The following is a 131,397-nucleotide window of genomic DNA, read 5'->3' as shown; positions in this document are numbered from 1 at the left end:
ATTACTTAAGTTTCATGCATCCTGCAATCCTAAGATAGAAGTGAAAGGATTCCTAGCTTGACAGTCTTACATATGTTTTGGAGGAACAATTCTATTTGTAGGTGGTGTTAAAATTTGAAAAATAATATTTGTTTTGAAACCAACTCAGAGCGTTTGCTTAACAGTGTACATTTGTCAGCATTGATAATGTGCAGCTTTACTGATATACAAAGATTACATCGTTGCTTATGCAAGAGTAGCTCGATGCTTTATCAATAATTGACCACGAAATGTCAAAGACTTGGTATTTCCTTTTTAAGTTCCATACAAACTTTGGCAACTCGGTATTGTTTTTGTATCTCTCGTTACAGGACGATTGCATGTGGCTAGTGTAGCGCATCTGAAAGAGGTTATCAGAGAGGCCGATATAAAAGTTCTCTGCGGTGAACACTTTCTAAAGGGGTGTAAACTTCACAGGATGTTCAACAGGAACACAATAAAAGTGAGTTATAGCTGTATGAAGAATATGGCAAGGATAATCAAAACGCATAATAAGAGGGTAATCACTGCAGATCAGCGTAAGTATCAACCAGCTGATTGTAATTGCCGGGTCAAGTCGCCATGCCCCTTGAAGGGTAGCTGTCAGGTCAAAAGCGTGGTTTACAAGGCCAAAGTGTCAACAGATGACAACGAAGAGAAGGTTTACATCGTGTACTTGAAGTAATTTGTTTACTGATAATGCTCTGCTTAGCAGCGAGCACTCTAATTTCCCACAAGGGCATCTGTATACTTCCATATATATATATATATATGTATATATATATATATATATATATATATATATATATATATATATATATATATATATATATATATATATATATATATATATATATATATATATATATATATATATATATATATATATATATATATATATATATTATATATATATATATATATATATATAAATAAAGTGTAGTGTTAACGGGAACTAAGGCAGTTTCAAGGTAGGCGTTGTATTACTGGTCAGTTTCGTGTAGGTAGAACCTACACTCATCAGATACCGTAGCCTATTGAACAAGAACGCGGTGCTCAACAGAAATTATGCGTTGTACTGGACTGAATATGCAAATGAGCCTGAAGTTGAATGGCAGTGGAAAAAAGAATGGGGAGTGACAGATGGTGATGATTTGTCTGTCTCATGAATAACAGTCAGGTAACAAAAATTCTTGTGGAGAAATTTGCTGGAGTGGCGACATGTGTTAACGAGTTCATTGCGTTTGTTAAGGGTGGCCAATTGGGGTTTGCATATTATAAAGTATTTCTCCCAAAGACATAAATTGCATCTGTTGCTGATGGGGCTGTAGGGTTTGGCTTGTTTTAGGATTTTCCATGTGATGTTGTAATTGATGTTTTTTTCCTTTGATGTCCATATGTATTTACTGAGTTCTGTGCTATTCTTTTTGGCTGGGTTTTTGAAGGATGCTTTGTGGTTGTTAAATCGGGTTTTCAAAGTGCCGGCAGTGAGACCTACATATGTCTGATTTGGTTTGCTGTCCGGGGATGAGACTGTGGCTTGATAAATGACGGATTCGGATAGGCAGTGTCCAGACATGGGGCATGATGACCGCACTTGGCAGTTGCATGGTCTTTTCGCACTGTTATCTGTTTTATTAGAGATGATTGTTTTGTTGTGGCCCTGGATAGATTGTGCTGTATTGCTCATGGTGCTGTAACTGATTTTAATGGTGTTCCGGTTGAATATCTTGTGGAGGGCGTGGTCCTTGGTGAATTCTTCTTTGATTATTTTCAGGAACTCTTTTCCGACGTTGGTGGCCACGTTTTTGCTGTATGGCGGGTTGTACCAGATTATGTTTCTGTTGCGGTTTCTTTTGCTGGCTTGTGGTTGTGTTGATGGTGGCGAAAACTGGAGTTTGTGCTTATATCCACTATTGTTAATGGCTTGTTGGTAGAGTGGGGCGGCTGCGTTGAAGGACTCTTCATCACAGGAGATTTCTGCAAGGCGTTTGTTGATTGATGCTGGAATGTTTTTGAGGATTCTAGGTGGGTGGTTGGATTTGCTGTGGACGTATTGGGGTGCATTGTTCGGTTTGGTGTACGGCATGTATTTTCCGGTGTTCAAGTTCAGGGTGATGTCAAGGAAGTCGACTATTTTCTTGTTTGCCTCGATGGTGATTTTGAGGCCATTGCGGTTGAAGATGGCGCACAGATCTTTTTTAATGAGTTCAACTTGTCTTGGTGTGGCTTTGGTAATGCCGAGGCCATCATCCCTGTAAAGGCCGAAGTATTTGCCATGTTTCTTAGTGATGTGGTGGAGTAGAAAGGCACCAACGAGCTCGCATGTTTCAGCGCCATTATAGCTACCCATGGTAATGTCGAATAGGTTGGTGGATGATTTTTTTGCCCAATGTTTCGTCCGCAGAGAACAAACACGACTTTTTCGCGTGAAGGATGATTGTTCTTTCGTCGCTGGTTATATTGTCAAAGTTGGACGCGAAATCCAGGGCAGCGTTGAGTAGGTCGGGTGATATGGATGGGTAAAAGTCCACCAGCAATACTTGCAATGAACTTTCATATTATCTTTACGCTCCTCTCGTGTCGAGCACTCTCTGCAACTGGCTTTGACTATTTAACGAAGAACATCGCGCTGCCAACAGAACGTGAGTACAACAGAAAACTGACTGAGAAGACTGAACACCTATGTAGACACATGAGATGGAAAGCATACTTCTTCCTTAACCCAGATGTTCGAGCCGTTCAGAAGGAAACCTATGGTTTCAACTCAAAAAAGACGCCACCGCAAATTCCAGATCGCATAAATAAAAAAGTTATAGAAGCGACAGGCGTCAACCAATGGAAGAACACCGCATCGGTTCTGAAGTGGTACAACAACATCAATGACAAGGCACTTCACTCGTTTATTGTATTCGATGTGGTGGACTTTTACCCATCCATATCACCCGACCTACTCAACGCTGCCCTGGATTTCGCGTCCAACTTTGACAATATAACCAGCGACGAAAGAACAATCATCCTTCACGCGAAAAAGTCGTGTTTGTTCTCTGCGGACGAAACATGGGGCAAAAAATCATCCACCAACCTATTCGACATTACCATGGGTAGCTATGATGGCGCTGAAACATGCGAGCTCGTTGGTGCCTTTCTACTCCACCACATCACTAAGAAACATGGCAAATACTTCGGCCTTTACAGGGATGATGGCCTCGGCATTACCAAAGCCACACCAAGACAAGTTGAACTCATTAAAAAAGATCTGTGCGCCATCTTCAACCGCAATGGCCTCAAAATCACCATCGAGGCAAACAAGAAAATAGTCGACTTCCTTGACATCACCCTGAACTTGAACACCGGAAAATACATGCCGTACACCAAACCGAACAATGCACCCCAATACGTCCACAGCAAATCCAACCACCCACCTAGAATCCTCAAAAACATTCCAGCATCAATCAACAAACGCCTTGCAGAAATCTCCTGTGATGAAGAGTCCTTCAACGCAGCCGCCCCACTCTACCAACAAGCCATTAACAATAGTGGATATAAGCACAAACTCCAGTTTCCGCCACCATCAACACAACCACAAGCCAGCAAAGAAACCGCAACAGAAACATAATCTGGTACAACCCGCCATACAGCAAAAACGTGGCCACCAACGTCGGAAAAGAGTTCCTGAAAATAATCAAAGAAGAATTCACCAAGGACCACGCCCTCCACAAGATATTCAACCGGAACACCATTAAAATCAGTTACAGCACCATGAGCAATACAGCACAATCTATCCAGGGCCACAACAAAACAATCATCTCTAATAAAACAGATAACAGTGCGAAAAGACCATGCAACTGCCAAGTGCGGTCATCATGCCCCATGTCTGGACACTGCCTATCCGAATCCGTCATTTATCAAGCCACAGTCTCATCCCCGGACAGCAAACCAAATCAGACATATGTAGGTCTCACTGCCGGCACTTTGAAAACCCGATTTAACAACCACAAAGCATCCTTTAAAAAACCCAGCCAAAAAGAATAGCACAGAACTCAGTAAATACATATGGACATTAAAGGAAAAAAAACATCAATTACAACATCACATGGAAAATCCTCAAACAAGCCAAACCCTACAGCCCCATCAGCAACAGATGCAATTTATGTCTTTGGGAGAAATACTTTATAATATGCAAACCCCAATTGGCCACCCTTAACAAACGCAATGAACTCGTTAACACATGTCGCCACTCCAGCAAATTTCTCCTTAAGAATTTTGTTACCTGACTGTTATTCATGAGACAGACAAATCATCACCATTTGTCACTCCCCATTCTTTTTTCCACTGCCATTCAACTTCAGGCTCATTTGCATATTCAGTCCAGTACAACGCATAATTTCTGTTGAGCACCGCGTTCTTGTTCAATAGGCTACGGTATCTGATGAGTGTAGGTTCTACCTACACGAAACTGACCAGTAATACAACACCTACCTTGAAACTGCCTTAGTTCCCGTTAACACTACACTATTTTGCTCTGGATTCGCAGCATCGAGCACTCTGCCAGCAATACTGCAATGAACTTTCAATATATTATATATTATATATATATATATATATATATATATATAATATATATATATATATATATATATATATATATATATATATATATATATATATATATATATATATATATATATATATATATATATATATATATAGACAAAAAGATCTGTAGAACGGCAGGTTGTTCTAAGATTGACCTTACTTCCAATCCCAAGAGTAAATTTTGATGAGCAACGTTTCGATGTGGCTAGCACACCTTCATCAGGCTCTATTTACTAAAACAAAAACAATGTGCGCATGACCAGATCAGACAACGCGGGAATATTCACGTGACCCAAAAGGAGACCAATAGCACGAAAGCAACTAATTTTGAATTCCCGTAGGCTCGTAATCATTCAAACCCTGAGGATACATCGTTTCCGCTTTGTTAATCCATAAACTTTCTAGCTGTTTCATAAGTTGTGTGTTAGGATCTGGTAATCGGCAGAGGATTACGGCTGTCAAAGCATTATCTACAATGAATGACCAGGCAGCCTAAAATGAGGCACTACATAAGGAGACCTGTCCTTACGATTTGTTTTGATATTAGAACGATGGCCATTCATTCTTTTATGGAAAGATTGTGTTGTCTGCCCTATATATTGAATATTACATGTGCGACAGGTTAAGGCGTATATAACGTTGTTTGATTTACAATTAACGTCATGTTTAATTTGAAAGGATTTACCAGACACTGTAGATATGAAATACTTTGTGTTCTGTATAATAGAATGAACAGTGACCCATGCGAGCTTCGAACCCACATCCCCCATATATAGATATATAGATATATACACCACACACACACACACACACACACACACACACACACACACACACGAGGAGGGATACTATCGTCATACAGGGGAACCCTTAGTTTTCGATGAAGTCACAAAACTTCAAAAAATGGGAGTTTATATATATATATATATATATATATATATATATATATATATATATATATATATATATATATTATTTTTTAAATCTTTGTCTTGCTTTCGTGAATTCATTCAATAATATTGACAAAAATAAACTTGTTACATTGTTTATCCCATATTTTTTAAGACTACATGCAGGTTACTAGGGAGATGTCATTGCCAGTTGAGTGTGAAAAATATGGAGGAAATGTTGGTGCTTTGATTGAGGTAGTCCAAGCTTTGCTTTCTTTCCTCAAAGAAAGTTTAAACCAACCCCATTTGAAAGCAGGAAATGAAAATCTTGCTGAACCGGGATAATTTTGTCACTAGAGAAATATTTCCAACATATGAAATCTAAACTGGTCGCCATATCTGTGTTTACTCTGTAGTGAAAAATAATTAAGATTTTCGATTTTTACAAAAATTAGCAAGTGAAAACTTTATTTACTCCATGAACTTCAACATGTACTTTTCTCAAGGTAGAATGCTCCCAGGGTACAGATATTCGGACTCTCAAAGCCCGTTTTGAGTCCATAGCTACCACTTGTTGAGACTCATTTAGAATAGAAAATTTTATTTCCCCCATAAAGCTAACACATGGATGGCGGCCGTTTCACTTTAATTTCAAGTGTCGGTAAATACATGTATTGAGTAATCTGTTTTTCTTGTCCTAATTTTTGCACAGCGCACTCTTCCCCCCCCCCCAATTTTTGCATAGTGCCCCATTCATTGCTTTTCTTGATTTCCAAAGGCAATGGTTTAAAGTTTCAGTGAAGTAAGTTTTGGGAAATATTTATAATAAGTATTTCAATTTTGAGTTGAAGTTTGTGTACGATGAACGATATAAGCGAGTGCTTCATGAATTTTACAGTGTGTGGCGGTTTTGGCGTTGGCAGAAACGTGAACCACGCATGTTTAGGGGCGAGGATTTAGCCAAGCTGTTTTGACTGCTGATTTCTTCGCTAGGTATAAACTGTAGGTGCCGTAGGTCCTAGCTTCTTGATTAAACTTTTCTAATAACTTAGGCTATCAAACAGCACAACAACCATTGATCTGGCTGGAGCTTTCCCAGGCTTGCCGGAAACACAATGACTCATTGCCACTTCCCAATAATATTTGACAGTTGCTTTCTTTCCTTGTAATCCGTTAGTCTTTAATAAAAAAATGTCCAACATACAGAAGCTTAGGCTTAACTTTAACTGTCTTAACATGATGACTCTCTCATGGGTAAGCAAATCATGAGTCACAAGCTCCCTAGCTAAAAACATTTACTGATACCCGAGCCACAGTTTCCATTGGCACGCCGGCCGCCAGTGACTCGTTTAACTTTGTGAAGTCAATATTTTCACTGCCTGCTCTCAAACTGCAAAATGTGCGGGAAAAACTTGTTTTTGGCAAGAGGAGTTTTGCCTAAATTAACGAATCTTCTCAACCGAAAATATGGCAAGATACCAAATCAGTTCTTTTTAGCGTACATACATACACTATATGACTGTACTGTGATACTGTTGTGATTCCCAACTACCTCTATGTGAGCCTTTGGTGAACCCAACGATCCTATGCAATCGAGATAAAATTCAAGCCGTAATTTCTGATAACTACGTTTTTATCCTAGAATTGCACGATTTCTGAAATTGTGAACCTTAGTGAAGAATGTTATGTCAGTTGAGTTAGGCTCGGCATGGAGCTAGATCCGTTTCTTGCTCCATGGACTCGGTAACTATCTTTCTGTTCACTTTGCTTCGATTACTTTAGGCAAAACGCTTCTCTATATCATTTGATGCTGATTCACTTTGCTACTCTCCTAATTAACGCAAGCTTTCAGCCGCTTGACTCTCTTCTTCCAAAGCAAATACGTTCGGAATGTATTCTCATCGATCGCCATAGCGTACCTTTTAGCAAGTGTAGCGATGACGTTGGCAAGGCGACTTCTGCAGCTGAACTGCGTACAAATCGCCATGCAAATGATATGCCAATCTAACTTCCAGTTGTATGAGGAAAAATTACAGCACTGCTAGATCACCAAATCTGTACGAAATTCAATCAAATTTGATGAAATTTCCTGGACAAATCGCTCTAATTAGGAAATTTCGTTAAATATGTAATATAAACATTAATTGACACGATACTGCATAGTATCTCTATCTCATGTTAAAGGAATGTGAGCTCAAAATCTTTACCAGATTTCATGAAATCTGATGAACCATTTCTTGACATATCAGCCAAATTACGAAATTCACTACAACATATGCACGCCATTACACCACAAAAAGATCAACATCTGTGCCACGTTTCATCAAATTTGACGCAGCATTTCTAGACATCACACTGATTACGAAAGTTCATCAAATATGCAAATAAGCAATTAATTGACATGATGCTGCCTAATGTCTTTACACAATATTACAGTACTGAGAGATCAACATCTATACAATGTTTCATCAAATTTGTTGCAGTGTTTCTGGAGAAAGCCTACTGATTAATAAAGTTCATTAAATATGCAAATTATCAATTAATTCCCATGACACTGCTAAGTGTCTTTGAACACTGTTATGAGACTGTGTGCTAAAGATCTGAACCAAGTTTCATCAAAATTGCTGCAGTATTTCTAGGTCATCATCTTAATCATAAAAAGTAATCAAATGTGCAAAAAACGTTCGAAAGGGTATGGTTGAAGGTTTCTTTACAGAGAGTTAGTGCAAACATGTCTTTAAACATTGAGGCTCGCTCTACCTTAAAGTAAACCTATTATAATCAATATTGCCTAAAAACACCCTTAATATTCCAATATTAGAAAGGTGGAATATAATATTTGACATTCCTCTCACCTGAGCCCACATTCAGGGCAAGAGGTTTAGTCCTGTAATAATACATACAAATCAAAAGGGGATCTTCGTGTGCAGTGGGCTTACCTTGGAATGTTGACTAGAATATTCGAAACATACATAACGACATAATAACGGATACAGTGTGTTTCAGGGGAAAACCCGACAAGAACAGATAGCATACTATGTTGCAGGATTAAACAGCAACAGATGTATACTGAGTTTTACCGGTTTTGATTCTGAAATAACGCAAATTATACAACCCTGGGCTACTTTGTCTTTCATATTTTAACGTATATACTTTTCTTGAAGAAAGATTATCCTTCATCAAAGGGACTGAAAAGTTACTGTGGTCCTTTGATGAGTGTCGGCATTTATGAGTGATTGCGGTTTAGCTTCTACGAAAGGTCTTACATGTACGTATCGAACCTAGATTCGATTCTGTTATCGCAATGAATTCAGTGTTGCTTCATACTGGAAATTGTTAGTATAGCTACGCAAATGTCATAGTCCATGAATATTTTGAAACACTGATTAATGCATATTTCTTATTTCTTTGTCTTTCGGTGTTATTGCATGGCCTACACCACATTCCTGCGTCAATGTTACATATTGCGACGCGAAACAACCTATATTTTATTTACCCTTTTCCTCGTTACTCATTTTCAACATATTGTATGTCGCACATTTGATAAGAAGATTTAAACTTAAAGTGACATGTAGTGTCTCAGAAAAAAAAGATCAAGAAGAAGCTGAAGACGTATATTGCTATACAGATTGTGTTTCCGTCGTTAATTTCAAATTTGAAATACAACTTCAAACCAAATACTGCACTTACCGCAATCTGTTGGCCTGTTCAGCATTAAAGCTCCAGTTCGTATGTATACTTCGAAACATATCCACTACAGAAACAGAAGTCCTCGATTCGCTAGTTTCATTGACTCGTTTTCCTTCATTTAGGCGCTCTATCGCGCTACCGTTGATATTACCTGCCGCTGTTGTGTTTCGCGTTGGTAAACTGCAATTATATCCATTATACGTAGAAACATCGCATTTCAATTTTTAACCATAAACTCGAACCACTTTATCAAATTTCGTATGATTTCTTTCCGTGGCAGACAAAATGTTATTTTCAATTTTTCTGATCATATCCGTCCTTAAACCGGCTAAATGTAGTACCATTATGAAATGTGCTAATCCGGCGAAGGCAAGAAAAGACTTCAATGACTTCCGTATTTTCATGTTCACAAATGAGAGAGAGAGAGAGAGAGAGAGAGAGAGAGAGAGAGAGAGAGAGAGAGAGAGAGAGAGAGAGAGAGAGAGAGAGAGAGAGCGTGATGGATGTCACTTCATAAACTCAACGGCTGGTTTAGGGGCCGTGGATAATGAAAATATGCGCACAGTAAAAGCAACAATTTGGCTCAATACCCCTTTGTCTAAACGAAAGTTTTGAAGTTCGAAAATCCAATCAAGCCTAATTCTGAATCAGCATACCTACACTCTATTGGTAGTTATATCGCAATGAAATCAAGCATACGCTACCACCCCCTCCCCCATGCATATCACCTCTAAAATCAATCTTTGTTCAGCGCAGACTCGACCATGACGCAACAAACAGAATGAACTGAAATTAAACAGTGTATCAAAAATAATTGTTCCGTTATACTGATTTTCACCCCAGAGGTATTATATCGCTAACAAATACTCTAGCTTGCCGTTTATAAGCCGTAAATAACTACACAGCGAACTTGATGGAACACAAATGTATTACGATAAAGACGAACATCAAAGTGTATAAATGCTGAGGTTTGATGTAAGCATATGTTAAATCATTCAATGTAGGAGGTCCTTACCAAACGCCCCGGGTAAGGAGTTCAAGCCCTCGTCACAAAACCACTTGTCGTTTCACAATTATTAAGCTTTCACAGGTACCACTGTAATAGGGGAACAAAATTTGAATCGTTCTGATCCAAGCTGAGTAGTAGTTCAGGAACTGACCCCTGTCACCACCTACATAACATGACAAACGCACCGACCGTCGACAAGTGCGGCAGATAATATTGAAATATTCGCCTCAAAAGTGAAAGACTTAAAATGTTCAAACGTTCCTTAAGCGATCTTTCAAGCATAAAAAATCTGGGATCATCGTTCAAAGTTTGGTACTAGAGAAAAGTTATCCAAGATTTAGCCCTGTGTTATCCCTATGAAGAAAAATCTAAATTTCGATTTCGAAAAACTATGACGGTAAACATTTTCTCACACCATGAGCTCTATAACGAGTCCTCACAAGTGGTAGATCAGGAAATATTCAAAAAGTTTAAGAGTCCAAATATCTGTCCCCGAGGCACATGCTACCTTTAAGTGCACATATTTCTCTAGAATTGAACATAGTGATATATAACTAACTACCAATGGATTAGAAACGATAAGACCGCATATGAAACGTAGAGAACTATGAGAAATGAAAGAGTATTAAGAATGTTGTACCACGTCTTAGCGTTATTGGCCTTCAATTAGAGGAAATGATACACGATGAGTCAAATAACTCTTTGGTCGACGAGTTAATTACTATTCTACTTACATGAGAGATTATCCATTATATTACTGTACATTTTGACCATACAACTTGAGGATAAAAAAATTCCCCTTTTTTTCTGATCGTCGCCTTCATAACTTCGAAACCTGCGTGTTATGTCTCTCCCCTTTCTTAATCTTGGATTTGAATAGGGAAACGGTTAAACAACAACACAACAGTCATACAGGTACACTTATGAGATACAATAAGCTGACACAGTGAAGGCTTTCACTTCATGTGGGCCAAATTTTAAACGTTTATCTCTTGTTCGCGAGCAAGGTATCGGTGCACGTATATTGTGATACCCTTGTCTGTTGAGTTTGGCAACGGTCGTCTTTTATTCGACTGACCATGAAATTAGGGCAAAATTTAAATCTAAATGACAAGCCAAACAAACGGGGCGTGTCCAGTATATGTATACGTGCCTCTCCCACGTTGACATTATACCTTTGTACATTCGGTTGAATCGAATGTTCCAACTTTTCCCCACACAGAAGGTGAACAGGTTGGACCAGTCACACCTCTCTTAACCCTACCGTTCTCAACGTTTATCTCGTCAATATATCCATCTCACGCTTTTAGCACCTTTTCCTAGATTCTCGAACTTAACTGGTCAAAGTTGGCTGTTCTGGCCGACTTGGCAAAAGGGAAAACAGCTAACCTTCCGGTGCAGCCAATAAAGGCTAAAACAAGTGAAGAAAAATCATCTCCGTGTCAGCGGAAATTGCGTATTGAAAAAAGACGTTCCTTGTTCCTTGGCAACAAGATCATAACATAACAACTAGTATTCTCATTCCTTTTTTTATTGGTAAAAAGACAAACATCAACCGAAAAATTTATAGGTATACCAAATAATTGAGCAACCTACGAAAAACAACATTACTCGCGAAAACATGCGATAAGGCAACGCTTCAGTTGAAAATATAATAATGATAATAATAATAATAATGATAATATTTTTATGGCTTGCTTGTAAATATAGGATTTACGTCACAATTGTGACAATAAAAGTGTGATACAAAAATAAGTTCAAATTTTCTTCAATAAAGATAAAGTATCACAGTATGATAATATTAGCTAATAATAAATATAATTAGATATTTCTTTGTTTATATAAAGTAAAAATATAATCTGCAAGTTGTTTATTAAAAGATAACTCTTGTTTTGTTAGTAGAGAAATAAGCTGATTTTCAGTATTGTCGTTTGGGAAATTGATTTTACTGAAAAAGTTCTTTCTTTGGATTTTGTGTTTCTGACAGACTAATAAAAAGTGTGTTCATCTTCAATACTGTTGGTGTTACACTCATTGCAGTATCTTTCAGTAATTGGGGTTTTTTGACCAGTGTGTCTCCCTTTTTCAATTGCTAGATCATGATTGCTAATGCGAAGTTTGGTATGTAATTTTCTTTTCTCACCTTGTAACTGTGTTAAGTAGGGTTCTAATCTAAAATTACGTTTTATTTTGGCATACATTCTTAGTTTACTATTTTCATAAGTGATCAATTTTTTCCAAAAGACTTCATAATTGTTCGTTAAATTTGTTTTCATTAATCCAGTTATAACTTTGTGGTGTTTAAGTGATGGAGCTTTATCGAAGAGAAAGTCCATTCCATTGTCTTTGATTAAAGCACTTAAACAGTTAAACCAGGATCTATTGTTAGTGTTGTTTACCATTTACTCCAGAAAAGTTTCTTTAGCAAGATTACAATGTGGCAGTTGTACGATATGAAGCCAGTGTTTAACAATATTAAGTTTGATCTCCAGTAGAAGTAGGGATTGTCCTAGTTCAGCCCTCACAGCGGCATTACAAGCTTGTCTATACACTGTAAAATGTTCTTACAAAATTTAATGTGCAATTGCTGATTTATCCCACTTCTTGTAATCCATGAAATCTTGTCCCCAAAGCTCTGAGCCATACAGTAAAACAGGTTAAGTGAAAAATTTGAATAGATGTAGGGAAAATTTTATCTTTTTGTTGTGCAATAAAACCCTTTTTAAACTATACAAAGATTTTGCTGCTTTATCAGCCAAATTTGTAATTGTGTCACTAAAACTACCATTTGCTTTAATTGTCAGTCCTAAGTATGTATAGCTCTTAAGAGATTTGATGCATGTACTACCATAGTTAAATAAGTGTTTATCTATCAAAGGATATTTATTAAAATTAATTGCTTGGGTTTTCTGTAAATAACCATCAAGTTTCCAATTCGAGCAAAATGTGTGTAGTGTATTTAACTCCCTCTGCAGACCTTCTTTTTAAGTAGAGATTAAGACTAGGTCATCGGCTTAAAATAATGAGTTAACTGGGGTATTATTCAACACTGGTGGTTGAGTATTTACTAGATTTGTTTTCAAGTCTATGTGTGTAGTTTTACCTAAACTTAGCTACGCTCTGACCAGCGCAGCGTCTCAGTTCATTTGTGTTCCACAATGGGGTATTAATATCCAGGCGAACGACATGAACCTGGCACTATATCGTCTTACAACAGTCAATCTATTTGGTTGAGCTGCAACACTGCCGTGCTGATGAAGGGTAGTTTTGCATTTACTTATATGTAATTTGAATTCGTACAATGCAGATGCTCTCCCTTTCGATCATCTACCTGCAAAACTGCAAGTTTGTACTTTCAAGCAATGTTGACATTTTGTTATCAACGCCGGCAGTTTGAACTCCTAAATTACATAGACTCAGTTCTTAAATACCTCGATGTTATACTGAAAGCCGTCTCCAGGTGTGTTTCCGTGTCAAACCTATTATAGCATATTTCATTAATACGGCAAGTATTTTCACTTCTCTGATTCTTTGTACTTCTCTGATTCTTTACATCCATTATATTAATTGTAATGCCGACAACTGAACAAAGGCCTTTTGTTGTACACCTGCACACAAAGTACACATCCTATTACTACGCACATGGATATCATGTGTCTCTAGCACAATATTACAAGTCTTTAACATGAACGATATGCATCATCATGTTTAATACCAAACTGCAGTGCAGGTGTTTCGAGGATCTTTTAAAAAATGACAAAGAGCATGAGTCGTCGAGGCTTGCTAGGTGTGTACACACACATTATCGACAGGTGAAAGCACTGAGTTTCTACGCAACAGTCTCGTTCACAATTGATGACGTTTGAGGGCAATTTATGCACCCTGGCAGTATCGTATGTTAATGACTGTTTTATATGTGAGGCCTAAAGGCAACGTCCACCATGTTATTATCAGTGTTCAGTTAATGTATATAATATTAGGCTCAGATAGTATCTTTCAATCTGATAAGCTGGAGCAAGGCTTTATATTAACAAGGAGACCAGCTTAAAATTTGTAAGCTCATGCATATTTCGAGCAGCCTCTTGAGAACTCAACGCGCCATTACACTGGACAAGTCTACGTGTCGAGGTCAATTTTGATTGTTTAGTCTGGTGCAGTTCGATGAACTCACGAATGAAGAGTTTGTACAAGCAGAGACGGCGATGAAAAAAGAACATTTTTTAAATTTCTTCTATTAAAGTCTTGAAGTTAATGTGTAATCGATGCGTTGCATTACCATATCGCATGGAATCAACTGTGCAAGCGCGCGCGTTCTAACACGTTCTTTGTAGAGTTTGTGTTGGAGTTAGGCTTCTGAACCCACGTCCCAACTTCGCGCTCCAAGTAATATAACGATATCGTCGACTGGTATTTAACTTTCTCATATTATAATGAGGTTATAAACGGTGTGCTCGGGTATTTGGTTGTGAATATAAGACCCCTGGGGTGACAATCAGCATATTTAAATAGGAGAAATAACCATCGAGCGAAGCGCCAAATATTGCAATTTTCATCCCAGAGGTCTTACATTGGCAACCAAATGCCCTGGCTTGTCGTTTATAACCATAAATAACTACATAGCGAACTTGATGGAACACAAATGTATGACGATAAACACAAACATCAAAGTGTATAGAAACTGATTGTTTTTAGGGACTTAAAAAAAGAAGGTTTGATGTGAGCATTTGTAATAACATTCACCATTGCGGCCCCTGATGTTTGCTTACTCACTCTCCCGTGTATCCCCCTGTCATCTATACATTACCTCATCAAGAGCGATGACTTCTGCTTTCGCTGTACTACTTGCTGACTGCCTTGTAAGATTATGTGGACTTCAAATTCGTTTTGTAGGAGCTAATTAACGCGAGTCGTTGCCAAAGGTGAAGCTTGAAATCCACAGTCGTACGGCACTATTATCAACATATGAACGGTTATTCCTTTGTTTTCTTCGTGTCCTACTGTTCAACTGGTTTGAGGTCCTTACAAAACGCCCCGGGGAAGGAGTTCAAGCCCTCGTTGCAAAACCACCTGTCGTTTCACAATGACTTAGCTTTCACAGGTACCACTGAAATATATGAACACACTTTGAATCGTTCTAATCCAAGCTGAATAATAGTTCACATCGATGGCAGCAACTGACCTCTGTCATCACCTACATAACTTAACAAACGCAACGATCGTCGGCAAGTGTGACAGATGATATTTAAGGTAGTATGTGCCTCAACAATGAAAGACTTAAAATCGTTCAAACTTTCCTCCAGAAATCTTTCAACCATTCTCTGTCAAAATCAAACATAATATCCGTGATCGCCGTCCAAATTTTGGTACTAGAGAAACAAATTACTCAAGATTTACAGATATTTTAAATCCAACACGATTGGAACTAATTTTGGATAATTGGATATTTATATTTTTCAAATTTCTCAAAAGTGTTAGGTGCTCTGTAGCTGAATGTTGCAATATTACAAATTACTCATAAAAACAAATGTGTAATGTAAAAAGAAAAGCAGATGAGATTACATTTTTAGAATAAATTGATATAACATCATCATCCAATTATCCCAAATTAGTTCAAATCGTGTTATCCATATTAGCCGCTATCCCTGTGTTATCTCAATGAATTTCAAAATTTAGATTTTCGAAAAACTACAGTGAACATTTTTCTCACACCAAGAGCTTCAAACAGAGCCCCACAAGTGGTAGATCAGGAGAACATTGGAAAAGTTTGAGATTTCGACATCTGTCCTCGAGGCACAAGCTACCTCTAAGAGCACACAATCCCTCTAGAATTGAATAGAGTAATAGATGACAACCAAAGCAGAGGAGTTTCAGGATTAGAAACGCCAAGCCCGCATACGAAACGTGTAGAAGAACTATGAGAAGTTGACCTTAGCGTGATTGGCCCTCAATTAGGGAAATGATAAATGATGAGTCGAATAACCGTTTGGCCGACAGGTTAATTACTATTCTATTTAATAGATTATCGATATATTACTTTACTTTTTGACGACACAACTTGAGAATAAAAAAGTTCGATTTTCTTTCTGTTCGTCGCCTTCATAACTTAGAAACCTTTGTCCCTTGTCTCTCGCCTTCCTTAGTATTGGATTTGAATCATTTAAAGGCTTCAACGACAACACAACAGTCATAATGCTATTCTATAGGTACACTTCTGAGTTACAGCTGACATCGTGAAGGCTTTCATTTCATGTAGGCCAAATTTTATACTTCAATCTCCTGTTCGCGAGAGATCTTTAAAAGATGTCCTTGCACGTATTAGTTGTGGTCTGTTGAGCTTAGCAATGCCGTCTTTATTTAACTGACCATAAATTGGAGCAAAATTTACATCTAAATGACTGGCCAAACAAACGGGGCCAGCCAGTACTTGCACACCTCTCCGACATTGACATTATACCTTTGCACATTCGCCCTTCAAGTTGAATTGACGCTATCCATGAACAAACATGGAAACCATTTTCATTATTCGTGGCACGGTCGTTAGAACACGGACCAATTTTCACCATCAAATTAGCCAAGATTTATGACATTTAAGTCCAATTCAACTGATATACTTGCCAAATAAACTGTTCAAATTTACCACGCCAATCTCACCACAGACTTGACCTGTACCTAACGATTGTAAATGTTTTAGGTAGTTAAATAATAACACATGAGAGCGAGGGCAATATCACGATTTATTGCCTGCCCAAGGGTTGGTGGTCATGATCGAAATATTGATGATGCCCGAGCCTACGGCTCGGGCATCATCAGTATTTCGATCATGACCACCAGCCCGAGGGCAGACAAAAAATAGTGATATTGCCCTAGCTCTCATGTGTTATTATTTTTATTATACCGAACAAGCAAACATGCAAAGAAACAAAAACACAAAGACTTCTTCGAGTACAGTTCGCCTTCTGAGTCCGGACCTTAGCGTAAAATGTTGTCAGTGCTGAGTCTAGGGTTGCCGCTGAAGTTTGCCGATCTCCTCGGTGGCGTATCCAAATTTGTTGCTTGCATAGTCACTGAACACAGAAATTGCATTCATTGTTGCCATTTTCGTTCGTTTGCTGTTTACTTGCATCAAAATATCGTCTAACTGTGCCGGTGACAGCTCTGCATGGCGTTTCGCAGCCATAATTTGCCGACTGCAAACAACAAGCAGAACAAGCGAACGACAATTTGTTTTGCACAGAAAGGAGGCGCAGTAAGTAAAATGACGTCATCAATGTAATATCAAATGCAGAGGGCATCATCACGTTCGCAGAGGGCATCGTCACGTTCTTTTACATGTCACGTAGTCGTGTTTAACCAATGGCAGTGAACGCTGAATGAGTGAGGTGTAATAATGATTAATGATGATCTCAACAAGTACAGTCATCCGTCCTACCTAATACTTATATTTTCCTGTTTGTTTTCAGTCACACGATCAAGACAAACTGGAAGGCTAATGGTTTCTCCAGCCTAAGGTCATCCAGCATATACACTTCAATCTTCAACGAAACTTCTCCTTGGTGAAGTTCAGTTCGAAAGCTATAATCAAGATGGCAAACTTCAAAGCTGTGGGGGCGCTCTGGCAGTGACATCACCAGTACTTAAATATTCCCATTGAGGAACAGACACCGGTATGATATAACAGAAGTACAAGATAACTATACCAGCATCTGACATGAACGTATAATGTTAAGGAGTACTCAGTGTCTGTGTTTGTATGTGTCACATGGCCGTAAGCTACAGTTCCCTAATGTTATGATTACCCACTGCATGGAGTGTTTCAAGTCAGGGGCTGTCTTCCGTCCTTTGAACCAATTACAAGAAGCCGCGTCGTCCAGGCAGTCCACGGTTCACTGGTGAGTTGGCTAAGGAAGACAGCTTAACAAATACATGTATGCGTTTATATATGTAAGAAAACCTTTATCCATATTAAATGTTCCCAAAATTGATAAGTTTATTAACCACAGCTAAGGTGTAGTTCCTGGCTGCAATATTATTCCGTGGTTATCGTAGGTTTTCACAAATTGCAAAAACCAGTATGGTTGCCAGTGCTAAACCATGTGACTGATCCATATACGTTGTACCAGAAAGTACACATACACTTATGATGATATAAGTAAAATTTCAGTTAAAATTGTGAGTTAACGTCGGTATAGGAGAAAATCTTTGAATCATTTTAACAAACAGTCATCTAATATTGCGCCCTAGTTGGGAAAAGGGCTTCGTAATTCGTCACGTAGTTTGTGGGGGACCGCGGTTTAAGAACGAAAACCAGCTCGCCTTCGGAATTCGCTGCTTCTTGGTTTCGAATCGCCCGGGCCGTCGATCGGGCCGGGTTGATTTAAACCTCCCCAACACCAACCCCCCCCAAAAAAACCCAAACAAACAAACAAACAAACTCTATGTGTGTGGGGTTTTCTTGCCTTCGAAATGTGGACAATGATATGTTGGAAATAATATAGACGGTGAGAACGCAACATACTTGTATCAAATGATGACAATGGACAACTGACATGTCTCGAAGCAGTAGAAATGTCTTTAGAAATGTTGTACAGAGTTGGGTAAAGGAAATGATGTGAGACCAGTCATTCGTTCCCTGGTTTGTCAACAGGACGACAACTGACCTCATCGCAGTAGCGATTGCTTGGCTTGAGCTTGGATGGAAACGGGTTTAAGAAGATCATTGTCTGCTTTAATCAGATGCAGACTGTTGTGAGAGATGGCTGTGGCATTTTTTCTGTGATAACATTGGAAGATTTTAGGCCCATCGTAGCAATGGGCTTGAATTTCTGCGGTTGACGCCAACATTAATGGGGAGCAATTTTAATAACTTGTTCAAAATCTATATTTGACTTGCCAACAAGAAATGTATAAAAGAGTCAAAACTGGCGTTGATCTAACAGCCACAACAAGAAGAATATATATATATATATATATATATATATATATATATATATATATATATATATATATATATATATATATATACCTATATATACCTTGGTTACATATATATACCTATATATATGTAACCAAGGTAGCTGAACTGTCGGTCAACTAAACCTGGACTCAAGTTCATATTACGCAATCAACAAACCAGGAAAGAATGATTATTGTACAATTTGAGTTGCAGTTTAACGTTGAGGTTTATTTTACTACACACTAATGATGATAAAAAAGTCTACAATGATTAGCCGGCAATACTGTTTAAACATTCAGAAACTCTAGACACGTCCCTATCAAAGTTCGTATCAATTACAGTGTTCACATAATAGACACTCTCCAGAATTGTTCAGGGTTCAGAGTCCACGTCGATCCTGTTGCTACGGTTACAAATTCCGTGATGTAACCTCTTCCAGTTCGGGTGGGAAACTGATTCACAAAACGTCCTCCAGAAAGTTCTCCTTTGGGATTAACTCATTAGCAGTCCAAACGCTTCCGTCAATGGGTTGGTATGTTGGGAAACTAGAAGTTCATAAGCCATGCAAAAAGAGAAGAGCACTTACAAGTTACATAAGCTCTTTAAGTCAGCAGATCGTGATATCAACTGGATCTTAATCCATGGTATGGCAATGCCATTCTAGTCACTATGTCAAGTTGAAGAAGTTCATTTTCTGTGGAACTATTGGTATTCAAAAATCAAAACAAAAAGTACAAAACTACTAAAGAAATTAATCTATTACTATGGAAGCTTGAGATTCAGAATTGCTCACAGTCCAATTGGGAAAGCACATGGCCTCTCCAATCTGCCTCACAATGGGTGTGGTCTCCAACTTCAAAAAATACACCATGAAAACACGTTACAAATTCAGTATTGCAACAAATGTGAAAACCTACCTAGAAGTTCATAAGCCATGCAAAAAGACCAACCACGAATTCCCTTAGACCGAGTCTCTGCCCGCACAATCACACCACTCCACGCAGTATCTGTCTGCTCGCAGTGCAATGTTGGAGATAACGGCAATCAAGGAATTCCATCTGATTACTTAACTGTCAGATGGGATGGAAGATCAAATCATGTGACTTACTTCGTAACCGGGGTTACACACACACACACACACACACACGCACACACACACACACACACACACACACACACACACACACACACACACACATATATATATATATATATATATATATATATATATATATATATATATATATATATGTGTGTGTATGTGTGTGTGTGTGTCACAGTGTGTGTGGGGGGGGACGTGGGTGTAGGTGTGTGTGTGTGTAGGTGTGTGTGTGTGTGTGTGTGTTGTGAGTGTGTGTGTGTATTGGAAATACATTTACGATTTACAATTTAAAACAGCTGGATGACATAGATTCGCTTATTCGTAATTCTATGTTGTGAGTCTTGTTTACCTGTTTTTGCGCATGTGGTATCTAGGATGTTCGTGTGTCACAGATATCATTAAATTGTCACTCATTTGCTTTCCCATTTTTTTCTTATTTTGTATAGTGGTGCTATAGATCGACAGCTTACTTTACTTTCTCTGTCAGTTTTATCGTCATGTCCCCTTTTACCATTGCATTTCTTGGTAAATTATATACCGTCAGTTTTGAAACACTTTCTGCGCATGCTTTTTTTTTCATTACAAATCATGGAGATTTACTACGTTTTAAAGTAATATCCGTTCCTTTGTCGGTGTACGTCAGTGCAAGCAGCGGATCCGTCAATATGGCAACGAAGATGTCTATTTGTCCGGCTATGCCTTGCTACCAAATTCTTCTTTCGTCCACGCGGATGCGCGGCGGGACACATGCATCCAAAACCAAAATATGGGATTTCAACGAAAGTAAGCAATAATCATGCTCCAAAATTCAACACAAATTTTCACGTGCTAGAGTTTTCCGTTTCATTCCCGTCTTTTCACAAAGACATTCATACAATGAACCTGATGGTAACACGTTCGACAGCTTAAAAAACCTGACTTAGGCAGTCAAATTCTGCAATTTCGAATAGGTTTGTATGAAATAGGGGAGACACAAGAAAACCTGTTGCAAATTATTTTTTTTATTTACCGACTATAACCAAGTCTTACTGTCATGTCTACTAAATCAACTTTATTACAGAAATTCTAAAATCAAATTTCTTGTACATATATTCACTTCTATTCCCTAAATTTATCGAGTGTCTATAAATGCATAGACACTGCCAGGTTTATGTTGGAAAAATCATATTTTTCTCATAGACTGCTGTATTACCCCTATTTGTAACAATCAACCCTATTTGTAACAAAACCTAATGATTTTCAACAAGGAAAAAAAAAGAAAATCGTTCCCAAAACTTCAAATATGCATATTTCATCAAGATTTGTCGAAACTCATTCTTGTTTTCTGACAGAAATCATATCAACCCTATGTGGGGTTATTTTTTGTTACAAAGAGGGCTGACTGTTACAAATAGGGTTGACATGTAAACCCTATTTGTCACAGTCAACTCCGTCAGAAAACAAGATTTTTTGACATTTGTGCCCCAATGTGGTGAATATTGCCCCGGAACAAACTTTTGGCATGTATCTGCACGACTTGATTATATCTTACGAGTAGGCCTCTTATCCCTAGGAACTGCACAACGAAATGTAATCTGACGAGCATTTTCAGAAAAGGAGCAGTTTCAGAAAAAAAAGGGAGAAAATCGTTCCCAAAAATACAAATATGCATATTTCATCAAAATTTCAACAAATACGGTCATGTTTTTTTGAAAATTAGGTTTTGTTAAAAACAGGGTTGATTGTTACAAAAAGGGTTAACACGTCACCCCTATTTGTAACAATCAACACGATTTGTAACTAAAGCAGTTTTAGAAAAAAATGAGTTTCGACAAGGACAAAAAAGAAAATTGCCCCAAAACATACAACAATGCATATTTCATTATGATTTCAACAAATATGGCAAAGTATCTTTAAAAATTAGGTTTTGTTATAAATAGGGTTGATTGTTACAAATAGGGGTAATACAACTGCCATATATAATGGAATAACGATTTTTTTAATTTTTCACGAAATTCAAAAATCAAATTTAATTCCTTGTACACATGTACATTGACTTCTTATCCTAATTTATGTATATTTGTATCACTTAACAAACATCTCTTAATGCACAGACATTGCTTGCTTTATATTAGAAAACTATTGGTCATAGTTTTCTCAAAGAATACATGTAGGCCTACCATGTCTAGTGTATCAACATTTTCGATGAAATTCAAAAAATCAAATTTCTCGTAAACACAAGCAATTTTCACCTCCATCTTCAAGCAGAATGCATTTGCATAAATTGGCAAACATATATAAATTTACAATATAACTAGATTTTTCAGGGGAAACATTTAGTATTTTGCCAAATAGACTCACATTTATTTTGATTTGATATTTGTGAACAAAGCAGTACATTGGCCACATGTTGCCTTCTAATAGTTCAGCAAAAAATTGTTACGCTCCCCTAGAAGGCATGCTTGAATTTTCATGGCCGTGAAAAAATGAAAAAAAGACATATCATTCTGCTTTTCTATATCCGAACATACGTAGAGTGAATCAGGGAGCTTGTAAACGTTTGGCTAAAAGTTTTTCAAAATATGTCTGTCGCACTGGGCAAAATGCTTGATATACAACAATATATGCACATATACCGATGCTGTACATGTGTCAAATACGTTAATTATACAAGTACGTATACTAATAAAATGCAAAACTACTGTATACACTTAATGTGCAAAGATCTGCATTGCGTATACTCATTTCCTGCATAGAAATACGCTACGTATATCAACGTATTGGAATGTTCCATATACAAAGATATACATTGCGTATGCAATTAATTTTGTGTTCCATATATGTCAATATACGTAAATATGCTAAGCGCATATCGATCATTTTGTCCAGGTCGGTTGCTAGTAAACATCAACTGTCACACTTTCCAACGTGCAATCGTATCGCGCCTTTTTTATGTAAATTTGCAAGCACTTCAAACTCTTGAGTCATGTTGTGGGACTGCCTCATGTAAGAATATTTTTCGTAGTAGTGATAGTGAAGGGGTTTGCCGTCTGGGTCTTCTGAGAAAGGCCAGAATCCAAAAAGATGAACTTCGTCGCAGAAACTCAACGCTGTAGAGAACAGAATTAACCCTGCAAAGAGGATGGAACTCTATTATTAGCAATACAAAAGGGGATTATGTAATGACAAGAAAAGATGTCCATATCTTTACTCTACCTTCTTAAAATAATAATAAATATAAAAGTAATCGTTGTAGAATTTTTTGTAAAATTACTAAATAATTTCTTCGTCTTTTCCTGTTGACGATATGATTTATTCCATATTTGGTTTGATCATGTCACGACAGAAAATAGTTAAATAAAGTATCACTTTGAATTGTTAAGTAGAAAGGTGAAAGGAACAAGTATATCATTGTTCAGTGTGCCCATGAGTGTAAATTACTTTCAATCACAAAAATCAAGAAGTAGTAATCGAGAGGATATTTCCACAGTTTATCATCAGGTAGTTATCACAATAATTTCAACTCGGTTTACAGTTTTAATTCTTTAAAGTTGTGTCAATCAACGCTTTATCAAAATCAATATTCTACTCGCCTGATGACGCAACCTTTTCTTTAATACCATACTTGTTGCCATAAAACCTCCTTATGGAATAAATGTGACGTCTATACGCGAATATTACATCGCTGTTCACAGACTTGTGTATATCTTGTGCTCGGAAGGTAGTGTTTCTCAGACTTGGGTAAACAAAAGCTTCTGTGTAGACTGTGGCATTTCCAAATTGCATTATGAGGTCATTCTTGTACTTCTCTGCTCCTCGCCTATTAAATCCCGAATAGCTGGGGAAAACGACAAATATAGGAATAATAGGCATTAGTTTTTGCAGTTATCTGACAAGCCAAGATTGCACTGCCTTCATTTGCTAAGTTAAATCGTTGCTTGTGATTTAATAGACTAAAGCATATGAAATGCGTCGTGATTTGTATAAATAGTCAAATTACTTGTGAACTGGACAAGCTTGTGAGAAGAACGTCCGACCCTACATGTACATACATTTGCGACAGAGCTCAATAACGCCGTTGAGGTATGCAGAAGATATAAAGCTTTTGGTCATAGCGTTGTAAAGCAGTGCATTGAGCAGTCTTTCTTCCATGTGAAGCAAACTTCAATCCTTTTTATATACATATAATATATATATATATATATATATATATATATATATATATATGTATATATTTACATATATACTGATAGAACTGAACGAGTTTAGAAGAAATTTCTTTGTTTTAAGAAGGGATTGGAGTAAAATGCTGATAATTATTTTACATTATGTTCTAAATTTTAAACTTCCGCCTCTTTTTATTGGTCGTCAACTTTTATACTCAAGTGTGCCAATTTTATTACCGATTGTCCAGATATTAATTGCTCCTTCTGGATGTGAGCTGGTCAGTGATGTTTCAATGGGGAACAAAGGCAGAGTGTGTGGTCTCCAGAGACAGAAAGTCCACTCTGAGGTAAGTAGTTCCCAGAAGTTGCCGAGGAAGGTAACTGGTTTGGATAGTAATGAAGTTTTGTCGCTTGTGTGCCCCTGGTCCAAGGAGGAGATTAGACGTCAAACAGCTTGCTGACTCAAACATAGGAGTCATTGTGAAGTATGTTGATGCAGCTCTTGAGCGCCCTTCTCGGGAGGAATTTTCATCCAAATCACCAGCGGTTAAAACATACTGGGTGTCGTCTGCACAGCTGCGCATGCACAACGGAATTCTATACAAGTTGTATGAAACAACTGACGGAAAAGCTGTACGATGGCAATTGATATCCAAAGGTGTATGTTACACTTTTGCTAACAGAGATCCATGATTCAAAGCTTGGAGTTTTTAGCGAAGATCAGGTTAGGGTACTACTGGTTTGGTATGAGCGTTTCTGTGCGAGCTTATATAAGACAGTGTGATGTGTGTGCTCATAATAAGCCATCTCGGGTCAATAAGCGTGCACTGTTGCAGATTCATACTTTAGGGGCTGATATGGAGCGTATAGCACTGGATGTGGTAGGACCGTTCCCTGAGTCCAAGAGTGGAAATCGTAAGATTGTTGTCGTAGGAGATTATTTCACTAAATGGGTGGAGGTATATGCCGTCCCTAATGAGGAGGCCTCCACAGTTGGCAAGGTTTCGATGGATAATTTCATCAGCCGTTTTTGTTCACCCTTGGAGTGTCACAGTGATTCGGGACAGAGTTTTGTGTCAAACGTGTTTCAGGAAGCGTGTATCTTGTTGGGAATGCATAAGACTTACACCACGCCTCATCCGCTTCAAAGTGACAGACAGATTGAACGTTAATTAGTCCTTGGCTGCGTACATACTGTCTTATATGGACACCAAGGATGGTCAATCTTATCTCGACGAAAATTTAAGTCTGGCTATTGCGGTGTATCGGCTCACTCCTCATCCATCTACAGGGGAGATGCCAAATATGCTGATGCTTGGCTTGAGACTTACCCCCACCCCCTGGAAGCAACGTTAGCGGCTGAGTTTCCCGATGATGTGGAAGGTGTTTCCACGGATTTCGTAATTAGTTTACGAGATAGGTGGCAAGACATACACGAGCATGGGCGAGAATGGCTAAATGTCACAGCAGGGCAACAGAAGTTGAGTTATGATCGTAATGTTGCTAAGAAAGGTTTCAAAGTTGGTGACTTTGTATTGCTTAGGGATGAGCGGCGAAGGAAAGGATATGCTCTTAAATTCCAAATGATGTTTGAGGGTCCAAATCTGGTTGTAAGCAGGATTTCAGATGTGGTGTATAGGATCCAGGAGACTCCCCGTTCTAAACCTCAGGTGGTTCATTACGAAGAGTTGAAGAGGTATACTGGGAAACTGTTAGACTCTTGGTTGGAAAAGGTGAAGTTGTTACCTTTAGATCAAAGACAACAGATTGGTAAGCCAGATGAAAGTGCTGGTGTGCAGACCAAGGGTGGCGGACATGATGCAACTGAGTCTCCAGTTGAAACCACTGTGGAAATAGACAGTGATATCAGCACTGTCCAAAACAACCAGTTGTCTCAATATTCCAGCCCTGAGGTCAAGTGCTCCTCTTCTGCCTTGTTTGGGGAAGGTGATCTATCAGCTACAGAGTTTTAGGTCATTGACGAGAACAGTAAGGAGGGTATTTCAAGTGTAAAGAAATCTGATGCTTTGAATGATAAGTCTGCGAATACTGATGACATGAACATTAATCGTTACCCTAGTAGGAGAGGAAAACTGCTCAGTACTATGGGTTTATTAATATGATTAGAAATGGCTTGCTAGGCTGAGGTGTAACTTTAGGTTGTATTGACACTAGATACTTTGTAGTTGAGTTGTTTCTCATTGAACCAGTGATATGGTATCGTAGACTACTGTTAGACAATTTGATTTGTGTTTTTCTTTGAGTTATAAGACTGGGTGTAGTAGTTATGGTTCTACACAGATACACCCATAGATGGGAAGACTGTTGAATTGTGCATAGCTTTCTTGTTTATGTAATTGTTGATATTACTTGGTGGTCATGTGCTTTTAGTATAACAATGATTAACTTTGTATCATGTGTCGGCAGGCGTCCTTGTTTATTTTCTTTTAAGTTGTCAAAAATCTGAAATGAGACAATGTGTCCTGGCATTGTGTTGGCCTTCAATCATAGGTAAACATCATTGTTCTCTTTCTTTCCATGAGTTTGAGGGCGTATTATAGTCTGGACCCCAATAATTGCAATTAACATGTTTTTAGGTATAGCGATTACCTATGTGTAGGTGATAAGTCTCACCTTGTGATTTATTTATTTTGGTTGACCAGTGCGGGTTGCTACTTTTTTACGCCTACCACCTTTTTAGTTCGAAGCATTTTCTGAAGTAGTGATTACCTGATGACTACTTTGATTGTAATTACCATCAACTTTACATGACCGACATTATAGACTGACTAACGCTCGACAACAGACGCACTTCCTTATTAATTTGATATTACCAGACTGAGTTTTTGTTGTACTACAATGGAGGGCTCTTGCATGTAGGCAAGGTTGTTGCCCTGTTGGTAGGATTCAATGGAAGGGGAGGAATTTTTGGGAGACCGAAAAGGACGCGAAACGGGGAATGTCGTAGAACGAGGTAGTGTTTCTATGATGTCATATGCATTGCACATGCCCCAATAGGATTTCTTGTCGGTCTCTTTGCGTGGAAGGACTGCTGGAAGGGGCGCGACCTGCAGTTCTTGTGATCCCTGGTGAAATTCGGACGATTGAGTTCTATCGACTGTGATCCCCGCACACGGTGGCCGTGAGTGATCGGAGGCTGGATCCACTTGGCCTCGATGTGGCTGAGGTACAAGTTCAGCTTGAACTTGTGGCAATCAACAACGCTGATGAACAAGGTTATTTCTTGTCAGTTGTGTCGAATTGGGGTGCCCATTCGGCTGGGAAATTCCACGACAATACTATCTATCTATCTATCTATCTATCTATCTATCTATCTATCTATCTATCTATATATCTCTCTATATATATATATATATATATATATATATATATATATATATATATATAATATATATATATATATATATATATATATATATATATATATATATATATATATATATATATATATATATATATATATATATATATATATATATATATATATATATACTCATATGTTTGTGTGATGTCACATGTACAATATTCCTCACAAGAATTGGATATGCAATGAACTGACTACTTAATACCTGATGTGGGTGGCAGAATAAGGTTAACGAACTACCTACTTGGAAGCAAACATTGAAGGATTACAAGTTATCAAATCTGTTTTAGAGCCAACATCTTCTGTGTAATTGTAGAGTCTTGCCATATTCAATCTGCAAATGAAACATACATCAAGAGATTTTTACGCTTTAAAAATAAAAGTTTAGGTGAGAAGGTAAGTATTTTGTAAACCAATGCCGAAAGAACAGTCAGGATTAACTGGAAATGCATTGAAAAAGAATGTAATGGTAAAGCCAAAGTTAGGCCAAGAAATAAAAGTTTGTTTCTCATCCTCGCGCGCGTCAATTCAGACCGGCCATGTCAACGTTTCATTGTTCATTAAGAAATAAAATGAAAAAAAATAAAAACAAAAATACAAAACGGAAGAACATAACACAGAGCAGTATTAACATAACTGTAAATAAAATAACTGACACTAATGTTCCATTCAGATTTCTACACACATGTCCCTGTTACAGTAAGCAGTCAAAGCTACGCATTGCTGCACAAAAGTCAAATAGCAGAAATGTTGCTTTACTAACGCAACACTGCTGTGCATTTATCTCTGCGTGCATTCCTATGTTGTTTTCATTTTTACGCGCGTTCTTGATTGTTGAATAAATGCAAGTTGAGAGAAAAAACTCACCTCATCAATTTTCAATATGTCTAGGATGAGAACCAAAATTTTGCTTATTTTTCTAGGGCTTATGGAATATTTACAGATAAGGAAACGAAAATAATATTTATAACACAATAGGAACTATTTTGTGATTATAAGATGAACAGTAAAAGTCTCCGAATATGTTCTCTAAGAGAGGGTTACTCAAAGCATTTAGTAATTATCAATTTTTCTAGTGAAATATCAAAATTGAGATTATCGAATTAAATGTTAAAGTAGTATAAAAATATAGTATTTAAAGCCATCTGCTTTTCAAAATTGTAAATCTATCCTTTTTGACAGTTTATTAAGGATATTTCATCTCATTGATACTCATTCTTGAAAATGTCAAGATTAAAGGTCAAAACTTGATGATTGCTGTATTGTTTAGAGGACCTGGATGCATTTGAAGGTTTCGGGATCATATCTGATTGCTTCTTTACTATTTCAAAGTGCCTCTCTAGGCCATTACTTAAAACAATGTTTAGGGGTCATATATAAGTGGTCCCTAAGGGACACATCAGTGTGGTCCTCAAAAGTTTTAAGGACTCATGAGGGTGGTCCCTGAAAGTTTCAAGGTCACATCCGGGTGGTCCCTGAAAGTTTCAAGATCACATCAGAATGGTCTCTAAAAGATCCAGGGACATATCAGGGTGGTCCCTGAGTGTTTCAAGGACTTGTCTTGGCGGTCTTTGAAAGTTTCACGGTCACATTAGGATAGTCATCGAAAGATTCAGGGACACCTCAATTGGTCCCTGAAAGATTCAAGGACTCATAGACTTAGTTATGTCCACGCTGCGATCACAGTTGCTGACATCATTGTCGAGATCGGGAACAGCACTGTCACTCCACAAAGAACCTTGGTAACAGACATCATATCCATCACCGATATCCAGTATTCCGTTGCTTTCCATGTAGTCCTGTCATTAAATAATTGCGGTAATGGACGTCCTACATTCAGAATCAGTAACCTTTCAGCATACTGCAACAAGCGAGTACATTACAATATTCAAGACTGCTCGTCTAAATCGACTAAAGGTTCAGCCACTGTCCAGTTCATCACATTTATGCCAGGGAGAACATGCCTTGTAGATCTCGTCGCGTGATAAATATGCAAAGACGTGTTTCGGCGCCGGCCGACCAGTCACACATCGGAGCCATGAGGACGCCGAGTTAAGCCATTACATAATCTTAACTTCGAGGTGCTGAATATTGACGCTTATGTGCAGGAAGTTGGACCAAATCTTTCCAGTGATTCCTCTGCCTGTCAGCTTTACCAAGTAATGCTTGTGAATGCACAAGATGATGAGCGAAGGTCACATCAGGATAGTCCTTGAAAGATTCAGGGTCTCATCTGGGTGGTCCTTGAAAGTTTCAAGGACTCATCCGGTAGGTCCCTGAATGTTTCAAGGTCACACAAGGATAGTCCTTGAAAGATTCAGGGTCACATCTGGGTGGTCCCTGAAAGTTTCAAGGACTCATCTGGGTGGTCCCTGAAAGTTTCAAGGACTCATCTGATTGGTCCCTGAAAGTTTCAAGGACTCATCTGGGTGGTCCCTGAAAGTTTCAAGGTCAAGTCAGTGTGGTCTCTAAAAGATTTTGGGTCTCCTCGGAGTGGTCCCTGAAAGCTGCAAAGACATCTCTGTACAGTCCCTAAAAATTCCAGACAAAAACAGTTGGTTCCTGCCGTTAATACTTTAAGGTTTCAAAAGACAGATGATATTGATTACATTTCTTTCTATCCACCAAAAATAGATCATTTTTAACAGAAGGGCTGAAATAGTTCAGTGATTTTATAAAATTTTCCAGCATTAATTAGCACACTCACAAGAAAAGGGTAGCTTAATCAAATTTACCAGGTCTCATTTCCTTGTATATGCAATAAATAAATGTACAAGACATTTCTTAACATCTACCAAATCATTGGAAAGAGAGATCACCAAAAACAGACACTAGAGCAGAACTTATTTGGGTAGAGGTAGAAGGCCATTTTCCCATCGAAAATTTAAAATGTTATAATGCACCGTTTTATGAGAATAGTAAATGCCTACAAATCAACCATGGAAAGGTAATTTGAATTTTGACTTAAAGCTAAACAAAATTGACAAATCAGTTACATTTACTGGGTTCTCCTTTCCTCAACGTGCGAAAAGCTAGACAAAAATGTAAAATTTGTTCGAGATGTATTTGATGATTGTGAATTATCAATAATTTATGAAATTTGCCCCCGCCTTCACACAAAAACACTGTTAGATTGATGATTTTTAAATACATTATAACAAAATGCTCAAGATCTTATAATCACAAAATAGATCCAATTGTGTTTTATGTAAACAACGAAAAAGGTCCAGCATGAAATGTCTTGGTCAGTGTACTTTCTTGAGTTTAATGATAAGATCGAGGAGTAACAAGTTATCGTTGATGACACAGTCCACACTTGTTAATTGGTACTTTGATTACAAGTCCTTGGAGAGGATAGAATCCTGTTGGGTCAGTGATTCAGATGAGTTCCATGGTGATGAAAATGTAAAAAAACATCGTAATTATAAAAGTTCATTAAATAAGTCAATTAAAAAACAATTGATAGGATTGTGCCAAACATTTTTGCATTCTATTATAGATATGAAGTGTAAATGAATAGACCCTTTCCGAAATTTGTCACCTGAAGTTGCGCATGAGTAATTATGCGCGTCGCCGGTTTGATCTAGTTCCGCTGCAGTCAAAGTAAATCCTCTGGAAAGTTCGTCGACTCTCTACGCAGGGTAAGTATTTGCAAACTCGGCTTCTATATTTCCTGGCAATTTTTGCCGTTTCGTAGAAAAAGCCTATGCGTGAAAGTCATCACACTAATTTTGTAAACTTTCTGTAGTATTAGCTAGCGAAACGTTTCTAATTTCTAACAAGGTAGAAGTGGTCGATCGTGCCATCTGCATTGTGTCTGCTTTAGTTCGATAACCACATGGCAGCCCTGATGTTATAAAAGCGTATTTTGGCAAAACCAAATGTTTTAAAGTATGGCAATAGCTCGGATATTACGTTTACTTATTACAAGTTTCAATTTGATTAAACGTTTGTAATAACTTAAGATATCAAACAGCACAACAACCTCTGGTCTAGCTGGAGCTTCCCAGTCCTGCCGGTAACACAGTGACTCATTGCCAGTTCATGCTTAACTTTAACTGAGTCATGATTCCTTCTCAGGGGTAAGCAAATCATGTTTGAGTCACAAGCCCCTTAGCTTAAAACATTTACTAAATACCCGAGCCATAGTTTTCATTGGCCGGCCCACCAGTGACTCCTTAAACTGTGAAGTCAATTTTTTTCACTACCAGCTCTCAAACCTAAAAAATGTGAGGGAAAAAGTCATATTTTGCATGGGGATTTTTGCCTAAGTTAACGAAACTTCTCAACCCCAAGGTATGCCAAGATATAAATCATTTCTTTGTAGCACACATTCACACATGATATGACTTTACTGTGATACTTTTGTGATTCCCACTACCTCCATGTGACATTTCGGTGACATCAACGACCCTAGGCAAAAAAAAAAGCATTCTGTCTCCTGATATCCATGTAATAATTGCGGAAATAAATGAAATAACAACAAAAATTACACAAAATAACACGATGTTTCAGAGTGGTGTCGGTACCGATGTCATATCCGCCATAGTTTTGAATGCCAGTCAAGCTAACTCAACGGACAATCATTTTTTCTTTTGACACGAGCGATCTCATTGCTCATAACATGGTCCAACTTGAAACGAATGATTTTTTTTTATTTCGAAGAGTTACACTGATGTCACTACAACAAATTTCAGAGTCATGTTGTTTTTATTTTGATCTTTTGCAAAGATCGTTTTATTTTCATGCTACAATTTACCCACTCTGGATAATACTTGATACATATCGTGACAGTTGATTTTTTACGTAGACGTGTGACAATTTCATTCATAATTTTGTTTTTACGAGATAAAATTCAAGCTGTAATTTCTGACAACTACGTTTTATTTCCAGAATTGCACGATTTCTTTAAGTTGGAACCTTAGTGAAGAATGTCATGTCAGTAGAGTTAGGCTCGGCATAGAACTAGATCCATTTCTTGCTCCAAGACTCGATGACCATATTTCTGTTCACTTTGCTTCGATTTCTTTAGGCATTAGGCTTCTGTATATCATTTGATGCTGGTTCAATCCGCTTCTCTCCTAATTTACGCAAGCTTTCAGCCGCTTGACTGTCTTCTTCCAAAGCAAGTACGTTCGGAATGTATTCTCATCGATCGCCATAGCGCACCTATAACCATGTGTAGCGAGGATGTTTGCAAGGCGACTTCAGCAGCTAAACTTTGTCAAGTCGCCATTCAAATGATATGCTAATCTAACTTCCGGTTGAATGAGGAAAAGGTCTATTGCATTACAGCACTATTAGATCAACATCTATACAAACTTAAATCATTGATGAAATCTTCTGGACAAATAACTCTAATTATGAAATTTCATTTAATATGTAATTTAAGTATTAATTAACATGACACTGCATATAGTGTCTATATTCAATGTTAAAGCAATGTGAGCTAAACATCTGTGCAAAGTTTCATAAAATCTGTTAAACCAATTTTAGACATATCAGCCAAATTACGAAATTCAATACATATGCAAATAAGCAGCTAATTGATATGATACTACTACATATCTATGCACGCCATTACACCACAAAAAGATCTACATCTGTGCCACGTTTAATCAAATTTGACGCGGCATTTCTATAGACATATCACACTAATTAAGAAAGTTCAACAAATATGCAAATAAGCAATGAATTTACATTATACAGCCTATATATGTCTTTACACAGTATTTCAGTTCTGAGTGATCAACATCTGTACAATGTTTCATCAAATTTGATGCAGAGGTTCTAGAGAAAGCCAATCATTCAAATTAGGAATTAATTTCCATGACACTGCTAAGCGTCTTTGTACACTGTTATGAGACTGTGTGCTAACGATCTGAACCAAGTTTCATCAAATTTGCTGCAGTATTTCTATCTTATCACCTTAATCACAAAACATAATCATATATGCAAATTAGCATTTAATTGATGCAATACTGACAGTGTGCTATCACAGCTCGGTTTCATGAACTCTCTTCAAAGTTTCATCACATTTCGTGCAGTCGCTCTATAAATAGAGCTCTGTTTCAAAAAGTCATTGTCTTTTGAAGCCTTAATGCCATATTTCAACAGTTACAGGTCAAGCACTTAGTGACTAATTCCCAAGATATCAATAAAAAGCATGGTGCATTTTTAGAACCACCATGAAGGACACACTGAACTCTACCATCGTTATTTATTTTACATCGAATATACAAGGGCCTTCTGTGACAAAAACAAAGTGGAACAAATAAGAGTATCGAGTATTGCTATGTATCATCATCCAAGTTTAGAAGAAAGTAAAAACGCCAGCTACCGCAGCTCTGAAGAAATAACACGTTTGAAATATTGCGGCATTGTATTATAAAGCTTAAGTGCTCTTCCAGATTAAGGTAGATGCGACTTTGGGGCAGATATTCAAACTCTCAAACTTTTAAAATTATTTTTTGTGGTCTACCCCTTGTAGGGGCTAATTTTGAAGGTAAAGGTAAATAAAGCTTTCGACAGCTTATTTTTAAATCATCGAAAATTTATTTTCCCCATGATTTACACACAGGGGTGGCAGATATTTTAAATTGCAAGTATCAACGAATTTGTGGTTCCTTATTTTCATTGAACAAAAATTTGCACACTGTCACCTTTTCATGCTTGCTTTCGAAAGATTATGTTAGAAAGTTTCTTTAGAGAGAGTTAGAGTTTAAGTCTTTAAATTTTGAGGCGCCAAGTACATTAAAATTATCCGAAGAAAACTAGATATTCCAATATTACAAACAGGTTGAATATCAAACACAAAAACTCACCTGATTACGAAGTTTGCTGCATCAATAACCTGTCCACACTCGCTACCCAACAAAATCCCACTGTTTCCAACCACGCTGCATTTCTTAAACGCACCCTTCTCATATGGTATTTTCTGGAGGTCAACAGGGTATATATATATATTAAACAGCATTCTCAACCAACAAAAATCTACTGATTTATATTCAAACTGGTATGGAGGATACACTGATGGGTCTCATAGAATTATGAAATTTTCATAAAAATAAGGACCGAAGTTGATTCACTCCAAAAACAGCAAAAAAAAAAGCTGACTTACGTACTGGCCTCACCTTTGGCAATCTATTGTACACATCCAATGTAACATTAATCCGCCACATCTTTTGACCATCATACTTCACTGTACCATTCATAAGCAAATTGACGATTTTCTGTGTGATCACAAACTGTTCTGACGTCTTACAATACTGCTCGAGATCAGATCTGTGGAAAATCAATGTAAACGATACATTTATACCGAGCTGTAAAATCCTCGCATCTTCAATACTTGAGTGCACGGAAGGGAGAGAAGAAAGGAAAACATTTACGGGCGTGGCTGAGTCGTGCACGATAATGTTTGACTTTCCTCTCACCTGACTCCACATTCAGGGCAAGAGTGGGGCCTAGTCGTTTATTCCTGCAATAATGCATACAAATAAAAGGGGGATCTAGGTGAGCAGTGGAGTTATCTTAGAATGTTGACAAAAAAATTCGAAAGTTTACATACATAACGACATAGCGACGGATACGATCTTGCAGCGTGTTTCAGGGAAAAGCCCGACAAGAACAAATAGCATATTCTGTGTGTAGGATGTAACAGCAACAGAAGTACACTGGGTTTTACCCGTTTTTATTCTGAAATCACGCCAATTATACAATCTTGGGCTACTTTGTTTTCCATATATTTAACGTAGATACTTTCCTGAGAGGAAGATTAACCTTAATCAACCAGTCCTTTGATGAGTGTCCGCATGTATGAGTGATTGCGCTTATGCTTCTCCGAAAGGCTTACATGTACATATCGAACCCAGATTCGATTCTGTTATCACAGTGAATTCAATGTGCTTCATAGTGAATATTGTTAGTATAGCTAGTACGCAAATGTCCTAGGCCCTGAATATTTAGAAACGCCGATTAATGCATATTTCTTACTATTTTTTTTGTCTTTCGAGTGTTGTTGCATCACCTATACCTCATTCCTGTGTCAATTGAACAATTTGCGACGCGAGACAAATTTTATATTTTGTCAACCCTTTTCCTCGTTACTCATTTTAAACATATTGTATGTCGCGCATTTGATATAAAGATTTAAACTTAAAGTGAAATGTAGTGTCTCAGAAAAAGAAGATCTAGAAGAAGCCGAAGACTTATAGCTATCCAGATGGTGTTCCCGTCGTTATTTTCAAAGTTTAGGTGCAACTTCCAAACAAATACTGCACTTACCGCAATCTGTTAGCCTCTTCAACATTAAAGCTCCAATTCGTATGAATGCCTTTGAACATATCCAACAGAGAAACAGAAGTCTTCGATTCACTAGTTCCATTGACTCGTTTTTCTTCAGGGAGGCTCTCTATCGCGCTACCTGCTTTGATATTACCTGCCGTTGTTGTGTTTCGCGTTGGTAAACTGCAATTATATCCAATATATGTAGAAATATCGCATTTCAGTTTTTCACCTCCAGTTCGAACCACTTTCTCAAATTTCGTATGATTTCTTTCCGTTGCAGACAATATTTTTTTTCCAATTTTTCTGATCAAATTCGTCTTGAAACCAACCAAATGTAGTACCATTATGAAATTTGCTAATCCGGCGATGGCAAAAAAAGACATCAATAACTTTCGAATTTTCATGTTCACAAATCTGAGCGAGAGAGAGAGAGAGAGAGAGAGAGAGAGAGAGAGATGGATGTTACTTCATAAACTAAACGACTGGTTTAGGGGCCGTGGATAATTAAAATATGCGCACAGTAAAAGCAACGGTTTTGCCTCAGTCCCCCAACCCCTCGTCTAAACGAAAGTTTGGAATTTAAGTGAGAAAATCCAACCAAGCCTCATTCTGTATCAGCATACCAACAATATATTGGTAATTATGTCGCTATGAAACCAAGCATACGCTACCACCCCTCCCCGCGCATATCCCCTCTAAAATCAATCTTTCTTCAGCGCCAACTCGACAATGCCGCAACCAACAGATTGAAATGAATTTCAACAGTGTATCCAAAATGATTGTGTCGTTACACTCGTACGCTGAACCACATGTATGTCAAAGGAATGCTGATGTAGCACCGGTGCCGCACTGACCTGATTCACGCAAAACATTAAAGCGATATTTTGCGATACATAAAAACGTGTTGATATGAAAGAATGTAGTGCAAGTTTTCCGCGCGCTAATCGAATTTCAACCAACCCACCTCCCTAAACACAGAAATTACAATTGCCCTACAAATGTTTTAATCACCCACGACCCATTATAAATGGTATTTACCAAGTCAGCTACAGGAGTAACACATTCTTGTTTTCTCCATATTTTTGAATAATTATCACACTATTGAAATACCATCAAAACTTTACCGGGGATAAAATGAATGCTAAAGAAATTTGTACTTTGATTATCAATTATTTCCATCGATCATAAACACCAGAGCTAAGTAAATATGCCCTATGCTGTCTGCCTGAGCGAACGTGTTCATGCCAAGATTCCCCAGAACACACGCTGTAGGTTCGAAATTATTTCCATATGAAAAGATACCTTACGTGATGTGTGAACTGACTGTAAATCGGTAATTGCTCTGCAAATATCACAGGTGGTGTCATATTCATAAACATTTTGATCTTTTGTTCTACTTGTCATGAGCGGCAGTATAAGCCTCTAATTCGGTAACGCGGAAATTTTCCGCGTTAAGGGGATTAGCCTAGATACAAGGTTTGTGCCAGTCAATCCCCTCATGTTTAGAGGGATTCGACTACCAAAGACAACGTTCTCATTGCTTTATCTGAGCTTGAAATAAAAGCAGTGTTGCATGCAAAATATGAACCTTGAAATGTATTGCAATTGCGGTTCTTGTTACGAGTATTACATCGGCTGCAAGGAAGGCTACAGAAAAGAAAATTCACCACGGAGAAATTAAGAAAAATATCGGTATTTATTTCTAGGTCTGCGAAATGGATATCATGGATAAAAACTAGCGTAACCCTTCCACTTCCATAATCCTCTCTTGGGATCCAACTTTATAGAAGACAATTGGGATTTGTTGACACCACAGTGATGAAAGGTTGGATATCAGTAACAGCTCCCTGATGTTCAATCACCTTGACTCATTAGGGTTAACTGTGTTGACAGATCCTTACTTTACACAATATTACTTTATTTCCAGGTATAATCCTTTGACTCCTGATTCTACAGCTCAAGATATACGTCGGATTCTAGGTTAATATATTGCTGATGCGGCGATACCCTGATATTAACTTCAATTTCTGCCTTTGATTCAAGATTTTAGTGTCATAATTATGTGTCTGTTGTCTTTAGACAATGCAATAGTCTACGGAAATTTGACACATGATTAATTGCTCGGCTAAATCGTTCTTGATGGCTGCATTTTGTCGGCGGTACAAAATGCCATCAAAATAGTAACTGACCAATGATCAGGTTCGCTTACGTAGTACCTGGCCAATGATTAGTGACTACTTCAGCTGAACAAATGGTGATAGAGTGTGATTTTGTCTGTGAGAGGAGCGATTGGTAGCCTGACCGGCTGTCCATCGACTTTTCCTCTGTCTTTTGCTGTCATTGTAAATGTTAATTTCCCTTTTAACAGTTATTCCAGATTACTTTTACTGTCTCACGTCTGACAGTCAAATAATATACTAAATTCGAAACATCCACAATAGAAAATTTTATTAATGTCAACAATGTATGTCATTATCAGCGTTTAGTTAATGTGCTTTATATTATGCTCAGCTAGAATCTTACCATCTGTTTGGCTGAAGCCAGTGTTTATATTCTCGACAAGAAGACCTGCTTAAAATTTTGAAGCTCATGCATATTTCGAACTGCCTCTTGAGAGCTCAACGAGCCATTATGTAGGACAAGTCTACAGCTCGAGGTCAATTTTAATTGTTACATTTTAGTCTTTTGCAGCTCGATGAAGTCACAAGGGGATAGTTTGTACAAACAGCGACGGCGATGAAACAACAATTAATTTGCTAAAATTTATTTTTGAGCGTTTTTCAATAAAAGTCTTCAAGTTCGATGTGTAATCGATTGTGTTACCAGTATCGTACGGAATCAACTGTGCCATACCGCGTTATGATACGTCCTTAAGGAGTTTGTGTTGAAGCTAGGCTTCTGAAACCTCGTTCAAAGTTCGCGCTTTAAATAATGTAACGAAACTGTGCACTGGTATTTAACTTCATCATATTATAATGAAGTTACAAACAGTGCGCTAGGGTATTTGCTTGTGGATAAAAGACCTTTTGGTGGAAGTTAGCATACTTGGGAGAAATAATCACCGAGCGAAGCGCCAAATATTCTAATTTTCACTCCCTAGGTCTTACATTTGCAACAAAATACTCTAGCTTGCCGTTTATTAGCCGTAAATAGCCACATAGCGAACTTGATTGAAAACAGACATGACGATAAAGACGAGCAACAAAGTGTATAAAAACTGAGGTTTGATGTGAGCATTTGTGATAACACTCAATGTCTGAGGTCCTTACAAAACGCCCAGGGGAAGGAGTTCAAGCCCTCGTCGCAAAACCACTTGTCGTTTAACAATGATTTAGCTTCCACAGGCACCACTGAAATATGAGAACAAAATTTGAATCGTTCTGATCCAAGCTGAATAGTAGTTAAGGAACTGACACCTGTCATCACCTACATAAGTTAACAAACGCAACGATCGTCGACAAGTGCGGCAGATGATATTTAAGGTAGTATGCGCCACAAAAATGAAAGACTTAAAACGTTCAAAATTTCCTCAAGGAATCTTTCAACCATTCTCTGTCAAAAGCAAGCATAAAGAAGTTATCCAATTAAGATTTACCGATATTTTAAGTTATTCATATTAGCCCTGTGTTATGCCTACGAAGAAAAAACTCAAAATTTCGATTTCGAATGACTGTGCCGGTGAACATTTTTCTAACCGCCATAAGCTTTAAAAAGAGACCTCACAAGTGGTGGGTCAGGAAATATTGGAAAAGTTTCAGAGTCCTAATATCTGTCCTGAGGGGCATTGTACCTTTAAGAGCCCGGCATTACTCTAGATTGAACATAGTAATAGATAACCACCAAGGCAGAGGAGTTTCAGGATTAGAAACGCCAAGACCACATAAGAAAAGTGGAGAACTATGAGAAATGAAATAGTATTACGAATGTTAATTAGCGTGATTGGCCTTCAATTAAAGGAAATAATACATGATGAGTTGAATAAGTCTTTGGCCGACGAGTCAATTACTATTCTGTTTACATAATAGATTATCAATATGTTAATGTACATTTTGACTATGCAACTTAAGGATAAAAACGTCGCCTTTCTTTCTCTTCGTCGCCTTCATTACTACAAAACCATGTCTCTCCCCTTTCCTAGTGTTGGATTTGAATCGGAGAAACGGTTCAACAACAACACAACATTCATACAGTACACTTACGAGATACAATAAGCTAACATTGTGAAGGCTTTCACTTCATGTGGGCCAAATTTTATACGTTTATCTCCTGTTCACAAGTAAGATGTCCGTGAACGTATATTGTAATTCCCTAGTCTGTTGAGTTTAGCAACGCCGTGTTTTATTCAACTGACCATAAATGAGGGCAAAATTTTCATCTAAATGACAAGCCAAACAAAGGGACGCACACAGTATATGTATACAAGTTCTCCGACGTTGACATTATATCTTTTTACATTCGGCCTTGAATTGACCATTCCAACTTTTCCCCACACAGAAACTGAACAGGTTGTACCAGTCACACCTTTCTTAATCCTCCTCAATTGATCTATCAGATGCTTTAAAGGGGAAGTTCACCAAGGATGATTTTATACATATGTGCTAGCTTTGTGGTCACTTACCCCGGAAAAGCTATTTTCACCATTTATAACTCGCGATACTTTACAAAAAAAGGACATAAATAGTACAGGAAGTTGCCCATGTAATTTGTATCACGTGAAAAAGCGCCAGGCTTCGAGCTTGCATCATATGATATGGAAGGGACCATCTTTGGATTGGTATGGCCCTGCATTGTCCACTCACAGCAACACATTAGTAAACAGCAACACAAAAATGACAGTATACATTTTATTATAAGTGATTCATCATTTATGCAAGGATACTCAGTATTAACAAAAGTTATGTAAATACATACGCACAGCCTGATTTGAGCGTGAGTGAGTGGACAATGCCATACCCATGATGAAGTGGTTCTTGAGGTTTATGTTTAAATTCGCATTTTTCAATATGGTCGCCTGTTCATGTGACCAGACGAAATTTCACGTGCAAGAGCACTATATGACTCAATAAGCTCTGCAAATTTTAGAAGTTTAGGGGCAGCAAGTCTTGAGTTACAGGGCGACAAAAGAAGCGTTAGAAGAAGAGGAAGAAAGGGAAGAAAAGCTAAAGGCAGCTTTGACGATGCTCTATCGGTCGCCATGGTTAAGATAACTAGCTAGGAAGACAGTTTAATAATAAGCGCTTTGTTATGCAAGAAAACCGTTTATCATGTTGAATTTCTAAAATAAATTTGCCATAGCTAAGGTGTAGTTCCTGGCTTGAATATTATTCCATGGTTTTCGTAGGTTATTCGCAAATTATAAAAACCTGTATAGCTGCCGAATAATGTGATTGATTCATATGCGTTTTTTAAGCTACAAAGAACTCACACTTATGATTGAATGAGTAACATTTCAGTTAAAATTAAGTATGTGTTGGATTTGACAGAGTATTCTTCCATGGTTGTCATAGGTTTTCGACAATGCCAATGTGGCCGACAAACCACCACGTTACCGATCGATATACACTTTGCAATCTAGAAGGTACACACATTAATGGTGATAGTTTTGGAGAAGAAACTTTTGAATATCATCCTATGGTTATAATCGGGTTTTTTTTCGCATGTGGCAGTATGGCCGCCAAATCACTTGACCCATCCACATGCCTTTCGCAAATTTGATAGAACAAACACTGATGATTACATGAGGAAAATTTAAGCTCATTTGGTCTTTAGTTCTAGAGAAGAAGGATTTTATGCATTAAATTGGATTTTACTAAAAATCCAATATTGCACTCAAGGTCACGTAACCCTTGCGATTTTACAACAAATTCGATGGGCTGTGCTCAAGCATTCGACACAAGGAATTTGAAGTAGATTTGCCCTGGCGTTTCTGAGAAAAATCCATTTTTTGATTTTCACATAATTTGTTAAGGTTTCTGTGCACGAGTACTCAAATGACTCTATGAGCTCTGCAAGTTTGATAAGTTTAGGGGCAGCAGTTTTTGAGTTCTAGGTCGACAAAGAAAAGGCAGAAGAAGGAAGGAGAAGATGAAGAAGAACTAGAACTCCAGCAGGAACAAGGGTATAGCCCAAATTGGCTTTGAGACCTAAGGAGAAGGAGAAGAAAGAAAAAAATCCCCTACCGAAACCAATAGGAGCCTATTCTGTTTAATTCATTTCATACATAGTCTATTCATTGTTAAACGGTCATGTTAGAATTGACTGCAAAGGCCAGGTGTACATCATTTTGGCGTATTGATGTTTCCCATACGCCCTAGTCACGTACATTTGACTGAATGTTTTAACTCTAAAATCAATTTTGATACGTTTTACTTGCCTTACGTCAATGTTCAAGATAGATTTCATCAAAAGACGTAACTCAAGTTTTAGTCGGATTTACAAATTGATGCGTGGCGCAGATAGAGATGTTCGTTTCCACCACTGCGGACGAAATGCAAACCAAATCGGTATTTCTTAGAGTCTAAAGGCGAATGAGGGCTGTAATCATGCAAAGAGTAATATGCCTTGTTCGCTAACTGTTACCTACCAGGGGCTGTCTTCTATACACTCCAATCTCATACTTGGCACACGCTTTCAGTACACAATCTATAGATCTAAACTACTCCGCAGACTGTTGCGAGACATGGCTGTAGCATTTGTCTGTGGTAAACATGATTGGAACAAATCAGAGCTCGATAATTGGTTCTTCATTTTATCAAATTTCTCAAAAGTGTCAGGTGCCCTATAGTTTTATGTTGCAATATTACAAATTACTCATAAACACAAGTGTGTAACTTAAAAACAGAAAAACAGATAAAGCATTCTTTGCACAATAAACAGACATTACTTAACCATCAAATTGTTCCAAATTAGTTCCAATCGTGTTTAGTTTTTTACTAGCATCTAAGTCACACATGTCTTGTACTTTGGAAAAAATAGTTTTGTAGGTCACCTTGTGGAGTCTTTTACTATTTGCATTCTTGAATTCAAAATAGATACTGTATAGCTGTTAGTTTGTAGCTATCTTCAGGCTCACTTTATATCTATCTGAGCTATTTTATGATTAGATACTAAATCAGATTAGCCGCCCATTCACAGGGATAAGATCGATAAGGGACAAAAAAAGCACTGCCTCGGCAGTACATCGCACCAGGCATGATGTTCCTAATTACGTTTCGAGTATGGAAAATCATAAATGATCGGTGATTTCCGTCGACATATCAGTGAACGAGCATTCACTGTGGAAGTGAAAACAGTCATGGAGGTAGCAAGAGATCTCTTCCCACCTCCATGCCGTCTTCAGTGAATCTCATGTATTTTGTCGGCTGAGTGTCGCTAATTGACTGGCGCTGAGGTACGCACGCACGCACGCACGCACGTATGTAGGTACGTAGTAGTACGTACGAACATACGTACGTACGTACGTACGTATGTATGTATGTATTATGTATGTATGTATGTATGTATGTATGTATGTATGTATGTATGTAGTTAGGTGGCTTAACAAAAATATTGTTACACGAACGACAAAAGTGCCAAATTTGCTACAGATGTTCGCATGTATGTGTAGATCAAAATTAGTTTTTGCTCCAAAAATTTTGGCCACAGAAAAGGCTCGATGACGTCATAAATTCAAAATGGCCGCCATGATATTGCTTAAAAATTGTAAAACACGGTTAATTCAGGCAGTTTTCAATATTTTTTTTGGAATAAACTGAGACAAACATCCCAAATTACAAATTTCAACATATAATTGATGAAAATTAATTATTATGATGACGTCATAAAACCAAATGGCAACCGAAAATTACAAAAGGCCCATAGCGAAGTTCACTCTGCTCAGTACAATAGCCCATTTACGGGACAAAATGATAGTTTAAAAGTTATAGAATTTGTCTTCATGATCAATATAAACTCAAATCAAATGTTAAATGTACCATAACTTAGCCAATTAGCTCAACAAAAGTTACAAATTACTATGAAATTATTGATTATTTAACAATGGCCTCTCTGAAAACTGAGTCAGTAAAAAGGAAATGAAGGCAACTTTACGCATCGGTTCTACCTGCGAAAGTGTTACGATGTAGTCAGTGGTTCAATGGTTGTGTGATTTCAAGATAAAGAAAAACATGGGAAATAAAGAAATTATACCTTGACCCTGGTCATGTGACCTTGATCCAGGGAAAAGGGTTTTATGTTTGTGATTTTGGTCTTTTGCTTCCGTTGTTTGAGAAGCCTTTTTTGTTTTTCGATTTTCTAGGGTTTTATGTCTCGATGTGTGGGGACAGACACGTAGTTTTGTGCTACAGTAGTTCTCTTTTTGGAGGATGTCCTGGCCTAAAAAGACCGTTTGGTCAGGGTTTTATGAAGAAAGAGAAGACTTTTTTATCTTTCGAAGCTAGATTACCTTGCTTTTTTGTAGCTTTCGTGAATTTTATCAAAAATGTCTTTGCCTTTCGTTTTTGGTCTCGTGTTTGCTGTTCGGAAACCAAAAACATAAAAGACGCCAGGAAGAACATAAACAGAAATGGAAGGTTAACCTTTTCCTGCCAGAGTATCACTTCCCCATCAGCCTTGTTAGTAAAAAGCGGTATTGAGCCAAAACATGACGTATATTCAGCCACTTGGCTTGGTCTGTTATAGTATCTTTAGTCCAAAAAATCAAATTTACAGTATTTATGTTTTCAACAGATTTCAAATGTACAGTATTATGTTAAAATACACCATATAGAGTATGTTGTGTTTCATTAATTTTAACCATCTTGACTTGATGGTGAAATATGGACTTGGCAGGAAAAGGGTTAAACAAAAACAAGAACTCAGAAAGATTCTCAGATTCATCAAAACTCTTGCAAATCAAACCTTAACAAAGGTAGAAATCAAAGCATTAAGCAAAGGCTTGATATAATGCCAACTCCCAAGTGCCTATACATAAAAATTGTTGTGTGACATATCAACAAATTTATTCGCATCATAAGATTGTGCAATATCATGAGAAACAATCAATCAATCAATCAAACCTCTGTTCTAAGATAAGTCTATGTTCAACATAACTAAACAGCGTAAAACCCAAAATTGTAAAGCTGTCTCGAAGCAACTTAGATCGATAAAGGAAATTCCATTCGCAACCACAGCAGAAAGAACATACTGAACAGACTGCTCTGAACAATCTGTCAAAAAACAAACAAATCACAATAAAACCCATCAATAAAGTAAGAGGCATAGCCATTGTGAACACGACAAATTACATTAAAGTTAGTTACAAAAGTAAGGAAGTTTTTCTCCTGCAAACGTTCATATAGCGCCACCTGTGGCGGGGTCAAGAGATCATCGTGTAGGCTTGTCCTTTTGACCTGAGACGATCATCCAGGCAAGACTGCCATATCGGTAGCTGGACCTCATCTTCACTTAACAACGAGATGTAGTTATACTACTAGTTTATCATAGTTCCTATTTATCGCTTTTATGTTAGGCCATTGGGGCACTCATTCATCCTTCGTCGGGGGTAAAATACCGTGCCGTAACCTCTTCAGTTTTTTTCACCTCGTCCACGTAGATGTGGGCCGCCAGCTGCCTTTTCTTGCGTGTAGTGAATGTTATGCCGCAGGACACATTTTGCTATTACTGTACATGTCGATGGACGTCAGTCGGTACGGGGAGTTTTTTCTGTACAATTGTTAATGTTTTGACAGTCTTGACAGTGTTTCTTTAGTAGTCATGTTTGACAAAAAATGTTTCACAAAGTTTTCTGTAAAGAATCGTTCCATCAGGTTTCATAGGTTGTGTCGCGGCAACACCTCGCCGACTGTGCGTCACAGTGCGTGTAGTAAATATATGCAGCAGGGCATGTTTTGCTATTGCTGTCGGGTCAGTCACAATCAGGGTGCTCTAGACAGATTTAGACATGTTACGCTCTAATATAAAAAAAAATTGAGCAAAATTTTATGAAACATTGTTCTTATAATATGAAACAACCAGTAGAACCAAACAGGTCTAATCGAAAAAATGAAGTTTTTGTGATGATTTTGAGCTGAGTAGTGAAAAAAGTAACCAAAAATGGGTCAAAATGGGCGTTACACTATTTCATCTGAAAAAGCACATTTTATAAACTCACTTTTTGAAACTGTTAGATTAATTTTTTCGATTATTCAGAATATTTAGAGTATCACATACCATTACTTCTTTCTTTTGCAAGTTATTTCATCTTCCTACATGGATCTGAATGGAAATGGCGTAATAACAAGTAAATTTGGTGTGTCGTTACGCTTTTTATATTTTGACAACAGCATTGATTTATCTCTCTATTATCACTTGGAAAACATTACCATAGAATGTTTCCTAAAACATCTATTTGATTTGAAGACCAACTGTGATTAGTTGGTACTAAATGTTTATAGGGTCAACGTATTGATTATGAATGACAAATCATGCAAGTTGCCCACATTTTTCGTCCCAAAATTTTGTAGTGTCCGTGACACCCTCATAACTTTCAGCCATATTCAGATAGTAGAGACCTGATGCCATTAGCAAAAGTGGCCCTGTTTACCTTCCTTATCTGTTATAAAATATAATCCATTTACCACTTGTATTGTTTCAGTGTATCAAAAAGGGGCCAAATGTAGTGTCCGTGACAGCCGTAGTGTCAGTGACACCAAATCCATACATTACTTGTTACAGTGATTTAAGCTGGTATTTCTATTGTTTACCAGCTGAAGTTACATTTTTATAAGAGAGTAACTTAGTTTTTGAGTAAGACATCAAATGAAATATATTAAACTAGTGAAAGATGTTTTTTCTACCTTTTAAGATTGTAATGTTAAAAAAACTGTCCATGAAATAACGGTATAGGGTTTAAAAAATGAACAGAAATAGTGTTATCAGTTATTTCCGTATATAATTTTAAAATAGCAATGGTATTTATAGTGAAATTAAGGCATAACACTGAACAAACTAATTTACTTTCACATTAAACCACTTTACATTTGCAACTGACTTCATGTCACGGACACTACAACTAACAAATGGTTAAGCATTTTTTACTGCATTTACATTTAAATTCACCTGACATCTGAAGTAAACTTCATAGACCATAGTAAATCATTTTAAAAACAAAAGAAAATGTGGTTTTGAATTTTATAAGGGGGGAAGTGATTGCAAATCTGACTATTTATGATGACGCTGCAGTAGTGTTAGCCCCAGTACAGATCTCTGTCAACAGTGATGCATATAAGAGGAAGGTTTATGTCCCTTCAAATTATTTTTCTGTTTTAACCCTTTGTTTGCAATATAAGGCTGTATTATTAGTGTTTGATGAAATTTTAATCGTATGTTGTTTGTTAAAGGAAAGCTTTGGCGATATATAAGAAGTGTAAGTGGTTGCACAATTGACTATTTATCATGGTGCTGCAGGAGAGTTGGCTCCGTTAAGGATCTATATCAACAGTGATGTATATAAGGGGAGGGTTAATATCCCTTAAAATTATTTTCTCTTTTAAGCCTTTGTTTGCATTATAAGGCTGTATTATAAGTGTTTGATGAAATTTCAATCGTGTGTTGGTTGTTAAGGGAAAGCTATGGTTAGACATAGTCGGATCTACTTATGTGGTGACTATTGAATGCTGTGATCCTGGAATCTGTTTGGAAACCCAAGTGTGTGGTTTCTCCTCAGTCGCAAAGTTCTGAATCTTTTCCAAAAGTGAATCATATTTTGGTATTCAAGATGCTAGATCAGGCTATGTCTCGCCATAGCTTTCCATAAACAAAGAGCAAACGACTTAAATTTTATCAAACACAAATAATACAATCTTATAAGGCAAACAATGGAATAAAACAGAAAAATAACATTACGGGACATAAATCCTCCCCTTATATACATCAATATTGACAAAGATCAATAATGGAGCCCACACTACTGCAGTACCACCATAAATAGTCAGATTTGCAACCTTTTTCCCCCTTATACACAACAGATGCTGACCAATTACTTAAAATACTCCAGTCATCTACAAATAACACTATGAGTGGCAAGAGAGTATCAAATTATACTCTTCATGACTTTAATTAGACTTCTGATATAGAGGATTTGTGTTTAATATTGTCTGTTAAAACTGATAAAGAAGTTGCCCCGATAGGTATTCAAATGTGTAGTGTCCGTGACGCTACTGAAATACAGATCACAATAATATGTTGGAAACCAAATGTTTAGTAAATCATTTATTGTTCACTTTATAGTGTTACTAGGACAGTTTTGCATTGTATAGCATTTTCTACACACCAGTTATCATTGTCTACATACCAGTTATCTCAAGAATTTTTGCACTTAGTGTTGTATTACTGATAAAATTTTCTGGTTATTGAAAAATACCAGTACTACAAATAAATAGTCAAACTTCCTTAATAATATGTTTTTGATTTGTTTGTAATCAATTCTTGTCATAATTTCACTGTTTTTACAGGTTTACTGGTTATAATAAACAATAGTTTGTTTCACACACATATTCCTGAATGTGTAGTGTCCGTGACGCTTTTACCATACTACAAAAACGACTAGAAAACTAACAAAAAACGAGCAAAATTTTGCTGCAAATACTATTAATGTTTTCTAAAGACTTCAACAATTGCAGTAAAAAATAATTTAAATGTTCTAAAGGGCAAATCTGTAAACTAGAGGAATCGTAAGCTCATGGGGAGAAAGAATTGATTTTTTTTTTTGTAACAAATCATTTTGCAGGAAATCATGCAAAGCTGGTTAAAATCCTGATACATTCACCTTATTTTTTACAACAGATGTATATATTTTCTGGTTAAACTTTTAAAAAGAATATTTGTACAAATGTTGTATAGTCTACTATGTTATTTCTCCATCAACTCATAATATTTTGTAGTGTCCGTAACGGTGTGTCAACACAATAAAGAACTGGTTGCCATGGAAATACTGAGAAAGTTTGGTTCACAACTTTTCAAGCAAATATGTACCAAACCTTAAGCTTTGTGAATTTAGTAAATTTAGATATGAGTCTACAAGATGAAATTTTGACAAAAGTGAAACACTCTAGAGCACCCTGATTGTGACTGAGCCGTCTACATGTAGGTGGACGTCAGCCGTCACCAAGATGTTTTTCTGTACCATTGTTAATGTTTTGATAGTCTTAACAGTGCTTCCTTAGTAGTCTTGTTTGACCAAAGGTTTTGACAACGTTTTCTGTGAATATTCGTTCCGTTCAGGTTTCCTCGGTTGTGTTGGGGTAACACGACGTTGACTGTTGCAGTTCGGCCAAAACATGCGTGGCCAAACCAAACTTTGTCAGTTTTTGGCTTTCACTCTATGCATTGCTCATTCCTTTCATCCTTCTGAGAGCAAACTGTGTACGGGCATTCATTCCATTTACTTTTTTGTTTATAAGTTCATATTTCTTCTGAAACTTATGCCAGATAATCGCAATCATATCAATCCATAATCCAATGACAGTAGGTCAGAATTCGTAAGACAATAGTTGTAAACATAGACACAAAACAGCACAGAACAGACAGTAAATAGAGGGTACGCAAACAAAGTCGTATTCATGTAAGAAAGATATATGGACCTCTGGTGAGAAGACCAAGAAATGATTTATTTCGCTTTGAAATTTGCACGGCAGGTGAGGATCATGACTTCATGGCATGATCATGTGGACGGGGTGGTGTTTGCTGGCAAACGTGCATGGCCTTGATGACTTCGTCAAATGACAAGCACGCCACACAAATCTGTGGTATTTGCTTTTGGACTTCTTAAAGCGCACTTGGTTGGACGTAGGTCAGTGTTCTTTTTCGAATTTAGCCATCTTCTTACAGGCTTCACAATTCATATTTTGGATTTGCTGTGTTTATAGTTTTTATTGAAACTTTGTTTAACTTTGCCGCTTTAACAGCTGCATCCCTTTCTATTAATTTTGTTTGATTTTGCTGCATTTACAGCCTGTCTTACTTATTCACAGCATTAGCACTTTCTGTGTTTATAGTCTCCCGTGTTTATCCTTTTTTGGCATTTGCTACATTAACGGCAGACGGCAAGTCAATAAATTGGGACACCTAGGTCTGGGTTCTCACCATCTTGCCTTCGATTTGCTCCATTCACCATGTTTGTCTCCAAACCAGGCTTATTAGGACTTCATACCAGTCCAAGTTCATCAGCTTTCTTGCTGGAAATTATGTCAGCTGGAACCATTCAATAGGTGAATTTCTGCTACCTTTCCTTCGTATAACTTTGGTCAAAATACTGTCAAGAAACGGCAAGCAGTAGCAGTATTTCTGCCCAGTGTCTTTCTTTCTACCTTGCGACAGGTATGGTTCCTGCCAAAGGTAGTTGTCTTCACCAGCAGACAGTTAACAGCATCATTGTCATCAGCTTCTACAACAGTGGCGACGGCTACATCCTACTTCTTCACAGTAAAAACAGCATACTTGAGACATCACGACATCAACAACAAGTACATCTGCAGAACACAATCCATAACGCGGTCCTTTTGATCAAAAGGCAGATGTGGAGTCACGACGACGTCACTTCACAAGTACGTGAGAATTACCTTATCCACAAATGGGGTTTAAGTAGTATATGATACTTGATTTCACCCACAGGTAAAACCAGTTTGTTAAGGCAATTTACGCATGCATTACTTTTAGAGCATGTATATGCTGTCAGTTTGAGGGATTATGCGCGAAGAAATTTCTGTCAGTTCAAGTTATGAGAGCAATAGTAGTAGAGATACTATACATTCGCGGTGGACTTCATGTACGCGAGAGACTTGTCGCCCAACATTAGAGTACAACTGGTGAGTCTTTTAATTACCAATACTTGTAATTTGTTCAAGATTAGCTGCTTCAATTATGTCAAGATTGTATTGGAAAGTTTGCTTGCTGTAAATGTCATCGCTGTGGTTGAACTTTTGCTGCAACAAATCGGCGCCAGACTGAGATATGCGAATTATGTATGGCAGCCCTGCTTATTGCTTCCCATTAAGCTGAATTTTGCTTGGCTTACAGCCCATTACAAGTTCTCAATGTGGGCTGTTGTTGTGTCTACAGCGTTTTCACCTTTTTGCCCTTGTGAAATTTACTGTGTTTTTCAGCTGGGTTTTCCCCTCATGGTTGATTTCGGCTGTGCTGGTTCACTATGTAGGGTGTTTCGGGGCGTACAGCGTTTTCTCTTTGTGGAATTTGTTTTCTAGCATTGTGTTTTTCCCAAACATTGTTGGATCGCCTGGGTCAGCAGCAGTGTAATTTTATCCTCTTGTCATATGTGGGAGGTTGTGTCTGTATGGTACTTCCAAGGCTAGTGTTTTGCTTCTCTCTACCACTCAACCTATTAGCTATGTAATAGGTTTAGTGCAACCACTTTATCGAGACTCGGTCGAATACTTTTTCTGCCTAGTTTCCCCTTTGTTTCAACCAACTGCTATGGCTCATGGAAAAAAAACGCAGCTAACTTCAATATTCAAATGCTGCAACAGACACTACGGCTACAAAGCAACAATCAACAACATCAACTTTATAAAGTGTACAATATGATTTTTGTTTTCTGTCACTCTTTAGGACCATATTAGTTTGTCTTCTTTAGATCAATATGAAGCTGTATTCTTGTCCATATGACTTCCAAGTTACAGTAAAGGCTCCTCTATCCTGTCATGTCTTGCACATATATTTACAAACCAATCTGAGGTTTCAGATGTTAGAAACCTACTTACCAGTTGAAGACCAAGATTTAGTACAGCAACTGTGCAACGTGCATGGTACAGAGTCAAATGTTGTGAGTCAGCTTCCCCTTTGAAGTATAGTCAATTTATCGGGAAATCAGCTGTGTTTTCTAGTTTGGCAGTGTGACAATTTTTTAACCTTCCTTAATAAATCCCAGTGCAGTACTTCACTACTTTAAAAACAGGCTCTCCAACAATCATCCAGAGGTTTTGGACGTATGAAATCTATTTGCCTAAATGGCTTTTTGGTACAAACAGTAAAGTTGTAAACAAAGTATACATACAGGTCATCAGTTTAACGCCACGTTTAACAGAGTAACTGTTCTCAGGGGCTGCAGTCAGTGGTGCAGTTCTAGCTTTAATACTGTCTGCTGTCCCTAAAAATGTTCGTTAAGTGACAACGTATAAGGAGAAAATAATGTTTTGTTGGGTTAGGAGGACGCTGTTTAGAAAAATGTTAATGAAGTAGAGGAAGTTTTTAGGGTCACACAATGTGCTTCCTCCAGACTAGCAGATTCCATTTCACATTGCTAACTATTGTTTGCTTAACACGATTGAAACTAATTTGGGATAATCTGATCTTCATATTTTTCAACTTTCTCAAAAATGTTAGGTGCCATATGGCTGAATGTCTCAATGTTACAAATTATTCATGAAACAAGTGTGTAATGTAAAAAGCAAAGCAGGTGAGCTTACATTTGCAGATTTTTAATGACATAAATTCACCATCCAATTATCCAAAATTAGTTCCAATCGTGTTGCTATCTCTGCATTCTACACAATGTGACTCCTGACGGTAGACTATGCTTTTTCAGAGAGAATTTTTCCCTCCAAAAGAGTTTTTATTTTCTGATACAGGTTCTCAATTTGAGTTTTTTGCCTTGTTTTCGTAAGGTAGCAATAAGGAGAGGGGGATTAACAGACTCGTTTGTATCTATAGTATAAAATGTAGTTTTCAGACTTTACAATTGTTACTGCCTTACCTCTATTGCTGCAATAAAACAGAAGGTGGTAGTGTAGCCAAGCACAGTATATAAGTAGGATAGCTAAGTTATTGCTAGATAGACACTGGTAGTGTCCTAGTATAAATGTAGCATACATCTGTGCAGCATGCATGTGGCACAGTTCATTTGCCAATTTCTCAACACAGCAGAAGTCGACGTAGCGATCAAGACAAGCCACTGTTCGCAGGGGCTACAGTGACGTGGACTTTCCTCTTATGGGGCCAATAAAAGGTGGGACTTGTGGCGTGTTTGAGCCCACAAGGTTGGGACAAGATTAAAAGAGTTCCTTTGAAGCTGGATTCTTTGTTAGACTGTTAATTTGTCACCCATTTTGTTGCCCATTTAATGTATTTCAGAGTTATGAACATGTTAATCATTGTAAGGAAATTTGTTTGTGTGACAATTTATTGGTAACCAATTTTGACAAAGTCGGCCATTTTTTATAAATTTCGTTTCATATGAGATACTACTTATTTTGTTTGACATATTGAAAGATACTGAATAAATGGGTGACGATGCATATATTCGACCCCGCTTTTAGACACGATACATTTTCGCGATGGTTTCATTTAATTTGTCTTCAAACGGGGTCGAATATATGCATCGTCACCCATTTATTCAGTATCTTTCAACATGTCAAACAATAAGAGATATCTTACATCAAACAAAATTCATGAAAAATGGCCGACTTTGTCCCTTTAAATATGAAGTTTTGTTTATGGATATGTCACATGGTGGTAGAAATTTGATGAAGAATTGTTTCATATTTTCTAGGTATTAGTTTGAGCTCAGAGTATTAAAAATCACATGCTATTTTGAAGCCCTAAATCAATTACTAGGTGTTGACCTCTTTGTAATGTGACTTATTTTTTATGTCTTAGTCTTTAATCGACAATACAGTATGATTGTCGATCAAACAACGGAAAGTGCTTATTAACCTGCAGAAAGTCATGGAAAAATTATGCAGTTATTTGGGGGTTATTATAAGATGTTTGAGCGATACCGCGTCGTATTTGAATGATGTGTCCGTATTTTGACGAGTTGCTCAGCAACGAGTCAAAATGCGGTCACATCACGAGAATACGACGCAATATCGACCAAACTTCGTGTAATAACCTTTTTATCATACATGCATGCTTTGGTCATGACTGTTTAGCGACAAAATCAACTGAAATCGACCTTGCTTGTTCCTTGCTGTACTTATATAAATTTGGTTGCTAAGGAGTGATGACAACAATATCACCTCTTGATATAATTCCGCTATTGGGCCACTCCACTTCAAGGGAGGGTTTATAGAGCACTTTTCAAGCGAACAATTTAAATATTAAGATGTCGACACAGGTTTTCACAATTTGAACAAGATCTTTTTCAGGTTTAAAATGACGGTGGACGTAAACAATATGTTGGAATGTATTAAATGAGTGTGTTTTATTGTTTTGATACATTAGCCTCATCTATGCGTGAAAGTTACGAGGCCGCCAAAATCGGGCCAAAATACTCACACAACGCCAGCATTCGATTTCAAACTCGATCGAGTATGAACAGCTGAGAGCATAGAGCAAGCAGTTCTGCGACATCTATGAACGCACAGTGTATTATAATACCCGTACCTGTCAGTTTATCTCGAAGAATTACATGAGAGAAAATGCCGAGAGAGTTTGACCGGTTGACCTAGCTGTTAATTTTATGCAGGAAATTACAATAACAATGCTTGGTCGAATGACGCAGTGCCTTGAGGGTGGGATCGCCAGTGGTATAGGAGGAGGAGTACCTTCCCGATGGTGATAAGTGGTGCGGATTACCGTCGCCTAGGTGACTTGCGTTGCAAATACCTGGACTGAACCCACGCGTGGACTGAACCATTTGGGTTTTTTGGGTGTCGATGGTACTTTGACAATAAAAGTAAAGATGCACAGATATCGAGTTTATTGTCTTGTTTATGAGCGGCCAGTATTTCCAACAGCATGAATTACGTGCATTTGCCCTAGAAGAAATAAATAATTTCGAATAAAACATCGCGAATATAACCACATTCCTTAAGCTCGACGTACCCAAAGAACCATGAAATCGCCCGACTTTCGATTGAAGAGATGAGTTTTGCCAAACCGCGTATACAGAAAAAGTGGCAGATGACTTTATTTTTAGAATCATAGACAGTATAGCGAGATGTAAAAAATGTGAAAGAGGCTCCCCATCTAACTATCCTAAATGTTTTTGTGTCGAGTTTGTGTTTGATTCGTTTCGAAAATGTGTTCCTACATTCTTATCCGATTGTGTGTGTTAATAAAAATGCTTGTTTCGCTTTGGATATTTGTAGAGAAGTTTGGATTAGTGTGTACGGTAATGTTTTGTTTGTGTGGGGAAAGCTTATGGCGAGACGCAGCCGGACCTATGTTGTTACAAAAGTTGATAGAGTCGCCCTTTGACGCTTACGTTTCGAAACCCGGTTGTGGTTTCTCATCAGTCGCGGTGTAGATTCTTTCTTAGTTTGTGTTTGTGAAAATTTATTTTAATGCATTTTAGTGGTCTTGCTTTTCGATTAGCGAGGCAAGTATATTAATTTTTGGTCACGTTGTGAGTCCGTTTGGTGGTTCGGTTTGTTTGTTCTATGTTTCTTTACTTCGGTAAATTTTGTTTTGACTGGTGTGTCTTTTAGATTTTTGCGGAGGTTTGTGAATTTTTAGGCAATAAGTACCACTGGGGGTACGGATTTTATGTTTATTGGATCAAGATACTCACAAGTATCCTGGTTGATGTGCTTGTTCTCGTACATTTTGATTCATAGTTCGTTTACTTTGTTTACTGTTTGTTCTGGCTTGTTGTGTATAATACTGAGTGTTGCGTAATTGCCTTTCGCATTCGAGTACGTAATCGTTTGTGTTGACAATGACGAAAACCCGACCCTTGTCGAGGGTTTTTTTTCCCGAAATTTGTCTATTGTTTGCAAGCTGGTTTATCGCGATTCTTTTAGCACGCGACATGTTTTGTTTCCTTGTTTGAAAGGGTATCTCTAGAAGTGCGAGTTTAGCAGCTTCAGATAGCTTTCAAGTTTTTGGTGTTTGTTGTTTGTGGAGCCCAATTTGACTTTTCTTTGAATTTGTGTTGTTGCGATTGTTTGTGTCTCACGATGTAGCGTAGTCACATTTTACGACTTTATTTGTTGAAATCCTGAGGTGGTTTTATTCTGTTTGGTTTTGTTGGCGTCCGAATTAATTTCAAGGCCTTTGCCTAGTACTATTTTTCGGAGTTTCATAGTTTGATCGATGATAGGTTGTTGTTGAATTTCATGTTGTTGTCGGCTTTTCTTTGGAAATAGTGATTTATTCCACGGCCATTTTTTCTGTCACGTTATTTTTATGTGTACGATTTTTGTTATTTCTTTTAAGTGTTTGTGTGTTCTATGTCATTTTATGGGGTTTTTTGGGGGGTAGTTCTCTTTTTGGAGTGTTTGGTGGCCCTGAAAAGGGCCGCTTGGTATGGGTTTTTGTTAGCGCTTGGCGCGTTTGTTTTGGCGATGAGCCTATAGCTTTTTTATGCTTCTTTTCGCCGATTCGATGTGCTTGGTAAGTAGGTGTTTGCCGCCTTCTTGTCACTGTGTGTGCGTACATGGACAGTTAGTCTGGCAGAGACCCTGCGATTCGCGTTCTTCCCTGTTGGAACACGCGCGCGCCCGTCAGAGACGCGACGCGAATCCCAGGGTCTGGACGTTCTTGCAAGCGACCGGTCGGATTTCTGCCTGATCCGGGTACTTTATAGAACTCCACACATCCGTTAATCAAAACAAAAATGACAGGTAACATAGCCAAATAAATTAAAAATGAAAAATAAAAACATACCGCCTATATATGTGTACCAGCTACTAGTATATATTCTCTCCGCCCAGTTAGATAGGTGTTTCTTTTGACATCACTACCCTTATGAATATTCATATACTTGCAAGAACTGACAGTCGCTGTGTCTGGCAGCGCGTGCTAGCAGCTGCACAGCCTTCGAATGCAGGCCCATCGCGGCGCGCACAAAACTAACTAGGCACAGCGACTGTGGAGAGTCTAATGGACAGTCTGCATAGCCCTTGAATGTGGTCTCGATTTTGATCAAACCATGGAGGTACCTCCATGATCAAACTTACAATTTAGGAGTATATATCAAAACTGATAAATGATTTATGTTTTCACATGGGTTCACAAAAAGTTTCGCCCCGGTGTTCATTTTTGGCCCAGTAATTCCATCTACCCACCCTTTACAGAGTAGTAAGCTTATGGGGCAAGTAAATATGGATGCGCCGGTGCGATTCAACGATCAACCTCTATATCGCATCGAAAGTCAACAATTTTACGGCACGGACTATGATTTTATAAGTTTATACACAGTCCCTCGTGGATAGAGAGACTGTGGTTTATATAAAAATTATAAGGCGCGGGGTATTATATATTGACTGATTACTGTAGCTATAGATAGGCTACATTCAGGACGGGCAGCGACGGGCAGTAATTAGTAGGCAAAACCACGGTCCACAGAGGGACCGCGGCAAAACAGGTGGTTTTCACCGTGGGCAGAACTCGGTGCAATGATACTGAACATTAATAGTTAGCCTGTCACCTTGAAGGTAATGCTGTAGGTGAAACAAGTAAGCTTACTTCAAACGCACGATGGTACAAACATTCCTACCTCCATGGTACAAACAACACCACAAGTGAAACGTATACACAGAAATACACGCGTTCCTACGTTGTGCCCACCCGGGCCACGCGATTAAAATATGACTTATACTGCTGGATAGTGTTAATTGGGTCGGTAAACAGTCAACTAATAGTTTAATTGACTACCTGGGTGATTGGCAGGTCGTGTCCAACGACGCATATGCAAAGCAGGCCAAAAGACAAAAGCCCCCAAAGTTATTGACAGCTGGCCAGGGGTCACCATGAATACGTAATGAAGCTTCACTACGCAGAAACTGCGTAGTCAAGCCCTTCTTAACCGGTCAAACTCTCTCGGCATTTTCCGGCATGATATGTATGTCCCCAGACGTCGAATATGTCGATTTTCCATTTTAGAAAGGAATTTGTGAGCGGATTAGGGAAAACATGAAGTGAGTACACTGTAAGCTGTGGTGTCGTAACCCGTTCGTAATTTTGTTGTGTACGGATAAAACATATCAAAGGTATTTACGTCGTCTGCTCGCATATTTTTGTTCTCGGCTTGCTTAAATATAACTGAACTTCCCTTAACAACCTAAACGAAATTTTGACTTTCCCTAGATCTTGCATTGCATATGAAACCCGCAGCGGTGCCATCGGACACGATCGTGACCTGTGAATCACACTGGCAGGAACAAGTCGTAAATACAATATGTGCACCTTGTCTGTCGCGAGTATTTTCTGTGCGGTTGGATTTTTGTGGCTCATTTATGGCTGTAAACTATGTAATTCACCACGTGCACGTAGACACTTAAAGCTCATCAACAGGTAACTTGTCATAAAGCGGTTCTATCATGATGCACTGTCAACTGGTATCTTAATCTTCAGCAGCGTAGTCGACATATGATCATTGCACCGTATCATCGCGTATGAGATAGGCCTTGAACGATGACAGGTGTCGGCAAAAGATACAAATTTTCAAGGTTAAGCCTAATTCAAACGCAACGAGCGACGTGCCGCGAGCCAAAGTTCACGATGCACGATTAGCATGTTAAGCTAGAAATTGGTACATTTTCACTCAAATTTAATTCATTGATTCATTTTCATCGATAAATCAACATTCGGGCTTCAACGCCGTCTTCTAAATGCATGAACTATTGACCAGCGCACGTGTGTTTACGAATTCTACATCAAGGGGCATATGCAGAAAGGGGCTCGAGAGAAATTATTTGGATGGAGGGCAAGTATTTTTCTAAATCACACTGCGCGTAAAATTGTAACATCATAAATTGATCAATAAAAATTCTTTACATTAATTTTGTAGACCATATGATAAGGTTGCTTTATTTCAAATATCTAGGTCTTAAGCCATGATAATATTAAGAAGATTTTACAATATTATTTTTGAGAATTTACGACCTTTGACCTGCCCTATTCCCCTCCCCCCTCTGCAACTAAGCTGTGGCTATATCTTATCCTACGTAAGAGTTAAAGACGGCTGGTGTCTATCGAACTGTGAAAGGTATTGGACAACGACCTTCGACCCTCAAATCATCCTGTACCTCACTAATCACGCACATCTATATATTATAGGCTAGCTGACACAGGTAGAGGTCTGAAGTTTAGTGGACGGAGATGATTATATTAACTAAGATTTTTGCTACAATGTCAAGCGACCAGGATGACATTTGACCTTGATTTGACGAATATTCCGATAAATCAGTAACTACAAGTTCTACACCATTGATATTTATGGACATGAGGCAACCAATAGTGCAACATCCTGTATCTTATTAATTATGCACATGTCTAATTCACGGCTAGCCAATATGGCTACAGGTCTGATTTTTGCCAGACGGCCATCATGGGAGGAAATATTACAGCAAGAATTTACGTGCCAGGATGACCTTTAACCTGAGTTGAACATATTTGCCAGTAAATTAGTGCGACAGCCTAACACATTATGAATTAGTCGATTTTTTCAAATAAAATATTATTGATGTTGGCAATGGGACGTACGGGGACGGACAATGTTTGCTGGACATAACAATCGGGAGAGTTACTTTTCTCAGCATCATTTCGAAAATTCCCCCTCCCTCCGTATAATTTTTCCCAGTTCCTTACAGGCCAGCACATGTTGAATTCGTGAACACACATATCGCAGGTCACCATTTCATGCATATGTAAGGCGTCTATAAAATGTGATTTAACAGTGAAGGTGAATTGATAAAGTGAATAAGAGTAAAAATGCATCTATTTCTAGCTTAAAATGCTAATCGTGCATCGTGAACTTTGGCTCGCGGCGCGTGGCTCATGGCGCTTGAATTAGGCTTACCAAATTTCCAATGCGTTTGTTTGTATTTTTTGTGTAACTGTACTTGTACCTTAGTGCAATGCCCGTTAACTGAGTGCAAACAACAAAATTTTGACAATAATCAATCGGATTGTCATTTGTTTTATTCACTGAGCTGTTTTAGGTGTATATGAACGTACAAACCAAAGTCATGCATACCAGCGAAGGTCACGCGTACAATGTACTTGTAAGTAGTTCGGTTACAGCAGAAATATAATTCGTATTTTAACATGTTAAAATACGGGTTCATATTAGTGCCATCTAAAAATATGAGAATGGCAATACAGGCATAGCATGTATGATAATACAGGATATTATCTCAGTTTTGTGTCATGCCCCTTCCTTTACTTTTCGATTTGAATCATTGAAACGTTTCAATGACATTACAACAGTCATATATGCCGGGTACACTTCTGAGATACAATACAGCTGACATCAAGAAGGCTTTCATTTCATGTGGGCAAACTTTCATCCTTTCATCTTCTGTTCGCGAGTGGTCTTTGCAAGGCCGATTTACCACACTCTGCCAATGTACAAGTGTTAAGAATGACCCTGTCTAAGCATTTGTTGAATAATGCTATCTTTTATTCAATTGATTTGTTGAGACAGAAATTTAAATAGTTTCCCTATAAATGGGCTACCCATATAGTGAATTTCAAAGTAGCTCGGAATTACAACGTGCTTGGGTAAAGAGTAAAACGTTTCTGGTGACAGAAGATAACGCCACTGCATCAATGGCAAACACTCTTCTTCGACAGATTTTGCAAAAATTTAACCCAAAAGGCCAAAAAATAGTTTTTTCTGGCCATTAACACTTGACAAAAATGATGCGGTGACGCATTTTTTTTAAAATTTTATTTGTTTTTTTGGGGGCGGGGGTCCTTTTAAAGAAATTTGACAACTTTAAAGTTCGCATAATAGTTCAACAGTTAATGTTTTCACTGCCTGGAAAGTAGTCCTCTTTCACATTTTTCATATTCTTAGCACAATAGTTAAACAGATAATGTATTCCTCTGTATGAAAAGTAGTCCATTTTGACAACTTCCAGGTTCGCACGATAGTTTAAGAGTCAATGTGTTCCACTGTCCGAAAAGTACTTCATCTTCATTTTTAGAATTTTTGGCCGAGTCTCAAAACAGGTAGTACATGTTGGAAATATTTCTTCAGCTTCTTCCCCTGATACTATATCTGGACTGGCACAGTGGCGGCATATTGCTGGAAAAATCGCTGAAGAATACTATGGGATTTCCATAGGAAGTCTGGAAGACCTCTCGAACAAACACTCTTGCAAAGATGTGGTTTTCCTGCAGAGTGGCAGAACATCGCTGGAAAAATCGCTGAAGAATAGTAAGGGATTTCCACAGGGAGTCTGGAAGTCCGCTCCCTCTTCCTTTCTAGAATTTTTGTACTAGTCTCAAAACAGGTAGTACATGTTGGACATATTTCTATAGCTTTTCCCCCTGATACTATATCTGGACTGGCACAGTGGCGGCATATTGCTGGAAAAACAACTGAAGAATAGTATGGGATTTCCATAGGAAGTCTGGAAGTCCTCTCGAACAAACACTCTGGCAAAGATGTAGTTTTTCTGTCCGTCAGGAATAAAGGCACTCAAAGTTGAACCACAAGTGAAGTCAACATTATCTAATGCTGCTTCAAGTTGTTGGAGTTCATGCAGTTTGAATTTTTTGCTGCTGTGCAGTACTCTAGGCTTATTGCACCCAATGCATTCAATGGTGTGACGAACCCTACAGGCTGTCTGCGCGCTTGGGTTAAATGGTAGTTCATGGCCAACTTTTGTCTTTGTCTGCAGTGAAGGCATATCTCTTTCTGTAGTGTTTGTACCATATAATGCATGGAATGGTTTGTAGTGCAAGCCATCACTGGTGAGTACTGGGTCTGGTAAGTCGTGGACTTCCTTGAAAACCTCTTCAGGTAATCTTTGTGGTTTGTGATATTTAGAGTTGGTGTCTGCACATTTCTTCACACTAAATGCATATTTTTTCTTCGCCATATGTTGATCATAGAACTCTTTCATTTCTTTACTTTGTAGCACTTTCCTTTTTGGCATGCTTACAGATACATTTTCATCTATCTGATGTATGTGGTTCAAAAGTTCAGTGATCTCCTGTTTTGTAGCACTCTGGTAGGTGTTGAATTTCTCGTCCTTGGGTTCAAGCTGCTGTACTATGGATGAAATCAGGGACTCTGGTTGTTGCAGACTCTCTATTACATCAGCCTTCAGCTGTGGGGACTTCTTGGCAGCTTCTCTGATATCCTTCATACTGTTACACCTTTCAAGTAATTTTTCTGAGTCGGCACTCATTTCTTTGGGCATGATTCCCAGAGCTTGAAGACAAATGTTCAATATCAACATGATTCGCTCTGCTGAATTTTTCCAAGAATGGCCTGGTGGGGTACGAACAACAATCACTGCATCCAGGTCCTGTTTCAAAAACAGGGCTATCAGGGAAAAAGGCACTTATGAGAATGTGACTCTGTGGTCTGGTCCACCATCGTTGTATATCAACTTCAGAGGAGCAGTGTCATTTACTGTGTCAAGGACTTTACTCAGTTCTGCAGCATAGTGTTGTGGAGATGATGACTTAAAAACACTGGCATAGCTGCCTCTGTTGCACCATATACTTCACTTAAGTACACCGGTGAACTGTAGTGATGATTTGGAATAGGTTTTTTTTTGGCAAGAACTGGAGTCTCAACCACTGCTTCGATGGAATAGGTGTATCTTCAGGACATAGTTTCTTCACTTCTTCATGGAGATGACGTACTGACATAGCTGTTGCCATGTTTGTTACAACGGTTTGTCTTCTCCAATGAACAGCTGTCTGAGCAACACTGTCAATATACTGTGCGGTGATCTCCCAAATTTGTAAAACACTGGAGTTCGCCCATAGTTGAGGGTTCGCAAATCACATGTAATTTTCGGGTCACCAAGTTCAATGCACAGTTTTACTCTGTGATCAATATCAGCTTCATGAAGACTTGACGGAGCTGATGAATCATTTGTAAGGAGACGATAAATCTCTCTCAAATGCATTGGCTTCACCTTTGCTATGGTTCCAATTAAATTCGCAAAGTGTCTCTCCATTTGTCTTGTGTAAAACTTTGGTGCAAGTGTCTGGATTTCAATACTCAGCTGAGCAGTTTTTGTCTTTGCAATTTCAGGGTTGACATATGAGGGTTCTTTCCACAAATAGTACTGATTACCCACACCACCTCCAGGTGCATATGTGTAAAATGCTGTCTTAGTTGGCAACCTAGTAACGGTAAGATCTCGTTGAGGAAAATAAACTGAAATGGATCTTTGTCGCTCAGGCAGATATGATTGGCTCACAGGATTGTGCCATCCTCACAGATGATAAAGACACAGGCAGGTTGAAAATACCAACTGAATTGTCCAATTGTCTCACCTGAATAAAATTAAATAAAGGAACATTTTAGTTCTCTGAACAAGAAAGAATAAATACAAGTGAATATTTTTTTTCTTGTATGAATTCAATAAATTAATAACTAAGTCTACACACAAGTGATTTCTGTAAAGATATTGAGAATGTGATCGACATAAATTGTATGTTGTATATTTCACAACTGTACAAATAAGACATTATACATGTAAATAAAAATGAAATTATATTGACAACTTACTGGATTCTCTGCTTGATGACGACGGGATGAAACTTCTAACTGTTGGCTGAGGTAGGTTGCATTTTTGTTGAAAGATAATGCTATCGATTTTATGGCTTCGTTAATGGCTCGTCACTTCCTCCCTATTGATCCAATTCTAAAAAAATGAGAAATATTATGAGTTGCTATAGACAACGAAAAATTATCGACAAATTTACCTAGCTGCTAAAATAATTTATATGCATCACAGTACAGACTAAAGTATAACCGTATCCATTCTTGCATCAATCAAAATTCATAAATATTAGAATATGGCTATACCTCTGAAAACTTGACTGTGTAATCTTGCCTGAATTTGTTCATAAACTATACGTTCAAAAATTATTCAGTCAACAAAAACGCTTTACTATCACAATGCACAAGAAACAAAGAGTTATCTATAATTTTCAATACACACATTAAAATATTGAGCCCTACCTGCTCCAGAATGTTGAAAATTAGCTGTGCTAGGTTCCTGAGTTCATTCCCTTCCAAGTTTTTCATCACATGTCTATGAAATGCTGTATATTTTATTCTTGAAACATATCGTAAAACGAGGAAAAATGACACTGCCGCAGACTGAGTTTCACACGATGAGGGTCGATTAACCACAACGCATCACATGTTATCTTGATGAACTGGTCCCCAAGGCTTTTACTGCTGACATCCCATCCGAGATTTTTCTCTATTAAGCCAGCTGACCATATCGTTATGAACTTTAAATCTGGCATTTCGTCTATCCAATTGCTTCAGCGACGGCCAAACTTTCTTCCGAGCTGAAGCCCTAAGCACTTTAAATGCGCTTGTACCGGCGTCTTGGTTACATCACAAGTCTTATCAAAACTGTCTCTCAGATTGAATGTCATGTATTTTCCAAATTTTGATACGTCTAAAACTTTCGCTGTCATTGGAACCGACTGGGACTGACCTGATATATCAAGACACTACGTGACAGATACACGTACAGTTTATGCAGCGTCGATGATTCATGAACATCTTCGAGGCCAAAAGGGCATCAGGATCCTTGACCCCTGGGTTATTTACATGGATATTAACATTCCAATGCCTTGCATAGCGGCTACAAAAGCTAGAAATTACGTGCCAGGGCAACGAGGTCAGCCATGCTTGTTTCTGGTATGCATCTCCATTATAGGATGTTTTCTAGGAGAAACTACCCAAACTCCTTTCCTTCTCGGTACATGCTTATTATATTAGCATGCCCTGCTCGTCCTATTTTGATTCATCGAGCTGAACCACATGACTGACCACAAATACACAGTAATGGTTTGTTTACATGCCCATGAATATGAATAATAAGATTAACAACTCACAGTATCGTAACTTTACAGCTCAAACGTACATCATAATCAATCACAAAATAAAATGGAGCACTTGTAGGTAAAGTTGAGATACTTTTTTCTGAAAACATCTCCGGATTTGCCAATTTTGTACAGCGCACGTGACAGTGCGTCGCGTATTGCTCGTTTTCTGGGGCCCAGTTGTCGTTCACTCCTGAAATTTTCGGAAATTTTGACGGTTTTCTCAAGTTCGCTGATAATATAATGGAAATAACAGATTCCGCTCTGACTATTAACGTTTATTTATTGGCACGGGCTCGAGGAAAGCCACATTAACGGGCTCGGCAAGCCTCGCCTGTTAATTTTTGGCTTTCCTCTTGCCCTTGCCCACAAATAAACGTTAATGGTCAGCGCGTAGTCCGTTATTTATTTTTGTTATTGAATGTGTGTGAATGCTTTAGACATCTCGACTTGACCTATTGTTCTCTTGCAAATTAGTAATCAGTCATACTTTTTTTCATATTTAAATAAGTAATCACTACACTTTTATTGATATGATAATGATTTTCTTTCATTAAAGTGTGGTGATTACTTATTTACATATGAATAAAAGTATGACTGATTACTTATTTTGCATAAGAACAATAGGTGTCAGTCGTGTTTTCTGGGATAAATGGATGGCAAGAACAATAGATCACATGACCTGGAGTGGTATAAATATAGGAAGACAATTTGTTCAACTGATATGTTATAGCATCACATTTTATAATTCAATTTTAACTTTCTTTGGACCATGCTCAATGTAAGCAACATGATTTGCAGATGAAGACTCTCCATCTTTAGATTCGGCGTCTTCTTGGGTTGGACCAATCTTGTCTGTTTTGTTACATTGTTTTGTCGTAACTTAAGAAACTGGTTTACTTACAGATTCCTCTGATTTAACACTAGATGGAGGTGGTAGTAATATATTCGACACATGCTTTTGTAGTGCAGTAGACATACATTTGAGGCGCGTAAACCGTCATCTGATCTGTGACCTGTTTGTTCTTTGATAAGCTGCTCATCGAATCCCTGATGGTACAGAGATGTTGCCGCATTCACCTGAAATTATCAAACACAAGACATATGTGACAAATATCATGGAAATAAGTACAGCGCTTTTGTAACGTTTGTGGAATAGTCGAAAGAAATTCTGTGGTACTGCCGCACACACAACAAATAGTTTTGGTCAATGAATTTAATTTTATAACTTTACAGAATTCGTTTTGTGTATAAATATTTTAGTAAAAGAATAAATTACCTTGCCAGAATATCCAGTGTGCTGGCAGTCTGGCCAAGCCATCTTGCACATTTGCTTTGTGTAAAGACGTATATTTTCTGGCAGGAGAACTTGATTATCCTTTGGCAAGGGTCATCGATAGTACAATCCCGTCTGGTGTTATCATCGCCAAGTACTTTTTTATAAGTTGAAGTACATGTACATCGTGGATTTATGCACTCCGTAGTAGCGGCTGCTCTTATAGGGCAGTTGCCAGTGTAAAATCGACTTTAGTTGTATTTACATATGGCCGTCCATGGAACTCTAGGAAGTCTCTTGGGTCATCAGATCAGACAAGTTGACAAGCTCCATCTTGACCAGTCGAAAATTCGAAAATGGTATTGACAGCCTGATATATCCACGTGGCAATCACATGCATCTACAGATTGAATTCCTTCTCGCTAGCCAATAGCCAACAAGATAGAGTAAGGCAAGCCATTTTATTTAACCAATCAGACTAAAATAGTTTCCTTCTACACAGGTGCATTATACCATCTGTAGCCCTTATTCAAATGCAGATTTGCAGTTGACCAGAGCCCTTGACCTACTTGGCTGAGATAGGTCATCCTCCCAAACTCGCATGCCAGGTGCATAATGACCTCTGTGAACCTTTCGACTTACAATGGGTCACTCCATTCCAATTGTGGGTGTTCAAACCAAAAGTAGACGATTTATTGACAGTAATTTTCAATTTTTAGAAAAGATTGGCCTGTTTTTTTCGTGGTATAAGTCGTTAATCGCACCTCGTAGGTGAGCTGTTACAGTTGTAATCACCACACTTATGGTCAGGAACTTGTAAACATCACTCGGCCTTCGGCCTCGTGATGTTTACAAGTTCCTGACCGTAAGTGTGGTGATTACAACTGTAACAGCACACCTACTCGTGCAATTAACTATACTAAGCCTGCCTGCAGTAAAATGGGTGTTGGGAAAAGTAAATGTTTTGTAACAGGGTAAAATTGGCCTAAAAATAGAAATGATGGTGAACTTTTCACCTTGGAGTACGCCACCAAACGGCTGCGGATGAGAACTGCTTCAAGAGACCCCGAAAATTCAGAAATAGTCTCAACGAGCACACTTTGAGGTGACGAGCGCTGACCAGAAACAAATCAATTTTATTGGGCCCAATACGATGCCCACTGTTCTCAGTTACAGAACACGTTCAGTGTAGGAAATATCAATCGTTCAATCTACCCGTAAACACTGCATCGAGAAAAAACTATCTTTAGAGTTGTGTGCAGTTTCATAGCCGGGAAATGAGACTAAGGCAATATAAAAATGTTCGGCATCATTTAAAAAGTGGTATAGCCACAAACTGATGACGTCAAAACAGCCGTACACAAAACACAGACGCCCCATAATTACGGCACTTACTAACTAATAATCTTACAATAAAATAATATAAAAATTGCACTTTCTTCAGATCACTGTCACAATTTCTGGCTGCTTAGTTTTTGTGTTGGGTGAACCACAGTGTGGGCCAGGAATTGGGGTCAGCTAACAAAATTGTCGGAACGGAGTGAACGTTAGCGAGTGGAGTTCCGACAATTTGGTCAGCTAACCCCCAATTCCTGGCTCCCACTGTGCTTCACCGGACACAAAATCAAGCAAATGAAGACCATCATCGATTTTTAGGGTTAGGGTTAGGTGGTGCATATTATCGCGGGGCACCATTTTTAAAGTGGTATGGCCACAAACTGATGACATCAAAGATGTGCGTCAAAGGTTACTTTCTAAAAGAGGCGATAAATTATTTTGGGTACAAGAGTTAGGAATGGAGCTGGGAAACGTAGGGGGATATGATTGAAAAGAAGGGTCCCAATTTTTTACTATCTTTACTCCCTTCCCTCTTTTCTAGCATCTCATTACTCTATCCATGTCTTCTTCAGCTAGCCTGATACCTATGTGGAAGCAACGGTAATGATAGGGAGAGAAGTGTTATTTATTAGTTACACTTTTTTACACAACAACTAATACCGCTGCCAGGGATCGAACCAATCACCTACTGCATGTGAAGCACTACCTATAACCTGTACTCCACGAGAACAAGGTGCAAGGAACGGATGCAATGTTCCATATAAACGTTAGGATGATAATACTAAGCAGAAACTGATTAATTTATAATGTTCACTTGTAATGGTTTGAAACTCTTTTCCTTCTTTTATTTAATTTATGCCTCTGCATTGATTGCTTTATTGCCTGTCTTTATTTTTTTCTGCATTGTCATATTTGTTTTGCAGATTTGTTATTGTTTGAATATGTTTCATATTATTTGTTGTATTTGCAGAGTTAAGCATAAAATTGTCACTTGTTTAGGATGTTTTATATGTTGACAAATTTGTGTTTGACATTTATTATTGAATTTGTCATTTGCTGTCTTTTTTACAATACGAAAGGTGTGCGTTCCCTCTTTGACAGGATACACTTTTATATAAAAGTGGTTCATCTCCCAACATGTATAAAATGCAATATTTCATTGCGTGATTTTAGTTTTTAGACCGCCTCAAAACATTTGACACAATATGGTGTTATGCAGTGTTGAATCGATGAAGGGGGCAGTAAATTCCAAGTATAGAGAAGTTAAATATGTTGAACAAGTGACATCCACGCCTTAGCTTAATAGCCGAAACGCCTCCGCCACATGAACTCAAAAAGATAAGTTGGAAATAAGTCTGAAGATGTGAAGCCCATCCACGTTCGCTTGGCATGCATCCACATGCCTTCAAGGGTGTTGGTGTGGGCGAAGGTTTGAGGATCCACAAAATGAAGACAATGATTGGCGGTGAAATGAGAAAACTGAGGGGACTTGGACAACGAAGAATAAGCCCCTTTGCCCCTACCATTCATCGGAATAATACTGAAACCTGTAGGAACAAATCGATAAAGCATTGGCATAACGTACGCCAGTCAACAGAAATTAAAAAGCAAGCACAAATATCGCGACCAATGACTCCAATCACCTAATGTCTGTCACTGTGACGACTCAAGCTGTATTTGGACTTTCGGAACTTGAATTCATTATAGATGTTTGAGTTTAGTTACCTCCGTGGATTCATAAATTTGCATAATACAATCTGGCCAAAAATCTATTGGGAGGCATGATCGCAAAGATAAAGGAAACTAATCTGTGGACAAAAATTAAATAAATCAATAACAGAGTTTGAACTACTGTACAGGTGTGATTTTCGGTCTGTAGAAGAAGTAATGCAATTGAAAACATAAAAAGAGTTTTGGCCGTCATATTGATTATTATTGCATTTGAATGAACTCTGAATTCTGTTATGTAACTCTGTGCCGTCTTTGGCAACGGCTATATTGAAAAGGGTCAATATGGCCATTGCCATCGGTTTGTAAATGACAACAAATTTGATGAATAAACCGTGAGAGGGGACATATTGTACCCAGAACGAGACGGAATTATTGCCGCAATCACATGAACTAACTAACCCTAACCCTAAAAAGTCTGTGATGGTCTTAATTTGCTTTTTTTGATCTCATCATGCAATTTGGAAATGCCACAGTCTACACGACAGGTTTCATGTACCGAAAAAATGAAAAAATATTCAAACACGGCAAATATTCAAAGACGGCACTGATTGCTTAATTTGCTTTGCAACATATTTCAATTCTTTATCCTTTGAATTAACAGCCCTCTTCATCGATTTAACACTTAACATAACACCATAATGTGCCGAATATTTTGGGACGGTCTAGAAACTAATTCACGTCTAAGTTTACTGCTCAGGAGGCCACTGCCGCTGATGTGAGACTCTCGAGACGCACAAACCACACGAAAAGATGAGTTCGTGCTAGTGACAGTGTATGAACCCTAAATCATTATATTGACAGCGAATTTCGTTTGTGTCTGTATGAATTCACTTTGTCGATCGGTGGAAATACTACAATGAAATTATCGTGACATATCCAACGAATTGTTGTTAACGTTTTCATGTAAAATAGCAATGAAATATTGCATTTCATACATATTGAGTAATAAAAAAACTTTTATACAAAGTGTATCGTGTCACAAAACGGAACGCACACCTTTCGTATTTTTTAAAAGGCAGCAAATGGCAATAGTCAATAAAACATGTCAAACACAATGTTTTCAACATATAAAAAATTCTATACAAGCGACCATTTTAAGCGATGACTGTGCACATACAACCAATTATATGAAAAAATATTCAAACAATAAGAAATCTGCACAACAAACACGACAATGCGGAGAAAAAAATAAAGACAGGCAATAAAGCAATGAATGCTGAGGCATGAATTCAATAAAAAAGGGAAATGCGTAAAAAACTTTCAAATCATTAAAAGTGAACATTATAAATTAATCATCCTAACATTTATATGGAATATTGCATCCCATTCTCGCAACTTGTTCTCATGGAGTACAGGTTATAGGTAATGCTTGACATGCTGGAGGCGCTGAGTTCGAGCCCCGGTAGTGGTATTGCTTGGTGTGTTAAAATGTGTAACTGAAAACTAACACTTCTCTCAATGTCAGTAATCTACCGTTGCTTCCACATAGGTATCAGGGTGGCTGAAGACGACGTGGATAGAGTAAGAGGACACTACAAAAGAGGGAAAGCAGTGATGATAGTAAAAATTTTAGGCCCTTCTTTTCAATCGTTTCCCTAAGTTTCTAAGCCCCCCTTCCTAACTGTTACCCCTAAAGTAATTTATCGCCCCTTTTAAAACGTAACCTATGACCTTATTTCCATAAGTACGCACATCTTTGACGTCATGAGTTTTTGGCTATACCACTTGTAAAATGGTGCCGTGAAGGTCGTATTAGGTTAAACTGTTGCAAAATTTATCGAAGGAGAACGTTTGTAATGAATGCAGGTGGCGTCATTTTCTGTCGCTAGAAACGTTTTACTTATAACCCAAGCACGTGGCAATTCAAAGCTATTTTGAAATTCACCGTAACTCATCTCCCTCATTGTCGTAAGGCCCTTTCACCTTCGATCTTGCATTGAGGGCACAACTCAAAAATAATTTTTATCGTTCGTCGAAAGAACAACCATATAAATGCTGACCAAGCCACCACAAAACTAATAAACTATTGGGACATCTGACTATGAGTCGAATCAGTTGCCATACTTAACAAACAAGCTGTTAAATATTGCCTACGCCCGTCTTTCAAGAGCATTGGTCAGTAACAAGCGACTGTACCATTGCTGTTGGAGTTAAAAAGTCAAAAGAGTAAATAATGTTTGTATCTTACCTATTACTTATGCGTAATGATGTCCTAGTCTTCAGTCACACTCAGAGACAAATGGTTAATGAATGCTTAATTCAACGATTATACCTCGAGCTTCAAGGAACCTTCCCCAGATAAAGGTTATTCTGTATTAAATATACGGAAGCATACATCAAGATTGAAGCTTTAAAGCTAAGAGGGCGCTTCCGCAGGCAGATAAGATATATCGCTCAAGAACAAGATAGTAGTGTATCGGACATTAATGAATAATACCGAGGAGAAATGTTTCAAGTGTCTCATCGCATTGTTAATTCCTCGCGGCACTGCAGTTAGCTTGTGTGGATGGTCGATATATATATATATATATATATATATATATATATATATATATATATATATATATATATATATATATATATATATATATATATATATATATATATATATATATATATATACATGAAAACAGCTGAATGACATAGATTACCTAATCCGTAATTGTGTGTTTTGAGCCATGATAATCTGTTTATGCGTATGTGGCATCTTGAATATTCGTATGACACAGACGTCATTAATTGCGGGTCACTCATTTGCTTGCCCATTTTTCATATTTTGTATTATTGGTGCTTTTGATCGACAGCCTACTTTACTTTCTCTGTCAATTTTATCGTCATGTCCGCTTTCACCATTGCATTTCTTGGTAAATGTTTTCCCGTCAGTTTTGAAACACTTTCTGCCTTGGTTTCGTGACAAATAGTGGAGATTTACTACGCTTGTAAGTAATATCCGTACGTTGGTCGGTGTCAGTTCGTTTGTCTAGTGAATCAACTTTATTAGAGAAATTCTAAAATCAAATTTCTTGTACATATATTCAATTCTATTTCCTATATTTATCAAATGTCTATAACTGCATAGATATTGCCAATTTCATGTTGGAAAAATCATATTTTTCTCATAGACTACCGTATACAATGGAACAACCATGTATGATTTTTCGCGAAATTCCAAAATCATATTTAATTTCTTGTACACATATACACTGCAATCCTATTCTAATCAAGCATATTTGTACAAATTTACAAATATCTCTTAATGCACATATATTGCTTCTATTGTATTAGAAAATTGTTTGTCATAGTTTTTTCAAAGAATACTTATACCATGTAGGCCTATAGTGTATCAATATTTTCTATGAGATCCAAAAATCAAATTTCTAGTAAACGCATGCAATTTTCACCTCCAACTTCAAGCAGAGTGCATTTGCATAAATTAGCAAACACATATAAATTTACAGATATAACTAAATTTTTCAGGGGAAATATTTATTATTTTGCCCAATAGACTCGCATTTATTTTGATTTGATATATGTGAACAAAGTACTTTATCGACCACATGCTGCCTTCTAATAGATCAGCAAAAAAACGGTTACCCTCCCCTAAAACATGAGGGAATTGGTCGGCACAAACCATGTATCTAGGCTAATCCCCTGAAAGCGGAAAATTTTCACGTTACCGAGTTAATGGTTTATGACTCCCTAGAGAGTAAATAAACTACCGATCAAGTAGAACAAAAGATCACAATGTTTATGAAAATGACACCACCCGTGATATTTGTAGAGCAATCACCGATCGACAGTTAGTTCGCACCTCAGGCAAGGTATCTTTTCATATGGAAATGATTTCGAACCTACAGCGCTTGTGCCAGGGAATATTGGCATGAAGGCATGCGTGAAATTCAAGGGTACTGAAAATTTTTTAAAAAAACATACATTTTTGGATTCTCCCTAGCCCCATTCTACTCAAGAGGTGTTTGTGAATGAAGCCTTTGCATCAAACGTTGCCAGATTCATGTCCTAGAAAGTGCCCGCATCATTCTCCTTTTCTACATCAGAACATAAGTAATCTGAAGCGGGACGCTTGTAAACGTTTGGCTAAAAACTATCTCTGTCGGTTGCTGATCAACTATCACACTTTCCAACGTGCAATCGGATCGCGCCTTTGTTGTGCAAATTTACAAGCACTTCAAACTCTTCTGTCATATTGTGGGACTGCCTCATGTAGGCATATTTTTCGTAGTAATGGTAGCGAAGGGGTTTGCCGTCTTGGTCTTCTAAGAAAGGCCAGAATCCAAAAAGATGAACCTCGTCGCAGAAACTCAACGCTGTAGAGAACATAAGCAGCCCTGCAATAAGGAAGGATTTCTATTATTAGCAATACAAAAGGGATTTACGTGATGACAAGAAAGGATGTCCTTACCTTTACTCTACCTGCTTAAAATGATAATAAATATAAATAAAAGGCTTGTAGCTTTTTATGATTACTTTTATCGATTTCTCTGTCTTTTCCTTTTAAAGTTATGATTTATTCCGTGTTTGGTTTGAATTTGTTACCACAGGAAATACAAAGATCATCACTTGAAATTGTTCAGTATAAAGCCGAAAGATAAAAAGTATAGCCTTGTTTCGTGTGCCCATTGATGTAAATTACTTTCCATCAAGTAACGGAGAGGATTCCTTCCACCATTTATCCCCGGGCAGTTATCACAAATTTCCGAAACGGTTTAAAGTTGTAATTGTTTTAGGTTGTATCAATGAACGCTTTATCAAAATCAATATTCTACTCGCCTGATGACACAACATTTTCTTTAATACCATATTGTTGGCCATAAAACTCCTTCACGGAAGAAATGTGACGGGAATTCGCGAAGATTACATCGCTGTTCACAGACTTGTGTATATCTTGTGCTCGGAAGGTTGTCTTTCTCAGGCTTCGGTACATGAAACCTGTCGTGTAGACTGTGGCATTTCCAAATTGCATGATGAGATCATTCTTGTACTTCTCTGCTCCTCGCTTATTAAATCTCGAATAGCTGGGGAAAAAAACAACGACAAATATAGAAATAATTAGCATTAATTATTGCAGTTTTCTGACAAGCCAAGATTGCACTTCCTTCATTTCCTAGATTAAATCGTTGCTTGTCATTTAAAAGACTGTGACATATCTAATTCTCCGTGATTTGCATAAATAGTACAATAACCTTTGAACTGCACATGGTTATTAGAAGAAAGTCAGACCCTGCCAGATACATGTATATTCGGCAGGGCTCAATATACCCGTTGAAGACTGCAGAAGATATGAAGCTTCGTCAAAGCGTTGTAAAGTATTGTCCTTCTAGTGTGCACTGAGTGCATTGAGCACTATTTCTCTCATGTGAAAAACATATGTCACTCTTAACCTTGAAATTGTTCGTGTATCTGGCGTTTCTCGTTTCCTCGTGTTCTTCACGTAGTCGCACAACTTCTCGCCTTCGGGCTGAAGTTGTATGGCTCCGCGAAAAAAAGACTCATATATGAAGACATCAAACATAGAAAAATTCCATTAGATTACATACATTTTTCACATGAACAGTTTTCTTACTTTTCGATAGATGTAAATGGACAAAAATTATAGTCGAGGATTGCAAAAATTTTGTCGCGATCTGGGTTTCATTTCCCGGGATGATATTCATTAATGAGTAAAACGGCTCATCGCCCTGGAGATATGCAAATGTTTACTGGGCTCTTTCATTCATAATCCGATCAAGCTGAAATATGATACATCGAATATCATCTTGACCAATCAGATGTACGTATTCTGTCACCGGAACTTGTCATTCATTTTCTCACAATTTAAGGTGGAGCTGCATGTTACCAACACAGTTTTTTCAAAGGAATATTTCTCATCTAAGATGACTAGAAAACCCATACATACTATATATTTTAAAAAAGCAGAGAATCTGAAGTTTAGTATGGTAGCAATAGTTTACTCGAAGGGTGAAGACGAGATATATTGGGGTTAAAGAACCTCGATTTTGGTATTAAAATAGAAATTAATTTACGTCAAAAACTTGGTACTGCTTTCTGAAATTTAATATTTCTCTTGAAACAAGAGCATATCTAGAAGGCGACTATTTTATTTTGCATGCCATGGGTTGAAAACTGACATTCAAAATAGTTATTGAAAACATGATTAGCAAAATTAAAATGCCTCTTATTCAAAATGTAAAATGTTATTGCAAAAAAGTAGTCGCTTTGTCATTTAAAGATCCTGATGTAAATATTTCTGAAAATTTGACAAAGTCAGAATGTAGTTAATGAATCTTGACTGTATGAGATAAGAAAAGCCAAGATATCGGATGATTTGCATACATTTGCATAAATTAATACTTCTTTATCACGCAATTTATGACTGCTTGACAAGCTAAAAGTGAACCGAACCAATTTTTTAACTGCAGGTTAAAAAAATAACTATAGTTGAATGAATATTTCAAAAACGTGACTTTTGAGCAAAATGCGCTGTGCTGTATTGGGTGCAGCGCCCCTTTCATTTCCATTTTCAGGTAATCGTTAAAATCGATGTAATGCACATTTTCATAGATATTTATGTGTTATGACTGAAGTTACGATTTGACAAGATATGAAAACATAGCAGGCAAAATAACAACTTCCTCGGACAGTGTTCGATCGTGCAGTACAATATAACTTTAGTAGAGTATGGTTAATTTCATAGCATTTTTTACTAATCTTTTACATAAATTGGTGTCTATGGCGATACAAGATCATTGTTCTTTCACCTTTCCTCGATGCTGACTTCTATACTACTATACTACTTCAAATTCTGCGAGAGTATCTGACAGAGAAAGGCTATTTGAAATAGCACTCGAGTATTCACATGGCCATGACCCGAATTAACAGGAGCCGGACTCGCCACGTTTGCACAATTCAATGTCAATTTACATCAAATGGGAAAGAAGTCATAAATACACAACCTCCAAATACTCCTCCCCGTGTGACATCACCTAAGCTAATCCCTTCAACATACCTTAGCTGATTGAATCCCAGGGAGGGATACTGTACGAAACTTGATGATACGTGCATCTGTATACTTCGAGATATATATATATATATATATATATATATATATATATATATATTATATATATATATATATATATATATATATATATATATATATATATATATATATACATACCCACACATTATTTACATATCTGTGTATGGGTGTTTGTGTGATTTCACACGCACAATATTGCTCACAAGAATTCAATGTACAATGAATTGACTACTTAATACTTGATGTGGTTGGCGGAATAAGGTTAATGTACTACCTACTTGGAAGCAAACATTGAAGGATTACAAGTTATCAAATCTGTTTTAGAGCCAACATCTTCTGTGTAATTGTATAGTGTTCCCATATTTAATCTGCAAATGAAACATACATCAAAAATTTTTAATACGCTTTGAAAATAAAAATTGAAGATTAGAAAGTACGTATTTGGTGAACAAATGCTGAAGGAAATGTTAGGATTAACGACAACGTTTTGGAGTATTTACCGATTGGGAAACGAACATAATATTTATGCAAACAACGAAATAGGCCCAGCATGAAATGTCTTGGTCAGTGTACTATCTTGAGTTTAATGAAGAGATCGAGGAATAATAACCGTACCGTTAGTGCAAATTATCTCACTAGGCAGTGACTCTCATTATTTTTTCTTGCTATTCTCTCTCTTGAAGCCGTAATGCCATATTTCAAGAGTTACAGGTCAAGTACGTAGTGGATGTTATTCCCACGATATCAATCACATATGTTTTATTGTAACATCTTAAACTAGTAAGCATGGTGCATTTTTAGAACATGGTTTGTGCCTAAGGTAATACTCAATCATGAAGGACACGCTAAATTCTGCAATCGTTCTTTATATATCTTGAATATAAGGGGCCTTCAGTTACTTAGAAAAGTGGAGCCAATACAAATATCGAGTATTGCTTTGCATCATCATGCAAGTTTAGAACAAAGTAAAAACGCCAGCCACATTTGAATATATTGCAGCATTGTAATATTAAGCTTAAATGCTCTTTCAGATTAAAGTAGATGTGACATTGGTGCAGATATTCAAACTCTGAAACTTTAAAACTCCTTTTTTGTTGTCTACCCTTTGTGGGACTCTTTCTGAAGTTTTTGACGGCTTATTTTGTAAAAATCGAAAATTTAATTTTTCCCCATATTTTACACACAGGGGTGGCACATATTTTAAATTGCAAGTGGCAGAGAATTTGAGGTTCCTTATTTTCATAGAATGATCCAAAATTTGCTAAGTGACATCTTGTTTTCATTTTTGCTTTCGAAAGGGTATGGTTGAAGGTTTCTTTACAGAGAGTTAGAGCAAAAGTTTGTCTTTAACTTTTGAGGTGTGTACAACCTTAAAGTAAACCAGCTATTGTAATCGATATTGTCTAAAGGAAAACTAGATATTCCAATATTACAAAGGTTTAACAACACGCACAGATATATTGATGATCTGATTAGTCTAAACAATCCAGACATATCAAATTACTTACATCATATATACCCTGATGAATTGGAAATCAAAGAAACAACTGAGAGTAGGAACTCAGCTTCATATCTTGATCTGTTCCTGCAAGTGGGTACTAAAGGGCTACACACCAAGCTGTATGACAAAAGGGATGATTTTGATTTTGAAATCATAAATTATCCCCACTTATCAAGTAACATTCCATCTGCACCTGCTTATGGTGTGTATGTGTCTCAACTTCTCAGATATTGTAGGGCTTGTGATTCCTACGCGGGTTTTCAAATGAGGCACAGCTTATTGGTATCAAAACTAGTGAGACAGGGATATACATCCAAAAGACTCGTGAGGACTTTCAAAAAGTTCTACGGTCGATATGATGACATTGTGGCCAAATATGACACCTCGGTCACTCAAATGATTAGCGACAGCATTCCCGGCTTTGAATTATAACAGTGATTCATATACTGTATCACTTCATACAATATTAGACAATTTTGGGACCAATCCTGACGGGTGTAGCATGCCAGCAAGGTACGCTTACCCATTCCGGACACCTGGTACCACCACTAACTATCAGTGGTTCAGGATGGTCCTACTTAAATTTGTAAATCTCAAATGTTCCATGGACCTGGTAATGTATTACCTTGAATGAAAATGATTATTGGACCAGTTTAAAGAGGCACTCCCACTTGGTAACATTTTTAAAACACATTTTTTTAATGCCAACGGTCGATATTTGATGTGGCGACTCCGTGCGGATCGCGAGATATCGATAAAAACATGTCATTTCCCGAGTGTATTTTTCACATCCCGAAGTTTTACGATCGTTTCAGGTTATGACCCAAAATCCCCCGAAAGTGTGTTGTTATGCTGATTGACGATATTCTAAGGAGTCCAAAAACGTTCGAATGATGCAATTAATTTACCTCCTACTGCGATGACTTATATACATCATTATCAATGCCTTTACCTCTGGTAATTCTTTTTCAAAACTTCTCCTTAGTTTTTGTCGTTTTCATTATTCTCAATCAGTTGTATTAAATTTTTAAACAATACCACATAGATATCAGTTTTTACGTGTAAAATATTAGTTGCCTCTGATTACTACATTTTGTCGTCCACCAGAAAGTTTCGCGTGGTTTGATACATAGCCGCCGCCGCGTGTGGTATGCGCGCATATCACGCAGCGGCCACTATGCATACCATGTATCAACCGCACCTATCTGTGCTAGTCACCTATGCGAATTCTGGTGGAATCAGCAAACTTTGTTTTTCGTTTTTTTGCCGAGTCAGTAGGACTCGGCTTTCTCCCATGGGACATGACCGCTCATCGACGCAAGTGGTACTGCTGTGGCGTACAGCAGAGTCAGCGTAGACTCGTACTCCATAGCTTAGTTGACAATGGCCCCAGTGCCGAACGTTCTATGTTCGGAAGCTGAATTCAGGTGCGCCACCGGAATTCAAACTTTAACTTTTTGAGGACATGTTTTTATCGATATCTCGCGATCCGCGCGCAGTCGCCATGTCAAATATCGACCGTTGGCATTAAAAAAATGTGTTTTAAAAATGTTACCAAGTGGGAGTGCCTCTTTTATGTCATATTGAATATCAAACAAAAAAGACTCACCTAATTATGAAGTTTGCTGCATCTATAAACTTTCCACATTTGCTACCCAACAAAATCCCACTATTTCCGACCACGCTGCATTTCTTAAACGCACCCTTCTGATATGGTATTTTCTGGAGGTCAACCGAATATATATATTAAACAGCATTGTCAATCAACAAAACTAAACTGATTTACATTCAAACTGGTATAGAGGATACTCTGATGGGACTCAAAGAATCATGAAATTGTCATTAAAAATTAAGTCCGAAGTTGATTCGTTGGAAAAACAGCAAAAAATATTCGACTTCAGGACTGGCCTTACCTTTGGCAATCTATTGTACACATCCAATGTAACATTTATCGCCCACTTCTTTGGACCATCATATGTCAATGTACCATTGATATCCAAATTGACGATTTGCCGTGTTATCACAAACTGTTCGGACGTCTTACAATACTGCTCGAGATCAGATCTGCAGCAAATAAATATATACGATGAATATTTACCGAGTTGTACGCATCTTCAATACTTGAGTGCATGGAAGGGCTATAAGAAAGCGAAATATTAACGGGAGAGGCGGAGTCAAGCTCGTTAATAATGGTTTTCCTCTCATCTGAGTCCACATTCAGCGCAAGAGAGGAGCCGTTTATTCCTGTAATAACACATTAGCTTACAGATCAAAAGGGGATTTTGGTGTACAGTGGATGTACCTTGGAATCTTGACAAGAAAATTCGAAAAATGCAGGATAACAATGGATACGTTCTTGCAGTGTGTTTCGGGGGGGAAAAACCGACAGGAACAAATAGCATAAGCTGTTGCAAGATTAATGATGATACAACAATAGAAGTAGACTGGGTTTTACCAATTTTGATTCTGATATCTCTCAAATCATATCATCTTGAACTACTTAGTCTTCACGTTTTTAAAGTGTGCGCTTTTCTGAAAGGAAGTTTAGCCTTCATCAATCAGACTGAAAGGTAACTGTTATCCTTTGATGAGTGTCCGCAATGCATGTATGATTGATTGCAGTTTAGCTTCTCCGACAGGGCTTACATGTACATATTGAACCTACATTCGATTCTTTTTTCGCAGTGGATTCAGTGTTGCTTCATACTGGATATTGTTAGTATAGCTACGCAAATGTCCTAGGCCATGAATATTTAGGAGCGCCGATTAATGCATATTTCATACTGTTTGTTTGTCTTTAACACAATTGGAACTATTTTGTGATTATAAGATGAACAGTTAAAGTCACAGAATGTGCTCTCTAAGAGAGGTTTTACTCAAAGCATTTAGTAGTTATCAATTTTTCTGGTGAAAACATCAAAACTGTAATTATTGAATTAAATGTTAAAGTAGTATTTAAAAAATTGTAGTATTTAAAGCCATCTGCTTTTCAAAAATTGTAAATTTATCCTTTTTGACAATTTTTTAAGGATAATTCATCTCATTGATACACATTCTTGAAAATGTCAAGATTAGAGGTCAAAACTTGATGATTGCTGTATTGTTTAGAGGACCTGGATGCGTTTGAAGGTTTCGGGATCATATCTGATTGGTTCTTTACTATTTCAAAGTGCCTCTCTAGGCCAGTCCTTAAAAATGTTTAGGGGTCATATCTAAGTGGTCCCTTAAAAAGATTAAGGGACACATCAGGGTGGTCCCCAAAAGTTTCAAGGACTCATCTGGGTGGTCCCTGAAAGTTTGAAGGTCACATTAGGATAGTCCTTGAAAAATTCAGGGGCACCTCAGGTTGGTCCCTGAAAGTTTCAAGGACTCATCCGGGTGGTCCCTGGAAGTTTCAAGGTCACATCAGAGTGGTCTCTAAAAGATCCAGGGACACATCAGGGTGGTCCTTGAATGTTTCAAAGACTCGTCTTGCAATGGCAGTTTTTGAAAGATTCAAGGTTACATTAGGATAGTCCTTGAAAGATTCGGGGACACCTCAGGTTGGTCTCTGAAAGTTTCAAGGACTCATAGGCTTAGTCATGTTCACGCTACAATCACAGTCGCTGACATCATTGTCGAGATCGGGAACAGCACTGTCAGTGTCACTCCACAAAGGACCGTGGTAACAGACATCAAATTCGTCGGAGATATCCAGTATTCCGTTGCTTTCCATGTAGTCCTGTCATTAAATAATTGGGGTAATGGACGTCCTACATTCAGAATCGGCAACCTTTCCCGCTCGGAATTAGTGCAGTAGTCAAAATCCATTCGAACATCACGCTGTTTACACACTCGACTTGAAACAATGCAGAGCCTCACAACAATGTGACCCGTGACCTTTACTATGTAAATTAGCAAGGACCATATTAGTTGGTGTACGATTCAGTGTCTCGCTTAATGAGAAAAGTATCATTGACTATATCTCCAAATTAATCATGAAGACTGTAACATACAACCATAGTATTTTAAATGGTGGGGAAACTTTACAGCATAAAAGAGCAACATGTACCTTACCCGGGACCTTGCACAATCCTAGATGCCCCTGTAGGTTAAAATGGAATGTGCCACTATGAACTGATAGTTTGCGAATAATTAATTGTTTACTATTCAGACCAGCGGCGTGTCGGCCAGTAACAGCATACTTCAACCAGCGAGTAAATTACCATTAATCGTCAAGGCTTGCTCGTCTAAGTCGACTGAAGGTTCAGCCACTGCCCAGTTTATCACATTTATGCCGGGAAGAACATGCCTTGTAGATCTCGTCGCATGATAAATATGCAAAGACGTGTTTTGGTGCCGGCCGACCAGTCACACATGGGAGCGATGAGGATGCTGTGTTAAGCCAATGTTACATAATCTTAGCTTCGACTGACATGAATATTGACGCTGTATGTGCAGGAAGTTGGACCAAATCTTTTCAGTGATTCCGTCTGCCTGTCAGCTTTACCACGTAATGCTTGTGAATGCACAAGCTGACGAGCGAAGGTCACATCAGGATAGTCCTTGAAAGGTTCAGGGTCTCATCTGGGTGGTCCCTGAAAGTTTCGAGGTCACACCAGGATAGTCCTTGAACGATTCAGGGTCACATCTGGGTGGTCCCTGAAAGTTTCAAGGACTCATCTGGGTGGTCCCTGAAAGTTTCAAGGACTCATCCGGGTGGTCCCTGAAAGTTTCGAGGTCACACCAGGATAGTCCTTGAACGATTCAGGGTCACATCTGAGTGGTCCCTGAAAGTTTCAAGGACTCATCTGGGTGGTCCCTGAAAGTTTTAAGGACTCATCTGGGTGGTCCCTGAAAGTTTGAATGTCACATCAGGATAGTCCATGAAAGATTCAGGGTCACATCTGGGTGGTCCCTGAAAGTTTCAAGGACTCATCTGGGTGGTCCCTGAAAGTTTTAAGGACTCATCTGGGTGGTCCCTGAAAGTTTCAATGTCACATCAGGATAGTCCTTGAAAGATTCAGGGTCACATCTGGGTGGTCCCTGAAAGTTTCAAGGTCATGTCAGTGTGGTCTCTAAAAGATTTAGGGTCTCCTCGGAGTGGTCCCTGAAAGCTGCAAAGACATCTCTGCACAGTCCCTAAAGATTCTAGACAAAAACTGTTGGTTTTTGCCGTTAATATTTTAAGGTTTCAACAGACAGATGATATTGATTACATTTCTTTGAATCTACCAAAAAGAGTTCAGTTTTAATAGAAAGGCTGAAATAGTTCAGTGATTTTTAAAAATTTTCCAGCATTAATTAGCACAAGCACAAGAAAAGGGTAGTTTTATCAAATTTACCAGGTCTCATTTCCTTGTATATGAAATAAATAAATGTACAAGTCATTTTCTTAACAACTTCCAAATCATTTCAAAGAGAGATCACCAAAAAAGCATACACTACAGCAGAATTGATTTGGGTAGAGGTAGAAGGCCATTTTACCATCGAAAATTTAAAATTTTATCATGCATTGTTCGGTGAGAAAAGCAAATGCCTACAAATCAGCCTTGGAAAGGAAATTTGTATTTTCACTTAAACCTAAACAAAATTGACAAATCAGTTACATTTAATGGGTTCTCCTTTCCTGAGAGTGCGAAAAGCTAGACAAAAATGTAAAATTTGTTATATGTGTATTTGATGATTGTGCAATTATCAATAATTTATAAAATTTGCCCTCGTCTTCACACAAAAACACTGTTAGATTCGTGATTTTTAAATAGATTACAACAAAATGCTCAAGATCTTATAATCACAAAATAGTTCCTATTGTGTTCTTTCCAGTGTTATTGCATCGCCTACTCCACATTCCTGCATCAATGTTACGCACTGTGACTATTAACCTTTTCCTCGTTACTCATTTTCCACAGTTTGTATGTCGCGCTTTTGCCTTTTGTTTAAGAAGATTTAAACTTAATGTGTAAAAGTGATTTGAGGTGTCTCACAAAAGAAGATCTAGAAGAAGCTGAAGACTTAAACAGCTATCAAGATTGCGTTTCTATTGTTAATTTCAAAGTTTAAACACAACCTCCAACTATATACTGCACTTACCGCAATCTGTTGGCCTGTTCAACATTAAAGCTCCAATTCGTGTGAATACTTCGAAACATATCCACCACAGAAAAAGAAGTCCTCAATTCACTAGTTTTATTGACTCGTTTTCCTTCAGGGAGGCCCTCTATCGCGCTACCGTTGATATTGCCTGCGGCTGTTGTGTTTCGCGCTGGTAAACTGCAATTATATCCAATATACGTAGAAGCATCGCCTTTCAGTTTTTCACCTTCAGCTCGAATCACTTTATTAAATTTCGTATGATTTATTTCCGTTGAAGACAAAATGTTATTTCCAATTTTTCTGATCACATCCGTCCTGAAACCGACGAAGAGTAGTACCATATTTGCTAGTCCGGCGATGGCAAGTAAAGACATCAGTGATTTCCGATTTTTCATGTTCACAAATCTGAGAGAGAGAGAGAGAGAGAGAGAGAGAGAGAGAGAGAGAGAGAGAGAGATGTCATTTCATAAACTCAACGACTGGTTTAGGGACGTTCGATAAGTAAAACATGCGCACATACGTACAGTAAACGCAACAAAGTGCTTTTTGCCTCAACCCCCTCCCCTTCCCCCAAACGATAGTTTGGAATTGCGAAAATCCAACGAAGCCTCGTTTTGTATAAGCATACCTACAATCGATCGGTGATTATGTCGCTATGAAATCATGCATTATATGGAATTATGTAGTGAGATTATTGTGCACGCTTATCGAAATACAACCAACACCCCTCCCTAAACACAGAAATTACTTTTACCATGCACGTGTTTTAATTACCTACGGCCCCTTAAGTACTCTAAATGGTATTTACTACGTTAGCTACAGGTGTGAACACATGTTAACAAGTGCTGGGATTTGTTGTCATCCGGAATGCATTTGTGCGTTCTGAAACCACATGAAATGAATAGTTGTAAATTGTACAAAACTTTAACAAATTCTTGTTTGTCCACATTTTTAAATAATTATCACACTATTAGGTTTACCATCAAAACTTTACCTAGAATGAAATTAATGTTAAATAAATTTCTAGTTTATAGTTAATTAATTGATTATCAATTATTTTCATTGATCATAAAACACCGGAGTTAAGTAAATGTGCCCTATGGTGTCTGTCTGAGCGAAAGTTTTTATAGGGATACTGTCACGAAACACGAAGAGGCTCGATGTCGTTCTCAATACATGTATTACTAGCTCTACAAAAGCTATAGACACAACTCAATTGACTGTCGACTAACTAGCAATGTGTCACTGTCTAATGTAGTCTTAAGTAAAGTAATGTGATACTGAATCTGATGAGCATTGTAGTCATAGCAGCTCTTAGTAACTCGAGACATCTCCCTTTCTTTTAAGTTCATTTTGAACAGTGTTCGTCATCCAATCATAGTAGTCAATACGTTGTTCTGTCCTTGTCTAATTGTCAATAATTTTCTAAAATCGATTGTCGTCATATTTGCGCAAATTTCTATTCTACTAAATAGTTTCGCCTAACTAGACTTAGGGGTGGACTATCCTAGGTCGAACAGCTGCCTTGGGATTATTCTGCCCCGCACAAGGCAATCTAGTTGCTATCTACTGAACAATATTCATCGTAGTATCTCACTGGCTTCTTAACTGCTCTTCCACTCCGGGTTCTAATTACATCTGTTTGTTTTCCCTGAGCTTCTGGCATAGGTAGTGAGATATTTCAAGCTGGTGGTTGTTGTTGTTCCACAGTGGGCGTTGACTTCTCCACCGAAGTTGATGTAACTGGATCTGCTGACTCATCGTTGTCAAACATTAATAGTGATAAATTCAGGGTCTTCCCCTTATTTTGTTTGGCCTGGACACAAATAAAAGGTGTCTTCGGTTTCTTCTCAGAGTACCAATTTGTGTGTGCACAATGTATGAGCGCAGTGCTGTATCAGCTTGCAGTACTATGGCTGGAATTTTTAATCCATTTTCTCCATCGCATTTCACTTGGACATTGTCTCCAGATAACAGCTCTGGTAGGCTTTTAGCTCCATGTCTTTTGTTGTGCTCGCTCGTATGCACCTTTACCGTTTTATCTGCAGCTCTGACTAATTCCAAGTCAGGTTGTCTTGGCTCTAGTTTTGCTGCTATCATAAGCAACGTGGTACGAATTTGGCGTCCCATCATCAGTTGACATGGACTCGTGCCCGTTGCTGCTATTGGAGTTGCTCGGTAGCTTATTAATGCAAGAAATTTGTCATCTTACTTTCGGATTTTGTTAGCGATGCATACTCTACTTTCTGCTTCTCTGTTGGATTGTGGGTAACGTGGACTCGATATGGTGCATCGAAATCCATATTTTCTGCCAAACTCTTGGAAATCTCCTGATGAAAACTGCGGACCATTGCCGGAGAAATTGTCTTCTGGAATTCCCCATCTGGCAAACAGATTTTACAGCTTTCCAGGTACGTGTTCGCCTGTTGTACTTGTCATATGTACGAATTCTAAGTATCTACTGCAGTAGTCCATGACAACCATATATTTCTTATTGTTGAGATCACATAGATCGACAGCTTTTTTCTGCCATGGTCTTTCTTGCTATGGTGTTACCATCATCGGTTCTTTTCACTGTGTTAGTTTATTTTCCATGCAGAATTTGCAATTAGCTATCTTCCTTTTGATATCGTTGGTGATGCCTGGCCACCATACTGCATGGATTGCTTGCTCACGGCATTTTGTCATATCTTGATGTCCCTCGTGGATTTTCTTCAGGACATCCTCTCTCATTGTGGTTGGTATGACAATTCTGGCTTGATAGATATGAGTTTGCCATCATTCAATGAAAGTTGGTTTCTCACTGAGTAGTATTGTTGAAGTTCGTCTGGCACTTCTCTTGCTCGTTTTGGCCATCCTAGACTGGTATATTCTAATATCGACCTCAGTTGTTCATGATCTACCGTTGCTTGTCTGATTTCTTCCATTTTGTTTGATGTTACTGGTTCCATTGCTTCCGTGTTATCGACATGTGCTTGTATTACCCCTTCCGTATTAGGGTTTTCTACACACTGAATCGGGTTTCTTGACAGTGTGTCAGCCACAACTAATTCTTTCCCAGGGACGTATACTGACTTCGCGTTGAATCGCATCAGCCTTAGTAGTAAGCGTTGACATCTTAGTGGTGCTTTGTCGATGTTTTGGCTGTTGTTCAGTGGTTTAGTGGTTTGTGGTCAGTCTGTAGTATGAATGACTCTAGACCGGCGATGTATCTCGAGAATTTCTCACAGGCCAAAACACCTGCTAAACACTCCTTTTCGATTTGTGCTTACTGCTGCTCTGCTTTCGTTAGTGTAAGTGAAGCATATGCAACAGGCCTTTTGACATCATCATGTTGTTGCAGCAAAACTGCAACTAGTCTGTAGCTGCTGGCATCTGCACTAACTATGGTTGGCTTGCTTGGGTCGTACAATGCAAGTATTGGCGTAGTAGATACCAATTGCTTCATTTTCTGGAATGCTTCCGCTTGCTTTACTCTTCCGACCCATGCGACATCTGTCTCCAGTAATTCACTTATTGGCCATATCTCTGTCGACAAATATGGTCGGAATTTTCCCAGATAGTTAGTTAACCATACCGAGTAGTTGTTTCAGCTCATGTTTGTTTGTTGGCGGTTTCAATTCCTTAATTGCCTTTACTTTTTCTGGATCCACGCTTACCCTCTCTGCGCTGATTATCCCTGCAAAGAACTTAATACTTGTTCTCCTTTTCTCACATTTACTCTGGTTTAATTTCAGTCCGGACTCTTCGATGACTTGAAGTGTACTATCGAGTTGGCTATCGTGGTCTCGTATTGTCTCGCCATTTATAATTATATCACCCATAATCGCTTCTGCTTTCTCATTGTCTTGTAACAAGTCTGTCATCAAACGCTGGAAAATTTCTTGTGCGGAGGTGATTCTGAATGACGGTCTTTTAAAAAAGAATCGACCAAATGGTTTGATGAATGTAGTTAACCTTGAACTTGCTGGATCTGAATGAATCTGCCAGAATCCACTCGAAGCATGTAATTTCGAGAAAACTATAGAGCCTGTTAGTCTTGGGGCTATGTCTTCTAAAGTTGGAAGCACATACCTTCTCTTTTCAATTCTTCGTTGAGTTTCCTCAGATCCACGCATATACGAACTTTACCCATCGATTTTTGGACCACCACCATCGGGGTAACCACTCTGTAGGTTCAGTGACCTCTTCGATGATTCCGCCCTCTATCATTCTCTGTAGTTCTTCCTTTACTTTTGGAAGGACTCGAAATGGAATTCGCCTTGTTGTATTGTCACTGTATGGCTTCGATCAATCTTTCAGCTGTATTTTCACTGGCTTGCAATTGAATATACCTCTGTCTCCAAACACGCTTTGGTTTGTTTGTTTTGGACTATCAGGCTTGATGACTTCCTCAGCTCTGATTACTTAGCCTAGATTATATTCGTCGCTTACGGCCTCTGTGCCTACGACCCAACTCCGTCTAGCCTCGAGGTCCACTTTTAGCACCGTAGAATGCAAAACGGCTCATTTAAAAGTGAATGGTCTCGAGGAGAGACGATGATGTCACTGGCGTCCCTTTCAAAGTCAATCAGTCAAAATGTTCCTCTCGTAATTGGCCTATGGTTAAACGGGTGTTGCTCATAAGCAAACCAGAGAACATGTGCCATAATATGGCATAATGAATATAAATGGCTAACACCCATTTCATCATAGGCCAATCATGACTGGAACATTTTGACTGATTGAGTTTCATGTCATGAATGACATATTACTCTCTGGGGATCGATCTTTACCATAGAAAACAATTGGGATTTGTTACCACCACAGTAGTGAAAGGATGAATCAATATCAGCTCCCTGATATCATATCACCTTGACTCATAAGGGTTGACTATGTTGAAAGATCCTTACTGTACACAATATACATTGTTTCCCGGTATAATGCTTTGCCTCACTGACTCTACAGCTCAAGGTATCGGATTCTTGGTTAATAATACGGCTTAGAGCAGTGATACCAACGTGGAATTCCCTGACATTCACTTCAATTTCTGCCTATATTTGTTGTTGTCTTTAGGCAATGCAGTAGTCTGCGGAGGTTTAACAAACGATTTGTTTGGCTGAATAGTTCCTGATGGCTACATTTTGTCTGCGGTACAAAATACCGCCAATATAGTGACTAATAATAATAATAAAGTACATTTGTAATGCACCTAATCTCTGAGAACAGAGCTCTAGGCGCAAAAATGACGAAGTACAAAGTTTGTTCCATGATGCAGGGCCAATGTAAGAGAAATATCTCTCGCCAAAAATCTTTGTGAAAACTCTTGGAATACTGAGAAGTCGAGAATCTGAGGAAGAGTGTGTATTAATGTAGAAGCCCAGAGATATTGCGGTGCTGTATCCATACCTGAATTGAAGCTAGTAGATAAAACTTTGTAGTGGATACGAGAACTAATAGGCAGCCAGAGCAATTTTAAATTTTCAACAGGGGTTGGACATGATCGTATTTTTAAGCGTTACAGAGGAGACGAGCAGCACTATTTTGCACCCTTTGTCTATAAGCTTTAACGGCAACCTGAAAAGAGACAATTGCAATAATCTAAACGAGAGAGAACAAGTGCAGAGACCAATGTTTGAGTAGCCTGTAAAGAAAGGAAGTGATGAATTGAGCTAATTTGTCTGATTTGAATGTGTGCATTCTGCACATGTTCACACATATTCATGTTACAGTCGAGTGTGAATCCTACGTTTTTGACACTAGGGCGAAAATTGTATCAAAATTGCCAAGAATTATGGATGAAGAAAGAGATGATTTGGCAGTAACTGGCCAATTAACAGTGACCACTTCTGCCGAACAATGGTGATAGAGTGTGTAATATTTTCCTTGTGGAAGGAGCGATTGGTAGCCTGACCAGCTGTTCTCGACTTTTGTTTGCAATGTCCATGTTAATTTTCCTTTTAACAGTTGTTTGCCAGATTGCTTTTTCTATCTCATGTCTGACAGTCTCGCAATATACTAAATCAAAAACACTCACAATGGAACATGTAATTAAAAAATATCAACTGAATGACATTGAAATATTCACAGAACGAAAAAAAGGGGAGAGAAAATGAAATACTAGAATCAATAGAAAAAGAAGAAATGACAAATTTATAGCGAATATGAATATAGCTTGGAATTACAACGTCCTTGAGTGATTAAAAAAACGTCTCCGGCGATAGAAAATAACGCCGACTGTATCCATTGCAAATGTTCTCCTTTGTTAGATCACAAACAAACATAGACGGACTAGTAACGCGGCATGCCTTTTGTTCCATTGTCGTCTTGGCAGACTAATGCCTTTTCATATTAAAATGAGCTTCAAAGGTGTTAAACTTTTTGAGGCTTAGTTTGTGGTTGATAATTGCACGAGATTATGCGAAAAATACGACGAGATGGCATCGTGCTGCCAGTCGCGTAGCAACCGTAGTTACTTTGTGAACTCTCAGGGCAGAAACACTGCTTCACGCCAATCAAAACATAACACGCCAGCAGTTTCATAAACATATCCTTCCTTGACGAACGTGTAAAAGACAGTATGACTGACCGTAAACCATTGAGTAAAACCAGACAGTATCGATAAAAGACTTTCAAATTTAGTTCAATCATACTCATTATATATTCATAAAAATATGAGAGGAATTTTTAAAATGGTTAAACTCACTTTCCTGAAGCTTAAAACACTCCCGTTTTCGTCAGCACGCCAATTTCGCTAAGCATCACACGACAACAACAGCACAAACTTTGCCGAACATACTTTCGCTTAACAATTGGCGAAAATCCGAAAATTACCGAAGGATGCATGGTCGGCACTCTTCGGAAAAGAGAGGCGAGAGCAACTTGAGGCGAGGCGAACATGGATGGGTTGCATAACCGCTTCATGCCTTGATAAATACCCGTTACAAATCTGTCTATATTTGTCTGTGGTTAGATTTTGTCAGAATTTAACACGATGTCCACTGTTCTCACATAAAAAAACACGTGCAGTGCAGGAAACACCAATTGTTCTAACGACCAGTACACACTGTACAGAGATAAAACTTATCGGTAGCGCTATGTGTAGTTTCATCGACAGGAAATGTGATAAAGGCAATATATAAATGTTCAATCAGTCAGTGAACGGATGAGTTTTTTAATAGCAGCGCCGCAACACTGCAGCTGACGACCTTGACTGTGGCACAGTGAACGTCGTTAAATTGTTGCAAAAAGTATCAAAAGAGAACGTTTGTAATGAATGCAGGTGGCGTCATTTTCTATCGAGAGATCATCCAAGCACGTTGTAATTCCAAGCTATTTTGAAACTCACTCTTAGACTATTATTACAGGCTGTATCAGACGCGGATCCTACAATTATACAGAAGGCAATAAGGGATCCCAAACGACGGCATTAAAAAACTAAGAAATATCCAAAGCAAAACAATGATATCGTATATCGGTAAGGAAAAAAGAGGAAAAGAAAGTTTACTATGGTCAAGTTCTAACCACAATCACACATTTATACCTAAAATATGTAAGCTGAGGTGACCAAATGAATTCTTGGAGAAAAAATACTGAAAAATATTGTTTGCAAAAAGGAAGACAGCTAACCTTCCTGATACAGCCTATAATACAAAGCAAATGGAAAACATCTCCGTGTCAGCGGAAATAGCATATTGAAAAAAAAACGTTCCTTGTGAATAGTTAAGCACATGACAACCAGATCATAACATAACAACTAGTATTCTCATTTCTTGATCTTTATTGGTAAAACATCAACCGAATGATTTATGGGTATACTATACCAAACAATTGAACAGCCAATGAAAAACCACATTAATTCGACTCGCGATAACATGCAATAAGGCAACGCTTCAGTTGAAAATATGTGAATAGTTTGACCTAAACTTAGCTACGCTCTGACCAACGCAGTGTCTCAGTTCATTTGTGTTCCACAATGGGGCATTTACATTCAGGCGAACGACATGAACGAGGCACTATATCATTTTACAACAGTCAATCTGTTTGGTTGAGCTGCGACACCGCCAAGCTGATGAAGGGTAGTTTTGCACTTACATACATGTAATGTTAATTCGTACAATGCAGAGGCTCTCCCATTCAATACCTACCTGCAAATCACACTTTCAAGCAATGTTGACATTTTGTTATCAACGCCTGCAGTTTGAACTCCTATTGCATAGACTCAGTTCTTAAATACGTCGATGTTATACTGAAAGCCGTCTCCAGGTGTGTTTCCGTGTCAAACCTATTATAGTATAGTTCATTAATACGGCAAGTATTTTCACTTCTCCGATTCTTTGATATGTTAATGTTATATCCATAATTAGATTAATTGCAATGTCGACAACTGAACAAAAGCCATTTGTTGTACACCTGCAAACAAATTACACATCCTGTTACTACGCACACGGATATCATGTGTCTCTAACACAATATTATAAGTCTATAACATGAACGATATGCATCTCTATGTTTAATAAAAAACTTCAGTGCTGGTGTTTTGAAGTGCCTTTACAAATTAATGAAAGCATGAGTCGTCGAGGCTTGCTGGGTGTGTACACACATATTATATTGACAGGTAAAACCATTGAGTTACCATGCAACAGTCTCGTTCACACTTGATGACGTTTGAGGGTAATTTATGCACCCTGGCAGTATCGTATGTTAATGACTGTTTTATATGTGAGGCCAAAAGGCAACGTCCACCATGTCATTATCAGTGTTCAGTTAATGTACATAATAGTCTGCTCAGATAGAATCTTCAATCTGATTGGCTGGAGCAAGGCTTTATATTCTCAACAAGAAAACATGTTGTAAGCTCATGCATATTTCGAACTGCCGCTTGAGAACTCAACGCGCCATTACGCTGGACAAGTCTACGGTTCGAGGTCAATTTTGATTGTTAAATGTTAGTCTGGTGCAGTTCGATGAACTCACAAATGAAGAGTTTGTACAAGCAGCAACGGCGATTAAAAAAGAACATGTTTTTTTTTAAATTTCTTCTATTAAAGTCTTGAAGTTGATGGGTGATCGATGCGTTGCGTTACCATATCCACAGAGAAACATAGACAGAGTGGCAACGCTTGCATGCCTTTTGTTCCATGGTCGTCTCGGTAGACTATTGGCTTTTCATATTAAAATGAGCTTCAAAGGTGTTAAACTTTTTGAGGCTTAGTTTGTGGTTGATAATTACACGAGATTATTCGAAAAATACGACGAGATGGCATCGTGCTGCCAGTCGCGTAGCAACCGTAGTTACTTTGTGAACTCTCAGGGCAGAAACACTGCTTCACGCCAATCAAAACATAACACGCCAGCAGTTTCATAGACATGTCCTTCCTTGACGAACGTGTAAAAGATGGCATGACTGACCGTAAACCATTGAGTAAAACCAGACAGTATCGATAAAAGACTTTCAAATTTAGTTCAAACACACTCATTATATATTCATAGAAATATGAGAGGAATTTTTAGAACGGTAAAAGTCACTTTCCTGAAGCTCAAAACACTCCCGTTTTCGCCAGCACGTCAATTCCGCTCAGCACCACACGACGACAACAACACAAACTTTGCCGAACATACTTTCGCTTAACAATTGGCGAAAATCCGAAAATTACCGAAGGATGCATGGTCGGCACTCTTTGGAAAAGAGAGGCGAGAGCAACCTGAGGCGAGGCGAACATGGATGGGTTACGTAACCGCTTCACGCCTTAAACAATACCCGTTGCCACTCTGTCCATGTTCCTCTTTGCCATATCGCATTGAATCAACTGTGCAGGCAAGCGTGTTCTGACACGTCTTTGTAGAGTTTATGTCGGAGTTAGGCTTCTGAACGCTCGTCCCAACTTCGCGCTCCAAATAATGTAACGACATTGTCGACTGGTATTTAACTTCCTCATATTATAATGAGGTTATAAACGGTGTGCTCGGGTATTTGGATGTAGATATGAGACCCTTGGGGTGACAATTAGCATATTTTAATAGGAGAAATAATTATCTAGGGAAGCGCCAAATATTCCAATATTCATCCCAGAGGTCTTACATGGGCAACCAAATGCCCTGGCTTGTCGTTAATAACCCGTAAATAACTACATAGCGAAGTTGATGGAAAACAAATGTATGACGATAAACACGAACATCAAAGTGTGTAGATACTGATTGTTTTAAGGGACTTAAAAAGAGGTTTGATGTGAGCATTTGTAATAGCATTCACCATTGCGGCCCCTGATGTTTGCTTATTCACTCTCCCGTGTATCCCCCTGTCATCTGTACATTTCCTCATCAAGAGCAATGACTTCTGCTTTCGCTGGACTACTGACTGACTGCCTTGTAAGTTTGTGTGGACTTCAAATTCGTTTTGTAGGAGCTAATTAACGCGAGTCGTTGCGGAAGGTGACGCTTAAAATCCACAGTCGTACGGCACTATTATCTACAGATGAACGGTTCTTTCTTTGTATAGTAAATTATCGTGTCCTACTGTTCAACTGGTTTGAGGTCTTTACAAAACGCCCCAGGGAAGGAGTTCAAGCCCTCGTTGCAAAACCACCTGTCGTTTCACAATGACTTAGCTTTCACAGTTACCACTGAAATATGAGAACACACTTTGAGTCGTTCTAATCCACTGAAGCTGAATAATAGTTCACATCGATGGCAGCAACTGCTCCATCTACATAACTTAACAAACGCAACGATCGTCGGCAAGTGTGGCAGATGATATTGAAGGTAGTATGCGCCTCAACAGTGAAATACTTAAGGTAGTACGCTACCATTCTATATAGGAGAGCGCCCTCTTTTGTCCAGAAGATGTACATGTTCCTTTTAGACTACCTAACCTGGTGACCGTCAATAACAGGACAAAATGGCAAAAAATCATGCTAGTGACCTTATAATATTTCTTTCAGAAGTTTTTATGAATCAAAAAAACTGAAATTATATTTTTACACTGAAAAATCGACAGTTATTCTTATTTTGAAAGATCAGTAGAGATTAATTAACAATTGTAGCTCTGACATAAAATCAGTAAGCTAGAGGGTCAAATCTCAGGTCTAACGAAATTCCCCTTTTTTCGTAACTTTCTGCTGTTTAGTAAGATAATTTGCGTGGTGACCCTAACTTTTTTTGCTTCTAAATCAAAGAACACTGTCTGTTTGATAGATACTGCTCTACTTTTTAACATTTTGAAAATTATTTTGTGCATTTATATGAAATTTATATTTTTAAAAAAGACTAATTTTACAGTTAAATGATAAATTCAGGGTCTAATATTTAATTTTTAAGACAAGACATCACAAATTTTAGTTGATTGTCCTAATTCAGCTGTCCTGGCAATGCAAAAATGTGGTATGCACACTGGGATCCGTTAATCGTTTGCGATAAAATAAAGATTCTGCTGGTAAGTGCAAATTTCACAAAATGGGAGGTTTAGTGGTTTTCTGTCAATTTTGGCATGTGTTTTTTCAAAAATTTTGCTTGGGTGTCCCATATTTTTTTCATATCTTTGCAATGTACACATAAAGATTATTTCAGAAAAGTCAACTTCACGAATGTCCCAACATTTTTTGGAATGGTAGTGTACCTCCTTAAAATCGTTCAAACTTTCCTCAAGGAATCTTTCAACCATTCTCTGTCAAAATCAAACGTAATATCCGTATTCACAGTCCAAATTTTGGTACTAGAGAAACAAATTACCCAAGATTTACAGATATTTCAAATCAAACACGATTGGAACTAATTTGGGATAATTGGATATTCATATTTTTCATATTTTCTCAAAAGTGCTAGGTACACTGTAGCTGAATGTTGCAATATTACAAATTACTCATAAAAACAAGTGTGTAATGTAAAAAGAAAAGCAGATGAAATTACATATGTAGAATAAAAAACATTACCATCCCAAAGTAGTTCCAATCGTGTTGTCCATAAAAGCCGCAATCCCTGTGTTATCTTAATGAAGAAAATTCAAAATTTCGATTTTGTGAAAACTATGACAGTGAACATTTTTCTCACAATAAGAGCTTCAAACTGAGCCCCTACAAGTGGTAGATCAGGAGAACATTGGAAAAGTTCGAGAGTTCGACATCTGTCCCCGAGGCACATGCTACCTTTAAGGTAGTACGCTACCATTCTATATAGGACAGCGCCCTCTTTTGTCCAGAAGATGTACATGTTCCTTTTAGACTACCTAACCTGGTGAGCGTGAATAACAGGACAAAATGGCAAAAAACCATGCTAGTGACCTTATAATATTTCTTTCAGAAGTTTTTATGAATCAAAACAAAATTATATTTTTGCCCTGAAAAATCGAAAGGTATTTTTATTTTGAAAGATCAGTAGAGAATAATTAACAATTGTAGCTCTGACATAATTTCAGTAAGCTAGAGGGTCAAATCTCAGGTCTAACAAAATTCCCCTTTTTTCGTCACTTTTTGCTGTTAAGTAAGGAAATTTGCGTGGTGACCCCAACTTTTTCTGCTTCTAAATCAAAGAATACTGTCTGTTTGATAGATATTGTTGTACTTTTTAACATTTTGAAAATTATTTTGTCCATTTACATGACGTTTATATTCTTAAAAAAGACTAAGTTTACAGTTTAATAATAAGTTTATTGTCTAATATTTAATTTTTAAGACAAGACATCACAAATTTTAGTTGATTGTCCTAATTCAGCTGTCCTGGCAATGCAAAAATGTGGTATGCACACTGGGATCTGTTAATCGTTTGCGATAAAATAAAGATTCTGCTGGTAAGTGCAAATTTCGCAAAATGGGAGATTTAGTGGTTTTCTGTCAATTTTTGCATGTTTTTTTCAAAAATTTTGCTTGGGTATCCCATATTTTTTTCATATCTTTGCAATGTACACATAAAGATTATTTCAGAAAAGTCAACTTCAAGAATGTCCCAACATTTTTTGGAATGGTAGCGTACCTCCTTAAGAGCACAGAATCCCTCTAGAATTGAACAGAGTAATAGATGACAACCAAAGCAGAGGAGTTTCAGCTCCAGGCCGCATACGAAACGTGGAGAAGAACTATGAGAAGTTGACCTTAGCGTGATTGGCCCTCAATTAGGGAAATGATAAATGATGAGTCGAATAACCTTTAGGCCGACGGGTTAATTACTATTCTATTTAATAGATTATCGATATATTACTTTCCTTTTTGACTACGCAACTTGAGAATAAAAAAAATCGACTTTCTTTCTGTTCGTCGCCTTCATAACTTTGAAACCTGTGTCCCTTGTCTCTCCCCTTCCTTAGTATTGGATTTGAATCATTTAAACGCTTCAAGGACAACACTACAGTCATAATGCTATACTATAGGTACACTTCTGAGATACAGCTGACATCGAGAAGGCTTTCATTTCATGTAGGCCAAATTTTATACTTCTATATCCTGTTCGCGAGAGATCTTTGAAAGGTGTCCTTGCACGTATTAGTTGTGGTCTGTTGAGCTTAGCAATACCGTCTTTATTCAACTGACCATGAGAAGGGACAAAATTTACATCTAAATGACTGGCCAAACAAACGGGGCGCAACCAGTATTTGCACACCTCTCATACCTTTTACACTCGCTTTTCAAGATGAATTGACGCTATCCATGAACAAATATGGAAACCATTTTCATCATTCGTAGCACGGTCGTTAGAACAAGGACAAATTTTCACCATCAAATTAGCCAAGGTTTATGACATTTAAGTCCAATTCAACTGATATACTTGCCAAATAAACTGTTCAAATTTACCACGCCAATCTCACCACAGACTTGACCTGTACCTAACGATAGTAAATGTTGTAGGTAGTGATTAATGATGTTCTCAACAAGTATAGTCATCCGTCTTACCTGATACTTATATTTTCTTGTTTGTTGTCAGTCACACGATCAAGACAAACTGGAAGGCTAATGGTTTCTCCAGCCTAAGGTCATCCAGCATATATACTTCAACCTTCAACGAAACTTCTCCTTGGTGAAGTTCAGTTCGAAAGCTATAATCAAGATGGCAAACTTCGAAGCTGAGGGGGCGCTCTCGCAGTGACATCACCATTACTTAAATATTCCCACTGAGGAACAGACACCGATATGATATAACAGAAGTACAAGATAACTATACCAGCATCTGACATGAACGTATAATGTCGAGGAGTACTCAGTGTCTGTTTGTATGTGTCACATGGCCGTAAGACTGCGGATCAATGACTACAGTTCCCTAATGTTATGATTACCCACGGCATGGAGTGTTTCAAGTCAGGGGCTGTCTTCCGGCCTTTGAACCAATTACATGAAGCCGCGTCGTCCAGGCTGTCCACAGTTCACGGGTGAGTTGGCTAAGGAAGACAGCTTAACAAATACATGTATGCGTTTTTATATGTAAGAAAACCTTTATTCATATTAAATTTTCCCAAAATAAATAAGTTTATTAACCACAGCTAAGGTGTAGTTCCTGGCTGCAATATTATTCCGTGGTTATCGTAGGGTTTTCACAAATTGCAAAAAACAGTATGGTTGCCAGTGCCAAACCAAGTGATTGATCACTATGCGTTGTACCAGAAAGTATACATACACTTATGATGGTATAAGTAAAATTTCAGTTAAAATTATGAGTTAACGTCGGTATAGGAGAAAGTCTTTGAATCATTTTAACAAACAGTCATCTAATATTGCGCCCTAGTTGGGAAAAGGGCTTCGTAATTCGTCACGTAGATTGTGGGGGACCGCGGTTTAAGAACGAAAACCAGCTCGCCTTCGGAATTCGCTGCTTCTTGGTTTCGAATCGCCCGGGCCATCGATCGGGCAGGGTGGATTTGAACCTCCCCTGCACCAACCCCCCTCCCCCGAAAAAAAAATAAACATACAAACAACACAAACAAACAAACAAAAAACTCTATGTCGGTGGGGTTTTCTTGCCTTCGAAATGTTGACAATGATATGTTGGAAATAATATAGACGGTGAGAACGCAACATACTTGTATCAAAAGATGACAATTGACAACTGATCAGTCTCGAAGCAGTAGTAATGTCTTTAGAAATGTTGTACAGAGTTGGGTAAAGGAAATGATGTGAGACCAGTCATTCGCTCCCTGGTTCATCAACAGGACGACAACTGATTCCATCGCAGTAGCGATTACTTGGCTTGAGCTTGGATTGAAACAAGGTTAAAAGCTCATTGGCTGCTTCAATCAGATGCAGACTGTTGTGAGAGATGGCTGTGGCATTTTTCTGTGATAACATTGGAAGATAGATATTAGATCCATCGTAGCAATGGGCTTGAATTTCTGCGGTTGACGCCAACATTAATGGGGACCAATTTTCATCACTTGTCCAAAATTTATATTGGACTTGCCAACTAGAAATGTATAAAAGAGTCAAAACTGGCGTTGATCTAACAGCCACAACAAGAAGATTTGTCCTTTCAAACGTTTTAAAGTAGAAAATGCTCGTTAAAGGCTAGTTCTGGGTTACTATGATGTCCCATGAGAAGTTAATTAAGGGTCTTGTTTTGTGTATACCCCAAAATACAAGAGAATGGGCTATAAGTTTTAAATTTGCTACACATGATAACATATTATTGCAACTAATTATAGAATTATAGAGTTATATGAAATTATCTAATTGCCACATGAACGGAATTGTTCATGAACCTTCGTTTCTCTCTCTCGCCAACACAAAGGCAGTAGCGTTAGCCTTAGTGTTAGCGCCACCAACGTTTTGAAACGCTCATTTGCTTTGCACGACTAAACACTTGTTACGATTATTAACTGCAGTTTTATCAACCATTAGTGAAGGCGATGGTTTTGTCGACTGTGTGACAGTCAAAGTTCACGAAACTTTGGGTACAATGCAGGTATTCGGAAATATATCCGATTTATTGCCTATCAGCAAGAAAGACGGGAGCAGTTTTTTTCAGTATATTTGATCTTTCCGCCTTACACACCACCGTGACCATTTCCCATAACCATTGAACACAAAGCCGCCCTTTCTCTCTCTTTCCTGAATAAAACGGCAGTGGAGGGTATGTTATCCTAAATTATTGGTCGGACAATTCTAGCAACAACATTGACGCCAAACGAAAAAATACTATTATTAAATTATAAGGATTAATGATTTCTCGATTGTCATGTACAACTATGGAAGTATGACGTTTCTAGTGTTACGGCTAAGTTTGTGTTTATTTTGATTTTGTTAAATTTGTATTTAGAATTAAAACTTTTAATTTCAGTCTCATAAAGGGAAAAAAATAATCGCATTACTCACTACTGTCAGAAATATCAATAAAGATTAACATTAAGATATGATAAACGTATAAGAGAAAATAACAAGTCATTGTTGTTGACTTTAATCTGGTTAGCTGTAAATAATTTTCCCATATTTTTATGTGTGTTTATCTAGTACTTGTTTTTTTTCTCTTAGCAATGAAGAATTCTATCTTTTGCACATTTTACACGTCCTAGCTTGTTGAGAGGTACTAAGGATCTTTATTTGTGCATTCGTTCATGCTATTGAAAATAGTCACCGTACCAAGACGTAAGTAAAAGTTAGTTTCAACAACATACAAGTTTTTACTGAGTAGACAAATGTGACAGGTGTTATCGCCCAAGATGCGGCTTTTCCCGTGTGTACTGCGGCATTTTGTAATACTGACGCATTTTGTAATAACTTACGCAAAATGTAATAAGGGGTATCAGCATTTTGTAATAACTGACGCATTTTGTAATAACGTCTGCAGTATTTTGTAATAAACCAGTCTACGCGTTTTGTAACAAGGGTATCAGCATTTTGTAATAAAAAATTGTCTACGCAAAATGTAACAAGGGTATCAGCAATTTGTAATAATTCGCACTTTGTAATAACAGTGAACGCATTTTGTAATAATTTTAAAAACTTTTCCCAGTTTTAAAGCATTAACAGATATTTTTTGACTTTGGAATGGTATTACAAAGTGTGTGTTACTCGTTAAGTAAGTACAAAATTGATCGCTCCCTGACTTCCATTTCAAATTAGAATGACTTAATTTTAGATAGCTGTCAATCAGTATTTTTACCAACTGATCATCTGAGGCAGGTAACTACTAAATTTTGACTAGTTTATTATCATATATTTGAGAGAGTAATTGGTATACACAGTCATGATCAGTTGATTTATTAAATAGAGGATAACGACATTCTTTCTGATGTACATGTATTGCAGACAACCAGCAATCAACAGGTAGATACTCAGATAAAATAAAATTTAATAACATAAAATAAATTATTATACATCTGCCTTCGCAAACAATACAATCGAGCTTCCGGAAAAACGGGCACGTAACGGGCATGCAGTAACCCCTTTACTTGCATATTTGATAATAAACATTGCATCATTGAATGGCTCCATACTGAAACTCCATACTGTACTTTGAAAATAACTTCAGATAAAAGAAACATAAGTAAATGTATTACAAATGTTTGCAGGTGAAAAATATTATGAGGTAATAACGACAGTTCACCAAGACGGCACTGTACAAATCTGGCATGACATCGCTGCTCGGCTCGTACATCCGATGTTGAATGACCGCGCGATGTAAACAAAGATGGCGCTTGCCCTTAACCCGCTCGCAGAATATGCCTTTAAAGTGTATGGAATAATGCATCGGAAACGACGGGTGCATATATTCTTGATAAAAAAGGAGATGTATGATATAGAAATACCGGGCAACGCGCTGACCATTAACGTTTGTTTTAGGGCAAGGGCGAGAGGAAAGCCAAAAATTAACGCTTGAGGCTTGCCGAGCCCGTTAATTTGGCTTTCCTCGAGTCAACGCCCACAAATAAACGTTAATGGTCAGATCGGAGTCTGTTATTTCTATTATATTATCATCGAACGCAAGGAAACCGTCAAAATTTCCGAAAATTTCAGGAGCGAACGACAACTGGGCCCCAGAAACTGAGCAATATGCGACGCACTGTCACGCGCGCTGTCAAAAATTGGCAAAGCCGGAGATGTTTTCAGAAAAAAGTATTTTAACTTGACCTACAAGTGCTCCATTTTATTTTGTGATTGATTATGATTTACGTTTGAGCTCTAAAATTACGATACTTTGATTCGTTAATCTTATTATTCATATTCACGGGCATGTAATCAAACCATTACTGTGTATTTTTGGTCAGTCACGTGGTTTAGCTCGACCAATCAAAATGCGACGGGCAGGGCATGGTAATATAATAATAACTATTACGAAAATGCCGCAAAGTAAGCATTCAGACATTAGTGCAACGCATCGCCGGACGCGCTAAACGCGCGTTAATGACTAAATCAATGTGTCGTTATACATTCTTTGCGTTATTTTCATAATAACCTTAACTATACTGAAGTAATCTAAAGTAAACAAAATTAAAACTAAACTCAACTCAACTCAACTCAACTAAACTAAACTAAATAGTGAGAATAATCTGATGTTTTAGTGATTTGACTAAATAGTGAGAATAATCTGATGTTTTAGTGATTTGACTTGTTAGTCCCCGTGGATGAAGTCCGGCGGGGACTCACAGATTGGGTCCCGTCCATCTGTGCGTCCGTGCGTCCGTGCGTCCGTGAGTCCGTTCGTCCGCAGCCGTTTCTCAGACACTGCTAAACAAATTTTGTTCAAACTTTGCACAAAGGCATAGCACTATGACCTACAGATGCACGTCGATTTATTTTTCGATACGATTCAATATGGCCGCAAGGGGGCCATATTTTTTGCGATTTTTCATGCCTTTGAGCCATAACTAAAACATCCTTGAACTGATTCTATTCAAACTTGGCACAAAGGCATAGCACTATGACCTACAGATGCACACCGATTTAATTTTCAATGCGATTCAAGATGGCCGCAAGGTGGCCATATTTTTTGCGATTTTTCATGCCTTTGAGCCATAACTCAAACATCCTTGAACCGATTCTGTTCAAACTTGGCACAAAGGCATAACACTATAGCCTACATATGCATGTAGAATTATATTGCGATACGATCCAATATGGGCATGAGGCGGCTATTTTGTTACGATTTTTTCATGTCTTTGAACCATAACTCAAACATCCTTGAACCGAATTTGTTCAAACATTGCACAAAGGCAAAGCACTATGGCATACATATGCATGTATCAATTAACCTTGCGATAGGAGCCAATATGGCTGCAGAACTGCCATTTTGTTGGAATTTTGCATGTCTTTGAAGCTTAATTCAAAGGTCATTACACCGATTTTGTCCAAACTTGTGTTACGTGCAGAGAAAACGAACAAAAGGGTGAACTCAGCAAATAACGTTTAAACAGAATTTATTACAAAAATAAAACTAATTGCTAAGTCAGGGATAGAGTACAAGCTTTAAAAGTGTACAGACTACTTATCTCAGCTGGGACGGCAAAGCTCCAGTCTCAGAGTTGTAACAGTCAGTCGAATGAATGAACAGTCCTTTGGCTTGCAGGCTTGAAGCTGCACAAAGTCCACAGTATAAATCCAGCGTTGACAGTGAAGGTCTTGAAAAGTCTTGAGAATGACTACTGCTGGAGTTTAGTAACACACAAGAGACACGATCCCAAAAGTCTGACTGGAAGCTGTGCACGTCCCTTTTATAAGGCATGTAAGAACAATCTAGAACTTTTATTGACATGCTAATTACTGTTCTAAAATTATCTCCCTTACACAACTAATCAACTTTCCAGAACATTCCAAACATGACTAGTTGAATTCAAGGTTGTGAGGTCATCAAGGGCAGTGACCTTGGAATGTTCTAGACTAATTGAACTCAGGTCATGATGAGTGTGGGGGAAATGACCTACATAACACACCCCCTCTCAAAAAAAGAAAATTTTTCAAAGAAAAATCTTTCTTTGCAAATGTAATCTTGAAAAAGATTTAAGTACTCAATTTTTTTTTTTTTTACTCTAAAGTAAAATTTCTTGAAAGTGAACAACAATAAACTCTAAATACGAGAGAGACAGTCTGCAATTAAATTATCTCTGCCTTTGATATGTCTAATGTCAAGATTAAACTCCTGTAACATTAAACTCCATCTTAGCAATCTCTGATTTTTGCCTTTAAATTTCTGTAGAAAAACAAGAGGGTTGTGATCAATATAAACCACTATTGGCTGATTTGAAGAAGTAACATAAACTTCAAAATGCTGTAAAGCTAATATCAAAGATAAACACTCTTTTTCAATTGTAGAGTAGTTTCTCTGGGATTTGTTAAATTTGCGTGAAAAATAGCAAACAGGATGATCTACACCATGACTATCCTCTTGCAATAAAACAGCACCAGCAGCCGTATCACTAGCATCTACAGCTAATTTGAATGGCAAAATGAAATCTGGTGCAGACAACACTGGGGCACTTTGCAGTATGGCTTTAAGTGTATCAAATGCCTGTTGGCATTGCTCTGACCAAACAAACTTTACTTTCTTTTTAAGTAAGTTAGTCAAAGGCTCAGTAATTGTGGAGAAATTTGGACAGAATTTTCTGTAGTAACCAGCCATACCGAGAAAGCGCATCAGTTGTCGTTTGCAGTTTGGTATGGGAAAACTTGAAATGGCACTGATTTTGGCATCAACAGGTTTTACCTCACCCTGTCCTACAGTATGTCCGAGGTAAGTTACCCTTGCCCAACCAAACTCAGATTTGGCAAGGTTGACAGTCAACATTGCTTTGCTCAGTCTCTCAAAGAACTTCCGCATGAGCTTGATGTGTTCCTCCCAGGTGTCACTATACAGGACGACGTCGTCAACGTAGGCTGCACACCCGTCTAGCCCGGATATGACGTCATTGATCATCCGTTGGAACGTTGCCGGAGAGTTCTTCATTCCGAATGGCATCACCTTGTACTGGAACAATCCGTCTGGTGTAACAAAGGCGGATATTTCACGAGCACGATCCGTCAGAGGGACTTGCCAAAATCCCTTCAGTAGGTCAAATTTTGTCACATACTTGGCTTTTCCCACTCGGTCGATGCAGTCATCAATCCTCGGGATTGGGAAAGTGTCTGTCTTTGTTAAGGTGTTGACCTTCCTAAAGTCCGTGCACATACGATAACTGTGGTCTGATTTGGGAACAAGTATGCACGGCGAACTCCAGTTACTTTTACTGGGTTCAATAAAGTCATTGTCCAGCAGGTATTTGACTTCTTCCTGGAGATATTTCGCTTTTGTTGGATTCAGTCTGTATGGATGTTGTTTTACAGGCTTACTGTCCCCAACATCAACGTCGTGATAGATGACGTTGTCCTCGTTGGAACATCTTGAAACAGGTGTTTATATTCGTGGAGCAGTTCTTTCACCTGTTGTTGTTGTTCTGGCTGGAGGTGTGCCAACTTTGTAGACTCCAGCTTCTCCAGGATTTCTGAGTTCTGAAGCTTGACCGAGCCCAGCTTTGAGTTTAGAGTATTTTCACTCAAGTCAGTTTCAGTATCACTATCTTCATAATGGCTTGAACTGACTGCACTGACAGGCTGAGTTATAGTAGGATTATCCCTATCCAAATATGGCTTAAGCATATTTATGTGACATAGCTGTTTTGTTTTTACGCCTGTCAGGTGTTATTATGATGTAATTTAAATCACTCAATTTCTTATCAATTAGATATGGCCCAAAGTAACGAGCATGGAGTGGTTTTCCAGGAATTGGAAGTAGAACAAGAACCTTTTGACCGGGTTCAAACTTCCGTTTTGAGGTGCTTTTATCATATTTGGTTTTCATTGACTGCTGAGATGACTCAAGATTTTCTCTGGCTAATTCACATGCTTTAGAGAGTTTTGTACGAAAATCTGACACATATTGCAAAATATTCAGACAATCATCATCGTCTGATAGGAATTTCTCTTTAACGAGCTTGAGTGGGCCACGGACTGTATGTCCAAATACAAGCTCAAATGGGCTAAAACCAAGAGACTCTTGAATTGACTCTCTAACAGCAAAGAGCAAAAAATGAATTCCTTCATCCCACTGCTTCTCTGTGTCAAAACAGTAGGTCCTAATCATGTTTTTCAAAGTTTGATGAAATCGCTCAAGAGCACCCTGACTTTCTAGATGATAGGCGGATGACCTATACTGTTTAATGCCTAGCTGATCCATTACTTGTTGAAAAATTCCAGACATAAAGTTGGAGCCTTGATCAGACTGGACACATTTAGGGAGGCCGAATAAAGTGAAAAATTTGACTAAAGCTCTCACTATAGTCTTTGTCTTTATATTTCTCAGTGGTATGGCTTCGGGGAACCGAGTTGATGTACACATAATTGTCAACATGTACTCATTTCCTGATCTTGTTTTTGGTAGGGGCCCAACACAGTCTATTAGTATCCTACTAAATGGTTCTTGAAATGCAGGAATTGGCTGTAAAGGGGCCTTTGGAATGGTCTGATTTGGCTTTCCTACCATTTGACATGTGTGACAAGTTTTACAGAAATGTGCTACATCCTGCCTGAGATTAGGCCAATAAAAGTGACTGAGAATTTTATGATAAGTTTTCCTGACTCCTAAGTGACCAGCCCAGGGGTTTTCATGGGCTAGGCGCAATATTTCAGCATGGTAGGGCTTTGGAACCACAATTTGATGTTTTATAGCCCAATCGTCATCAACCAAAACATCTGGAGGTCTCCGTATGAGAATACCAGATTTTGTATAATAGGAAACAGAGCTATCCGAAGTTTTACCTTCATCATCTACCCTGTCAAACAAAGACAAAATATCTGGGTCTTTGTGTTGTTCTGCAATGAGATTTGATCTAGAAAATGTCTGACTTTGAACAGCAGAAGTTTTACTGGAAGTTTCAAATCCACGAGGGATAACGGAATGATCCGTGTCAAACACCTGACTGAGAAAGGTGTCATTTAAGTCAACATCTGTGACATTATTTTTGAGAGTATTTTGATTCTCGGAAGTTTTCTTTGACATGGCTCGAGTAATAGCACATGAAGGAAATAAATCGGGTATCTCTTGTTCAATTGGCTCTGGATCCTGATCTAAAGTAGGATTATCAGTCACAAGTGGATTAGTAATGACCTTGTCCCCAGCAAGGTCGTTTCCAAGAAGAAGGTGAATCCCTTCAAAAGGCAAAAAAGGCCTAATACCTAAAGCCACAGGTCCAGAAACAAAGTCCGAAGACAAATAGACATTATGGAGAGGAACAGGAATGTAATCATTACAATCTACCCCCTTAATAAGAACTTTAGAACCTGAAAATGACTTTTCAGAAAACGGCAGGGTATCTGCCAACAAAAGAGACTGGGAAGCCCCGGTATCTCTTAAAAATTTTGACAGGGGTAGCGGAAGAGAAATCACTAGAAAGTGATATAAAACCATTATGAATAAATGGCTCGAAAATACCCATAATGCTATCCTGAGAAGAATTGACCTTGACCTCATTAATTGGGGATAAGAGGGATTTAACCTCAGAAAATGTGTTGCACACATTATTAGACTCTAATTGAGTTGATGAAGAAATAAAGCCGGTGGGCTTAGATCCACTTTGACCACTTTGACCTTCACGTTTTCTTTTCAATTTGAAACAATCTGACATTAAATGGCCGTCTTTCTTACAATAATTACAAGAAAGTGTACCGAACTGTTTGTCAGAAGGAGATTGAGACTTGGGATCTGATGATGTGTGAGTGTTACTTAAATTTTGTGAACTGTTGTCATTTGATTTCCTACTTTCCTTTGAGAAATTCTTGGATGAAAAGGAGGAGTTAAATTTACCTGCATTGTTTCTGTATGAAAAGGACTGGGATGGTTTGCTGAGAAATGAAGATTTGTGGGTCAATGAATAATCATCGGCCAAACGTGCAGCAACCTCCAATGTATCTGCCTTTTGTTCATTGATAAATGTCTTGATGTCACTCCGGATGCACCTTTTAAATTCCTCAATCAAACAAGCTGTCGTAATTTGTCATAATTCTGACTGACCTTTTCCGAAGAACACCAACGATCAAACAGTTGTTCTTTTGTTCGAGCAAATTCAACATAAGTTTGATCCTTCACCTTCTCACAATCCCTAAATTTCTGACGGTAAGCTTCAGGCACCAACTCATAGCCCTTGAGAATTAATTCCTTCACAGAATCATAATCTGAAGCCTGCTCTACTGACAACTGAATGTAAATTTCTCTGGCTTTACCCACCAAAGCACTCTGCAAAAGCATAGACCAGGACTCCTTAGGCCAATTCAGACTCTGAGCAATTTTCTCAAAATGGAGGAAATATTTATCAACATCCTTTTCTTGGAAAGGGGGAACTAACCTGAAATGCTTAGTGATGTCAAACTTGTCTGAAGGGAAGAATTTTCCTGACTGTCCAAGCTCTAAACGTCTCATTTCTAACTGTAGTCGATGTTCTTCCAATTCTCTCTCCTTTTCTCTCTGTCTTTCTTCCATTTGTAATTCTTTCTCTCTCATTTGTAATTCTAGTTTCTTGATCTCCAAATTTGTCTGCATTTCTAATTCTAATTTTCTGAGTTCAGAGGTAGACTCGGGCTCATAATCTTTCAGGGTGGATTCCTCAAATTGGCCTAAATCAACTAGATGTTTGGCAATACGGTACTGTATTTCCTCTTGCGCATAGATCTTTTGACTTCTACTTTAAGGAATTGGCCAGTGTTATGAGGTTGTCTTTTCTGAGGGAATTAAATGTGTCCTGATCAAGGTCATCCATAAATTCGTCTGGTTTAAATTCCGCCATGATTAAATTTCGCTGAGTTCACAGTATACAGTAGTTTTGAAAAGGCTGTCAAAATGTTGTCAAACGGCTCAAAATATTCGTCTCCCGGACGAGCCCCCAATTTTGTTACGTGCAGAGAAAACGAACAAAAGGGTGAACTCAGCAAATAACGTTTAAACAGAATTTATTACAAAAATAAAACTAATTGCTAAGTCAGGGATAGAGTACAAGCTTTAAAAGTGTACAGACTACTTATCTCAGCTGGGACGGCAAAGCTCCAGTCTCAGAGTTGTAACAGTCAGTCGAATGAATGAACAGTCCTTTGGCTTGCAGGCTTGAAGCTGCACAAAGTCCACAGTATAAATCCAGCGTTGACAGTGAAGGTCTTGAAAAGTCTTGAGAATGACTACTGCTGGAGTTTAGTAACACACAAGAGACACGATCCCAAAAGTCTGACTGGAAGCTGTGCACGTCCCTTTTATAAAGGCATGTAAGAACAATCTAGAACTTTTATTGACATGCTAATTACTGTTCTAAAATTATCTCCCTTACACAACTAATCAACTTTCCAGAACATTCCAAACATGACTAGTTGAATTCAAGGTTGTGAGGTCATCAAGGGCAGTGACCTTGGGAATGTTCTAGACTAATTGAACTCAGGTCATGATGAGTGTGGGGGAAATGACCTACATAACACTTGGCACAAAGATCATGCACTATGGCATACATGTACATGTCAATGTACTTCGTGACATGTTCCAATATGGTTGCCAGATTGTAATTTTTCCCCAATATCGCTGCTAGATGGTCATTTTTGGATTTCTTCATGTCTTTGAGGCTTAATCATATGCAAATATTCCTTATCCAACGTTGTTGAGACTTGGTACAAAGATAAAGTACTATGGCATACATATGCATGTCTACTAATTTTGTGCTATGATCCATATAGTCAATAGACAGCCATTTGATTTCAATTTTGGTGTGATTTTTTATGTCTTTAAAACATAAACATAGGTCACTGTCCTTCGATGGACTGATTTTGTTTAAACGTGATATGGCTGCATTCTTGTGCACAATAATTTGTTTTATTATATGATCTGAAATGGCTAATTACAACAGCATACCCGATCCCATACCATTTCTAATATTCCACCAAAACATGTGTATAGTATGTGCCATCATGACACTAGAGGCAGTGAGGGCATCGTTATGTGTGATATAATCAAAAGTTCCTTCAATGGTCATTACCGGCAGAGAGGGGTCAATTTTATTGAACGTTCCTCAGATTACTTTATTATGCAAGTCAGAGGCCTGATGCATCCCGCATCAATATCATTCAACAGCTACGTAGACCACAGCTACCTAGGCACCAAAGATTATAACAAAATGGACAAGCGGGGAATGTGTAATCAACGATGCCTTGTTTAGCTACTAAAGCGGAAGTATATCTGACCTGTTGAGTATGTATGTATGTATGTATGTATGTATGTATGTATGTATGTATGTATGTATGTATGTATGTATGTATGTATGTATGTATGTATGTATGTATGTATGTATGTATGTATGTATGTATGTATGTATTTGTGTGTGTGTATGTATGTATGTATGTATGTATGTATGTATGTATGTATGAATGTATTTATGTATGTATGTATGTATGTATGTATGTATGTATGTATGTATCTATGTATCTATGTATCTATGTATGTATCTATGTATGTATGTATCTATGTATGTATCTATGTATGTATGTATGCATGCATCTTCGTGGGTAGGGAGGGAGGGAGGGAGGGAGGGAGGGAGAGAGGAAAGAGTGCCTGAGCATGCCTGTCTATCTATGTATCTATGTACTATGTATCTATGTATCTACCTATCTGTCTGTCTGTCTGTCTGTCTGTCTGTCTGTCTGTCTGTCTGTCTGTCTTTCTATGGCTGTTATCATTTAATGATAATGGCAGATGGCAGGTATAACCAGTAGGATAGCGAATCAAATTTAGCTTAATCTTAGTATCGCAGGGCAGCTTATCCTAGCTCGTTGGCTAGACAAATTTTACCATAGGGCGATAGCATAGATTCAAAGTATGAAGACAACGGGAAAGAAATAGATCTATGAAAACAAAACCATGGCTCAGTAGATATGAATTGTCACCTTTTACATACAAGGAAAAGTGGCTGGTCTGTCGAGAGAGCTTTATTTTGTACTTGTTTATGGGATGATTAAAATAAATGATCATTCAGTATTTTAATTGACTGCTTCACGTCAGTGTTTATTTCAGTATATTTTGAAAAATATCAGCTGTCAGCATTGACATATTAACGTGCCCCTCCCATCTTATTACCGTAAATTATCGACAATCAACTTTAGAGAATCACATATCATACGTATAGAAGTTGCTTAGAATACTGCAATCTTTCGTACGTTATTTTCCACTTTAACCCTTTGCACACCAAGGCCCTGTGGTGGAGTTGACATTTGGAAGTACCATCTAGCATGACGTCTGACTTCTTAAATTAACAAAGACTGTCCACCATACCATTGTAATTTTTGAATCACCATAAAATACTTGTCCAAAAAATATGCAAATTATGGTCACTTGACCTAATTAAGTATTCAAAATGGCCGCCAATATATAAAATATTGTATTTTTTTAAATATATTTCTTTATTTTCATAGGAATTCCTCATTTATTCATCATTTTTCATCACGAAACCTGTTTTCTATCACGTCAGCATGGACTAAAATGAAATTGTTACAAAAATTTTGAAAAAATACTGATAATTTGTATCATTTTGACCTGCTAAGTGTAATGTAAACAAAGGCTCTGTATATTAAGTGTTAGGTCGGTCAAAGCATAACGTAACATAACATCCAGCAACTAATATTATGAAATATTTCCCACAGTAAGTATGTATATTTTGAATGACAATGACACACTTGTCCCAAAATATGCTACTAATGGTCATGTGACCTGATTAAGTATTCAAAATGGCCGCCAACAATATAAATTTATCACTATTTTTACATGTTTTCCAATTTTCCAGTAAAAGATAATCGATATTGTATCATATCCCAATGCTTAATCACTATTTATAGTGCCATGACCATGGACTTTGATGTAAACTTTATATATTATGAAAAACTTTACACAGATTTGATAAAACTTACACAAATTTTCTTGTCTTCACTCATAAGTGAAGAATTACACACAGCGCCCTTGAATATGGGAACAGACAGGTCAAGGTATCCTATTTTAAAACATCTGACTATTGAATTTATCAAACTTTGTCCACAATTACAAGATATTTTTGGAATTGTAGTATTACAATTGCCCCAAAAATATGCAAATACTGGTCATATGACCTCATTAAATATTCAAAATAGCCCCCAGTATTATAACTTTACAATGATTTTCACATATTGCTTCTCTTTCTGACGGCATTCTAAAGAATTTATCCCTTCCTATTTCTCAATTATGTCTAAATGTATATTAGATTCCGTTGTCTACAACTGATGGTTCCAGGAAAACGTTTGTACACCGTCCCTCCACCCTACATCGATTTCGCTGAATAAACTTGTCGATATTGTAACACAAACGTTTCGATATTGAGGTGGGAGTCTCAAGGTTCTTTCACATTTTTATACATAAAAATTCATTTCTTTTCAAAACTTTTGCGTACTCTATTGGCCTCCAAAATAGAGCTTGCAAGAAATTGCTGCTAGACAACTGTACGCGACTGTACCCCTAAGTCTTACAACGGATAAACAAAGACACAAACAAAATCACTATCCCAAAAATCAACGTTTCGGACGAAAAAAACATTAAAATAAGTGTCTCGCCATTCGTAAAATATCGTATATTCAATGTTCAAAGACTGAAATATTCTGAGTTGAATTAGATTCAAACATGGAAGGGAGGAAAAAACTTCGTGACCGAAGAACTAACGTGCGCGATCAAAGTTTCAAAATGGCGTCGCGACAAACTCAACAGCATTCCGAAACATCGGAAGCATTAATTTCGAGTAATGTTAGAATAAAAATCGATTCTAGAAAATAAACTTTTAGGAAGGTATACACCTCGCAAGTCAAAATTCACGGGGAATTTTACGGGTTGATTGGCAATTTTCGTTGTTCAAAAAACGCGTGGCCGACGTATGGTGGCCGCCATCTTTATTTTAAACGACAAATGCATCGTCGAAAACTCGGGCGTTTTCTGCAACAGAACAGAGTAAACGACAAAAAAACGCATACTACCAATTTTAAAATCCCACGCCAAATTCGTTTCGATTTATTCTTATTTCTACAAGTGAAAGGGGGGAAAACTTTCGTAGTATAAGGTGCCTCTTCCTACCTAGCGATGTCAAATTTGGTGGGCGAAAATTCGACGGAAAAACACGGAAAATCATAGACGAAAATATAAAAAGAAATTACTCTCAATATACACAGTTTCTCAGTTGTAGCAGAAATCCTGGCTATGGTAACAAAGTTACCTGAGGAGCAAAGACATGACAATAAATAAAAATACTCCGCACCGCAAGATGTTGCCAAACGCTACTGATGGCGTCCCCAAGCAAGCATTTACATCCGTAACGCGCTTCGTACCAACGGTAGAGCAATTAACACCTTTAAACAATAGCGCACGTGTCGCGTTTCCAGACCGGTGGGTTGAGGGACGGTGGTTTGTAACATCATTTTTATGAACCCAATAAAAGCTTCGTTCAAATCACTGTGTACACTAATATTACAATCATTTTGCAAAACTCAGAATTTGATTATTCGAGTTTGCAAACTTCATCCAATATACATGCAAAAACATAAGATACACAATTTTATTGTAACCAAAAACAATATTTATTGTTTTTCTTTTGTAAAAAAAAATACAAGTAATGTAGCAACGCCCTAAAAATCAGACCGAAACCCTCAAAATGTCACAAGGGAACCATTTCTGGATAAGGTTGGTGTTGTTGCATGTACATCATTAGTATAATAAAATTAGGTCGTAGTATACAACACTGTCAATGTTGATGATGGCGCTGTCTTTTATCACATTCTGAGCTCTGCATGTCATCTTCAAGCCTTCCTCTTTCCATCCACCAACAGTAATATTGAATAAAAAAATGCAGAAAGGTCTGCAGTATGTTGTCTTTTCAAAGTACAGTACTGTATGTAAAACCAACAAAAACTTTCTCAGTTTGTTTTCTCAATTATAAATTGCATAATCTCATTCTGTCTTCAATTGCATTTTGAATGTCAACTCAGACCCCCTTATATGGCGTTAATATGATAATCTAGCACCGGTATTGAGATATAATCTCGATATCATTATATGCTATCACATATTTACGTATTCAGAAACCACAAAGCATTTTAAAATACATACAATATCAGCGGATGTTTATAATTATTACAAAATGCGTTAACTAATGTTACAAAACGCGTACAAAACGCTGATACCCTTATTACAAATCGCGTAAACAATAATTTATTACAAAATGCTGATACCCTTATTACAAAATGCGTAGACCATTTTATTACAAAATGCTGATACCCTTATTACATTTTGCGTAAGTTGTTACAAAATGCGTCGTATTACAAAATGCCGCAGTACACCGTGTCTAAATGTATCAAGGAGTAATCGTCGGTCATTCTGTCCCTCTGCCCTATCCCGTTTCGTATTATCTTAGTATGGGGTATTTTAAACACTGTCTTAAAGGTGTGGCTTCAACCATAGACATGCATTAAATAGACATGCATTTAAAGATCCATAAGTTGTATCTTTGGTCATTAGCTCACGTGTTCACACGTGGGCTCATGTCAGAGCGATGTCTGTCTGTCTGTCTGTCCGTGTGTGTGTGTTAGTGTGTGTGTCTGTCTGTCTGTCTGTCTGTTTACACGATAACTCAAAAACGCCTGAACAGATTCAAGTCAGATTTGGTACACTGGTACCATATGCTGTTTGCAAGAACTGATTAGATTTTGGTTAGTGTTGCTTGCATATTAATGAAGTTATGTAATATCATTTGTTCCGTACAATGGTTTCCCTATGGACACTGTAATGACAGTATAGACATATATCAAGAAATACTGCACAAAATTTCATGAAACTTTTCACAGATGACAATCTCAGAACATAATGATGATACTGAGAGTGTCATGTCAATTATCTGCTCATTTGCATATTTAATGAATTTTTGTTATTAATGACATAACTTTGACATTCCTGCACCAAACTAGATGATACGTGCAACAAATATTGATCTGATATATATCTAATTATACTTAGAAGCATTGAGCAGTGTCAAGTCATTAAATAGCTTATTTGCATATTTTATGAAGTTTTATAATTAGTCATAGAACTTGATATAACTGCACCAAATTTGATTAATTCTGCTGCAGATACTGATCTGACTGATATCTAACTGGTGTAAAGCATTTAGTAGTGTAAGTTAATGAAGGGTTCATTTGCATATTTAATGAACTTTGTAATTAGGTATGTAACTCTGAAATTACGGCATCCAAGTCAGTGAAATCTGGTACATATATTGATCTGATAAATATCTAATTGTACTGACAAGCATTTGGCAGTGTCAAGTTTACAAATAGCTCATTTGAATATTTTATGAAGTTTTGTAATTAGTCATATTACTCTGAAATAACTGCACCAAATTTGATGAAATCTGCTTCAGAGACTAATCCGACAGATATCTAATTGTGGTGTAAAGCATTTAGTATTGTCAAGTAAATGAAGGGTTCATTTGCATATTTAATGAATTTTGTAATTAGGTATAAATCTCTGAAATTAGGGCATCCAAGTCAGTGAAATCTGGTACATATCTTGATCTGATAAATATCTAATTGTACTGACAAGCATTTGGCAGTGTCAAGTTTACAAATAGCTCATTTGAATATTTTATGAAGTTTTGTAATTAGTCATATTACTCTAAAATCACTGCACCAAATTTGATGAAATCTGCTGCAGAGACTAATCCGACAGATATCTAATTGTGGTGTAAAGCATTTAGTTGTGTGGAGTTAATTAAGGGTTCATTTGCATATTTAACGAACTTTGCAATTAGTGATATTACTCCAAAATTACAGCATTACATTTGATGAAACTTGCTACAGATATTGATCTGATAAATATTTAATTGTACTGAGAAGCATTGGGCGTGTCAATAATTAGCTCATTTACATACTAAATAAAAGTTTTATAATTAGTGATTGAACTCTGAGAATACAGTGCGAAAGTTGATGAAACCTGCTACATATAATGATATAACAGATATCTGATTGTTCTTATGACACGCCTCGCACGGGTGTCGAGTATATTGGTATGAATTTGGTTTATTGACAGGAATATTGAAAAACATTATACAATAAATCCTTGTCAGAGATAGTTACTCTGGCAGTAGACCGTATACACGTATAGTCTTATCAGGAGTCTGTCTTTGACTCTGCATCATGTGCTCAATTGAACTGCTGTCATAATATACAATGTCTGTCTTATTTGTTTTTGTGTTTTGGTTAGTGATCAATCTGAGTTCTGCAAATGTTGCGTAACATCTCCTTGCTCGTCGTCGTTTGAGAAAAGTCAAAGGTACAATTATTTTGCTCGCCGTCGTTTGGGACAGGTCAAAGGTACAATTGTTTTACACAACTTTATAACAGTCAAAAAGTATGCAGTAATTCGTGTCATACTGTATTATTTCATGCGTCCAGTAGCGTCTGATAAATGTCAATACATGTCGTGTCATCAGCAGTCAATGTCAATGTATGATAACTAAGTTTGTAATTTTGTCAAACTCAAAATCTGTACAAGTCATTCATATAACACGCCATTCCTTCCATTCAGGGGTCACATTAGCACACGTTGTTCTGTTGAGTAAATGCTAAAATTTTCTAGTCTGTTCACTGGATATCAACAAGTGAGCACATTCAGTTCATATCTTGGTTTTTTTATTGTGTTTGTTTTGTGAATCATACGCACTTTCTGGTTTGACTCCCTGAACCATGGAGAAATTCCTAATATTTAGCTCATAAATATACCCTATAAGAGTATAATCTGCACTGTTATTGTTTAAATTCTGTATTCGGGTCCGGACTAGAGTACATTTATCAAAAACAAGGCAGTATTGCTGAAGGCAATGAGTACTTGGGCCATGATAGAGTAATTTTGAGGACAATATATACTACTATTCAAATATGGTCTTGAATTTCCTCCTGTCAGTTAGGCATTTGATTAACTGGTTATTAAACGAAGCAATGGCATGACAACGGCAAAATATGTCTAGCAACTTTTGTGGAGTTTGAGGCAGGGGTTCTTTATTTATAGTGGAAATTGCTTAAACTCCTTAAATATTCAAATTACTGCAAATTTCTTTTGTTCTCGATGGTAGATGTCTAATATTTAGATGGGCATATTTAGATTTCTACCCTGTAGTTATCCCTATATACCAAAAATCGGACATCCAGCTCTATTGGCTTGCTCAGAATTAGATATGCGCATAATTAATGAGGTACAATATGTGGTGTAATAAGGTGTCCCATCATACCAAATATGAAGGATGTAGCACTTGTGGTTACTAAGTTGGGGACAAATATATATATTTGAGGTCAAAGGTCATTCAGGTCACGTCATATTTTGTCATAATAATTGTATAGCTAAGTTATTCCTATATACCAAAAATCAGACCTCTAGCTCTATTGGCTCGCCCAAAATTAGATATGCGCATAATTAATGAGGTACAATATGTGGTGTCACAAGGTGTCCCATCATACCAAATATGAAGGATGTAGCACTTGTGGCTACTGAGTTGTGGACAAATATATATATTTGAGGTCAAAGGTCATTCAGGTCACGTCATATTTTGTCATAATAATTGTATAGCTAAGTTATTCCTATATACCAAAAATCAGACCTCTAGCTCTATTGGCTCGCTCAAAATAAGATATGCGCATAATTAATGAGGTACAATATGTGGTGTCACAAGGTGTCCCATCATACCAAATATGAAGGATGTAGCACTTGTGGTTACTGAGTTGTGGACAAATATATATATTTGAGGTTAAAGGTCATTCAGGTCACGTCACATTTTGTCATAATAATTGTATTGCTAAGTTATTCCTATATACCAATCAGACCTCTAGCTCTATTTGCTCGCTCAAAATAAGATATGAGCATAATTAATGAGGTACAATATATGGTGTCATAAGGTGTCCTATCATACCAAATATGAAGGGTGTAGCACTTGTGGTTACTGAGATGTGGACAAATATATATATTTGAGGTCAAAGGTCATTGAGGTCACGTGACGTTTTTTCAAACAAGTTATACTGTTAACTTATCCGTATATACCAAAAATCAGACCTCTAGCTCTATTGGCTCGCTCAAAATTAGATATGCGCATAATTAATGAGGTACAATATGTGGCGTCATAAGGTGTCCCATCATACCAAATATGAAAGGTTTAGCACTTGTGGTTACTGAGTTATGGACAATAATGTATATTTGAGGTCAAAGGTCACCAAGGTCACATGATATTTTGTCAAAATGTCTGAGATATTGCGTGAACTGATGGACTCACTGATGGACTCACGGACGGATATGACCCAATCTATAAGTCCCCTGGACTTTATCCGTGGGGACTAAAAACTGTGTCACTGCATCCTTTAGGCAATATGAATACGATGAGAAACTAAATTTTTATTTTTCTTGGCCTTATACATGGGAGTCTATGGAGAACTGCCTTATACATGGGAGTCTATGGAGGTGTAAACTAAAAGTCCTCTAACACGGCCAAATTCGATCGCATTGTGAAACAAATCGACGTGCATCTGTATGGGGTTGGGTACTATTCTTGTACTGCAAAGTTTGAAAGAAATTGACCAGGGCATGTCTGAGATATCTGCGTGAACGGACGGACGGACGGACTGACATGACCAAACCTATAACTCCCCCAGGACTTCGTCCGTGGGCACTAAAAACAACGCAACAGTTATTACAGCTACATCGGCGGTAGGTTCATATCCAGAGCCCCGTACGGTCTGCCGCCGTCGCTTGAAAACAATCTCATAAACCTGGCCATATGGGCAACTGTGTATGGGCAGCTGGATACTTGACTTCCCGGAGAAGGCGAGCTGTCACGTTCAAGCTCAGGATTATTTGTCGATCAAATTTCAGTAAATTTACCTTACCTAGATGAAATTTTGTTAGGCTGAAATTTCGCCGAAGTTTTGACAAAATTGCATCGATTTTTCAGGTTCATATCTGACATTTTTGAGTTTTGAGTGCAGACAGAAATAAGTTTTGAGGCAACATACATGGCTGCGACCCCATGTTGACCCCTAGCCCTGCGTACGATGCTATGTGCTACAGCTAACACATAGCATCGTACGCAGGGCTAGCGAGAGAGTTGCCGACATCGACGATTATTTACGAGAACTGAATAAAAGACTGTCATTTTTGGAAGCGATCGAGTAGCTGAGGTAGGCTGGGATACGACTTGGGCCCAAGAACGCTGAATTTCGGCAGTAATTTGGCTTTTTACGTCAAGTCCCAAAATGGATTTGAAGTCACCGACCCTACGTACGGGTCTTTGCAGGGCTGTGGTGAGTGGGGCGATTAGCTGTACTGGAACACACAGCATCGTACGCAGGGCTAGTTGACCCCAAGTGAAAACGTGTTCGCGATCAAATCTTCCTATATTTTGTTCAGAATTTTCGACAAAATCATTGCTTCGTAAATCTTTTGTAAAATATAAAATACTAAAATAAAAATGCGATGTGCCATGTCTCCAGATTTCTAAAATATCGTTCGTTGACCGTTCGATGAATACTCATTCGCAAACTTGTGACGCAGTTGAAATTCAATACTGACCGCCAATAATCTTAATGAGACGAGATCATTCTAAACATCCTCCAAATTATCCAACCATTCGCGTTAGAGTTCAGCTCGCTTAGAGTATCATAACATTCTTCGGCCTTCGTTTAGATCGACCCTAATCTCTCCCATTTAGGAAATAAATACACAAGCTACCTTGACAAAACTTCGTGCACCATCAAGGACCAAACGCACTACAAATCTGTCTTGACGTCATCATCTCCTTACATGGTAATCGGCATACCGTATTTTTTAGCAAAGGAGACACAGAATACGTCGGAGTATTCAGTTTCAAAACGTATTACATTGTGTGATGTTGTCAAAAAAGGTGATGTTACTGCAGTGGTATAAATTACAAAACACAAAAGTTCAAATCAGTTTATTTTGGACTGGCTTTACCCAACATTTCATATTGTTTCTTATGCCAGATTTGACCACGTGCTTACTGGAGACCCCTTTACATGCAAATTTTGTGTCAAATGTGTGTTCTCCTGGAAAAACAAACGTACGATTTCCATATGAAGAAGGCGAAATTTGCCCTCAAAACTTGAAACCACGCCTTTATGGGGTGTACCTAGCTATTTTGAACGAGCTTCTCGATATCTGCAGCTCTATTTCGAAATGATGGTCTGGTTTTCTCAGCTCAAGGATAAGTGTTCTCCATCGCTGTGGGCATTACTATTCTCAACTGGGGGTGCAGTTTCCAGTCGTAATGTTTTTCATTGTGTCCGGGATATAAAACCTTTCCTTTTCACAATTTTACTTTAATTAACACTAGTCCACATCTTGTCAGCGATTAAACATGTTACAAGTTTAAATGTTAAATTCTGGTCTCGAACCCTCTTGTTCAACCAAACTGAAATTACCCCTCCCACTTTGGCTCGTCCAGTGGGTGTAGCAAGGGTCGTGCCATCGCCTAGGAAACGGAGGGTGCATTAATTGTTGCATTTCGATGCACATTTTGATTATATCCAGAAGATTTTGTGGCAAAAACTCAGATAGAGAAGCATTAATATTCACATCTCACTTATTCAAGACTGGCTGAGAGCAGCACTTCCATTCAGTTAACATCATTACGCCATTTATTATGCCAAGAAAGATGAAGCCAAGACATTTTGCCCTCCCTGGTCTCAGCCAGAAATGGTTATACCTTACAGAGTTTTTTCCCACGGAATGAAAACAAATGTACTTGGGCTGAGGCCCAAGTACAATAACTGCCATTTCACATATACAGGCTGGCAAGCAGGACACCGGACATTGGTCATTATGATCGGATTATAGTAAAATTCTGTAGTTGATACATTGAAAAAGAGTAGTGAAAAATTAGTCAAAAGTTACAGCTAATGTCCCTTTGAGATAGACTTAGACATCCATTAAAAGAATTCCCCCGGGGCGAGTCGTAAACATCAATACTGCTCTTGATCTCCAATTTACAGGTCACAATTATTAATCGTATATCCATTGAGTTAAGTTTCAAAATAAGCTGGCAAAATAATTAATCATGCTCGAAAACAACATAATCATTAGAATGGCCTGCCCTTACACATGTAGCTTGTCTAATAGATGAGGATGTAGACATGATGTCTAACGTGGATGTTCCGACAATTATGTTTATGTTTAGATTGCATGCAAATTGTCTTGCACTGGGCGTGTCTAGTCATTTCCCATATGACCATGCATTGTTTCTCATTGTTTCCAATTATATTATAGCTTTGTCAATACCAGAGAATTTTGTGACGTCAAACCCCCTGATTATTACTGATAATGTATCCGATTATCCAGCATTGTGGCCCCGTAGCGAGCATAACACTACCAGTTTTTGTCAGGGGGACATTATGGGGTAAACCGTGTAATACATAAACCGATAAATCTTGATAATGCTGTGAAGTGTCGATAATAAGGCCTTACTATACGATTTTTCAATTTTTTTGCCCTCCCGCAAGCACTTGTCTGCTCTGTCTGACTCGCGCTCAGCAGACCCCGTCTGATACGCTGCAGTACGCTGCGTTGTGTACAAAATGGCTCGCTTTGCTGATGTACTTGTAAAGCCATGGTAAAATAGAACTGCAAACTACTATAATGCCTGGTTTGACACGGTATAATGTGTACGTCATAAGCAATGTAAACGAGGCAAGCTTGAAAAGCTACTCGAACAAGCCATCAACGGGCAAACAACGGCAGCTGCATCAGCTTCTATACGGAAAGGACTCCGTAGGTATTAAAATTCTTGGTCCAAGGTCAGTTACGTCCAACAACCATTATCACAGAGGGTTCTGCATTGATCTAATATCTCGGCTACCTATATATAGTTCTGTGCACTGGCTGTAATCGATGGCAACTTTGGTCATCGGTTTCCACCATCGTTACTGACAAAGACCCTCCAGTATGTTTGTGGATTGTACCTTTCAAGCACCTGTTTACGTCCAATTTTTCTGTTAAGGCCATTTAAAGAAAATTAATTGTTTGCCGTCCTTTGATTTTTGGAAAACCTACAGCCAGCCAGGGAAAAGAACAAACACAGGAAAAAAACACAAGTGTGTATTAACATAAGCTCAATTTTTATTTGGTTTCCTTTGGAAAAAAAATATTTTTATTTGTAATAGGGTTAATATTATGTTTGTTTTCTTAATTTTCTCTGAAAACATACCGGCACGCAGACGGCAAATAACGAATTTTATTTTAAAGCGCCTAATCGGCAAAATACAATAGCTCTTCTCAAGAAGCCAACGAAAATTAGATTTATAGATGCAATAATGAAATTTAAATCTGTGGATTTGAATGTTGTACTACTATCGACGTATACTGATCGTATACCATACAACTCCCTGCTACAGGCCTTTATGTCGATCCACAAGTATTCCGTTTTCGCTGGGATTTCACTTGTTTCAGCTTTTTGAATGACATGATAATGACAGTTGATGTTTCCAGTTCAATATAGACGGTATGGATGTGCTTCCTTTTCATTGCCTTCGTAAATACATATTTGTTTATTTCCAAATCGAACCATGAATTTTCTGTTTATTTCTTGTGTGTTGAATGTGTGTGTACAGTGCGGTGTGGAGTGCATGAAAATGTATAATATACAGATTAAGGGTCGATCATGCCGGACAATGCTCACTATATCGTCAAAGTCAGTTTACTTTTCTTTTTTTTTCGTTTTCTACATCTACAAATTCACTGGCATTGCCAAAACTTTAAAATAATAGCAATAATGTACCCCTGTGCCCTTCTTAAAGTTTGCACGACATTATGTACGAGGCGCAGTCGAGTATGTCATGGAGTGCAAAGTTTGCTTGAGTTCATTATGGGCCGGGAGGGGTATAACTGACTTAATTTATGAAGTCAACGTACTAATCTATCTATCTATCTATCTATCTATCTATCTATCTATCTATCTATCTATCTATCTATCTATCTATCTTTCTAAAAAGTATCTATCTATCTATCTATCTATCTATCTATCTAAAAAGTATCTATCTATCTATCTATCTATCCATCTATCTATCTATCTATCTATCTATCTGTCTGTCTGTCTGTCTGTCTGTCTGTCTGTCTATACATCTATCCTTTTATCTACCTATACAATGTATATATGTCTTCCTGTGTATATACCTACCTACAGCGCACCTACCGTGTAGAGCAAGAACTTTGATGTAGACAGCGCCCTCACTAACTATGGTATGTCTGCTAAACTTCCAACGGATCCGGAGATTCTACAATTCAATGTGCGCTAAAACAAATGCATGTCCATTATACTGATATATTGCATTTCCTCAAAAAAAAGATCATCTTCCTAATGCTGTGATTTTTTTTCTTTTGAAATTGATATATTAGTTTTACGCCATCGAGTAATGTCACGAGGTCATCGAATTCATACATGTTGCAGTGTTGTTACCTTTTTGTTAAGATCACAGAAAGCGACTCGGTGCTAGATATTCGGACTCTTAAACTTTTACAATACTGTTTTGTCTACCACTTGTAGAGGCTTATTTGTAAGGTCATTTAGTAAAACAAAATTCATAGGGTAACTTTTGTTAAAATCGAAAATTACTCTTCGCCCATTGTAGTAGAGTTATCACAATCATGGCGGCCCAATAAGTATTTCGCAATTTGCTTCTTACATGCCAAATTTTGGTAGATGACCCCAGACTTATATTCTTCATTTCGATAGGAATGGTCTAACATTTCCTTTTGGAAAGTTTGGGCACAAATTTAAGTCTTTTAATTTCGAGGCGCGTCTAAGATCGATGTCATTTGGTAACTATTTGGATATAAAAAGTTCAGTACAGAGTTGCAATCTTTTTCAATAAATAATCGACCAAGGCACAGAGTCGAAATTTTACTCAATCACACGACTTCCTGATTCGGGCATCATTGTGGGGTTTACCGCAAGAGGGTGCTAAAGATTTCAACTTAACAGTCTGTCGCTGTGTTTTTATACTGGCCTACGATGGCGCTTATTACTTGTTGTAGACATTATCGCCGCATTAAAATTCTTGACGTATTTCGAAAACGCCGGCAGTCGCTTTGCACTTATCAGAATGAGATTCCCATCAAATTTCACCCATGATCCGACATTCGCGTTCATACACTTTTCGCAAACTTCAGCGGACAATCTGGCGCTGTCTTGATGCTGGCCGCGGATTTGCCCCGAACAGACAATTTACGAAAATAGCACGGGTAATGTAATCATCCATTTTCAACTAAGACTTTCGGCAGACATTGTCAATCACCGTCCAGTGCAAACTCAGTGATTATGCCCAGAGTTTGGCAAACCTGTAACATCATTGAAGAAACAACGATGTTGATGTACCAATTATAGAGTAAATAATAAAAATGATAATTACAGGTAAAATGGATCGGTCCGTATAATCTCATGCTTTTCCCAACCTCGCCAGTGACACGCATGTCTGTTCCCTTAGTGATCGATGAGATAGCTGTCAAATTCTCACATGTATTAAATTTTCACTGTCAGTATTTTCAATACGAACATACACTCTTGTGAACCAATCAATACGCTAAAAGCTTATCTGTCGCTAGAAAGAAATACTTTTCCAATGCATTCAGATATTAAAACTCGTATAAACTGTAAAGCTACATCGGCGGTCCTTTTGTGTTAAGACAAGATAAGGCTGCGCGTCATCCACTTGCTAAATCAGGGGACATTTTCGACAGAGGCCGTGGGTCGCCAATTATCTGTAGACCATGTAGCTCACAGAAAAGCCTTGAGCATATCCCTATATACGTGCACACTTACAGCAATGGCTAAGATCCGACCGCCGCTGGCGGTGTTACGTATATGTTTGATATTAGGATGATGTCACTAATATATATTTTCCTGTCAGTGTCATTCCGTTTGATAGATCCGATTTTAGTCGTCGCATGCCAAGATAATGCCGCTTAATTACGTACGCCGCTCTCATCTGGGTTTACATCCGTCGGTGGAAGAGAACTATCTTAGAACGTACTCTAGGACGCCGAAATTTAAACCCGTATGGAGATGTTCCTTGCATATGTGCATAATTATTTGGATGGTCAACACGTGGAGGGTTAAAGTAATCGTTTAATATTATGGTTAAAATGTCTTATCATGTTGTATGTAGGATATTTAAATCAAGAATTATATGAGAGGATAATTGTTATTTGCTTTTAGCGTCACAACATTCTCTTTAAGCTCGTTCATCCAAGAATAGCAACTACACCTAATTCTCAGGAAGACATTATTCCAGGTAGTGACCTCATTATACGCCGTTTCCCTGAATTTCGTGTAATAATATTAATCCTTGCACATGCGAGGGTCATAGACTCTTCAAAAATTGGCACAGTGCTTCACGTTTCGCTCAGGAAGCACTGGGCTGCTCAGTTGTCTTAAAAACTGGCGTTTTGTGAGTACACACACCCAATCTGCAATTGTTATACCCTGACAGAGCGCCGCATGACTTCCTGCCAAACGGCCGTAATTGGCAGGATTATTACGATACCCTTCAGAACAGCGATTTCTCTCCATCACCACGTTCGTAATGGTTTTACCAAAGTGAGCATGCCAACATTTGCCGCCTACAAACTCTCTGCCTCTGTTCGTGTTTATGTTCTATTTTAAGGTAGTATGCACCTCGAAAGTGAAAGACTTAAACTTTTGCTCAAACTTTACTCGATGAATCTTTCAATCTCTTTCAAAATGAACAATAAAAATCGGGGGTTTCCGTGCAAAGTTTTGAACAAGCGAAACGTATTACCCGATATTTGAAATTCAAAACGGCCGCCATTCCTGTGTCAACTCGCTGGGGGGGGAGGGGGGTTACAGTTTAAATTTTCTTAAAACTAAGACTGTGAAAGCTTTTCTTTCGCAAAGAGCTTTAAAATGATTCCCCAGAGGTGGTAGATCAGAAAAGAAATACATAAATTTGAGAGTCAGGTTATCTGTCCCTAAGGCGCGTTCTACATTAAGGGCATAACATGAATAAAAATTAACAAGAATTGTTGTGCATAAGATTGCAGCTACACGATCTAGAGATAGGAAAAAAGACAAGGTTCGATTCCTTACCTTTGAACAAACCTCCCTGAAGGTCTGTTGCCATCTATCTATTCTCTCTTACATTCTTCGAACTTCCCTGTAACGGTTAAAAGGTATAGCGCCGTACTGTAGTTCAACACTTATTTGTGATGGAAAAGCTGAACAATGCTTACTTTAATATAAAGCGGTTCATATAAAGAATGAAATAGACGATAAAAATATGAGAATTACATTGTTCGAACTTGTTCATCGAAGTCTAGTTTTGAATTAATGTGAAAACAAATTTTGAAACTTGTTCATCCAATTCCAGTTTTGAATAAATATTTGAAAACAAATTTTGAAACTTGTTCATCGAAGTCCAGTTTTGAATAAATATTTGAAAACAAATTTTGAAACTTGTTCATCCAATTCCAGTTTTAAATAAATATTTGAAAACAGATTATTTACATAAGTGTTTGATTACAATATTTTGTCACATGTTTTAAAATTTGACGCAAAATAATTAAAACGATGGTAAAATTATGCGATTCTAGGTATTTATTCGTAAACGTTTTTCAGGTTTTATAAATATGATATACCAATTTTAAGTTGATCCCACAAGAGAACATGGTATGTTTGAAGGTCAAAGAATAACATCGTACAAAAATTGCTGGTAGAGTGCATTGTCCGATGTACTGTGGTCTATAAATAATTTTACAAAGGCGTGTGTTTCAATTAATAATTTGCGATATGGAGTTTACCTCTTTCGTACATGAGAGAAAATGCCGAGAGAGTTTGACCGGTTGACCTCGCTGTTAATTTTATGCAGGAAATTACAATAACAATGCTTGGTCGAATGACGCAGTGCCTTGAGGGTGGGATCACCAGTGGTATATGGGGAGGAGTACCTTCCCGATGGTGATAAGTGGTGCAGATTACCGTCGCCTAGGTGACTGGCGTATACGCGTGCCAAAAGACACCTATGGTTGATTTCCTGTTGACCAGTCGGATGGCAGAGTTGCAAATACCTGGACTGAACCATTTGGTTTTTTGTGGGTGTCGGTGGTACTTTGACAATATAAGTAAAATGCACATAATTATATTGAGTTTATTGTCTTGTTTATGAGCGGCCAGTATTTCCAACAGCATAAATTATGTGCATTTGCCCTTGAAGGAATAAATAATTTTCGAATAAAACATCGCGAATGTAACTACATTCCTTAAGCTCGACGTACACTTAAGTGCCCCAAAGAACCATGAAATCGCCCGACTTTCGATTGAAGAGATGAGTTTTGCCAAACCGCGTATACAGAAAAAGTGGCAGATGACTTTATTTTTAGAATCATAGACAGTATAGCGAGATGTAAAAAATGTGAAACAGGCTCCCCACCTAACTATCCTAAATGTTTTTGTGTCGAGTTTGTGTTTGATTCGTTTCGAAAATGTGTTCCTACATTCTTATCCGATTGTTTGTGTTAATGAAATGTTTGTTTCGCTTTGGATATTTGTAGAGAAGTTTGGATTAGTGTTTACGGTAATGTTTTGTTTGTGTGGGGAAAGCTTATGGCGAGATGCGAGACGCAGCCGGACCTATGTTGTTACAAAAGTTGATAGAGTCGCCCTTTGACGCTTGCGTTTCGAAACCCGAGTGTGGTTTCTCATCAGTCGCAGTGTAGATTCTTTCCTTAGTTTGTGTTTGTGAAAATTTATTTTAATGCATTTTAGTGGTCTTGCTTTCCGATTAGCGAGGCAAGTATATTAATTTTGGTCACGTTGTGAGTCCGTTTGGTGGTTCGGTTTGTTTGTTCTATTTTCTTTACTTTGGTAAATTTTGTTTTGACTGGTGTGTCTTTCAGATTTTTGCGGAGGTTTGTGAATTTTTAGGCAATAAGTACCACTGCGGGGTACGGATTTTATGTTTATTGGATCAAGATACTTACAAGTATCCTGGTTGATGTGCTTGTTCTCGTTCATTTTAATTAATAGTTCATTTACTTTGTTTACTGTTTGTTCTGGCTTGTTGTGTATAATACTGAGTGTTACGTAATTGCCTTTCGCATTCGAGTACGTAATCGTTTGTGTTGACAATAACGAAAAACCGACCCTTGTCGAAGGGTTATTTTCCCAAATTTGTCCAATGTTTGCAAGCTGGTTTATCGCGATTCTTTTGGCACGCGACATGTTTTGTTTCCTTGTTTGAAAGGGTATCTCTAGAAGTGCGAGTTTAGCAGCTTCAGATAGCTTTCAAGTTTTTGTTTTTTTTGTTGTTCGTGGAGTCCAATTTGACTTTTCTTTGAATTGGTGTTGTTGCGATTGTTTGTGTCTCACGATGTAGCGTAGTCACATTATACGACTTTATTTGTTGAAATCCTGAGGTGGTTTTATTCTGTTTGGTTTTGTTGGTGTCCGAATGAATTTTAAGGCTTTTGCCTAGTACTATTTTTCGGAGTTTCATAGTTTGAGCGATGATAGGTTGTTGTTGAATTTCATGTTGTTGTCGGCTTTTCTTTGGAAATAGCTGATTTATTTCCACGGCCATGTTTTCTGTTACGTTACTGTGATTGTTTATTTTGTATTTAATGTTGTGTTTCAGTTGTTTGTTATGTGTACGATTTTTGTTATTTCTTTTAAGTGTTTGTGTGTTCTATGTCATCTTATCGTATTTTTTGGTAGTTCCCTTTTTGGAGTATTTGGTGGCCCTGAAAAGGGCCGCTTGGTATGGGTTTTTGTTAGCGCTTGGCGCGTTTGTTTTGGCGATAAGCCTAGCTTTTTATGCTTCTTTTCGCCGATTCGATGTGCTTGGTGAGTAGGTGTTTGCCGCCTTCTTGTCACTGTGTGTGCTTACATGGACAGTCTGCATAGCCCTTGAATGTGGTCTCGATTTTGATCAAACTTACAATTTAGGAGTATATATCAAAACTGATAAATGATTTATGTGATTACTGTAGCTATAGATAGGCTACATTCAGGACGGGCAGCGACGGGCATTAATTAGTAGGCAAAAACAGGTGGTTTTCACCGTGGGCAGAACTCGGTGCTATGATACTGAACATTAATAGTAAGCCTGTCACCTTGAAGGTAATGCTGTAGGTGAAACAAGGACACACGATGGTACAAACAACACCACAAGTGAAACGTACACACAGAAATACACGCGTTCCTACGTTGTGCCCACCCGGGCCACGCGATTAAAATATGACTGATACTGCTGGATAGTGTTAATTGGGTCGGTAAACAGTCAATTAATAGTTTAATTGACTACCTGGGTGATTGGCAGGTCGTGTCCAACGACGCATATGCAAAGCAGGCCAAAAGACAAAAGCCCCCAAAGTTATTGACAGCTGGCCAGGGGTCACCATGAATACGTAATGAAGCTTCACTACGCAGAAACTGCGTAGTCAAGCCCTTCTTAACCGGTCAAACTCTCTCGGCATTTTCCGGCATGATGACGTCAACTAATATCAAGGACATGGGCTTAATTAAGCAGGCATACCGAGTATCACCAGTGATCATAATTGAACTGGACTTTTACATATTTCAATGATATAACAACACCGCTCTCCAGCCTTATCAACACAAACTCAAACAACAAAATGTCTGACAGGATGTCGCCTCGTATTTGTGCGGGGGCGCTGTAATAAAAGAGACGGCGGACCCTACAACTCTTCGAGAAATTATTATGAATATCATGACTTGGGTTTTACTCAAATAGATTGTGACTAATTACTATTCGTTACGGTCCTCGTCGGTTTAGCTCATTTCCGCCAGTATTATCATTCATACCGCTAGAGGCGAAGAAAATTTAATTCACTGACATAAAATATTACGATGGTCATATTCGACCTACTTTAAAAGAAGTCAACACAATTGCCATTAGCAAGCTTGCGCAAATATCCAAGTTTGAATTATCCTCATTTATGGGGTTTATAATTGTTTATTTTTTGTTCAAAAACGTTATAAATTGCTTTTAAAATAACAAGAAGCGAACCCTAAATGTGGGTTATTTTGTGGCATTTTAATAAAGAAATGTTACAAAAAGCACAGAAAATCAACCGCTCAGAGAGAAACTACAAGAGAATTTATTGAAAGTGTATGTGCGTGTGATGCCTTAAACCCATAGAAGTTTCAGCTTTTGCAAAAATATATCATTTATCAGCCGGATAGGTGTCAAAGTAATCGGTCAATATGATATTTGTTTAGGAAAAAATAAAAAAATCTATAGACTGAGCAATTGCGTCACTCAAAGTAACTGCGAATAAGCTCCATGGTTGAACTGTTTTGTTGCGTCATGCAAAATTAGATAATGACAATGGAGGGGGGTTGATAATACGTCACAGATTCTAATGCCCCTGAGTAACCCGACAACATTTCAATATCTCAGAAACATTTCAGAAACCTGTCCAACTAACAGTAGTTGTAAATAAAACGGAATGTTATCAGCAAACCCGAAACTCTTAGGATAGCATTTCATGAAATATCATTCAGTGCAAAGTTGTCTTTGGACTCTGATTTGGTAGGGATTGGTGATGTCACGCTAACAAAATCGGAATTGATATGAGTATGCTTAAAACGGTTCTATTACCCATCTACATGTAAACTATCTATTTTAACCTGATAGAGAACCTTCAAGATAAATGTGATGGTAGGAGTTTACAACCGCTGATTCAGGACCGTGACGTACACTATAAATAAACCCTGGACTCGGAAGTGTTTCATGGCGGGAAGGGCTGTTCATTCAAGCTACATTTTTGACGTATTTGGATGCAAGAGTAGACGTTCAAGGGTGAGATAAGATCACTTTCTTGTCACAGAATTCTTAAGAACGATGTTACAACCACTTATTTTATTTCAATCTAATTGGGTTCTGTTACTTACACCTCTTGTTTCGCTAGATTTTTCCGCACCTTTTCTTTTTGAATTGCTGCAGATCATAGCCATTACCTTTGTCTAGAACGGAACTCCCAAGCTTCGGTTCGTTCGTCTACGTTCCACCTTCGTAACACTGGTCAATCACTCTCAAAGGAACACGTGCTGCACAGCAAACTTGAATAACAATAGAGCAACCTGCACTCTTTTCGAACAACGTTGACGAAACTGGTCTGTTTCATTTTCGATAGCTTTGTAATAATAAAAACAGTCTTGTTGGCGAAGGTTTTATGAAATATCGATTGTCACAATGCCACAAATATTACCAACCATTGTCGTTTGGTAGAATTTACAACCTATTTGAATGCCAGGGATCAGTATTTAATATTTTGTGTTTCCATTGTAAAGTATTCAAAGCCTAAGGCCATTCACTTTGACTTCAATTTTGGTATTATTATATAATACCTACACTAATCTTGTTACTTTTCGCCTAGTGACCAATAAGTCAAGAATCAAGAAATCATAAACGAAACCATAAAATGATAATGACATTGACGTAGCAGTGTCAGAGGGTCTGATCACGCATGAAATTCACATGTACAGAGGATGATATGATGAGTTTATATTTTAATTGTATGCAAATAACCACGATACATATTATATGTA

The 131,397-nt window shown here is 37.9% G+C and overlaps 3 protein-coding genes across 3 annotated transcripts; all 3 read right to left on the bottom strand.

Moving 5' to 3' along the window:
- Window positions 1-21,268: 21,268 nt before the first annotated feature.
- On the bottom strand, window positions 21,269-71,520 carry LOC139115873 (CMP-N-acetylneuraminate-poly-alpha-2,8-sialyltransferase-like). Its single transcript, XM_070678275.1, has 7 exons — window positions 71,372-71,520; window positions 36,075-36,491; window positions 34,925-35,075; window positions 34,616-34,728; window positions 28,036-28,125; window positions 23,834-24,078; window positions 21,269-23,371 (listed from the first exon to the last, which is right to left on the bottom strand). The coding sequence occupies exons 2-7, from the start codon at window positions 36,479-36,481 to the stop codon at window positions 23,148-23,150; spliced, it is 1,230 nt and encodes a 409-aa protein (XP_070534376.1). The 5' UTR covers window positions 36,482-36,491; window positions 71,372-71,520; the 3' UTR covers window positions 21,269-23,147.
- On the bottom strand, window positions 60,399-64,519 carry LOC139116507 (uncharacterized). The gene is made up of 3 exons (XM_070679122.1): window positions 63,958-64,519; window positions 63,502-63,637; window positions 60,399-63,266 (listed from the first exon to the last, which is right to left on the bottom strand). The coding sequence occupies exon 3, from the start codon at window positions 62,210-62,212 to the stop codon at window positions 61,250-61,252; it is 963 nt and encodes a 320-aa protein (XP_070535223.1). The 5' UTR covers window positions 62,213-63,266; window positions 63,502-63,637; window positions 63,958-64,519; the 3' UTR covers window positions 60,399-61,249.
- Window positions 71,521-72,151: 631 nt separating the features above from the next.
- LOC139115872 (CMP-N-acetylneuraminate-poly-alpha-2,8-sialyltransferase-like) lies at window positions 72,152-97,828 on the bottom strand. Its single transcript, XM_070678274.1, has 7 exons — window positions 97,673-97,828; window positions 83,814-84,221; window positions 79,655-79,805; window positions 79,351-79,463; window positions 76,519-76,608; window positions 73,972-74,216; window positions 72,152-73,529 (listed from the first exon to the last, which is right to left on the bottom strand). Exons 2-7 carry the CDS (start codon window positions 84,209-84,211, stop codon window positions 73,306-73,308), a joined length of 1,221 nt encoding a protein of 406 aa, XP_070534375.1. The 5' UTR covers window positions 84,212-84,221; window positions 97,673-97,828; the 3' UTR covers window positions 72,152-73,305.
- Between the last annotated feature and the right edge of the window lie 33,569 nt (window positions 97,829-131,397).

The sequence above is a fragment of the Ptychodera flava genome, chromosome 17 (assembly GCF_041260155.1).
Source record: "Ptychodera flava strain L36383 chromosome 17, AS_Pfla_20210202, whole genome shotgun sequence".
Taxonomy (NCBI): Eukaryota; Metazoa; Hemichordata; class Enteropneusta; family Ptychoderidae; genus Ptychodera; species Ptychodera flava.
This window is presented reverse-complemented; position numbering and strand designations above follow the sequence as displayed.

Bases quoted from the DNA above. Each gene is read 5' to 3' on its own strand.
- LOC139116507 (XM_070679122.1), bottom strand. From the start codon at position 62,212: ATGTTGATATTGAACATTTGTCTTCAAGCTCTGGGAATCATGCCCAAA.
- LOC139115873 (XM_070678275.1), bottom strand. From the start codon at position 36,481: ATGAAAATTCGAAAGTTATTGATGTCTTTTTTTGCCATCGCCGGATTA. The intron at 35,076-36,074 runs GTAAGTGCAGTA...GATTTTCCACAG, and splicing joins GAAGAGGCTAACAGATTGCG to ATCTGATCTCGAGCAGTATT. The intron at 23,372-23,833 runs GCGAGTAGAATA...TCCTCTTTGCAG, and splicing joins AGAAAAGGTTGCGTCATCAG to GGTTAATTCTGTTCTCTACA.
- LOC139115872 (XM_070678274.1), bottom strand. From the start codon at position 84,211: ATGAAAAATCGGAAATCACTGATGTCTTTACTTGCCATCGCCGGACTA. The intron at 79,806-83,813 runs GTAAGTGCAGTA...TATTTGCTGCAG, and splicing joins GAACAGGCCAACAGATTGCG to ATCTGATCTCGAGCAGTATT. The intron at 79,464-79,654 runs GTAAGGCCAGTC...GTTGACCTCCAG, and splicing joins TGTACAATAGATTGCCAAAG to AAAATACCATATCAGAAGGG.